The sequence below is a fragment of the Lithobates pipiens genome, unplaced genomic scaffold (genome assembly GCF_037356315.1).
Source record: "Lithobates pipiens isolate NorthernLeopardFrog02 unplaced genomic scaffold, aLitPip1_a1.2 Scaffold_16, whole genome shotgun sequence".
Lineage (NCBI taxonomy): Eukaryota > Metazoa > Chordata > Amphibia > Anura > Ranidae > Lithobates > Lithobates pipiens.
In genome coordinates, this window is record NW_027507748.1 from 362,885,389 (window position 1) to 363,029,567 (window position 144,179).

A 144,179-nucleotide genomic window follows, 5' to 3' on the forward strand; every position below is an offset into this window, starting at 1 on the left:
CCAACACCGTTTACCCATATTTTTTACATATTTAGTAAGGTTGAATAAAGACACCAGTCCATCCAGTTCAACCTATGTGAGTGTCTACAATTGTCCCTATCCCTGTACATTGTACATTCACATCGGCCCCTACCCTCAAGGAGCCCACAATCCAAGGTCCCCATTCATATACTAGGGACAATTTGGGACAGAAGCCAATTAACCTACCTGCATGTCTTTGGAGTGTGGAAGGAAACCGGAGTACCCGGAGGAAACCCACGCAGGCACAGGGAGAACATGCAAACTCCAGGCAGGTAGTGTCGTGGTTGGGATACAAACCAGCGACCCTTTTTACTGCTAGGAGAGAGTGCTACCCACTACACCACTGTGCCGTCAAATATTGCCGCCAATATTGTGCTAGGATATACCACATATTGGCCATTATGGCCAATTTATCTGGCTAGTGATCTCCTCCACCACTTAGCTGTCAGTGCTTTCTTCAGTCACAGATGCTGCTACCTCCTACTGGTCTTACTTCAGGGTTCTATTTGGCTGCTTGAATAGCTAGGCCACAATGACATCAATTCTGCAGATGCATACGGGAGTGACAGCTTTCAGTATAGAGCTGTGCTGTAAATGTACACTAAGGCAAGCAGGGAGAAGGGATTACGACAGAAGAGATTAGTATAGATTCTTCTGTTGTACAAAGCCAACCTGTCAGCATTTTTTTATTTGTTCTCAGGTTTAATTCCAGTGAAACACTTAAAGTGGTTGTAAACCCTTACAAACCACTTTGACCTACAGGTAAGCCTAGATTAAGGCTTACCTGTAGGTCCAAGCAATATCTCCTAAACCTATATGGTTTAGGAGATATTTGGCCGAAAACGGGCACCGCTGTCTACGGCGCATGCGCCATTAGATAGCGGCGCGCAGGCGCACTGAGCGCGGCATTTCCAAGAATGGAGCTGCCGCGCGTGTCGACTCCCGTGCGCATGCGCAGGAGTGACGTCATCGCGGCTTCGCCGAATGACAGCGGCGGAGATGCGAGACCCCACCAACAAGATGGATGCGGCGGACTACAGGGGACAGCGGCGACTTCGCTGGCTCCTGTGTCAGGTAAGTGACACATAATGGGCTACTATGCGATGCATAGTAGTCCATTATGCTTTGCCTTTGCAGGGAATGAAAGAAGAAGTAAACTCATCAGGGTTTACTTCCTCTTTAAGGCCTCCTTCACACGGCAGGGGGTGATAAAAACAGGCAGTTGAGTCAGTTTTACTGCCCCGACCACCCATCTAATGCTTAACATGCAGCTGTTTTATACATGCTGCAGTAAATATGATACTCCATTTCACATTTAACAAGCAGTACCACCACCAAATGCGATCCATTAAAGTGAAAGGCACCTGTCTGCAACCATAAGTCAAAAGCTTGACTCACGGTATTAATCTTAAGGATCTTAACCACTTGACACCAATAGGACACAGAAATGCAGCCTCACTGGACTGGGCTTTTTTTTCATGATGCCGCATATCTGCGCAGCTGTCTTGGTGCTGGGAGTGCACTGCACCGCGTGCTCCCAGTACAGAGACTGGGGTCTCAGTGGGAGCCCCAGGTCCTGTACTAACAATTGGAACCTGGAACTCCCGATTTCCGATTGTCTGATCACTGTGATAGCCTCTGATTGGCTGAGTGATCAGTCACTGTGAAGCCCGCCCCTGTGTTTCTCTGCAAGGAGAGAGAGATGCAATGTATCTTTCCACTCCATTCACACACAGAGAGAGAGAGAGAGATAAACAAACTGTGTGTAAAAAATAAAGAAAAAGTACCTAGATCAAGGTTTGATCTAGGTCAGTGCCAGGTTTAGTGATTGGGTCAAGTAAAGGTTAAAGTTCAGGGTTGGTATATTTTGTACAGGATTTAAAAAAAAAATGAGTGTCGGTGTGTTTTAGGTAGGATTGTACTACAGGTACAAAGAACATGCACATATACTATAGTGTCAAAAGTATTTGGACACCTGCCCTTACACGCACAAACTTAAATAGCATCCCAGTCTTAGTTTGTGGGGTTCAATATTGAGTTGGCCCACCCTTTGCAGCTATAACAGCTTCAACTCTCTTAGGAAGGCTGTGCCACAAGGTTTAGGAGCGTCTATGGGAATGTTTGACCATTCATCCAGAAGCGCATTTGTGAGGTCCGGCACTGATGTGGACGAAGGCCTGGATCGCAATCTCCGCTCTAATTCATACAAAAGGTGTTCTGTTGGGTTGAGGTCAGGCCTCTGTGCAGGCCAGTCAAGTTCCTCCACCCCAAACTCACTCATCCATGTCTTTATGGACCTTGATTTGTGCACTGATGCGCAGCCATGTTGGAACAAGAAGGGGCCATCCCCATACTGTTCCCACAAAGTTGGGAGCATGAAATTGTCCAAAATGTGTTGGTATGCTGACGCCTTAAGAGTTCCCTTCACTGGAGCTAAAGGGCCAAGCCCAAACCCAGAAAAACAATGCTACACCATAATCCCCCCCCCCCCCTCTATCAAATGATTTGAACCAGTGCACAAACAAGGTCCATAAAGACATGGATGAGCGAGTTTGGGATGGAGAAACTTGACTGGCCTGCACAGAGTCCTGACTTCAACCCAACAGAACCTTTTTAGATGAGTTAGAGCACAGACTGAGAGACAGGCCTTCTCATCCACATCCGTGCCTAATTTCACAAATGCGCTTCTGGAAGAATGGTCAAACATTCCCATAGACACATCCTGGGAGGTTTAATTCATCTAAACCAGAATACAGTGTAAAATTAGACATCTTTTGGATGAAGGAAGGAATGCAGGAATACTGGATCAAAAATGATTAATTATTTGATGGTCGAAAAACTGATTGTTCCAGTGTTCCATCACCTTCCTAAATTACACAAAAATCATATTCCTGTCCAGGGCCGTCCCATTGTTACAGGCAGGTCCCTATTAGAGAGATTTGGAAAGTGGGTGGATGAACATCTTCAACCCCTCGTCACTTGTCTACCAGGTTATCTTATGCCGCGTACACACGATCAAACAATCCGGTGGAAAAGTCCGGCGGACTCAAGTCCGTGGGACAATCCCCCCGTGTGTAGCCTCGGGCGGACTTTTTTTTACCCAAAAGTACGGTGGACTTAAAAGTAGTTTTGCACTCCAATCTTTCCGTTGGACTCGCATTTCGGCAGACAATCCGGCCGTTGGTATGCCAGTCTGCCATACTTTTGAAATGAACAGACATTTCCCGCCCGGAGAAAAGTCCGCTCATTTTGAGCGCATCTCCTGGTAGCCGGGGCCAGCGAGGGAGGCGAGTCGCTGGCCCCGTCACCTGGTATGGACTTAAAGGGGAATCCCAACGCTGAAAAAAATCGGCATGAGGGTCCCCCCCAGGTCCACATCAGACCCTTGTCTGAGCATGCTACCCGGCCGGCCAGAAAAGGGGGGGCGAGCGAGCGCCCCCCCCCCTCCTGAGCCGTACCAGGCCGCGTGCCCTCAACATGGGGGGTGCCTTGGGGAAGGGGGGCCGCGCGGCCCTCCCACCCCAAAGCACCTTGTCCCATGTTGATGAGGACAAGGGCCTCTTCCCGTTGGTTGTCAGGGTCTGCGGGCGGGGGGCTTATCGGAATCCAGGAGCCTCCTTTAATAAGGGGCTCCCCGGATACCGGCCCCCCACCCTATGTGAATGAGTATGGGGTACAATGTACCCCTACCCATTCACCTGTAAAAAAAAAAACACAACACACAAGGGTTAAAAGTTTATTGCACAGCTCCGGGGGTCTTCCGTCTCTGCGGCTGTTCTCGCCGGACTCCTCCGCTATCTTCTTCTGGCTCTTTTGCTAGCGGAGGAGCCCGGCTGTCTTCTTCACCGCCGCTCTCTTCTTCTGACTTTGGGGGTCTTGTCCCCCTCTTCGGTTCTTCTTCCCGGGCCACCGCGCCTTCTTCTAGCTCTTTTACAGGGGGTGGCCCGGTCTTAACTATTTTAACCCTTGTGTGTTGTGTTTTTTTTTTTACAGGTGAATGGGTAGGGGTACATTGTACCCCATACTCATTCACATAGGGTGGGGGGGTGGTATATGGGGGACCCCCTTATTAAAGGGGGCTCTCGGATTCTGATAAGCCCCCCGCCCACAGACCCCAACAACCAACGGGAAGAGGCCCTTGTCCTCATCAACATGGGGACAAGGTGCTTTGGGGTGGGGGGGGGGGGCGCTCGCTCGTCCCCCCCTTTCCTGGCCGGCCGGGTAGCGTGCTCGGACAAGGGTCTGATGTGGACCTGGGGGGACCCCACGCCGATTTTTTTCAGCGTTGGGGTTCCCCTTTAAGTCCATACCAGGTGACGGGGCCAGCGATGCCTTCTTCGCTGGCCCCGGCTACCTGGAGACGTGCTCAAAATGAGCGGACTTTCCTTCACGTGTGTGGGTGAGTCCGTTCAGTACGGCGGATAGTCCGGTGGACTTAGTACGCCGTATTAGTCCGCTGAAAAAGTGCCGTGTGTGGGCAAGTAGCTCGTTCGGTAACTCCGGCGGACAGTCCGGCAGGAAGTCCGCCAGACTAAGTCCGCCGGATAGTCCGCTACGTGTGTATGTGGCATTAGGGACACTGGTAAGCTTCTTGCCCATACACATGAAAATTAAATGGTCAGCAACCAATAGCAACCCCTTTCTGACCAGACCAATTTTCAGCTTTCAGCGCTCTCACAGTTTGAATGACAGTCATGCAACACTGTACCCATATGAAATTTGCGTCCTTTTTTCCACACAAATAGAGCTTTATTTTAGTGGTATTTAATCACTAGTGGGTTTTTTATTTTTTGTGCTATAAATAAAAAAAAACTTACATTTTGTGAAAAAAATGCATTTTTCTTTGTTTCTGTCATAAAATTTTGCTAATTAGTAATTTTTCTTCATAAATTTTGGCCAAAATGTATACTGCTACATATCTTTGGTAAAAAATAACCCACATTAGTGTATATTATTTGGTCTTTGTGAAAGTTATAGAGTCTACAACTATGGTGCCAATCACTGAAAATTTATCACATCTGATCAGGCCTTCAGTACATCAGGTGGACTGACTTCCGGCGCCACGGAGCCCTGGGAGGAAGTGGGAGCTGGAACCCTCTAAAAAGAGGGTTTCTGCCCCCCCCCCAAAATGACATGCCAAATCTGGCATGTCAGGGGGTCACTTTCCCTTAAAGCAGAAGTAAACCCATCGATCTAACAGTTTGAAAAAACAGTTAGATTTCCGGCATGCCGGAAATGGTAACTGTCACATTGGTTGTACTCTCAACCAAACTGTGAAACTATCCAATCGCTGGTGTCATAACTGATAACATGTGCAGCTTCATGGCAGTTAAAGATTAAACGGAGGCCAAGATGGCAGCTTCCTTGGCTGAAAACGATAGGAGGGTTTACTTCCACTTTAAAGCGGAAGTTCAATTTTTGAGTGGAACTCCGCTTTAAGGCATTATTTTCATGTATACCACATTGTTTAGCCTTGGAGGCTATTAAACACCATCTTACATCGTACAGTTTTCATAGTCATAGAATTGTGCGATTTTCTTCTTTTAGCCATTGAGTTTCTATTGAAACATAATTATTTCATGTTTGATTCATCCTTTTACATACAATGCCAAGGTGCCTCGATGGGGGCCAATTTTTCTCCCTCATTGGCAAATTTATATATGGGGTGGTGGGTCTTTCTCTTCACACATAATAATCCTTTCAGAGTGTACATTGACTGGTACTTTCGCTACATAGATGACCTGGCCTTGGTGTGGATTGGCCTATATGATAAATTATTTTATTCAGTATCTAAATAACAACCATTTGAATTTGGAGTTCAGTCATCGCTTTAACTCTGTCAGTATTGACAATTTGGATATTACAGGTCCTTCTCAAAAAATTAGCATATTGTGATAAAGTTCATTATTTTCTGTAATGTACTGATAAACATTAGACTTTCATATATTTTAGATTCATTACACACAACTGAAGTAGTTCAAGCCTTTTCTTGTTTTAATATTGATGATTTTGGCATACAGCTCATGAAAACCCAAAATTCCTATCTCAAAAAATTAGCATATCATGAAAAGGTTCTCTAAACAAGCTATTAACCTAATCATCTGAATCAACTAATTAACTCTAAACACCTGCAAAAGATTCCTGAGGCTTTTAAAAACTCCCAGCCTGGTTCATTACTCAAAACCGCAATCATGGGTAAGACTGCCGACCTGACTGCTGTCCAGAAGGCCATCATTGACACCCTCAAGCAAGAGGGTAAGACACAGAAAGAAATTTCTGAACGAATAGGCTGTTCCCAGAGTGCTGTATCAAGGCACCTCAGTGGGAAGTCTGTGGGAAGGAAAAAGTGTGGCAGAAAACGCTGCACAACGAGAAGAGGTGACCGGACCCTGAAGAAGATTGTGGAGAAGGACCGATTCCAGACCTTGGAGGACCTGCGGAAGCAGTGGACTGAGTCTGGAGTAGAAACATCCAGAGCCACCGTGAACAGGCGTGTGCAGGAAATGGGCTACAGGTGCCGCATTCCCCAGGTCAAGCCACTTTTGAACCAGAAACAGCGGCAGAAGCGCCTGGCCTGGGCTACAGAGAAGCAGCACTGGACTGTTGCTCAGTGGTCCAAAGTACTTTTTTCGGATGAAAGCAAATTTTGCATGTCATTCGGAAATCAAGGTGCCAGAGTCTGGAGGAAGACTGGGGAGAGGGAAATGCCAAAATGCCTGAGGTCCAGTGTCAAGTACCCGCAGTCAGTGATGGTCTGAGGTGCCATGTCAGCTGCTGGTGTTGGTCCTCTGTGTTTTATCAAGGGCAGGGTCAATGCAGCTAGCTATCAGGAGATTTTGGAGCACTTCATGCTTCCATCTGCTGAAAAGCTTTATGGAGATGAAGATTTCATTTTTCAGCACGACCTGGCACCTGCTCACAGTGCCAAAACCACTGGTAAATGGTTTACTGACCATGGTATTACTGTGCTCAATTGGCCTGCCAACTCTCCTGACCTGAACCCCATAGAGAATCTGTGGGATATTGGGAAGAGAAAGTTGAGAGACGCAAGACCCAACACTCTGGATGAGCTTAAGGCTGCTATCGAAGCATCCTGGGCCTCCATAACACCTCAGCAGTGCCACAGGCTGGTTGCCTCCATGCCACGCCGCATTGAAGCAGTCATTTCTGCAAAAGGATTCCCGACCAAGTATTGAGTGCATAACTGAACATAATTATTTGAAGGTTGACTTTTTTTGTATTAAAAACACTTTTCTTTTATTGGTCGGATGAAATATGCTAATTTTTTGAGATAGGATTTTGGGGTTTTCAGGAGCTGTATGCCAAAATCATCAATATTAAAACAAGAAAAGGCTTGAACTACTTCAGTTGTGTGTAATGAATCTAAAATATATGAAAGTCTAATATTTATCAGTACATTACAGAAAATAATGAACTTTATCACAATATGCTAATTTTTTGAGAAGGACCTGTACACTTACAAGACACATCGACAGTGGTAGGGTAACCACAAAAACCTTCAGAAAGCAAAGTACTGGCAATTCACTTTTGCTTGCTATGAATTGTGACCCCTTTCATACTATATATGCACTACCAGGGGCGGAGTTTGTGCGAGCAAAAAGCAACTGCTCTGATCATGAAGATTATGAGAAAGAATGTACTATAGTCTCAGAAAGACTAATGAGGTGAGGATACAAAAACATTTGATTGATAATGGCTCAAGGTGGAGAAAAAGGAAAAACGCAGAGAACCCTAGTATGAAAAGACAGTCCAATTGCAACAGAAATAAAATACATTTTGCTACTACTTACTCATTCTAAACAATATAATCAAATTGTAGCAATTGCCCAGAAGTGCCTTCCCATTCTATATGTGGATAAGACATTGTATAACATTTTAAAACAGGGTTAGTTCGTTTTTCCAGTAAAAGGGCTCCCACACTGGGATCTATCCTATCTCCTAGCCTTTTTCATCCTCATCATCCCCCACGAGCATGGCTAAGTACCACTGGATCTTTTCCTTGTGGCACCAGCACGTGTAGACAATGCAGAAGACACTTCATCACAGCCGATCACGTGGTAAACAGCCATGCCAATGGCTGCTCACCCCTCTATTTTGTGCCCCCATGCCCTGTTTAAATAAATGGACATCATATGACGCTTACCCAGAACAAGGGCCGGCAGAAGGCAAGCAGTTAAACATTTTATTAATTGCAGCTCTAAATCAGTGGTTTATGTAATAGAATGTAGTGCTTGTCAGATACAGTACGTGGGTTACTCTATTCGCCACCTACGAATCAGGGTCTCTGAACACTACAATGATACTGTCAATCCAAATGCCAAAAATATTTCTAACGTGTCTAAACAGTTCAAGACAGTGCATGGAGGTAACCTTGATACGTTTTCTTTCTTTGGTTTAGAACATGTCAAACAGTCTACAGGATACACCCGGGAGGTGTGGTGTATACAAAGGCTGAATACCAGGATGCCGCTGGGTACGAACAATAGGATGGATGTTAGCCTGTTTTTGAAATAATGATCTTAAGTATAGCAATTTATGATTTTTTTATTGTAAATCTTCCACTGCTGTATGAGTGGTACTTTAACCACTTTCAGACTGGACCATTTTGCTGGTCAATGACCAGAGGTCTTTTTACAATTTGGCACTGCGCTGCTTTAACTGGTAATTGCGCGGTCATGCAATGTTGCACCCAAACAAAATTTGCGTCCTTTTTTTCCCACAAATAGAGCTTTCTTTTAAAGGTATTTGACTGACTCTGCGATTTTTATTTTTTGCGATATAAACGTAAAAAGACCGCAAATTTTGAAAAAAAATGATATTTTCTACTTTTTGTTATTAGAAAAATCCAATAAACTCAATTTTAGTCATACATTTAGGCCAAAATGTATTCAGCCACATGTCTTTGGTAAAAAAAAGTCAATAACTGTATATTTATTGGTTTGCGCAAAAGTTGTCACATCTACAAACTAAGGTACGTTTTCTGGAATTCACGCAGCTTTTAGTTTATGACTGCCTATCTCATTTCTTGAGGTGCTAAATGACCCCATTTTGGAAAGTAGACACCCTAAGGAAATTGATAAGAGGCATGTTGAGCCCATTGAATATTTAATTTTTTTGCCTCAAGCGATTGAATAATGACAAAAGAAAATTTTTTATTTTTATTTTTACACAAAGTTGTCACTAAATGATATATTGCTCACACATGCCATGGTTATATGTGGAATTGTACCCCAAAATACATTCTGCTGCTTCTCCTGAGTACGAGGATACCACATGTGGGGGACTTTTTGGGAGCCTAGCCGCGTACGGGGCCCCGAAAACCAAGCACCGCCTTCAGGATTTCTAAGGGCATACATTTGTAATTTCACTCCTCACTACCTATCACAGTTTTGAAGGCCATAAAATGCCAAGATGGCACAAAACCCCCACAAATGACCCCATTTTAGAAAGTAGATACCCCAAGCTATTTGCTGAGAGGCATGTTGAGTCCATGGAATATTTTATATTTTGCCACAAGTTGCGGGAATATTACAAACTTTTTTTTTTTTTCACAAAGTTGTCACTAAATGATATATTGCTCACACATGGTATGGGCATATGTGAAATGACACCCCAAAATAAATTCTGCTGCTTCTCCTGAGTACGGGGATACCACATATGTGGGACTTTTTGGGAGCCTAGCCGCGTACGGGGCCCCGAAAACCAAGCACCGCCTTCAGGCTTTCTAAGGGTGTAAATTTTTGATTTCACTCCTCACTACCTATTACAGTTTTGAAGGCCATAAAATGCCAAGATGGCACAAAACCCCCACAAATGACCCCATTTTAGAAAGTAGACACCCCAAGCTATTTGCTGAGAGGCATGTTGAGTCCATGGAATATTTTATATTTTGCCACAAGTTGCGGGAATATTACAAACTTTTTTTTTTTTTCACAAAGTTGTCACTAAATGATATATTGCTCACACATGCCATGGGCATATGTGAAATGACACCCCAAAATAAATTCTGCTGCTTCTCCTGAGTACGGGGATACCACATGTTTGCGTTTTTTTGGGAGCCTAGCCGCGTACGGGGCCCCAAAAACCAAGCACTGCCTTCAGGATTTCTAAGGGTGTAAATTTTTGATTTCACTCCTCACTACCTATCGCAGTTTTGAAGGCCATAAAATGCCAAGATGGCACAAACCCCCCCCCCCCCCCCAAATGACCCCATTTTGGAAAGTAGACACCCCTAAATTTAGGGGTACACTAGTGAGACTCACAGGTAAAAAAGCACCTAGGCTGTCAGCGACTGTATCAAAACGCTACAAAAAAAACTGTTAGCGATCGCAGGGATCAGGCCTGACTCTGCGAACGCTGCAGTTATGTGTGTTGTGTTTTGTAAGTGACAGTGATCGATCGATACTGCACTTGGGTGGGCTGGGCTGGGCTTGGCGGAGGGGCTAAACGCAGGTGCTAGCAGGTATCTGGGCTGATCCCGCTAACAATGCGTTTTGGGAAACCTAAACTGCTGGCGACGCTAATATAGATCTGATCAGATACTATATTACTAAGGGAGGTGTATGCTTTGCGCGTGGGTGTTAGCGGTACTGGCACTAACCTGACGCGGCCTGGGGCGACACAGACCTTATCTGACCCTCAAACTTATATCACCCGCCGGGTGATCAGGGGGTTAAACCTTTATTAGGTAATAAATGGCGGGTGCCCTGAAACTATAAAAAATAACTAACCAACCAGCGTCACCTGTAACAGTTATATGGTGATCATTGGTGAAAGGGTTAACTAGGGGGCAATCAGGGGGCTTTATGCGGTAGTATTTGGGGGTCCCTGTCGCTATAAAAAGCTGAAGCGAACCTAAATACCTACCTGCCTAACTAGCGTCACCTGTGACACTAATACAGCGATCAGAAAAACGATCGCTTATTAGGCTGGGTTCACACTGGAGCGATGCGGGAACTCCACGAATCCGCGGCGGGTTCCCGCATCGCATGCCTCCCGGCGGCAGTTCACACTGCCCTATGCGAACTGCTGGGAGTGTCAGTGAAATGTTAATGACACCCCCAGATCAGTTCGCATATCGCAGTGCGATCTGCAAACTCGGACAGGAATCGGATCGCATGGTGTGAACACCCATGCGATCCGATTCTGCTGCGGACCAAAAAAAGGGTCCCATGCGAGTTTGCGGCAGGTGCGATGCGAATTCAGCCATACTATCTGTATGGCTGAACTCGCATCGCACAGAGATCGGATGTGATCTGCAGTGCGGTGCGAATCACATCCGTTCTCATAAACCGCTGCAATGTGAACCCAGCCTTAGTGACACTGGCGACGGGGGGTGATCACGGGGTTAAACCTTCATTGGGGGGGTTAGGGGGGTACCCCAGAACTAAAGGGGGCTAACCCTAACTGCCCTAACAGTTATTAGTCACAAATGACACCAATGCAATAATAAAAAAATAAATAAAAAAAATGCAATTGGTGTCACTGTGACTGGGGGTGCAGGGGTGATTGGGGGGGTGATCGGGGGATGAAGGGGGGGTGAGAGTGTGCCTGGCATGTTCTACTGTGTAGTGTAGTGTTGGTGCAACTTACCGATCCTCTCTCCTCGGTGCCGGAACGAAAAATACCGACACGGAGGAGAGATTACATCACTTCCTCTGCCTGTGTTTACATTACAGGAGAGGAAGTGATGTCATGCTGCACTTCCATTCGTCAGGAGCGATCGCGAGGGGGTGGCCATGAATGAATGGCCGCCCCCTCATCCCAGATCGCTCCTGCACGGTATCCGACCGCTGCTGGCATCGGGGGGGGGGGGCCCAATCGGGCCCCCCATCCGCCGGAAGGCAGGGACGTACAGGTACACCCATATGCCTGCCCGTGCCATTCTGTCGACGTACATCGTCGTGCAGCGGTCGGCAACTGGTTAGCATTTTGTGCTCTTTGTTGAATCCCCTGTTTTTGGGTGTGTTTGGTTGGCCCAAGTTTGGTCATCTCCACCTGTAACTAATTAATGGGTTGATTTTTTTTAATTAAGTGAATTTTGCCCTTCATACCTTACAAGGGCTGCTTCCTTATACATACCTGATTTTAATGTCATATTTTTATGCTTTTGATGAAGGCCTAAGGCCGAAATGCATCAACATTTTTGGATGCTATAATGCTTAAATAAATATTTTCTGTGGAGAAGCTGTCGAGTTGCTGGCCTGTACTTTCTATGGATCTTTGGTGAGCTTAATTAGCCAGAGCAACGACTACTCTACACACCAACTATACTATATAGCGGTAGAGCTCGGGTGAGTTTTTCTATTGGTCCTTTATTCCCATAGACACACTCCTAAACTTGGGGACAGCCTTCCCAGAAGAGTTGAAGCTATTATAGCTACAAAAGTTTGAACCTTAAGGACTAAGACTGAGGTGCCATTAAAGTTGAAGTGCATGTAAAGGCAGGCGTCCCAATACATTTTATAGCATATGTGGTATCACTGTGATTGTCAGGAGCAGGAAAATGTAATTTCGGGTTGTTATTTTGATAGTAAGAAGAAATATAAAGCTACATAAAAAAAAACTATTTTTCACTATTTAGGGACAGTTTTCCTTTCATAAAAAACAATTTACCAACAAATGAAAGCCCGATTTGTCCTGAAAAAACCCAAGGTATAATCTACCTGGGAACACAAAGTAGTTGTGATGATATGTATGGTTTTACTAACACATGGCAAGATACCATAATACAATAAAAAGATTGGTAATTTTTTTTTTGTAAAAACATGTGTGATATATGTATATTGGTATACAGTATCTCACAAAAGTGAGAACACCCCTCACATTTTTGTAAATTTTTTATTATATAATTTCGTGTGACAACACTGAAGAAATGACACTTTGCTACAATGTAAAGCAGTGAGTGTACAGCGTGTATAACAGTGTAAATTTGCTGTTCCCTCAAAATAACTCAACACACAGCCATTGATGTCTAAACTGCTGGCAACAAAAGTGAAAATGTCCAAATTGGACCCAAAGTGTCAATATTTGGTGTGGCCACCATTATTTTCCAGCACTGCCTTAACCCTCTTGGGCATGGAGTTCACCAGAGCTTCACAGGTTTTCCACTGGAGTCCTCTTCCACTCCATCATGGCAACACGGAGCTGGTGAATGTTAGAGACCTTGTGCTCTTCCACCTTCTATTTGAGGATGCCCCACAGATGCTCAATAGGGATTAGGTCTGGAGACATGCTTGGCCAGTCCATCACCTTTACTCTCAGCTTCTTTAGCAAGGCAGTGGTTGTCTTGGAGGTGTGTTTGGGGTTGTTATGTTGGAATACTGCCCTGTGGCCCATTCTCTGAAGAGAGGGGATCATGCTCTGCTTCAGTATGTCACAGTACATGTTGGCATTAATGGTTCCCTCATTGTACTGTACCTCCCCAGTTCTGGCAGCACTCATGCAGCCCCAGACCAAGACACTCCCACCACTATGCTGGACTGTAGGCACCTGGTTGCCGCCACACAAGCTTGACACCATCTGAACCAAATAAGTTCATCTTGGTCTCAACAGACCACAGGACATGGTTCCAGTAATCCATGTGCTTAGTCTGCTTTTCTTCAGCAAACCGTTTGCGAGCTTTCTTGCGCATAGTCTTTAGAAGAGGCTTCCTTCTGGGATGACCTCTGCAGCAATACTGGCAGCACTCAAAGGTCTATTTCCCAAAGACAACCTCTTGATATGACGCTGAGCACATGCACGCAACCTCTTTGGTCGATCATGACAAAGCCTGTTTTGAGTGGAAGCTATAGCCTAGGTCATCTTTATGTAGAGCAACAATTCTTTTTTTTTTCAGATCCTCAGAGACTTCTTTGCCATGAGGTGCCATGTTTAACTTCCAGTGACCAGTTTGTGAGAGCGATAACACCAAATTTAACACACCTGCTCCCCAGTCACACCCGAGACCTTGTAACACTAACGAGTCACGTGACACTGGGGTGGGAAAATGGCTAATTGGGCCCAATTTTGACATTTTCAGTTAGGGGTGTACTCACTTTTGTTGCCAGCGGTTTAGACATTAATGGCTGTGTGTGGAGTTATTGTGAGGGGACAATGTACACTGTCATACAAGCTGTATACTCACTACTTTACATTCTAGCAGTGTAATTTATTCAGTGTTGTCAAATGAAAAGATATTAAAATATTTACAAAAATGTGAAGGTGTACTCACTTTTGTGAGATACTGCACTATATATTTGTTTTGCTTAGATCTGTGCACTCAGTGATATGCCTTGTGTAAAGTCCAATGGACAAAATATTATGGTGTAGTGTACATGATGGGCATAAGGTTTAGATCAAGGCTAGCTTAAAGCAGTATTAAACCCAAAAGCATACATTTGTTATATTACACCTTAGCAATTCTTAGATGTAATGGCTGTATTAGTTTTCTTTTTTAAGGCTTTCTTTCTTCTATTTTCATCTGATAATCCAGCCAGCAAGTCTTGTTCACAGCACAAACTCTCCAGCAGAAGATATTAGTTTACATGGATAGGACAAACCAATTAATACTGGAAGGGGGTGATTTAAATGATCAGCTTTTATACATTCATGCAAAATGTTTATTCCAAAAGGAAAAATACTCTTTGCTGTAACTTCTCCATTCAGCAAAGAGCATGCTGTCAGGGAATAGACTATCTACGGACAATGATCTGTAAGACTGCACAACAGTAATTCCAAAAAAGTTGGGATGCTTTGTAAAATCTAAAAACAGAATGCAATCATTTGCAAATCTCAAACTCAATATTTGCAATAGAAAACCTATCAAATGTTTAAACCATTTAAAAAAACAATATAGTAATTTTAAAATTGATGGCAGCAGCACATTTCCAAAAAGTTGGGACAGGGCAACAAAAAGCTGGCAAAGTATGTGGTACTAACACGGAAGAGCTGGATTTTGCAACTAATTAATTAAGTCAATTGGAAACAGGTCAGTAACATGATAGGGTGTATGGTCCCTTTCACATGGATGGATCGGTTCCACCTGAAAAACTGACACGTGGACCCGATCAGACCCTCCATTATCCTCCTTCCTCATCTGTCTAGCAGATTGTATGGCAGTCCGACTGCCCATAAAAGGAGAGTGGGTAGTGTCTGTGTCCGCTCTTCATAAGTGGAGCAGACACAGACCTGTCCTCTTCCTGCTCAGTGGGGATCAGCAGACAAACTCCTGGAGGAGTCTGCTCCATGTAAAAGGGGCCTATGGCCAGACGTACCACATCAGACCCTCCATTATCTTGTGTCCGTTTACACCCGCCAACATCCAATCACATCCGATCTGCTAAAAAGACAAAATGGGGATCCGTTCACAATCCCTCTAGTGCAGGGGTCGCCAAACTTTCTGAACAAAGGGGCAGTGTACTGTGCTTCAGACTTTAGGGGGCGGCAGTGGCCATTGGGAGTAGAAATTGTCCTAGTGTCAGTGGAAGCAAACAATGCATCTTGTATTTTAGAGGGGAGGAATTGTTGGGCAGTGAGGGAGGAATGGTGCCCCGTTGTTGGTGTTAATGGGAGGAATGGTGCCCCATTGTTGATGGCAGTGGCAGGAATGAAAAGATTCAGAGAATCCAGAGAAATCCCTGTGCGCAAGGGACAAGGCCGAAACACAATATTGGGTGCCCGTAATCTTCAGACCCTCAGACTGCATTAAATACAGGCACTTGTCTGTGATGAACATCTCTGTATGAGCTCAGGAATACTTCCAAAAATCACGGTTAGTGAACATAGTTCGCTGTGCCTTCCAAAAATGTAAGGTAAAGCTCCATTATGAAAAGAAGCCATATCTGAACATGATGTAGAAATGCTGCGGTCTTCTTTGAGCCAAAGCTCATTTAAATGGTCTGTTGCAACGTGGAAAATTGTTCTGGTCAAAAAAATAGAAATTTGACATGCTTTTTGGCAACCGTGGACGCTGCATCCTCTGGACAAAAGTGAGGCACTTATCCGGCTTCTTATCAGCACTCCATTCAAAATCTGATGGTATATGGGTACATTAATGCGTATGGAATGGAACTGCACATCTGGAAAGACACCATTAAATGCTGAAAGACATATCCAGGTTTTAGAGCAGCATATGCTCCCATCCAGATGACAACTTTTTCAGGGAAGGCCTTGCATATTTCGTCAGGACAATACTAACTGCATCTATAACAGCATGACTTTTTAGTAGAAGAGTTTGGGTGCTTGACTGGCCTCCCTGCAATCTAGACCTTTCAACAATTGACAATATTTGGTGCAACTTGAAATTAAAAATATGACAAAGAAGGCCGAGGACTGTTGAGCAGTTAGAATCCTATATCAGGCAAGAATGGGAGATTCCTCTCCCAAAACTCCAACAACTGGTCTCAGTTCCCAGATGTATACAGAGTGTTGTTAACCACGTCAATACTGGGCCATAGTCATGACGTCCGTAGATGTGTTCTCCCATCCTGGGCGGGAGTCACATGACGTCCTCTGCTTCTCGCTGCTCCTGTGCATGTCCCCCGGACACAGCCTATCCCAGATCCGTGTAAAGAGCCAATAAAAAAAAGGGCTCTTTACCACGTGACCGGCTGTGTCCAATCACATCTGTCCACGTGCACGTCACCCTGACACAGCCCAATCCCAATAAAGAGCCAATGAAATTGGCTCTTTACAATGTGAGCGGCTGTGTCCAATCACAGCTGGGCACACAGTGTTAACAAACCGTGGTAACGAGATGTTACCAGGTTCTCCATCTCACACACCAATCGTGTATGAGGAGATTGTGGTAACAGCTCGTTACCGCTTATAGTGCGCAACAACACACACTAATTGCCGCCATCAAAGTACCCGAGTACCTGTCACCAGCCCATCAGAGTACCTGAGTACCTATCTGCAGACCATGCCTCATAGAATATACGTTGGGGTGTTTGCTTTCCAAAATGGGGTCATTTTGTGAGTAATTCCACTGTCCTGGTGCTCCAGGACCTTCAAAAGTGTGATAGGAAGGAATGAAATGAGATGGGTACTACTTCAACGTTATGTGGCCAGCCTGTGTAAAAGTCTCACACGTGGTATCGCCATACTCAGGACGAGTAGTAGAATATATTTGGGGTGTAATTTTTGCTATATACATGCTATGTGTTAGAAATATCTTATAAATTGATAATTTTTTTGAGAAAAAAAATAAAAAATGTTTTAATTTTCTTTCCATGTTTTCCAAAGACTTGTGGAAAAGAAAAATTAACCATTCAAAAGACTCGGACTCGTAGACTATACGTTGGGGTGTTTTCTTTCCAAAATTGGGTCATTTTGTTGGTAGTTCCATTGTTCTGGTGCTCCAGGGTCTTCAAAAATGTAATAGGCGATTGAGAAATGGGAAATTAGGTGTATTTTATGCTCCTAGAATCCCCGATAGTGCTCCCTGCATGTTGGGCCTCTCTGTGTGGCCAGGCCATGAAAAAGCCACACACGTGGTATTGCTATACTCGGGAGGAGTAACAGAATGTATTTTGGGGTGTAATTGGAAGTATGCATATGCGTGTGTGTGAGAAATAACAATTTTGTGAGAAAAAAAACTCGTAATTTTCCCAAGAATTGTGGGGGAAAAAAAAAATGACAACTTCAAAAACACTCACCATGACTCTTACTAAATAGCTTGGACTGTCTACTTTTCAAAGAGGGGTAATTTAGTGGGTATTTGTACTGTCCTGACAGTAGGTCAGAGCCTCCAGAAATAAGCCATCAGTATATCAGGTGTGATTAAGTTTTAATAATTTGTACCATGGCTTGTAGACTAACTTTCACATAGACCAAACACACACTAATCTGGGTTATTTTTACCAAAGAGCTGTAGCAGTATAAATTTTGTACTAAGTTTATGAACCAAAATTACATTGAAAAATGTTATCATTGTTACAAAGGGGAAGAGAAAAATAAAAATAAAAAAACATTTGACAATTTTCGCTCTCACTTACGTTGCAAAAAAAATAAATCCAGTGGTGATTAATTATCAAAAGAAAGCTCTATTTGTATGACAAAAAAATTATAAAAATGTTGTTTGGGTACAATGTTGCACGAGTGTGAGAGCACTGAAAGCTAAAAATTGGTCTGGGCAGGAAGGGTGTATAAGTGCCCTGTATTGAAGCGGTTAAAAGAAGAGGGGATGTTACACCGTGGTAAACACGGCTCTGTCGCAACTTTTTTTTAAATGTATTTTAAGATACGTTGCTGCCATCAATTTCCAAATGACCCAATTTTTTTTTACTTATTAAATGTTTTAAACTGAGAAAATGTACAATTTTTATGTTTTCTATTGTGAATAAAATATGGATTTGCAAATCATTGCGTGCTGTTGCTGTAGATTGTATCGCAAACATTTTTGGAATTGGGGCTATTTCACAGATCTAAACTAAATATTCAATTGAATATTAAAAATGAATGACATCTTTGCTTTAACTTCTAACAGGCCTCATGTATTCAAGTGACAGTACCAGAAACTAGATTGTTGCCCTATAAACATTTCAGTTCGGAACAGGTTTCAATTTAAAAATTGATGGTTCCCAGAATTCCAGTTCTTAGTAATGAGACAATGAAACGTCAGTCAATATGGCTGTAACAATGCTCTGAAATGATTACAAATACATCATTTTAAAACCTAAAATTTGCTTTTGTCATGACTTAAAATACTTCTGGTATCAGCAAGACCTTTTGGCCCTTCTTTTCTGAGACCTGATGATACCATACAAATATTCAAAAACCTCTAAAAGTATATTAAACATTTACTAGAACAACCAGAACAAGTGAGAATGAGAGGAGAATAAAAATCCAGCTAAATAGAACTTTAATTCAAGTAGATACATTTTTTTTTCTGAATTCCACACCAGCACAGGCTATTGCCACAAGTGTTAAAATAAACTAAGTGTTAGTGACATTGCTGGGAAGGCGCAAACCGGATGCAGAAATCCCAATTCACTTACTGCACAAGTGTCCCAGTGTTCACAAAGATGGCATGGGGTAAGTTTATTATATAGCTTCAAAAGAATTCCTATTGCTTACACCTTGAACAAACTTTTCAGGAATCCATTAAAATAGCATGGGCAAAGCTCTTTTGCACTTAGGTTTGCACTCCTGTGACCCAGTTTCAGGGATTCAGACAGAAACATAGGGATCCACCCAGATGCCTGGCCGGCAGCTGGCTCAGCCTCTCAGTGAGACGATGAGAACCTGAGCCAGCTTCGCCTGCCTCCTCCACAGTCTGATGCTCCAGTAAAACGCTGGAAGGACAGGGCAGTGACTAACAGTCACCACTCTGATCAGAACAGACCAGAGAACTTAACGAGAAGTGGTCTTTGATCAATCAGCTCTCGGTATAGGGCCCGCAAGGGCCAGCTATAGAGATACAGATGGAGACAGATTTTTGAGTGTATAAATCCATATGTTGTAATCCATCCAATTGTAATGCTTCCAATACATGCATTCTCCCAAAGAAAAGGACCTCCACTAAACCTCAAAAGGTGTCCGCTCACCTTAATAGTTGACTTATCACAAAAGGTCAACTGTGCATAACACTTTTAGGACTCAGAGGGCAACACAATTTTTCCAGGCAGAAAAGGTCTTCAACCCAATTAAACTGCCACCACTGCCGAGTCTCCAAAAATGCTCTCTGGCAAAAGGATTGTGGATCCCACAATCATGCCCTCAAATAAAATTTAAAACATTAAAACAATAAAATTATTATTAAAATGTACTCATAGTGTTGCAGATAGAATCACTTTGTGCAGAAAGTCAGCAGCACTGCAATGAAGTTAAAGTATAAACTTAAAGAGCTTGGATAGAGTGGGGATGGCTACACCTACACCTGTCAATTTTTTTTTGCGGTCCGTGCTCCTGATAGGGAGATTCACCCCCTCTCTGGATCCGGTTTACAGTTCTCAAAAGTGAAAGTAAAATAAATTCCAAATTTTGGGTTATCCCCAGAAAATAGGAGACATTTTCCAACAAGGGTGCTAGTTCCCCCAAGAAATTCCCATCATTTCCAGCGATTTTCTCCAACTTCCTGTTTTGGCTATGGGACAGGAAGTGAAGGTAATCTGCACAATGGGATACAGATGGCCAAAAAAATAATCTGACAGGGGTTACCCTTCCTTACCCTATCCAAAATGGGGGAAAAAAAAAAAAAAAGAGAAAAGAAGTTTTGCCTTTAGTTCTACTTTAGGCCACTCGCAGCCAAGGGAAAAAGATCACTCCACTCAGTAAACAGCCAGCTCTTCCGGGGCTCCACCTAACATGTCTCATCAATCGTATTGTGTCCCTATTTTATAATCCAGGGTAGTAAGGTCTTCAATTAACTCATATAAGTTTATGCAACCATCTTCTCCCCGTTTTGCCTCTTGCTCCCCAAGTCGCACGATTTTTTCCAGACTATTTAGGGCAACTTGCACTATTTTTAGAATCCATGACAGTAAGGTCTTCAATTACAGTCTTCAATTGGCCCACAATATGGGTTTATGCCACCATCTCCTCACAATTTTGCCTCTTGCTCCCTAAATTGCAGGATATTTTTCCAGGGCAACTTGCACTATTTTATAATCCATGAGAGTAAAGAGGTCACAGAGTGGCTTAATGCAGCCCAGCTTTACCAGGTACCTAGGGAAAAGGTAAACAGAATTCAGAATTTTTAAATTAATACATATTATTTTACCTAATCTGTTCTGCAGTGCCTCCATGATGTGGCATTTGGGATTGCCCATATGGCTTTGAGAGCGCTAAAAACTGTCCCTACTGTAAAATTTTAATGAATGCTCAAAATCTATTGGCATACATAACAGCGCAAGGAAAACAAAAAAAAACCAAACATACTGCTTAAGAGCCGTTCACTTCAATTTGCAATATGCACATATTACCTGCATTTGGTCTTGGTTTCCAGCTGTGAGAGAAATGGTTCAGTAGTTCAAGATAAAAGGAAAAGAAACACACAGTGCCTCTAAGTGCAGTATCAGCAAACCATTTAATATGTCAAAAGTGAAATTACTCGCAAAGGGAGCGCAAACACAAGCATGATGGTAATCCTGCAGCAAAAACCGGGAGTGGTTTTCTCCTAAACATCCGTGTCTCTGAAGTGCAACTGATAGCTCATGCAGGTGGATGCCAGCATTAACGGTTTATGAGAACAGCAGGGAACACAGGCAGAGATTATGTCACTTCTGGATGCAGGGTGAGAAGAGGTGGCTCCTCATTCGGAGCATGTTTGCTCCTTCCTTAGGCCATACATCTTTGTTGTGGTATATGTGTATTGGGGAGATAAACCCGCCCAGTCACATGATCCATTAAGGTGGCACTCTGACTATGAAATACATTCAACACTTAAATAAAATGGGTATGGATGGCAAGAGTATAAAAACAAGTTAAGAATTGATGAAATTGATAAGAATAGGTAACAAATGTTCCAGTAGCAGATTAGAGAACAACAATTGTCTTTATAAGAATATTTATTTTAATGTATGCATGTCTAATCTGCTACTGGAACATTTGCCATTACTATTCTCATCAACCTGTTATTAATTTTAATCATTTGTTTTTATACTTCTATCATCCATCCCCATTTTATTCAAGCGTTAAATGTATTTGTGTTTATCTCCCCAGCAAACATATACCACAACAAAGATGGCATTTTGTATGGCCTGAGGAAGGAGCAAGCATGCTCCAAACGAGTGGCCACCTCCTCTCACCCTGCACCCGGAAGTGACGTCATCTCTGATCGCCCATGTTCCCTGCTGTTCTCATGGGCTGTGAATGCTGGAATCCACCTGCACAAGCTGTCAGTTGCACTTCAGACACGCGGATGTTTAGGAGAAAACCACCACCCCCAAAATTTGCTGAATGATTACGATCATGCTTGTGTTTATGCTCCATTTGCGAGTAGTTACACATTTGACTTATTAAATGGTTTAACAATACTGCACTTAGAGGCACCAAGTTTATTTTCCTTCGTTGCATTGCCGAGACTGCTTCTAGCTCTTCATACTGGTTGCCCTTAGTGCTGGTACATGGATTCCTCTCTCTCCATCTTAGAGACTGTTGCTATGTACTTTGTCCTTCCTATTGAGATACTTTTAATCACATATGATCTGTGTACACCTCCATTGTCTCGCTTTAAACAAGCACAGTGTTTATTTTTTTGGCCAGCAGTTTAAGATAACCTTATAAAAACGAAAGAAGTTCTCTGCATTTAAAAAAAAAACTAGGGAGCTCAACATGTTTTGGCAATTGTGCCATGTCCCTGAAGACATCACGATTGGCAAAATATGTTTGGCAGAGCCTGGCAGTCTGAGGGAGAGCTGGCTGTTTACGGAGTGGCATGATCTTTCCTCTTGGCTGTAAGCGGCTTATCTTCATTGCAGGGCTGATGGTTCCGTACAAAGCGATTCTATCTGCAACATTATGTGAATGCATTTTTAGTTATAAACAGCAAACGCAGAACTCTATGGTTTGTTTTAACTTTATTTAAGAGCATAATTGTGGCATCCAATTAATCATGCTTGTATCAAAGAGCATTTGAAGACTCAGAAGTGGATGGTAGTTTCATTGGGTTGAAAACGTTTGCTACCAGAAGGAATCTTGTTGCCATCTGGGTCCCAAGACTTCATTTACATGGCCGTAAAAAAACAAAAAAAAACAAAAAAAAAAAAATAAGTGTTTAATTATGGATCTGAATGCAGCTACATTGTTTTCAGTGGATTCATTCACACAGGTGCATAAACATCAGCTGCTTTCTGCTCCATAACACAGAATCAAAAAATCTGCTAAAATGAACTTCATGTGCATACCCATAAAACACATATGTGTTTGTAGACATGTATATTAAGGTCTAAGCAAAAGGGGAAAATAAAGTATCATAAGAACAAATATGCATGCATACACATCTTTATACGTTTAAACGAATCCATGCACAAGTATTTTTTATTACGCAGGATCTTTTCTCTTAGAAAACACATGTAGTAACATCAGTAAAAAGTTTCACAGGTTTGTGAACAAGGCACAAGTGTTATTCTGCACAGTTGACCTTAAAGCAGAGTTCCACCCATTTAAAAGTCAGCAGCTACAAAAAAGTGTAGATGCTGACTTAAGTGGACACTCACCTGTCCCACAGTCCAACGATGCGGGCGAACAAAGCCTCGCTCCTCTGCGGCACCGGCATTGTAACTGTGGGCGCCTGGCTGTGGCACCATAGCTGGGCACGCACTGCACGAGCCGTGCTGCGAATGACCAGGCAATCTTCTGGGACCTGTGATGTGTCCCAGAAGACTGCAGGGAGGGGTGAACTTCCTTCCAGCACCGCAAATCCTCTAAAAAGAGGGTATCACCCCCCCCCCCCCCCAAAAAAAAAAAAAAAAAAAAAAACACCAAAAAACAACATTCTAAATGTGGAATGGCAGGGGGTCACCATCACTTAAAGTGAAAGTTCAATTTTTGGGTGGAACTCCACTTTAACCAAAAAGGTGAAGAGGACACCTTTTGGAGGTTTGGTAGAATGCACTTTTCCTTGCATATACTGGAAGCATTACAATTGGATGAATTATCACAGATGGGAATGAAAACACCCTTAAAAAAAAAAAAAAAAAAAACCCTACATTAAAACATGTGGCAGGGAAACTCCTATTTTACAATATATGAGCTGCCATCATCCCAGGTGAAAAAAAAAAAAAGATCCCTGAAAGTCAATTTTGCAGACTGAGGCAGAACTGTACAGAAAAAGATTATAGACAAGCAGAGTTTAAGTCTTAAAAAACTTTTTCGACATGGGGTATCTGGGTTAGTTGAAAAAGCTTCACTTTATCATACTAAAGCCAGTTGAGGTAAAATAGCTAAAAAAAACGAATGAAGGTCCCACAGTGAAATCTGTTACTCCGTACCATAGCCACTATGGGAGTATGGAGAAAAACCTTTGCCAAGCACTGGCCCATTCTACAAGAACCCCCATTTAAAGCTACCATTACTGAGAACAAAAGTGAACGACAATTTGATGACAGGCGCTCTTCTCCATTTCTTGCGAGTTACCAACTTTTAGCCATTAAAGCTTTCTAATACTACACTTAGTCTGGCGCCCTCCTGTGTTCCCTTGGCTTCCCAAGATTTCTTCAGTCTTTTAGATGTGCTGCAGCCAAGTGTGTCAGGATGGCAATGGAATTAACCCTTTATGGACTACGATGGACACAGTTCTACTTCTGCATCCGGTTTTACTCATTTTATTTGCGGTTTCTTCTTTGCACTGAATTTTTGCACCATGTCCCAGTTTTAAATATTGAATTACAGGTTAATAGCCTTCCAAAATGGACTGGTTCATGCCACAAATTGTCATCCTTTACAGTATGTAAATCAGAGGCACAGTTTAAAGGAGTTTCAGGTAGAACCTTGTTAAGAACACTACTAATAGCCATAAACGGTTGTGGCAAACAAAATTAAACACGAAAAATCTTTGAAAATGGGAGGAAGATAATGAGAAACAAAATATGAGAAAACTCTGCCACTTGAGGCAGGTGATAAGGCACGCAGGAGGTTGCGTTGCCAGCAAGCACCCAGCCCGATATAAAGCCAAGTACAGCATGGGGCCACTGGCAAATAAACTCCTGATGAAATGACTGCTGAAACAATACCTAAAGCCATGTTCGGTGACCATCGGTTACCACTTGTGAGGGTATCCAATTTATGGTTTCATTTTGATCACTACTGCCCACTGCGGTTTAGATATTTTACTTATTTATTCCTTTTCTTTAAATACCACTATCTTTCACAAAAAAAAAAAATTATAATTCCGTTTGCTCCATGTGCATCAGCATAAAAGTATGCTCAACGCATTTTATTCTAATGCGTCTTAAATTCTGAAAGTCCTTTTTGAAACCAACCAAATGGGAAGGAAAAAAAAAATTACAGGACCTTTCAAACCAGAGAAAGCTCAGCGCTGGAGGAAAGTATGCATTTTACATACAGACCTCGCAAAAAGCAGCATAGAGGTTGAGCTCATGGAGTTTAAACTGAGGCATTCACATAGCCATTAGAATCACAGCTTTCTCTGCACATACAAAGCGCAAGAATAGGAGGAAGGGGATAGAATCTCTTCGAATAAACCGTGTTTAACTTTACTCCGGTGTGAAGTGCTGCTTTCCAAGCTTCCCACTGAATGGAACCTGTGGTGGTAGGGTGGCACGATTGTCCTATTCCGTCTATAGCTGGAATCCCTCCATAGGGGCCTCTGTTTGCTGAAAGATGAACTGTTGCTGAGCTTCATCCACAGATGGAACTAACTGAGGATCATCATCTTCTACACCAAAGTAATGTTCTATCAATTCAAAAGCTTTCTGGTAAATTTCCTGATTTTCATGACTCTGCAGAAACTCTATTTTATCTAAACCTAAGAGAGAAAAAAAAAAAAAAATATATATATATAAAAAAAAAAAAAAAAAAACACATACACAACTATAAATCAATTTCTAGCATTTCCAATCTACATTTTATGAACCACAAAACAAAAAACACAGCTATGAGAAAAGATGGAGCTGTTGCTAACAGTTACCAACCAGTTGTCATGCAATCTGAGAAAAATGAATCACATGTTGATAACTGTAGGCTGCCTTTCTAGGTCATTGTATACAACTGGCACTTACTCCTGTCTGCATATTGAATTTACAAATCATAAAAAAATTCATTAGTTGTGAATAGCAACAGTCCACTTTTCCTTCCGTTTGTTTGCCAGAAGTTTGGAAAACGCATGTCACTACTAGAGGAACTTTTGTCAGACGTGCAGGTGTTTTATTTAGTACCATTTCAAAAAGAGAAAACCTAAAAACAAGTACTGTGAAAGTCTGTTCTAATGTAGATTTGACAGAGCCCTTGGGGCTCTAAACATTTTTTAATGACCTGCGTGACTAGTTATTTCAAAGAATGTAGTTCCCAAGGATTGCAGACACCAACACGCATACACCCCAGCCCCCGATGCCGGAAAAGTTGTTCTAGACGATTATGGACAACAAAATGCACAGCAACAATTTTTCTCCTGAAAATGCCCTCACACAATGGGCTTGTTTTTATAATCATGTGCAAGGAAAAAAAAAAAAAAAAAAAAAAACATTTTTGCTTGCACATGATTGGATGATGGCAATCAGCAAAGCTTCACCAAATTCACTAAACTCTAGAGAAACATTCCTTGCAATAGTGGAATAGATGCCCTTACTGGTACAAGCAACCCAGTGATTAAATACCCTGGACCCTTTCCAAGGTGGTACATAGACCTAGAAAAGACGTATGGGGTTGGCTCAATCGGGTTGTACATTTTTCACAAATTTCTTGTACGAGTTTGAGATTTTTTTTTTCGTGAAACTGCATTCATCCTTAGGGCAGATTTTTGAAAAAACACTGCTTTGCAAGACATTGAAATGGACATGCAATGAACTGAAAATAAATAAATGCTAATCATGCTATAGGGAAATATCTCCTGTGCAACTGCTTGAACTAGGTTTGGCCATAACCCAAGCTTCTATTTAACCACTTAACAACCGGCTTATAGCTGAATGATGGCTACAGGGCGGTTCGATAACTCTGGGAGGGCGTACTATGACGTCCTCCCAGAATTGTGCCCTGGGTCATGCACACGGGAGCATCTTTGATCGCTGGGTCCTCTGAACCCGGCGCATCAGGGATCACGGTAAATGGCCGCTGACAGCTCCCGTTTACCACGATTGCTCCGTCAAATTATGGAGCGATCACATGTAAACAAACCGGCGTGATATCCCGTTTCTCTCTCCCATCTCTGTACAGTGTGAGCGGAGAGGGGAGAGATTGGATGCAGCAGCGCTGTGGGCTGGATGTGTAGTGCCTGCAGCGCTGCTCAGTGACAAATCCATCACTCATCCATCCATCCCTCTGTACAAGCCATCCACACTCAACCATACCTCTCTCATACTTAGCCACCTAATCATGCTCATCCAGCAGTGCTCAGCCTCTATGTGGCCAGGCTGTGCAAGTCTCCCATATGTAGTATTGCTATACTCAAGAGGAGGAGAATCTAAAATATTGTATAAATGGAAAACTTTGTGTAAAAAAAAAAAAATAATTTGTAAAATGGGTAAAGAAAAACACTTTTTTTTTTTTTTAACAAAAATTTGTATAATGGGGGAAAAAAAAAAAAAAAAAAGGTTTACAAAAATGATAGGCCATCAGTACTTCAGGTGTAATCAATTTTCAAAGATTGGCACCATAGCTTGTGGACTCTATAAATTTCACAAAGACCAAATATACACCAATTTGGGCTATTTTTACCAAAGATATGTAGCAGTATACAGTTTGCCCAAAATGTATTAAGAAAGGTGACTAATTTGCAACTTTTCTTTTTTTTTACAGTATTTTCAGATTTTTTTTATAGCACAAAAAATAAAAAACCCAGAGGTGATTAAATATCACAAAAAGGAAGCTCTATTTGTGGGAGAAAATTTTTTTTTTTTTTATATGGGTACAGTGTTGCATGAATGAGTAATTTATCAAAATGTGAGAGCACTAAAAGCTGAAAAATTGGTCTGGTTAGGAATTTGGTTTAAGTGCCCAGTGGTTAACCATTAAGATATTTAGACCTTCCCTGGATGGTTCCTTGGTATTGCAAGACAGATTTTCAAAACACTGCTAATACAAAATGAGACCCATGGACTATATTTCCTTGCCAATTCCTGCTTACTCACCATATGCTTCTTCAATTAGCCCACAATATGGGTTTATGCCACTATCTCCTCCCTGTTTTGCCTCTTGCTCCCCAAGTCGCAGAATATTTTCCAAACCATTTAGGGCAACTTGCACTATTTTAGAATCCATGACAGTAAGGAGGTCACAGAGTGGCTTAATGCAGCCCAGGTTTACCAGGTACCTAAAGAAAAAGCAAAAAAGTAAATATTAGAGTTCCGAATGTTTAGGTAAATTAAATACCATCCATATTGAACTGTAGACTGGCAGCTACTACAGGTACCTGTACGTCACTTTAAACTTCAGGGAGCTGGGGGTATATGTTTTATAGCAAAAAGTAAAAAAATAAATTCTTATTTTTTCCAGTATTATTTTCATTTAGTTCGCAAATTAAAAACCCAGTGGTAATCAAAATTCCACCAAAAAAAAAGATAGATGTGTGAAAAAAAATTATATAAATGTAATTTGGGTACAGTATTGCATGACGGCACAATTACCAGTTAAAATAGCACAGTGCTAAATAGCAAAAAAATGGCCCGTCATGAAGTGGGTAAAACATGCCGGAGCTCAAATGGTTCAATACACACTAGTATCTTACTTAATCTGTTCTGCAGTGCCTCCAGATGTGGTATTTGTGATGGCCCAGGCAGCTTCTTTACGAGTTCGAAACTCTGCCTTTTGTAAAATTTCAATTAACACTGGAAATATATTGGCATCTGCAACAGCCTAAGAAGAAAAAAAATAAAAAATAAAGTTACCGCTTTAAACCTTGAATAAAAATTAGCTGCTCAAATACAAATTTTACATTTGCAATATGCACCCATTACCTGTATTTGGGCTCTGTTTCCAGCCGTGATATTAGAAATGGTCCAGCAGGCCTCTTTACGAATAGATTCCTTAGGACTACTTAGTAGATGCAGGAGACAAGGCAGGGCAGAGCAGTTTAAGATAACCTTATGAGAAATAAAGAAGTTCTCTGTATTAACTGGAAACTAGGGGGACCTATAATACTCTACAGAGCCATCCTGTGACTGTCTTTAGGTCAGTATAAAACTGCTTTTTTTCTAGACATGCAGCATGGAAAGTGCACTGCATTCTGAACTGTGCCTAGTCTAAAATAAACATGGTTCTGCACACTTCAGAGACCACATAATGCAGGGGTCAGAAACCTTTTTGGCTGAGAGAGCCATTAACGCCACATATTTTAAAATGTAATTCCGTGAGAGCCATACAATATGTTTAAAACTAAATACAAGTAAATGTGTGCATTTTAGTATGCCTGTAAAGGGGCGCATGTTTCCCGTGTTTAGAACAGTCGGACAGCAAAATTACATTTCTAAAAAGGAAAAAAAAAAAAAAAAAAAAGTAATTTAAAACTACTTGCGGCTATTCTTACTAAAGTCAAGTGTACTAATAATTGCACTAAAAAGGAACAATGCACATATGTTTATATGCTAAATGGTTGCTGCATACACGTTATGGCTTATTGACGTTTCTGCCCCAGATACCATATGTCTTACTGATGGTCGATGGTGAACGGGTAATTCTTGAATGTCATTTTACATGAGATGTGCCACGACGACCTTAAAACTGACATGGAACGTTAGGGGACTGCATGAGAAGATGATTAAACGCTCGGCAGCCCTTTCGTTCCTGAAAAAGGAGAGCGGACGTGGTGGCATTGGTAGAAACCAATATAAAGGGAAGGCTTCAGATGGCTCTCCGCCACCCATGGGTGGGGTGGGCATACCACTCCACCTACACAACCCATGCCAGAGGAGTCTCAATATTAATTGTTAAAATCGGTACAGTTTGAATTGTGCGAGGAAATTAATGATCCGCAGGGTAGATATGCGTTTCTCCATGCCAAGTTATATGGGGAGCAGTTCATTCTTATGGCTTTTTACATACCCCCGCCATTCAGTATGACTATAGTTATGGAGGACTTTGCCTTCGTGTCCCGACACTCTACTATACCTGCGATTTGGATGGGGGACTTCAACACCACCTTAAGGCCTGATTTAGACAGACTTCAGACCTCGCATGGGGCGGAAGTCGGCACTGGGGAGACAACATTTTCCAAACTGATATCCACTTTCCACTTAGACACTTGGCGACAAATTCCCCTGTGCAAAATCATACTCCTGCTTCTCCTCATCCCACAACTCCATGTCTCGCATTGATTTTATTTTAGTGTCAAAAACCCTAGCACTAAGGATATATTAGATAGAGGCTGCCTTTGGCCCTAGATTACTTTCAGATTATACCCCATATTGGGTCACCCTCAGTACTCCTATAGATAAACCCTTGAGGTCCTGGTGCCTAAACCCGTTCTGGTTGTCCCTTCTACCAGACGACGATGAGCTCCCAGATCTTTGGAAACAATACTTTTTCTAGAAAATTATCAAGCTGCCCCTATTTCAATGATTTGGGACTCATTCAAAACGTACGCTTGCGCAACCCTCACCTCATTCATAAATAAATGAACTCAAGACCAAATCTTCTGATGCCTTTGATAGGGCGATAGCGGATTTGACTGCCACGGAACAGGAATACATTTCCAATCCCAATCCAGAAATAGCAGCCAGACTCAAAATGCAGTCCAGAGTAGCCACCCAACTCCAATTTATGAAGGTCATTCAAAAACTATTCTTTGCTAAACAAAAGCGTTGAGTATGGGGAAAAACCTGGTAGGCTACTGGCCTATCTTGTACATGGTGAAGACAGACCCCCTGTAGTCATCTCCCTACATGGGCCAAGCGGCCGACAGATCACAGACCCATGTAGTGTTGCCTCCAAATTTAGAGAATTCTTTGCAGACTTATACAAAATGAAAGTAACAGACTCTACTGACCTGAGAACAGCATTCTTCCACAGTATCGTCCTCCCCCAACTCTCAAAAGACCAGACAGACCCTCTTGAGGCACCCCTTACCACTGAAGAAATAACCACTGCTGTGGCTGGCTTCGCCAGATCCAAATCCCCAGGCTCAGACGGTCTCCCGATTGAGTTTTACTCCCAGTTTAGCGAATTACTCATTCCAAAGTTGCTACAGCTATACAATTACCTGTTCGACACCTTTTCTTTTCCACTGTCTATGAGAAGCCACAACAGTGCTTATTCCAAAATGGGGGAAAGACCTGGGATTTCCAGAAAGATATTGAACCATCTCTCTCCTTCAAGTAGATGTGAAGATCTTAGCCAAGATATTATCCCCAAACAAAGTCATCCTTTCTCGAATACACGCTGATCAGGCTGGCTGTATGCCAGGCCAAAACACGTCCTTCAACTTATGTAAATTGTTTATTAACTTATACGCTGTGCATACAGACATAGGATCCCCGGTGGTAGTGACTCTGGACACGGCAAAAGCCTTTGACCCTGTGGAGTGGGAGTACCTGTGGAAGTGTTTGGAGGGATATGGCTTTGGTCCTAAATTCATTAGATGGGTCCAGCTGTTATATCAGTCTCCCACAGCCAGGGTGGTGGTGAATGGATGGCCCTCTGAGCAGCTTGACCTCAGAAGAGGCACAAAGCAGGGCTGCCCCCTCTCGCCACTATTGTACATCTTGGCAGCCAAACCGTTGGCCTTATCCATCCAAAACAACCCAGGAATCAGGGGACTGTGCTCCGGCACCCTGACAGAGAAAATAAGTATGTATGCAGATGATACTTTGTTATACTTAGAATCAGGACCCTCATTACTAACAGCACTACAAACAATTCGGAACGATCTCCATATTGAAAATCAATTGGGAAAAGTCAGATATTGCCAGTAGACAGTTTCCCTCCAACTGAGTTACAAGTCAACCTACCACTCCAACAAGTTAGCACCATTAAATACCTTGGGTTATAGGTCTCCAGAACATCGGCAGATTACATATGTCTTAATATGTGTATGGGGGCAAATAAAATCGAATCAAAATGATTCTTCTACCCAAAATTCTCTATACACTATGGCATTCCCCAATATACTTACCTCTGAAATACTTCAAAACCATAGAAGCCCTTCTTAAACCTTTCGTATGGGGTTCTAATAGACACAAATTGGCATGGCAGGCACTTAAAAATCCAACTGACCTGGGAGGCACAGCAATACCAGACTTCAAGCTTTACTATAATGCATCTCAATTATCCCAACTCTACCACATAGATAAGATTGACAGACAGGTTTATCCAACTAATCTGCCCTAAATGGGCCAAACACACCAAAGACCCAAGCTATGCGATAGCGTTGGGCTCTGGGGACACTGGCTCATAGAAAAAGGGAGAAAACCCTATGGGACACACATATGGGATATTGCCTCAACTAAATTAGGCATCCCCCAGCACAATGACTTTACCCCATTGTGGTGCAACAAGGCCCTACCCAAGTTCTCGTGACTCCCTGATGTGGATATTTGGGCTACTCATGGAATCCTTTATCTGCATCAATTACTCTCAAATGGAACCCTCAAAACCTTTAATGCACTAGCAGAAGAATTTTCACTCCCCAGTCACATGTTCTTTAGACATCTATAAATCAAGCACGCTGCTCAAACGCAATTCCCATTGTCCCCCCCTCAACCTACCCCAAATGTCATCGCAATAGTCAAAAATACAGACCCCCAAAAATATCTGCATTCTACAACATACTTATCACCCGTGGCACCTCAAAACTAGCATATGGCCTTAATCCCCGTTGGCAAAGGACAATGGGCCCACTGGAGGATGAGGAGTGGGAGGAAGCCTTGTAAACTTGCAAAGCAGTTTCACTGAAACTCTGACAGACTTACTCAAATATACATAATCCATCATGCATACTTCACCCCCCGTTAGAGTGGCTAGATATAGGAGCTCCCAGTTCACTTTGTTTCAAATGTGTGAGAGGGAGGTGGGCACATTCATCCATTTACTGTGGTCTTGCCCCAAAATACAGACTCTGGACACAAGTCGTGAAATTTCTTCATGACGTCATGTGCTCCCCAGTCGCACTCGACCCAAAAGTTTGTGTCTTCTTGGAATATTTCCCGATTCAGTTGACAAATGTACCAAGGTGTTTTTACATGAGACGCTAGTGATAGCCAGGAAATGGATGAGGACTTGTCCACCCAAACGTTATAGAATGGAAGGCGGAAATAGATAACACTCTTCCATTTAAAAAGTTCATATACATTAACAGTTGGTGTCCTGGTAAACGCAATAAGATCTGGGACAGGTGGCTAAGAGTCCGACACCTGTGTGTAACCTGTCACCCACGCCACCTGATAGGTAGTTGATGGGCCCCTGATTACTACTCCCCTAGGACATAAAATGGAACACACGACCACCCCAGGTACTATCTTTATTCTACATATGAAGCATGTTAAGAATATGTGAACTCAGGGCATAGATATAACTTTTTTCTCAAGACTGTATATGCCATGTTACAGAAATACATGTCATAATCTGTATGCACTTTGAAACAAAACTTGTGGATTCAAAAAAACTACTCGAGGCTACAATGAATTGTCGGTCCGACAATACACATAAAAGTTCATTGATAAAAACGGCATGGAATTTCCCCACAGGGGAGTCCTGAACCAAAAAAAAAAAAAAAAAAAAAAAGTGTGGGGTCCCCCCTCAAAATCCATACCAGACCCTTATCAGAGCACGCACCCTGGCAGGCCACAGGAGGGTGCTTTGGGGTAGCAGCACCCCCCCCCCCCCCCAAGCACCTTGTCCATGTTGATGGGGAGAAGGGCCTCATCCCCACAACCCTTGTCCAGTGGTTGTGGGGGTCTGCGGGCGGGGGGCTTATCAGAATCTGGACCCAGAATGGTGGACCCCTACAATTTCACACAAGTTTCAAAGGGGTTAAAAAACAAGAGACTGTTTTTGACAAGTCCTTTATTAATTTCTTCTTTCCGCTTCTTCCATCTTCTTTCTGGTCGGGGGGATGGGGGGGGCGGCGTCGCTACCCAAAGCACCCTCCCAATGTTGAGGGCATGTGGCCTGGTGCAGTTCAGGAGGGAGGAGGGGCCACTCTTCCTCCACCACCCCTCTTTTCCTGCAGCCTGCCAGGTTGCGTGCCCCATGCCATCTTTTTAAATTTAAAAACCCCTGTCTGATTTGGATTTTGAGGGGGGACGACCCCCCCCCCCCCCTTGTGCATTACTCCTTTCTAGGCTTTACCCTATTAGCTTTTGAGGGACCCTTCCCTTGTTCAGCACGCAGTCTGCTTTTATAGAGCGTATACATTTTACATTTATCAGTTCAACCCACCCAAAATAATGAAAATTTCTAAAAAATGTCTCACTTGTGCCTTCTTCATAGTCTCCTTTAATCCCCAATACTTCCTAGTTGTATGATGAGACCTATAAATATGGTTTACTCTAGGAGGAAGGAGAGCAGTCATAGGTAGGTTACATAGCAAGGTTCACAAAAGGGAATGGAATAGATTTTCCACATACTGTAGCAAAATCAAGTATGTGAACCTCTTAGAATTACAGTAAAACCTTGGTTTGAGAGCTCTTTTCAAGACAAGCAAAATTTTTAAATACATTTTAACTTGATCTACAAGTAGTGTCACGTCACAACTGAGTATAAAAGAGGCACCTCCAAGTGTAGCACTATGGTTACATTTAATGAAGGTACAACATTTAGCAACATATTGCTACAATCAGAGGGACCTCTCTTCTCTTTAAATACTCTGTAGCTCTTACTGGAGTTTGCTTCTATTCCCCTTGTGGATGTTCATATGGTTACACAACCTGGTCATATTGCTATAATCTTTCTATGGACTATAAAACTGAAGGACCTATGAATAAATGGTTGTGGAACGATTCATTTGAGCTTCCATTATTTCTTATGGGGAAATTTGCTTTGATATACGTATAAAGTGCTTTGGATTACAAACATATTTCTGGAACTAATTATGCTCACAATCCAAGGTTTAACTGCAACTTGTTTTTTGCAGTAATTTGACATAAAATGTGATCTAATCCTTATCAAAGTCACATTAGACAAAACAAAATGTGGATGGATGCGGTATTGATCCAATGCGCCATCTATCCCCTGCCTGCTTGAAGACTCTAAAGCTCCACTTGTTCTTAGCCTCCACTTGTTCTCAGCCAAAAAGCAGAGGCTTGCGATTTTCAGTCACCAGCCATTTCCTCTACCCCTCCAGTGCTCACTGGAGCGCTGGGCTGTAGAGGGGGTGGGAGAAGCTGGCTCAGGCTCTCAGTGTCTCACTGAGAGGCCAAGCCAGCTGCCAGTCCTGGCATCTGTGTAGATTCCAACTGTAAAGAGTGAGTGTAAAGAGTGACGTCAGCTGATAGTGGAGTTTAGTCCGCTGTTGGAGGGGGAATGGATCACAGGAGTGCAGAACAAACTACACTCCTATGAACACTTGGAGAAGCATAGCCAAAATAGCTTTGGCTATACTTCTCCCTTAAGCCGATAAACAATTCTAAATTTCTCATGTCTTCATGGAACACACCAATTCAATATTAACAGTGTTGGAGGAAAATGGGAGTGAACCCATAGACTACTTACTAAAAGTTAATTGGAGTCAGTTTGCACATCTGAAGTTCAATTAACGAAATGAGTTGAAGGTGTGGCTTAGAGCTCCTTTGATATGAGACACTCAAAATAAAAATGTACAATTGTGGTTCATAAGAAGCATCAGCTGATGTGAACCATGCCTCACAAAAAAATAGCCCTCTAAAGACATAAGAGCAAGAGCAGTTGATCTGGAAAACCAGTATCAACATGTAGGCATCAGTCAACAGATAAATGGTCTATAAAATGTTGACAGTTTAGTACTGTGGCTACCATTCCTAGAAATGGATGCCCAGACAAGATGGCTCCCAAGGCACAATGCAAAATTCTCAGCAAGATAAGGAAGAACCCACAAAAACAGCTAAAGGCTTGAAGAAATCACTGGAACTGGCAAGCACCCCTGTACATGAGTCTACCATACATATGTTTTTGTACAGGCAGGGTGTCCATGGCAGACCACCGTGGAGAAAGCCGCTGCTCTCCAAAAAAGAAACATTGCTATGTGCTTGAAGTTTTCCAAAGAGCACCTTGGGAAGAACACACTTGCACGCCTTGGGGTTCCTTTACTAAAGCTGTAGTGTGCAAAATCTGGTGCAAGCTGTGCATGGTAGCCAGCTTCCAACTTCAGCTTGTTTAGTTAAGCTTTGACAAAAAAGAAAAAAAAAAAAAAAAAAAAAAACCTGGAAGCAGATTGGCTTCTATTGCAGAGATGCACCAGATTTTCCAATTTTAGTAAATCAAACCAGTTGTACAAAGTCAGGGATATTGTAGGATTAATGTCAGATGTATGATTAACCAATTATACCAAGCAGGTGCTATGATCAACAATTTTATATGTAGGTTGAAACAGTCATTAACAAATAAAAACAGCTGTGTTGGAGGCTTAAAAGGAACAGCCAAACTCTGCTACTAAGGTTAGTTTATGGAATGCAGTTTCAGGTCACAGGTCATACACCTTAGCAAGACTGAGCACAGCGACAAGACACAAGGTAGTTATACTGCATCAGTAAAGTCTTTCAGGCAGAGTTCAAAGAAGACTAGGGTTTCAAGATGTGTTCAAGTTCTTTTAACCACTTGCTGACTGGCTCACGCCGATATAATTCGTCACAATGGTACAGCTGGGCAAAACGTATGGGTACATTGTTACCTTTAAGAGACATCAGAGGTGCACACGGCAGGGGACCAGATACGTGTGGCCGGCGGGCGCAATCCCCGCCGGCCACCCATGATCACAGGCACGAGACAGCATGGGGATTTGTGTGTAAACACACAAATCCCTTTTCTGTCAGGGGAGGAGACGACACAATTTGTTCCTACTAAGTAGGAACAACGATGTCTCCTCCCCCAGTCAGTCCTATCCCCATAGAGTTAGAACACATCCAGGGAACACACATTTAAGCCCTCGATCGCCCCCTAGTGTTAAACCTTAACCTGCTAGCGACATTTACACAGTAATCAGTATTTATATAGCACTGATCGCTGTATAAAATGTCCCAAAAAGGTGTCTGATCTGTCTCCCCCTGCAAATTGCAGATCACCGCCATTACTAGTAATAATATTATTATTATTGCCATAAATCTTTCCCATAGTTTTTAGACGCTATAGCTTTTGTGCAAACCAAACAATATATGCTTTTTTTTAACAAAAATATGTAGCATTTATATTGGCCTAAACTGATGAAATTTGGTTTTTTAAAAAACATTTTTGGGGACAGCAAAAAAAAAAAAAAAAAAAAAAATAAAAAAAAAAAAAAAAAGTTTTCCCCCCAAAATTTATGCTTTTTTACACTGTAAAACAAACAAAACAAAAAAAATACAGGTGGTGATCAAATAACACCAAAAGAAAACTCTTTGTGTGTGTGTTGGGGGGGGGGGGGGGGGACGGGGGGGAAGAGAGAAAGATGCAAATTTTGCTTGGGTACAGCATTGCATGACTGTGCAATTGTCTCTCTTGACAGCCTCCCTAACCAGTTTTCTTGTCTTAATCAATTTTGGAGGGACATCCAGTTTTTGGTAATGACACTGTTGTGCCATATTTTCTACACTTGATGACGGTCTGCACGATGTTCCATGGTATATCTAATGCCTTTGAAATTTGCATATATAGCGGCAGGGCAGCTTTATTGCACGAAACAAGGTACCTGTACATTGTTTCATGCAATAGTGAGGGTGCACGCACACCCACTGCACAGTCCTAATCAGTGCAACACCGCATCTGCGGCGCTGCACCAATTTCAAAAAGTAGTTTCTGTACTACATTTTGCGATTTACATCTTTGCAGAAACCTGCACAGTTGTCTCTGAAATCGCAGCAAAAATCATGACTGACTAGCGGGAGTGAAGTCCGCTGAACTCGCACGGCTTCAATCCCACAGCTCAGTGTGAAATCGGGGGGGGGGGGGGGGGGAACAAAAAATAAATAAAAAGGTCCGTAATTCTACCATGTAGTTTGTAGATGCTATAACTTTTGCACAAACCAATCAATATATGTTAATTGGGATTTTTACCAACACAAATATGTAGCAAAGTAATTACAGCACTCAGTCTTTTTGGGTATGAGTCTATCAGCATTGACTGGTATTTGGAATGGTTCATAATTCCCTCTACCTTGACTGAGGCCCTTGTTCCAGCTGAAGAATAAACAGCCCCAAAGCACAATGCTGCCAACATGCTTCACTGTGGGTATGGTGTTCTTTTGGTGATGTGCAGTGTTTTTGTGCCAAACATATCTTTTGGAATTTTGGCCAAAAAGTTCAACCTTGGTTTCATCATCAGACCATAACACATTTTCCTAAATGCTTTTGGGAGACTTCATATGTGTTTTTGCTAAATTTAACCAGGCTTGGAGGTTTATCTTCATAAAAAAAAGGCTTCCTTGCCTTGCCACTTTACCCCATAGCCCAGATATATGAAGAATATGGGAGATTGTTGTCTCATTTCCACACAGCCAGTAGTTGCCAAGTTACCAGATATGCCAGCAGCTCCTTTAATGTTGCTGTAGGCCTCTTGACAGCCTCCCTAACCAGTTTTCTTCTGGTCTTTTAATCAATTTTGGAGGGACATCCAGTTCTTGGTAAAGTCACTGTTGTGCCATATTTCTACACTTGACGGTCTGCACGATGTTCCATGGTATATCTAATGCCTTGGAAATTCTTTTGTACCCGTCTTGACACCTTTTAACCACTTGCCGGCCGCCCACCTTTAAATGACAGCTGGGCAGTGCGGCTCTCGTTCTGGGTGAACGTCATGACAGCTTCCCAGAATGACCGCTGCCACGTTGTGTTGACATGGCATGACTCTGATCTCTTTAAAGAGCCATGGCTCTTTAACCATGTGGTCAGATGTGTCCAATCACAGTTGGTCACATGAAAACACAGATGCCGGTGTTCTGATGTATAGTGTCCGGCCATCAAATAGTGTCCGCCCCGTACTGCACATGCGCAGTACGGAGCAGACGAAGCTTCGGAAAATCTCCGAAGCTGAACGGCGCCTGCGCCGTGAGTAGAGGTGGTAGCCCCGCCATCTAAGCGGACATAGGGTTGTGAATATTAGAGGGCCCCCTCGCGGGCGAGTTTCGCTCACCACGCTTCGGGCTCGGCCTCGCTGCGCTCGGCTCTTTTTTATTCCTACTCTATGTCCACTTGGATAGTGGGGATAGAACCTGGACTCACGGCGCAGGCGCCGTTCATCCTCAGCAATTTTTGGAATCTGTGTTGCTGTGTACTGCGCATGCGCAGTACGCAGCGGACACTATCGGATGGAGGACGTTATATGACAAGACACCGGTAATCGGCGCATCTCTCCTCACACCGACAGTGAGGCGAGCCGATCAGCAGCATCTCCTCACAGAGGATATCTAGGGATTTAATCAGGGCACTGATTACAATTAGGTGGCGCCCACCAGTGCCAGAAATGTGTGCCCACCACTGCTATCCACTAGTGCTGTCCATCACTGCCGCACACCGATGCCACCTATCAGTCCCCATAAGTGCATATTAGTGCCGCCTCATCAGTACCACCCCATCAGTGCAGCCTCATCAGCGCCCATCCGTGAAGGAGAAAAATTACTTATTTACAAAATGTAATGATAGAAACTAAGACAAATTTTCAAAATGGTCTTTTTTCCACATGGTTACAGTGTAGCATGACCACGCAATTGTCATTGCGGCAACGCTGAAAAACTGCCTGGGCAGGAAGGGGCGTGTAAGTGCCCTGTATTGAGGTGGATAACAATGAGATGCCTCCGATGCTTTGAAAGCTCTCTGCTGACCATGGCTTTTGCTGTAGGATGCGACTAAGTGGTGGTCAGGAAAGACCTACTAAAACAGCTGAACTTTATTTGGGGTTAATCAGAGGCACTTTAAATGATGACAGGCGTGTACTGACTCCAATGTAACATGAGTTTGGATGCGATTGCTTAATTCTAAAACACAGATACATCCAGAGGGTGTGCACACTTATGCAGCCACATTTTTTTTTGTTTTAAAGTAAAATACATTTGTTTGTTTTTTTAATTGTGTTGTACAGTTTATAGGTCACACAAAAGGTGGAAAAAGTTATGAAATGATCTTGATCTTATTTTTACATCACAGAAACCTGACATTTTAACAGGGGTGTTTAGACTTTTTTATATCCACTGTAAGACATACAGTGGCAAAAAAATAAAAATAGTATGTAAATCCTTTGTTAAAAAAATTGTTTTCTGCAGTAATTTTCCATAAAATGTGATCTGATCATCACCTAAAGCTGGCCATGGATGGGTAGAATTCCTAATGACAATTCTTGAAAAAAGAAAGTTCTAAATCATTTTCTCATTTTTCTAATCATTAGTGGGGCAAATCGATGTTTGTTTTCAACCACATTGATGAGAACATTCTGTGGAGCCAGATGGATTTTCTTCTTTCAATGAACACATTTCTAACAGTTAAAATGAAATAGGTGCTCTCTTTAAAGGGTTACTAAACCCACAACAGTAAAATCAGCATGTATATTTAGCATAGCATGCTTGTTATACTCACTGTGGTACTTAAGGGGTTAATCATCTGCATTGTGTAAAAAGGCTGTTTTATCCTGTATGCACAGATCATTCCCTCCTGCACTGCCTATCTGGGGAAGGCCAGCTAACACAGGCAGAGTAGCCAACCTGCACATGAACTAATGTACAATTTTCATATTACTGGGTTTAGTAACATTTTAAAATTATGACCAAACAAATAAGAAATATATACATATTTATTAACAGCACTCAAATATACAAAAGGACAATATTATTCATGGTTCATTTGTATGGGGCTCAGAGAGGAAGAAGATCTAATATGGACAGGCTTTATCCTGTATTTTGGCACTGAAAAACCTCAAAATTAGAAGAGGTTAAAGAGGAAGTAAACCCTGATGGGTTTACTTTCTCTTTGATTCCCTGCAAAGGTAAAGCATAATGGGCTACTATGCATTGCATAGTAGTCCATTATGCGTCACTTACCTGACAGGAGCCAGCAAAGTCACCGCTGTCCCCTGTAGTCCGGAGCATCCATCTTCTCGGTGGGTCTGGCTGCTCCACCGCTGTCATTCGACGAAGCCGCAATGACATCACTCCCGCACAAGCGCACGAGAGCTGCCACTCGCAGCATATCGCCGTTGACAGCGGCACGCTCAGTGCGCCGCTGTCTACGGCGCATGCGCCGTAGACAGCGTTGCCTGTCTTGCAGCAAATTTCTTGGACCTACAGGTAAAGCCTTAATCTAGGCTTACCTGTAGGTCAAAGTGGTTTGTAAGGGTTTACAACCACTTTAACTCCTCCCGGTAAGTAGGTGGATTTATATGTGGTGGTGGAGCCTTTGCACAGTTCTTGGCACTTGTGGTTCATCTGATGTATCGAATATCTGTAGTATTGCTGGCACTTGTGGTTCACCAGTTATATGGACTATACATAATAATTGCACTTTGCCTTTGTATATCTGAGAAAAAGAAAGTTTTTGCTGCTTAATTTAAAGGGACAGCACACCCATCTGATTTCAAGCGGTATAAGTATTAGGGTATCTTGACACTAGTGTGCAGAGTCCCTTATTTTATTTCTGCACTCATTTTTTATCCTATATTTTTTCAGTTCAACACCAAGCATTCACTTAAAGTGGAGCTCCACCCAAAAGGGGAAGTTTACCTTTAAGCACTCCTCTCCCCCTCCTTTCATGCAGTCTTCTGGGACACGTCACAGGTCCCAGAAGGTCATTCAGTAGGCGCAACGTGACTCGCACATGTGCCCACAGTTGAAATGCCAGGGAAAGGGGAGGGAAGCGACGGTTCGGGTGACCACATAGCTGGACCCTGTGACAGGCAAGTGTATTAAAGTCAGCGGCTACACTTTGAAGCTCTGCTTTTTTTTTTAACTTCAAAGAGTTTTATTAGTCAATATACACAAAGAATTTATACATGCATGCCACTTTATGGCAATACAATGTCATATGTATATTAAGAGGAAAAGAAAAAAAAAAAAAAAAAAAAAAAAAAAAAAAAAGGAGAAAAATAATAAAGGGGAACAGAAGGTCAAAACAGTATACATGACATCGCAGATTATATGGATAATTGGAGTTCTGCTTTAAAGCAATTGTAAAGGCTCGCCCCCCCCCCCCCCCCTCTCCTAGAAAAATTACAAACGTTATACTTACCTGCTCCGTTGCAGTGGATTTGCACAGAGCAGCCTTGATCCTACTCTTTTCGAGTCCCTCTTTTCTGTGCTCCTGGCCCCCTCGCTCCTGTTCAGTGCCCCCACAGCAAGTAGCTTGCTATGTGGGCACACAAGCTGAGTCACATCTTACTGTGTCCATTCAGACATGGATGGAGCCCCGAACTGGCCCCCTCTCCCCCAATTGGCTAGCTGACAGCAGCGGGGGCCAATGGCGCCACTGCTGCGTCTCAGCCAATTGGGAAGAAGAATCTGGATGGCTGAGACACTGTTGGACAGAGGGACATCGTTGGACAGAGGGACATCAAGTATGTATTAGGAGAGCTGCTGCACACAGAAGGCTTTTCATCGATAGAGAGATAGAGACATATAAAACCACCACACACAAACACAACCTTCTGCCTTTACATCCCCTTTAAGCACTTAGAAATGTATAAATACAAAAACACCTTGCACTCTGCAAAATGTTAACAGCGTATGTGGTTTTGATTGGGTAAAAAGTATATTCATCCCAAAAAACAAAACAAAAAAACAAACAAAACAAACCACACACAAAAAACAAAAGAATGTGCTGAGAAATTTTAAGAACTTTGTTTGAAATTCTATGGCCAGTTTTAGTCAACAACAAACACAATGGGATTTCCTAAAGCTAGAGGGGGCGAAATTAGTCACAATTCTGCAGAGAAACCAATCAGCTTTTAATCCCAGCTTGTTTAAGCTTTAGCAATAAAACCTGGAAGCGGATTGGTTTCTCTGCAGAACTGACCAATTTTGCCCTCTAACTTTAGTAAATAAACCCCAATATGCCTAAACTGATAGCACACAAGTGTAATTTCTCATGGCTTTATTAAACACACCATTAAACATGGTGCTGGACGAAAAAGTAAGTGAAACCTTGGAGTTAAAGAGAAGAATGAGATCCCCCCCCCCCCCCCCCTCAATTTATACTTACCTAGGTGGATGCAGCATCGGTCCCCTGGCACCTCTGCACTGAATGAGAACCAAGCGATCGAACACCACTGATGGCTCGGTTCTCACAGATCCCCAAGCAGAGAGCTGCCAACTGTCAATCAGCAGCTCTCCGCTCCTCTGCTCACTGGAGTGCTGAGCTGTGGAGGGGCAGGGAGTAGCCATCTCAGGCTCTCAGCGGCTCGCTGAGAGGCCAGGGCAGATATAAGTCCAGGCACCTGGCGGATCCAGACTGGTCGGGATGACACGGTGCCCGGACTGATTTCTGTGATGTCAGCAGAGTGGGCTTCAGCCCACTCTGCTGAAAACAGGTCACAGAAGTGCAAAACGAATTGCACTCTGGTGATCCATAGGAGAAGCCCAACCAAAAACTAGCTTTGGCTTGACTTCTCCTTTAATAGCCGGTTGAACCTCCTTTGGCAACGACTTCAAGCAAGCGCTTCCAGTAGCACTGAATCAGATTCGCACAAAATTCAGGAGAAATTTTTAACCGTTCCCCTTTACAAAATTGCTTACACATTTGTAGGATGTCTACTGTGAATGGCTCTCTTGAGGTTATTCCACAGCATCTTTAGAGGGTTTAGGTCTGGGCTTCTGACTGGCTCGCCCTAAAAAGGTCCATTTTCTCATTCTGAAGCCAGTCTGTGGTGGATTTATTTTGATGCTTGCTTACTTTTTTCTTCTGATGTCACTCTTTGCCGAGCAGGGTTTTTGGGATGATCCTTTGCGGAATTCACCTTACCATAATTCTGTAACAGTGCCTTTGCTAAAATGCATTGGTTAAAAAGGCAAAGTAAGACGATTTACAAGAAAATGCATATTAATCTGCTTGCGATTAATATAGAAGGCATAACTAGAGTCTAAGTACAAGGAAATTTGTTTATACATGCAAATTTACAGTGTTTTGGGAAGAGATATTCTGTCGAAATTGTAATGCAGTATAACTACTTAATGTAAAATGTGTGGCGGCAAAGCGGCCTCGCTGTGCTGGATAACGCACATAGAATTTGACGTGCACACCTCCCAGCCCAGCTATGCTTTGCCCCACCACAAGCTGATCTGCGGGACTCAGCCAACGATTGGCTGCTAGCATCCACTGACTGACTTATTCACAAAACAGAGCTCTGATTGTAAACAATACAGAGTTCTGTTCACCGACAAAGAATTTTGTTTGTGTACAGTGTTTCATGACAGTCAGTTAAAGCAGTGCCGAATAGCAAAAAAATGGCCTGGTCATGAAGGGGGTAAAAATCTTCCAAAAAGGTCAAGTGAATCATTTATACACCAGAATGAGTCATTGTCACCTCTCCACTGACTGATATAGAACAAGATGTATGCAACAGTATCCATGTATTAGTGGCGCCATCTGAACAGCTCCAGGTATTACTGGAATAGCCAGAATCCCTGTGGGTGAAATTTAAAGAAAACATGGGCCTTCTTAAAGTGGTTGTAAACCCTTACAAACCCTTTTACTACAGGTAAGCCTATAATGAGGCTTACATGTAGCTATCGTGGATATCTTCTAAACCTGCATGGTTTAGGAGACATCCCCTGTATCAGCACAGGCGCACAAACAACGGCTCGTTTGTGCCATCACCGGCGGCTCACGTGCATGCACGCGAGTGACACTACAGTTCTGGCCAACCACAGCGCCGGAGCCCGCGATACCCAGAAATAACTCCGGTTGAAATGTCGCAGAGCAACCAATGCGGGGGGGGTCTCGATCTAAGGTGAGTATTTCATAATGAGCTAGTATACTATGCATACTAGCTCATTATGACTGTCTTACAGGTTCTTTTTCTTCTTGTGGGTTTACAACCACTTTAAAAGTTGCCCCAGTGTGAATATGAAAGCCTGGCTACCCGCTAACAGGAGGCTTCAATACACTTTCATATCTGCAAATGGAGGGTATCAGGGGGAGATAAAAGGTGTACTGAAAGAAATTCTGATGGTAATACACTTTGTATCCAGTCAAGAAGAACCTACTGACAAAAATGCTCAAGTACCAGAATATGTATGATTCTAAGTGGTTGTAAACCCAAGATATGAAATATAAACAGTGTGTACTTCTTTCAATTAAAAGCACTGTCACTTGTAGAGAAAAGAAATATAGTTCCGCGCTATGGACTTAAAAACATATTATTCTTAGCTGCTGCCTCCACTAATACCAACCACAAAGGGTGGATGGTGAAGGTAAATTATACTAGAAGCGCCAACTCCACCTACCTCCATAATTTAAACAAAAAATTCTGGTGTGTCACAGTAAACAATAAAAGGTGTAAAGTGCAAATACAGGATAAATAGGTATATTCTGGTGTATCACGATAAAGGTCATCAAATTTTTACACTAACATGAAAAATATTTTTTAAAACCACCACCAGTAAGGTGCTATGTGCAAGAACAGGATACATAGGTATTCATACCAAATATCGAAGTGCTAAAAGTGCAATACCGTATATACTCGAGTATAAGCTGAGATTTTCAGCCTCTTTTTTGAGGCTGAAAGTGCCCCCCTCGGCTTATACTCGAGTCATCGCTGTCTGCCCGCTCGATCAGCGTGTCGAGCAGACAGACAGCGGCCATTCTATAATTCAAAAGCCGCGCCTCCGGCTCCGCCTTCGCCTGTGATAGGCGGAACACTGAATTTCCCAGCAGCCTGTGTTCCGCCTATCACGGACATCGTATCATCCTCGTACTACGGACGAGGATGATACGATGTACGTGATAGGCGGAACACAGGCTGCTGGGAAATTCAGTGTTCCGCCTATCACAGGCGAAGGCGGCGGCGCAGCTTTTGAATTTTACAATGGCCGCCGAGGCGCCGACGAAGAGGGCACGGGACGGAGGCAAGGCAAGGCACGGCACGGGACGGGACGGGACGGAGGCAAGGCACGGCGGCAAGGCACGGCGGCAAGGCACGGAGGCAAGGCACGGAGGCAAGGAGGCAAGGCACGGGACGGAGGCTCGGGACAAAGGCTCGGGACACAGGTAGGCTGGACACACACACACACACACACACGGATACACACACACACAGGGATGGATGGATGGATGGATGGAGACACACACACACAGGGATGGATGGATGGATGGATGGATGGATGGATGGAGACACACACACACAGGGATGGATGGATGGATGGACACACACACACACAGGGATGGATGGACGGACACACAGGGATGGACGGACACACAGGGATGGACGGACACACAGGGATGGACGGACACACACACAGGGATGGACAGGCATGTCTCACCCTCGGCTTATACACGAGTCAATAAGTTTGCCAGTTTTTTTGGGGGTAAATTGGGGGCCTCGGCTTATATTCGGGTCGGCCTATACTCGAGTATATACGGTAAGTCAAAGTTCGGTGCATTCCCCAGACCAAAACTGGATGTGACGCAATAGCTCCGCCTTAAGCAATTAGTCACAAAAACATCACAAGCAGACTTCCTGGTTTGAGGATACAAGAATCCAACAAGTTACAGGCATTTGTGTAAGTGTTTTACCTTTATGTGCAATAAACATTGTTATACGGAGTCACGCTATGGGCACAATTATTGTCGATCCATGACATTGCTGGGGGCAGAGGAGACCATAGGAGGCAGCCGCGAGGACTTAATTTAATGTTTCTCTTCCCTCCAATCAGCTCTTTAAACACTCTTTGAGGAGCTCTGCAGAGTGTAACGTCAGCCCTCCTGCCCCCTTTTTCTGAACTCAGCCAAGCTTATAAATTCAGCACTTTAAACAGATGTAGAGAAGAGAGGACTGCAGATGCAAAGATACAACTTGTGGAGGAGGACTGGTTTAATTTCTGTATCACCCGAGGATAGTTCCTTCTCTGGGTATAAGCAGGGGTTTATAACCACTTTAAGGGCAATAAATAAGATTGTATAGATGCATCCCACTATTGTGCAAATCCACATAAATTAATCAGACATGCGTAGCGATGCATGTTACTTTACAGTCATTGATTTGGCAAAATAATATCTCCATGTTCAAGTCATGTGTCTAACTTTTTGCATTCACATTAAGTCAAAAGCAAAACACATTGTTATGCCTTCCACAAGACCTATCCATAGCACAAAGTTGTTTTAAATCAGGCCTTAAAGCAAAAATACTGGACCAATGGCTGGCTGGCTCAGCCAGGAATTACATTGGTACCGTATGTGGATGATCTTTGTATGTCCAGACCGAAGCAAGTTGCCATCGCTGGAGTTGCTCAGATTTCTGGTAGACCAAAAAAACTACAGTGGTGTCAGGAGAAAGTCCTTTTCTAGGGCATTGCATTAATGGGAGGTAAACATCTCAGCTCAGAAAGGAAGGAATGGATACAGATATATCGACTTCCTAAAAAAAGGCAGTCTCTTTACTGGGGAGATGGGGCTCTAAAGGTTTTGAAAAAAGCTCCAATGACAACTCCGGCTCTAGCACTGCCACATTTCAATAAGAAATTATTGCTTTTGTCTAACTGGACAGGTTTCTGGCGTATTGCCACACAAAAGCCTTTGGGATATTTTTCACAACCTCTGGACCCAGTTATTTCTGCAGCAGCCCCTTGTGTAAGAGCTACTGCATCTATTCTGGTTCCACATTCTGTTGAGCAGGTATTGGAGCATATTAAAACACAAGGTGGCTCTTAGCGGCCAGATTGACAAAATATGAACTAGGTCTACTTACACCTGGTAATATCAGGATTAAAAAAAAAAAAAAAAAAAAAAAAAAAAAAAAGGTGTAATGTATTGAACCCCGTTACATTACAGACATTTCTTCCCTCCCAGAGGAGAGGGGACACAATTGATGTCAAAAGACTGAAGCTTTCTACAAGCTACCAGTAACAGTCAAAACTGTCCCTTTGGAAAACCAAGATTTGGAAATGGGGGTGGCTCGATCAAGGTATTATACTGAAACAAGGACACCTGGTCTGGCCACAATCTCTCAGATATTTTATTTCAAAATGCACATTGCTCTGCACAGGTAGCAGAACTGGAAGCACTGATTGAAGCATGTCAAATGGCAGAGGGGATGGCGGTAAATATTTGATTTGATTCTAGTTATGCCTATGGGAGTAGTCCATGATTTAATACTATGGAAGAGAAGAAATTTGACAGAAACTCAAAAATGCTCATCAGGTGGCAGTACTGCTTGAAGCCATTACTCTCACTTCTGAAGTGGCAATGGGAAAATGATCAAAGAATTTTGATCTAGATGCTAAGGGCAACCACTAAGCAGATGCAGCTGCCAAAGCAGCAGTATTGCCTCCACTTAATGAGACTGAAGAAACAGTGTATTAAAAATGAGAAACCTACCTACCCCTCCTCAAACTCTGGGAAATCCACAAGTTACATTAGGGCAGTGGGTGCCAAACTGCGGACCTTTAATAGCCTTTATCTGGCCCTTGGGGCAGTATTCCTCCCACTGACACCAACAGTGGGGCACAATTCCTGCCACTAATATCAATGATGGGGTGCTAATCTTTTTACTGATACCAATGATGGGGCACTATTCCTCTTCCTACTGAGGACAGAAAAAACTACAATTGTACCCGCGCCCAGACCTACCCCCTTTTTCTTTACAGATGCGCCGCAAACCCAATCTAACTCCCCCACCTTGTTGGTTAAAGATAAGTGCACAATATATACTTGAGGGTTGTGCCTCCCAATATTCCCCCCAAATTATAGAAAACACTTTAACCAATTATGTACCAAGCTCACTTATAAAATCACTCACTTTTTTTTTTTTGAGATAATAATCACCCAAAGTAACCCCCTAGAGTATACAAAAAAAAAAAATCCCTGTTTATATTATAAAACATGAATTTCGTGTAAATTTATATCATTAAATCATAGTCCTTATGCAATGTTTTTTTCAATCGGATCCAGCTGTTTCAATTCAATTCACGTTAATCATTGTCAGGAAGCTTCCCGACGACGCAAAACTGTGAAACGCGTAGAAGCTGTGGGAGATATACTTTCTTCAAGGAATAGCCATGAACAGGTTGGCCAAGTGGAGGGAGGAGAGTACCACCAACATCATTGGCTTGCCCGATTCCATGCTGTTTTCGTATGGCTGGATAAGCTTGGTGTCGGCTAATAGACAGACACACTGAAATGTGAGTGCAATATGTTTTAAAAGATTTGCTTAAAGGTGAAACGGTTTTACACCATGTTGGTTTTATTTACCTTTGTATGAGCATACGGATATTGAGGAATTGCTAACAGGAGAGTTGATTGAGGATTGGTTATCCGTTGAATGAACCAAAGGCTTACTGTATGGTGAAGTCTGGTGAGTGGCCATTCTTTAAGGTGGTGGTGGCACGATTTTGTATTTCCTTTGGTGACACGTGTGGAATATTCATCAGAAGATTAACGTGAATTGAATTGAAACAGCTGGATCAGATTAAAAAAAAAAAAAAAAAAAAAAAAAAAAACATTGCATAAGGAGGACTATGATTTAATGAGATATAAATTTACACGAAATTCATGTTTTATAATATAAACCGGGATTTTTTTGTATACTCTAGGGGGTTACTTTGGGTGATCACATTTTTTTTTTTTTTTTTAGAGATAATAGAGTAGTGATTATAAGTGAGCTTGGTACATAATTGGTTAAAGTATTTTCTATAATTTGGGGGGGGGGGGGGGGGGGGGGGATATTAGAAGGAGGCACAACCCCCAAGTATATATTGTCTGAGGACAGAAGCTATGTAACTGACCACCAACCCTGAGGTAAAATGTTTATTCTTACTAATGCTGGGCCCAGGGCATTTTCTCCCCTCACTGGCCACATTTCGGTCCCACTAAATTATAGTAAACTGGCCCTTTGTTTGAAACTCCCCGCATTAGGGGTTTCTTTATCAAAAGCAGCTCCAGACAAGGAAAAAAAAAAAAAAAAAAAATTATATATATATATATATATAAAGCCTGGAGCAATTAAAACTGATCAAATCACATCTAGGTCTCTGGAAGCGTACCAAAGACTCAAGCAGTTTGACTCAACAGAACAGACAACATTGCGGGACCAGGTAACTATTAGGGAGAAAGTGAAAATGTTGTACGAATTTGGTAGCAAACTCAGCAGGCCTCTAGCCAAGCGTTGTCCCTCATATTATTTCCCTTTAGGGCCAAAGGTTGATGGCTTGCTCTGCATTACTTCTCCAGAAACTATTATCCCCAACTTACTGAGTGAGTTAGGCCGCTATTCAGACAGACTACACTTGAAACTGAATTTTACGTTCAAATGGGTGAGTGACAAACTAAAATGCCTGGGAATCTACCCCACAGACCTTAAACTCCACCTTCCAGGAGAACTTTCTCAAACTTCTTTGACTATCCATTAAGGCTCAAAACATTGGCGTGCTTCCTCCTATACTTGGTTTGGAAGAAACTGAATTTTGAAGATAAATGCGCTTCCGCTTCTCTTCCAAACTCTTCCCATTGGTATTCCCCCAAACTTTTTGTACCAGTTTAGAAGGGAATTTGTACATTTTCCTAACTGTCCCCAAAGAATTAAAAACCGACACTCAGTCTACCTAAACAGCCTGTTTAGGCCACACACCTGAATATTTGATTGGTGCAAACACACCACTTCAAAAAGCTTGGAGTCACTGGAACAGGACTATCAATCCCCCCCAAAACCATTCCTTGGCTGGGGACCACCTGCCCTTCAGCAATGCAGAGTTGCCATTGAGATCTCACCGGCAGTTCTGAACACAGGCCCAGGACTACAATGTCACTGGTCTTAGGGAACCCAACAACCCCCCCCCCCCCCCCCGGCTCTCCAACACCAAATATCACCCATGTGTGTCAGTTTACACGATTAGAAGTTGAGCTCTTCTATACAATTGATGCTTTTTCCCAGCCTCCCATCCTGGCAGGCCAACTAACTACCTCCTTTCCATACCATGCCCAATGGCTGTAACCCCACCATTACTTTTGAACTAGGTTGAATCTCTGCCACCCCTATTAGGTACAGGCTTTCCATGGCCGACGCCAAGTGGGAAAATTGCTTGGGCCTACATTTGACACCAGAGCAAAGAATGTTAATTCTCTTTTCACCTAAATCCCCATTTCTTCACAGGAATCAGGCAACAACGTCCTAGCTCATTCGATGTAGAGTCCCACCCAGACTCCACTACATATTCCCGAATGTCAGCCCTGACTGCTGGAGATGTGGAAGAGAAAGGAGGGACGTTATATCACATTTTCTCAACACACCTGCAGATTCAACATTTCTGGACGGGACTTATTTTTGGTCAAATCCACAACTTGACTGACTTGTCTATAGAGCAGAACCTAGTTGCCCATCTTCTACATCTCAGTTACTGGCCCAAACGGAATTACTGTTGCTCCCTAGTGCAACACCTTATCAATGCGGCCCAGGCATGCATCTCAGAGCTGTGAAAAATCCCTGTCTTCACCCAACAGTGGATAAAGTCAGTAAATTATAGAATACATATGAGGACTTCACCTCATCCTTGATGAAAACATGAAGGTTGCTTTCGCAAGACATGATTCTATTTGACTCAGTTCACCTTCTCTGAGAAATACAATATCTTGCACCCAGCTCTGAGCATCCTTCTATGTGATAAGGTTGCGTTAGGACTGTTGGCTACTCGTGTTCCCAAAGCACCGATCGCACTTAAACACCCCCCCCCCCCCCCTTTCTCTCTTCTTGCCCACCCACATTTTTCTGCTTCTTCCCTTCCTCTCTTACATTTTCCTGCTGTTTCTTCCATCTCTAAAAACTTGTACGAATTTTGTTTGACTGGAAGCGGGTTTCCCCCTCCTGCTGGCGATAAAGAACCTTGTTGCCAGCCATAGTCAATTAGAAGTCGATCTCTTCTATACAATTGATTGTATAGGCAAATCTCTTAGACTGAAGCAATTTGGGTAGTGCTGCCTACAGTGAATTCTTTGATCACGGGTTTACACATTTTTCACTGCTTCTATCCCTTTTTGGATTATTCTAACCCTGCACGTGTAACACTTTGCTTATCAAGTTACCAGAATTCTTAGAGATCTTAAATACACGGTTACCAAGTTACTATACTTTGTCTTCCTAACTGCTCACAACTTAATGTATATTTCAAACCTCATCCAAAAATAACTGTTGTCATCATTCATCCAATGGCCTACTAATGTTCTCCTCACTCACAACCTCATGCAAAATAAAAAATGTCTCAATCTCAGCATTGCAGAGGAGGCAAAGAGCCATGGCTATGAAAATCAGTATGGCGTGTTCAGCAACATGTAGCACCAGACACCACCCTAGCAACATAATCCCTACACTTATTATCCTTCATTTATAAGCTGCAAACATGTGCTGACCATTAAATCACAATAGGGAGTTAAGAATTTGAACTTCAGATGAGGGCTGTCCAAGAGAAACTTTGAATCTTTCCATACGAAAGATTCAAAGTTTCTCTTGGACAGCCCTCATCTGAAGTTCAAATTCTTAACTCCCTATTGTGATTTAATGGTCAGCACATGTTTGCAGCTTATAAATGAAGGATAATAATAAGTGTAGGGATTATGTTGCTAGGATGGTGTCTGGTGCTACATGTTGCTGAACACGCCATACTGATTTTCATAGCCATGGCTCTTTGCCTCCTCTGCAATGCTGAGATTGAGACATTTTTTATTTTTTTTTTGCAAAACGGAGGCTTTCCACAATTAGTCTATTGCAAGAATTCACTTGCTTTTTCATGATAAATACTGGGGAACATAACAAGTTATTCGATTTCCGTATAGTAACATTTTGTATCTGCAATTTCCCTAGTATTCCAGCATTCATACAATTATGTGTGCTTAGAACAGTACTTGGCAGGAAAAATACAAATTTACAACAGCTAATTATACATGTTCTTAAGAGAAAAAAAGTAAAACCAATATTATTCAATTACATACTGGCTCTCACCTGTGTCTGGATGTCATCTCCTGTAACAATATTTCCTACGGCTCTCAGTGCAGGTGATGCTACCTTGTAATCATTGTGCCTTAGGTGAGAAGCAAGACAGATGTATGTTACAGCTCAGGCCTTTAGACAAATAAAATTATGCACTTTATTCCACACTACCTTCATAATTTAGTGAATTTGTATTTGGGGGTCGGCCGATATGAAGTATCGGTAAAAACATTGACTGATATTACTTCAAGGGGGTTTTACATGCATCATCCTGGTACCGTTCTTTAGAGCCGACAGTTTACTTTATTGTAACAGCAACTGATGAGGCTCAATAGTCACTCAGCTATTACAAGCAGCAAAAGGGGGATGTTCCCCCGCCTTCCATCACTCGCCCGGGCTCTTCCATCAACCCGGGAGACCCGAGCAACCCCCCGGCTGACCGAAGACCTGAACAAAGCCGATGCTTCATTTGGGTCTCCAATCTAGTAGTAATCTAGAAGCAACGTCCTGACATCACTTCCTGGAATACTGGCATCTTTAAAAAGGCACCAGTTTTAAAAAAAAATAATAAACGCTGATCTTGAGGTTTTGAATACTTTCAAGTGCAGAGGAGGGATCTGACCCCAGATCTCTACATAAAGAGTACCGGTCACATGCCTATTACCGTCATAAGGGATGTTTACAATAACCGTGATAAGATAGGGGGGGGGGGGTAAAAAAAAAAAAAAAAAACATCAGCAAAAAATAGCAGCTAGAGGCAAGAGAGCTGGCCAAAATATCAGTACCATATCGGCACTGAAAAAAATGATACCGGTCAACCCCTAACTTGTATCCACTTTACTGAATTGCTACAACATGTATTATGCTGTAATCCCAGAGGATGCTAGCGTTAGACTGCTAAGAAATATGGTCCTCAAATTTAATATACCGGTAGTATTGAGGACAGCACTGCAGAAGAGAGGAGAGGTGAATCCATATGGACGGACAACCCCCCCACTATCATGCAAAACATTGTTTAGGCACATAAAAAGGCTAAATGAGTGTGCAAATAGAGATACTGTTACATTTTTCTCTGTGCACCAATTAACCAATCCCCCCAATCTCCCATCACAAATGAAAGCCACTCAGCTTTACTGGTAGCAAAAGGAACATGGGCACATGGGTCAGGCATGCATCACAAAAAAAGGATCAAAATAAAAACTATTTTGCAGCACCTAAGCACTCTAGCCAGTAAAGAGGCCCTAACAACATTACTAATAAGTAATATACAAATCAAGCTATTAATCAGCTTTTACCCTCTTATAAATGGAAACATATACAAAAGGGTTTTACGAAAAGTCTAGTTATAGCACACTCACATTAAAAGCTCTACAAGCCTGCGGCAGACCCCAGAGTCAATAACTGCCTGGATCTTCTCATTGGGACCATCAGAAAGATAGGAAAGCGCCCAGCAAGCATCTGCCAACAGGTCAGAGTCACTACTGAACAGGAGACGGGAGAGCACAGGAAGACATTGAGACACCTAGGAGGATTAGACAAAACATTATTGTGAGATTTCAGGAAACATTGTAAACCACCATTTTTATGGAAAATTTAATTGAAAGAAGACCTTATCAAAATCTGGAGGGGGGTTCTTCCCTCTGCATAGGTTAGACAAGGCCCAGACAGCATTTCTTGTCATGGTAAGGCGAGTTGACTTAGTCAGCAAACTGCAAGGGAAAAAAAAAAAAAATACACACAGTACATTACCTTTTTTTTTTATGTACAGAAAAGTAAACCCTCTTTTATAGTTTATTGAAGGACATAGGAATTAATTGACTGTTGGGTTATACTGTTGGCTACAGGAGTATTTGGACACCCACAAAAATATGCTGGCCTGGTAGAACATTTTAAAGCATGTCTCAGTTTTGCAGAAAGGCAGTACCAGGAGCATGATCAAGTCACAGAGAGGTGGGACCCGTGTACCTCAATGAACTCCCAAGAAATAGATTTTACGGCAAGTATAAAAATACGAGAGGGGCTCTCTGCATCTGGAGACAAAACTGTCCAGTTAGTTGCTGAATCAGGAGGCCATATCTGGCAAATGCCACCTGTCACACAAGCCCTGGAACATCTCCCACAGGTCCAGGCATTGCTGGCTGAGGAATTATGCATGCCAACTGTCCATGCCTGGGATAAACAGAAGAAGGCTGGAACATGAAATTGCTACCCAGGATGACGGCATTCCTTCTAACTCACTGCCATTGCTAAGACCTTTGGTTCTTCCCTAATGCCGATGTATGCCACTGTTTTGGCGTGGTCTGACTGAATCCAGTTTGGAGGACTCTCCAGATGAGTTATTCAGCACTGCAGGGGAAAAAAAAAAAAAAGAAAACCCACACACACCTGAAGCTCTAGCATGTTGATTTGGAGACGAAATTCCTCCAGCATCCAAGTCCCCTGCACAGATATAATCTCTAGGACTTCCCCAGCTATATAAGGCTGGTGCCCATCTTGAGGCTCTTCCAAAGCTTTCAAAAAGCAAATACTTCCAACCCCAGAGTTGGATTCCTAAACCCCCCAATCAGGTTCCTGGTGACAGGTGAATAGGTTGATCAAAAGGACTGGACCGACTTCTTGTCAAACATTGCCAAGATGTGGAGTGGAACTGAGCAGATAGTTCTGCCTCAAAGGCCATCATTAGCAGAACTCTTAAGAAGCAGAGTGGGGCGACTTATGCCCTGTACACACAGTCGGACATTCCAACGACAAAATCAGTCAGATTTTTCCGACGGATTTTGGCCCGAACTTGTCTTGCATATACACGGTCGCACAAAGTTGTTGGAAAATCCGATCGTTCAGAACGAGGCGACAAACCACATACGACGGGACTATAAAGAGGGCAGTAGCTAATAACTTTCGTCTCGTAATTTATTCTGAGCATGCGTGGCACTTTGTCCGTCGGTATAGTCTACACACAATCGGAATTTATACGATCGGATTTTGTTGGCGGAAAATTTTAGATCCAGCTCTCAAACTTCGACAGAAAAAGTCAGATGGAGCCCACACACACACGATCGGATTTTCCGACAACACGTTATAATTGCACATTTTCCCCATCGCAAAGTCAGACCGTGTGTACAGGGCATGCAACTTAATAGTTTGAGTCTAGAAATTAAGAATTCAAAGTTTCTCCTGAAGAAGAAAAATACCGTATATACTCGAGTATAAGCCGAGATTTTCAGCCTCTTTTTTGAGGCTGAAAGTGCCCCCCTCGGCTTATACTAGAGTCATCGCTGTCTGCCTGCTCGATCAGCGTGTCGAGCAGACAGACAGCGGACATTCTAAAATTCAAAAGCCGCGCCTCCGCCTTCGCCTGTGATAGGCGGAACACTGAATTTCCCAGCAGTCAGTGTTCCGCCTATCACGGACATCCGCTCATCCTCGTACTACGGACGAGGATGAGACGATGTCCGTGATAGGCGGAACACAGGCTGCTGGGAAATTCAGTGTTCCGCCTATCACAGGCGAAGGCGGAGGCGCGGCTTTTGAATTTTAGAATGGCCGCCGAGGCGCCGACGAAGAGCGGCGATCCTGGCAAGGCACGGGACGGAGGCAAGGCAAGGCACGGCACGGGACGGAGGCAAGGCACGACACGGGATGGAGGCAAGGAGGCAAGGCACGGCACGGGACGGAGGTTCGGGACACAGGTAGGCTGGACACACACACACACGGACACACACACACACACACAGGGATGGATGGATGGATGGACACACACACACACACAGGGATGGATGGATGGATACACACACACACACACACACAGGGATGGATGGATGGATACACACACAGGGATGGATGGATGGATACACACACACACAGGGATGGATGGATGGATACACACACACACAGGGATGGATGGATGGACACACACAGGGATGGATGGATGGATGGACACACACACACACACACAGGGATGGATGGATGGATGGACACACACAGGGATGGATGGACGGATGGACACACACACACAGGGATGGATGGACGGACACACAGGGATGGACGGACACACAGGGATGGACGGACAAACAGGGATGGACGGACACACAGGGATGGACGGACACACAGGGATGGACGGACACACAGGGATGGACGGACACACAGGGATGGACGGACACACAGGGATGGACGGACACACAGGGATGGACGGACACACAGGGATGGACGGACACACAGGGATGGACGGACACACAGGGATGGACGGACACACAGGGATGGACGGACACACAGGGATGGACGGACACACAGGGATGGACGGACACACACACAGGGATGGACAGGCATGTCTCACCCTCGGCTTATACACGAGTCAATAAGTTTGCCAGTTTTTTTGGGGGTAAATTGGGGGCCTCGGCTTATATTCGGGTCGGCCTATACTCGAGTATATACGGTACTAGTTTTAAGCCGTATCTGGGATAACACCCAGATAGTCCAAGCGATGAGTTGTTTTGAGAGCAGACTTCTGTAAGTTCAGGACCCAGACAAACTTTTGCAAACTCTGTATGGCCACATCGGACAAAACATGTGCTGACCACTGCATTAATAGGGGATCATTTAAGTATACTGCAATGGGAATGCACTGTTTACTTACTGCAAATTACAACTGCTTACTCTTAGCACCACAATCCAAAATGGCAATTTAATACATTTTTAACATTCAAAAGCAAACTCACCCAATCCACGCTTTATTTTGCTGAGAAATCACTTTGAAAAACACCCCCTAGCATTTCTGGCTAAAGCCATCTTGAGTAAGGGCAGATGATTCATGTACCATTATTCCATCTGCCCTACTTAGACATGCAGGAGGGTGCGATTAGCTGAGAAAACCCCTCCTCCCCTCCTGAAGACTCCTGGGATGTATGACAATTTACCTAGCCCTGGAAACCAGGAGGTAACTGAAGAAATGAAAAAAAATGGATGGAAATATGATACCATTTCCTATTTACTAATGCTAGCAGCATAAGGATTAAATAATCAATGTTGATTGAGTGTGAAGTTCCTCTTTAAGGCTCACAGCAAACTGAAGAAACTGCTCATGCATAGGAAACTGGAGTTACTTACCGGAAACTATTCCCAGTAGTCTTCCAGTACAACCCTCGAGAGAGCTCAAGTTCCTTCCATCACCACAGGAAACACATTGCCATTCAGTTTAAAGGGCGATCCCTCAGGCCCATGGTTAGTCATCACCAAGAACCGAAGGATAGAACTGAAAACTAATCAGAACAGGCAATATCAATTCACAAATTGAATTCAAGGGTGGGATCGAGAGTACTGGAAATAGTTACCGGCTAAGTCTAACTCCGGTTTTCCCCAGACGTCTTCCAGGATAGCCCTCGAGAGGATCCCCAAAGTACTCAAATTAGAGGGGGACCACAGCTTGGAGGACCTTCCTCCCAAAAGCCTGGTCCTGGCTAGACAATAGGTCCAGTTAGTAGTGCCTTGTAAAAAGGTCATAAAGCTTGACAATGTGGTCGCTTTGTAGATCTGTTCCGGGGTGGCACCAGCCTTTTCTGCCAAGGACGCCGAGAGTGCTTGTGTAGCGTGCCTTAATACTCCCAAGAGGCTCTTCATCTAATATTCTATACCCCACTGCAAGCCAACAATCCATCTAGCTAAAGTGTTTAGAGGCCTTTTGACCCTTACTATTACTGGAGAACAGGACAAAAAGTGAATCCGCTCGCAACGCTTTGGTTGCTTCTAAATAACCTAGAATACACCTTCTCACGTCCAGCAAGTGGAATTGCCTCTTGTTGTTTAAGGTATTTTGACAGACCGTAGGTAAAACAATGTCCTGGGACTTATGAAATTTAGATGCCACTTTTGGCAGGAACTCAAGATCCGTCTTTAGGACGAGTATTGGCCAAGATCAGGAGGAAAGGCTCTCTGATGGAAAGAGCTTGCATTTCACTCACCCTACGGGCTGAAGTGATCGCAACTAGGAGCATGGTCTTAAGCGTGAGCAGTCTTAAAAGTGGCCTCCGAGAATGGTTAAAACTGCACCCCCAATAAGGCCCTGAGAACTACTAAGTCCCAGGTTGGGGTCTTGTGAACCTGGACTGGGCTCAGTTTTGCAACTGCTTTACAGAACCTTGCTATAAGCGGATTTTCCTTAAGCATTTTTCTAGGTACACACTCAAGGCAGCGACCTGTACTTTAATTGTATATAGCGACAACCCTTAATTTTTTTCCAGATTTTGCCGTAGATCGCTCTGGTGACTGGTTTTTGACTCTGAAGTAAAAGTCGTATAACCCTCGCCGATAGACCCTTGCTCCTCAGGATTTCTTCCTCAGTAGCCACGCTGATGGCTTTAGTGTGGCGGTTTGTGGATGCAGTAGCGGTCCCTGCAAAAGAAGGTCTTGTCTGAGGGGTAGCCTCAGAGGGGGCCGGTCTGCTAACTTTAGACGCATTGTAAACCACGGTCTCTTGGGCCAGAATGGTGCTGCCAAGATTAAGTCTCCTTTACTAGAAATTTTGCCAAAACCCTCGGACTGAGTTGGAAATGCAAAAGACAGGCTGAAGATCCAGGCGTTCTGCAGAGTATTTACCACCAGGAGTTGATCTCCTGGGCATAGCGAAAAGAAACTTGGAACTTTTTCATTTTTCCTGGTTGGGAACAGATCCAGTTCTCGTTTTCCCCAATAAGCCACTATGTATTCGAATACTTCTGGGTGCAGAGACCACTTGATTCAAAATTTGTCAAGTCTGCAGCATAGTTTCTGCTCTCCCTTCACATTCACTGCAGAGACGGAATTGAGGTTTTTTGCTCACTGAAAAAATTTAATTGGCTGCCAATATCAGCTGGGAACTCCTGGTACCCCCTTGTTTGTTGATATACACTACAGCTGTCGCATTGTTGGAACGGACCTGGAGGTGGTGACCCTGGATCATTTCCTGAAAGTCTAGTAAAGCTCTGAGACTAGCCATCAGCTCTTTCCAATTGGAAGAGAAATCATTTGCCTCTGGGGTCCACTTGTCTTGGTGCCAACAAGTTTTGAGATGGGCTCCCCAACTGCTGGCATCTGGTCAGTATGGATGTGATGGATAGTATCCAATGCCTCCCTTTGGGAAGGTTCTCCGCGTTCTCCTTTCCACCACCACCGAAATCACTTTAATCTGGTGAGAATCATTATGTTCTCTTCTAGGTCTTTGTCTTAGTTCTTCCAACAGGAACCTCTGTAGGCTTCTTTGGCGGAAGCAGGCCCATTGTACAGCCCGTATTGATGCTGTCATAAGGCCCAATGCCAACATAATTTCACTGGATTTAGGGTAAGACATCCTGTTTCAACCTGGATATCTTCTCTTCCAGAAGCACTATCTTCTGATCTCCGGGTTGAATGTTGTAACCCAACATTTGTGCTGGGTTTGGTTTGGATTTTTGATTTGATTTATTATCCACCACAGATGTTGTAGGCATAATTGTGTTATACCAGATCCCGACTAAGCTCCTTCTCTAGAGTGGGACATGAGTAAATCGTCCAAAATATGGCACAATCGAGATGGACTGAGTCTCAAGGGGACTAGTGCTTTGGCCAGAACTTTGGTGAAAATTCTCAAGGATGATGACAGTCCTAAAGGAAGTGCTCTGCACCGGAAGCGATAAATATGGTCTTTGATTTGAATTGCCAGACAAAGAAACGTTGGACATTTCCTCTTTATTGAAATATATAGATAGGCATCTTTTAGATCCAAAAGTTACCATGAAAACAACTTTCTGCAGAATATTTATTGAATAAATGGATGCCATGCTAAATTTTTTGTATCAGATGGATGAGTTCAGGGGTCGGAGGTTCATAATAAGCCTGAACTTTCCAGATGGCTTCTTTATCACAAAACACGTGCGCAGAGAAACCGCCCGCCCCCCCCCCCCCCCCCCCCCGTTCCTGAACTGGGACTGGCACCAATACATCTCGATCTACCATTTCCCCATTCAGTAAGGGTAAGGCACTGGCTTTCTCCTAGTCTCTTGGTAGTTTTATAACAAGAAACTTGGAGGGCGGATCTTTGTGAAATTCTAGAGCATAACCCCTCCTTATAATGCTTAACACAAAGTTGTATGAGGTCATCTCCCATTGTGGGAGAAACCCCTTTAGTCTTCCTCCCACTGCGGCTTGGGGTTCTGACTGAGGCAGTTAAAAAGTATACCTTTTCCTTTCCTTTTTGTCCCAACCAATGCTTCTTCGGTCTGAATTCCTTATTTGTTTTTGGGGGCTCTTTAGGACGACGAAGAAAAAAAAAAAAAACTTCCTTCGAAAGTTTTTTGTGGGAAAATAGGATGTTTAAAAACGGCTTACCTGTAAAATCCTTTTCTTTGATGTACATCAGGGGACACAGAGCCGTAGTACTTACTACGTGGGTTATAATCGCCGTATCAGGTGCTGGACATTGGCACGGCACTTAAGGTGTGAACTTTCCCCATATAACCCCTACCACTACTGGGAGTCCTCAGGTTTGTAGCCAAGCAAAGTGTATAAGGAGAAGGGAGGGAACTCTGTGTCCCCTGATGTACATCAAAGAAAAGGATTTTTACAGGCAAGCCATTTCTTACATCAGGGGACACAGAGCCGTAGTACTTACTGCATGGGATGTCCCATAGCAATGGCAACTGAAGGGGGGGCGTGGGCACAACAAAAAAGGAAGTCAGAGGACTTATACTGCAGCCTGCAGTACACTGCGCCCAAAGGCAGAATCCTCCTGACCCTTAACATCGATTTGGTAAAATGTAGGAACTGAAGACCATGTCCCGGCTTTACAGATCTGAGCCGCAGAGGCCTGATGATGCACCTCCCAGAAGGTACTAATCGCCCTGGTAGAGAGTGTGCCTTAATATGAAAAGGAGGAACCTTCCTCCATAAGCCTGTACAATGACCAGACGAATCCACTTGGCAATAGTGGATCTAGATGCTGCCTGTCCTCTTTGGACCATCCGGCAAGCAAAATATCTGTCTTACGAACTTGAGCGGTCGCTCTTCAATATAGTCTGACCGCCCTAACATCAAGGGAATGTAGCAACCTCTCTTCCCTAGATTGAGGCTCTGGGAAGAATGAAGGAATAACAATATCTTGGTTTAAGTGAAAACCTGTCACTACCTTTGGCAGGAATTCAGGATGAGGGTGTAAAACCACCTTATCCATAATCAGATATGGCTCCTTACAAGAGAGCCTCTAGTTCAGTTCAGAAACTCATTTGGCAGAAGTAGCAACCAGAAAGCCCATCTTTCTGGTCAACAGAACCAAGGGAATTTCCCGTAAAGGTTCAAAAGGCTGCTTTTGTAAAGCTGACAGAACCAAGTTCAAATCTCAAGGATTTAGGGGTGGCTTGATCGTAGGACTGATCAGTGTTACCCCTGCAAAAAACTACGCACTAAAGCGTGAGAAGCTAAAGGCTGCTGAAAAAAAAAAAAAAAAAAAAACAACTACTGACAAGGCCAAGATCTGGCCCTTGATGGTATTCAAGGCCAGATTCATCTCTAATCCCATCTGTAGGAATTCAAGAATTCTACCTAGAACATATTTCCTGGAGTGCCAACCCCTGGATCCGCACCAGGCAACATATGCCTTCCAGACTCTATAGTAGATGAGCCGGGAAGCTGGCTTCCTGGCATTAATCAAAGTAGATATGACTGAAGGAGATAACCCACGACCCCTTAGGATGTGGGTCTCAATAGCCAGACTGTCAAATTTAGCGTCTAAGGTAGGATGCAATACCGGACCCTGGAAGACGGTCCGGCCGTAATGGCAGAGTCCAGGGAACTCCTACTGCCATCCTTATGATCTCAGCGAACCAAGGCCTTCCGGGCCACGAGAATCACCTCTCTGTTCCTGCCTGATCCTGCAAAGCAGACGCAGAAGTAGCAGAACTGGTGGAAATGCATAGATCAGAGAAAAACTGATGCCAAGGGAAGACTAATGCGTCTGTTTCCGCAAGCTAGCGGATCCCTTGTCCTTGACACAAAGTTGTCGACTTTGTTGTTGAATCTGGACGCGAACAGGTCCACGTCCAGAGTACCCCATCTCTGACATATCGCAAGAAGGATGTCGGGGTGAAGAGATCACTCTCCTGGAAACAGTTGTTGGCAGCTCAAGTAGTCCGCCTGCCAATTCTCTATCCCGGGAATGAACACTGCCAATAGGCAAGGGACATTGTGTTCTGCCCAAGACAAAACGTGATTCACCTCTCTGGGTGATTGATGCAAGCCACAGCCGTGGCATTGTTGGACTGAATCCCGACAGGACAGCCCTTCAGTCTGACCATCCAGGCTCTTAAAGCCAGACAGATTTCCCGAATTTCCAAAATATTGATAGACAAGGTCCTTTCCAACATGGACCAATTTTCCCTGGACAGAATCCTCTTCCAGCCTAAAAGACTGGCATCCGTGGTTACTACCTTCCAGGTGGAAGGTAGAAATGTCCTTCCCTTTTGAAAGTTGCTGGATATCAGTCACCAATTCAGGCTCTGACGCACTTCAGGAGCAAGCCGAAACAGAAAATCTAAGGCTTGAACCCTTTTGTTCCAGGCTGACAGGATTGCGCTTTGTAGCAATCTTGAATGAAACTGTGCGTAAGGGATGGCCTGCGAAGGAGGCCACCATCTTCCCCAATAATCTCATGCACAACCGAATGGAAGGCTTCTTCTTTGCCTTGATGAGATGAATTAGTTCTACAATGGAACTGATTCTCTTTGGTGGTAGAAATACCTTTCCCTGCCTAGTATCTATGATTAGTCCCAGGTAACGTACTCTCCTTGATGGCCGCAAGGAGGCCTTTTCTAGGTTGAGAACCCAGCCTAGAGATTCCAGGTAGTTTATCGTTGTCACCAGACCGTGGTCTAACCCGGAAACCGAATGATCTAAGAGTAGGTCGTCCAAATAGGCTAGGACCATTAGGCCCTGAGCCCTTAATCTGAATAAAGCAGGAGCCTGAATCTTTGAGAATACTCGAGGAGCTGCTGCTAGACAGAATGGCAGGGCCACAAACTGAAAGTGATGGTTTTCTACCTCAAAGCGTAGAAACCACTGGTGAGCGGGAAATATTGGCACATGAAGACAGGCCTCCTTGATATCGATTGAAACCAAAATTTCTCCTCCTTGGAGGATGGCTACTGCTGCCCACATTGATTCCATGCGGAAGGATCGAATGAAAACCTGTGCCTTGTTCCTCTAAGGGCACCTCTGATATGACTGCCTTGGCTAGCAGAAGGTCCAGTGCGAGGAGAGCCTTCTTTTCTGGGTCCTTGGGAACCTCCGACCTTAGAAACTGGGGAGACAGCAAAACTCGGAACTAGTTTGTAACCTAGAGGCACCGCAGAAGCCACCCATTTGTCCCGACATTGCTCCTGCCAGATCTTTGAAAACTGCAGGAGCCTTCCCCCCACCCGAGCGAGCGGGGGCACCCCTTCATAAAAGGAGGCTTTAGTACTCTGCTTGGTGGGCTTTTTTCCCCAAGATCTTTTCTGATCTTGGTGCTGTCCCTGGGGTTTCCCACTTGAACATGATGGCTGAGGCCATCGAGACTGCCTAGAGGCTGATGTCCCTGATACAGGAGAAGAGGCCCACTTAAATGAGATGTCTAAATTTCTTTTTTACTGGCAACAGAGAGCTTTTGCCATGGGAAATCTTTTGTAAGTATTTATCCAAATCTTCTCCGAATAGCCGTTCACCTTTATAGAGGTAATTGCATAAACCACTAAAATCTCCAATTTTTTTATAGAAATCCTCCTCCATAGCATATAGTTTGGCAAATCTCTTAGGAGGATAAAACTGCTTATCCGGATGCTCCCACTCTGGGTACATACCGGTAAGCTTTCTTAGCCACGCATTGATAGGAAAGGCATCCCCAGCTGGAGGAGGTTTTAATGATCCCAACTTAGAGATGGGATCATCAGAAGCCTGCGCTGCAGGTAGCAAAAAAGTTGAACGAACCGATTTAGTGAGAGTGTGCACAAGCAAGCTCTCTTGCGGTGAGATACTCCTTCCATGTAAGGATCCTCAGAAGAGGATAAGCCAGTATCTTCCATATCTCTAGGAAGATCTGCCTGATCCCCGGCATCCTGAATCTCCAGAGGAAGATCTTGAGCACTTGAAGGGGATCCACTGCGTTTAACCCCGCTCTAGAGGGATAAAATTGCATCAAGCTCTCTTTCTCTAAGCCAGCAATGGTAGAGGACAACACTTCACGTGTAACATACTCAGGGGCTGAAGCGTCTTGAGCGACTGCAACAACAGCTTCTCCCGACAGCTCAATCTGACCAGCCGCAACACTCTCAGGAGGAAGACATTCTTTTGGACAAGGTCTTCGTTTGTTGTGACCCCCTAGAACCCTTAGAGGAGTTCCTGGCCCCCTTGCCACTCATAGCTTACAGTACAAAGCAGAGGCACTACCAGCAAAAGAATGTAACACTAGGTTATAGTACAGTACAATAACCGCTATTAGTCCTAGCTATACAGTACAACATTAACAAAGGGAGATGCTTGTGTCACCAAACCTGACCAGCAACCACTCTTTGTCCCTCCACCACCAGATTGCAGCTCTGCGCAGCTTAAATTACTTCCTCCACGTGTGCCCGGCGACTGACGCCGTTTAGCCACGCCCCCGCACGAAAACAGCCCCCCTTTCCTCTATCAACAGGGAAGTGTGTGAGCGCCTGAATCATGGTGGTCGTCAGGGGCAGCCAAAATGGGGGGCACCCCAAGGAAAAAAAAAAAAAGAAGGAGGCAGCTAGCTGGCATTCGAGGAGTCAAACCGCCAATCTGGGGGCCCATGAAGTGATCAGAACCCCCCTTCATACAGCCTCCAGTGGTGACACATAGGCATGACATAATACATGGAAGGAGAAATTCCTTGCAGAAAATCTCCTCTACCTTTCCTCGCAGCAGGGTTTCATCAGGAGGAAAAAATAAAATAGAAAATCTTCGCCCTTCACGGTAGGCTCCGAGACCTTTAAAGGAAACCTTCAGGAACAGGGGTACACAGGTAATCCCGCAATCCTGGACCTGCGAGAAGACCCTGCCACTAAACTTTTATTGGCCTCTCTACCAAAGAGTACTGGATCCCAGGGCCCAGCTTTAAAAACATTTAGTCCATTACGGAGACATCAGAACGGATCCGGTCAGGATGGCTGGCTCTCAAAGAATTACTGCCCGTGGAGCTCAGTGCACACATCCTTACAGGTGCCCAACACCTTAGACACTGGCGAAAAAACTGAGGACTCCCAGTAGTGGGAGGGGTTATACAGGGGAAGTTCACGCCTCAAGGGGCGTGCCAGTGTCCAGCACCTGATACTACGTGGGTTATATCGCCGCAAGTACTACGGCTGTGTCCCCTGATGTAAGAAAAGAAAGGTCTTTTTTTCAGCTGTTCTTTAGTGCCAGCCTTTGGGCTCTTTCTGCCAATTTTGTGTTAGTAGAAGTTTTACGAGTGTTGATTCGCGCTTTTATTTTTGCATTTTTCATTTAGAGTTTTTTTCATTTCTGAACAGCCGTTTGTCAAGCAGACATGTTGCGGAATCGGAGGAGATAATGTTTTATTTATTATTGGCCTTAGAGTTACTGCTTTGGACATTTTTTTGGGGTTGAATGATTTGGTATATATTTTCGGATGCATAAAATGCACTTTTTGGTTGAGTTCTATTGGCAGATAGCATGTTTTTTTTTTTTTGAAGAAGAAGAAAAAGAAGAAGAAAAAGAAGAAGAAAAAGAAGAAGAAAAAGAAGAAGAAAAAGAAGAAGAAAAAGAAGAAGAAAAAGAAGAAGAAAAAGAAGAAGAAAAAGAAGAAAAACTACTTGGCTAGGTGTTTTACATCAAATGACAGTTTGGGAGTAGAATAGGCAGTTACATTAAAAAAATACAATGTAAAATTTACACCATAGTTTTGCATCTTTGATCTTAAAAACTAGGGGATAATAGTGTTGTGGTAACTTGCCCAAATTATTATTCCATTAAAAGGAGAATTGTGCGCTACATTTGGAGATTTCATAATTTGCCACGGCACAAATGTTAATTTTCCATTATGAATGCTGGTTTTCAAGACCGACCACTTCTGGCTCGTGCTCATTTCCGAGCATGCGCGTTTGTACTTTGGACTTTTGTCCGACAGACTTGTGTACACACACACACACTTGGAAAATCCAAAACACATTTGTCCGCAGAGAATTTGAAAACCTACTAGCCAACATTTGTTGACGGAAAGTCCAACAATTGTCTTCGAACTGTCATTGAACATTTCCCGTCCGAAAGTCAAGCTGCATATACACGATCCAAGTCTCCAGTAAAGGAGACACTGCACAAGCACATATTGGAAGCTGTGTCTCCCTCTCTATTCCCCCCACCTCCCCCAAGTCTTCATCCAGACTGACCGGGCTGCTATTAAGAGTGCCACGTCAGTTAAAGAGACACAGAGTTAAAGTTTTGTTTTTATACGCCTACTAGATGTATACATGCTTCCGTTTCCTATGGAAACTGGCCTGCTTTGCCGATTTTCATAGCTACGAATTAATATACTATTCGGCTATATTATACACATGCATTGTTCAATAGGTATTTTCTTTATTAGTTTGAGATCTTTTTTTTTTTTTTACTAGGGAGTATAAAATACAGATTGACCTCCATTACCGGTCTCTACAAATATGCACGCTAACTGGGTGATTTTGCTTCTTGCCTCTGCCTTGTCTGGGCTCTGTTGGTGAGACTTCTTGCCGCTTAGCCAAAACTTCCTCTTCTCCATCCCTTCCCCTTTTCCTTCTATTTTCCTCCTTTTCTGAACTAATTTTAATTTACTGATAGGTTATTAATGTGCACTTATATTTTTAGGAGGTGTTGATTGTTTTTTTGTATATATTTTACTAGAGTCTTAAGCTCCTGAAGAAGCGTACTTTTATACGAAACAGGTCGAGCAACTAGCTAAGCGTTTTGCACCCGGATTCATAATCTGACTCACAAATCTTTATATAAACTACACTATTACCTGGAGATCGTTTGTTGGAAAATCGCTATTTACCGACTTCTGTTGTGGTTATAATATGATGATAGTATGTAATGCGATGTCAGATTTATTTGTGTACAGGGTGCTTTACAATTACTAGCTTTTTGAATATTTTATACAGTGTATACACTGATATGTACTATTTTTATATAAAAAAAAAAAAAAAAAAAAAAAAACCTTTATCTACGTAAAAAAATTGTAATAAAACAACAAATTTTTACCTTTAGTTTGTTTACCAGTGTGCCTTTAAAGTCCAAACATTTAGACTATTTTTTTTCCCCTAATGGGACGTTGGCACACAAAAAAAAAAAAATACATATGTACTCAGTGTCACCCTGTGAGCGCATGAAAAACCCTTCATAAAAATTTCCTTCAAAAGAGTTAAAGTTGTGTTAGCCAGAACGCTAGATTCCTAGCCACACATGTTGTAGCTAGTGCCTGCTTTAGTTTGGCCATCACTGCATCCCAAGCCCTTTTCAAGACTGTTCTGTTCATTGGTTCCTTTAGGTGCCCCATGTCCTCAAAGGCCAAGTCAGACTGCTTTGAGACTTTAGACACAGTGATGGACCTAGCTTCGGATTTTTATTCTTCTGTGTTCTCCTCAAAAGGAAATCCCCCTTTTTAGAGAATTCGAAAAAAGGCTTCATACATTTTATCACATCTGGACAATTGAACTGCTTCATTAAATTTCCAGAGTGTCATATACCGCACTCAAATCATCAACTTAAAAAAGGGACAGTTTGTATTTAGTAGTTTTGTTAGCTACGACCTGATCTTCAACCTGATCAGAGTTGGAGTCACAGGATACAGGCCTAACTAAAGCTGGGCTCTGCGCCCCGAGTCTTCGGGGCTACCCTGAGCTAGAAGTTGTAGGGCCTGGGGAAGAGGGAATTGCAGCTGCGCTACAGGTAGTGGCTGATATACTTACACCTAAAATCAACTCCAAGAGATTTAAATGTTGGAGGCCACCTCGTCCTAAAAGAGCTGAGAAACGTTACGGGGGGGGCGCGAGTACGCTTCGGATTTAAGCAGGTTTGCAATGCACTGCCTGCACAAGGCTCTATTAGAGTTTGAAGAAAGCTTGTTCCCACAATTTGGGCACTTCTTGCAGCCAGACTTGTCCTCCCTGGGTGTCCCTTTAGCCTGCAACACAGAAATTGGTAGGGGGGTGTTGGCTACCAAGCTATTCCTCCCCCCAACACCCGTGCTGTACATCAGTCCACTGCTGCAAACTCTTTGGGACAGCGAGGGGCCCATATCCATGGGGTTTCCCAATCCAGATCTACAAACAGGCTGTTGGGCAAGCCCCATGTTGTGCTACCTGTGCTTGACTGGTGCCTGCTTCCATCGAAGTGTCCTGGGGATTCACCTCCATAGTTCCCTCCTCTGCTCCAGATCCCGCCGTTAGTCCAGTATTGGAAGCTGGTTGGAATTTTTAGGCCCGGCCTGGTTTTCCCCCCCATTCCTTGCGCCCTGGAGATCCGGAACAGGAAGTCTTGGTGTGCTGCGATAGCCACGTTCCGCCAAAAAAGTTACGCTTACGGCGTCCCTGGCCCAGCTACATCTGAAACAGCCAGGAGATGGAAGTGGGTGTCCCTGCCATGCCAGGCAGCATGGCCCTGCGCTGCACATCCACACCATGGGGGGGGGGGGAGCCTACACCAACCTGCCACTGGTCTTCATCAGGCACTGGAAGGATGGGGCAACGGGTCTGCTCCTGTATGCTGGACGGTACCTGGGCAAAAACAATTAATGGTAAGGACGCAGAGCACGGTCGGATAGGACCCAGCCCCCTGTCTGTTCTCCTCTCCCTTCAGGCAGCCGCTGAGAGATGTAGTTCTTTCCTGGTCCCTCAGGAACATGTTCCTCCGATGCAGGGACTGACCATGGGCCAGAGAGGCCGCCTTTTAACCTGAATGACAACACGTTTCCTGTGGCAATGGGAGGAGCTCTCAAGGGGTGTCCTGGAAGACAACTGGGGAAAAACGGGGATATGTGGGTACACATCCTTGCTGTCCAGAGACCAGAAAGCCTACCCATGGAGAAGCTATAACAGATCAGGTTTATTCCAAGCAGAATTTCCAGGCCCAAAATGAAAAAACCTTCAGCGCTTTAAAATCCAAGCTGGGGCATATGCCCCTTTCAGTTTTGTGACAGTGAACAGGCTGGAGTACAACCCCAAGATCCATTCTGCCACCAGTACTGGGGCAATGACCCCTTGTTCCAGAAGTCTTGCAAAGGGCTGCATTGAAATCTGCCAAGCTCATAGGTAGGATGCTTGATATGAACAGAGGTCGATAGTGGAATTCGACCTTGTAGCCCTAGAGGCCACCTCCCGAAACTAGGTATCAGAGAGAAAGATTTTTGCTGGGCATCTGAAAATCATTTAGCACCACAATGATCAAAGGGTTTGGGATTTTAAAAAGGTGAGAAGAAAAGAAAAGAAAGAAGAAATAAAAAAGGAAGAGAAGAAAGAAATAAAAAAGGAAGAGAAGAAAGAAATAAAAAAGGAAGAGAAGAAAGAAATAAAAAAGGAAGAGAAGAAAGAAATAAAAAAGGAAGAGAAGAAAGGAAGGAAGGAAGGAAGAGAAGAAAGGAAGGAAGAGAAGAAAGGAAGGAAGGAAGGAAGGAAGGAAGGAAGAGAAGAAAGGAAGGAAGGAAGGAAGGAAGGAAGGAAGGAAGGAAGGAAGGAAGGAAGGAAGGAAGGAAGGAAGGAAGGAAGGAAGGAAGGAAGGAAGGAAGGAAGGAAGGAAGGAAGGATATACAAATTTATTAGAGCTTTAATCAGTCTGCACCTGCTCATGTATTGTATGATCATATTGGACATTTTTATGTCTTTACATTGTTTTTTTTAATGATCTCTAGATACATTTGTATATATTTTTCTATTTGTGTCATATCTTGTCACCTTTAACCACTTGAGACCCTCGCTATAGCCGAATGATGGCTACAGCGTGGATCTCCTTTGCCAGGACTACGTCTATTGACGTCGTCCCGTGCACGAGCGGCCTGCGCGCCCCCTGAGGGGCGCGCTCTGTGATCGGCGAGTCTATGAGACTCGCCTGATCACTGATCCGAGCAAGGGGTCGATCCCGACCCCTCATCACGTGATCAGCTGTCAGCCAATGACAGCTGATCATGTGATACAGTGGAGCCGGTAATCGGCTATTATTCCTCCTCACGCTGACAGCGCGAGGAGAAAAAAAAAAAAAGAGCCGATCACCGGCGGCCGTGATCGGGACATCAGTCCCGATCACGGCCAGCCCTGCCAGTGCCCACCTGCCCCCTGCCAGTATCCCCCCCCCCCCCGTCAGTGCCACCCAGCAGTGCCCACAGTGCCACCCAGCAGTGCCCACAATCTGCCTCAACAAAGGTGCTGCACCCCAGTGCCACATATCTGTGCCCATCAGTGCCACCTATCAGAGCCACCCATCAATCCCATCTATAAGTGGTACCTATCAGTGCCCCTTAGCGCCACCCATCCGTGCCATCTTAGCAGTGCCATCTTTGCCCATCAGTGCAGCCCATCAGTGCCGCCTCATCAGCGCACTTCAATGAAGGAGAAAAATGACCTGTTTGCAAAATTTTATAACAAACTATTAAACATGATTTTTTATTTTTTTTTGCATTTTTAGCAAAAAATAAAAAACTCCCAGCTGTAATTAAATACCACCAAAAGAAAGCTCTATTTGTGGGGAAAAAAAAATGATAAAAATTTCATTTGGGTACAGTGTTGTATGCCTGCGCAATTGTCATTCAAAGTGCATCAGCGCTGAAAGCTGAAAATTGGTCTGGGCATGAGGGGGGTTTAAGTGCCCAGTAAGCAAGTGGTTAAAGTGGTTGTAAACCCTTACAAACCACTTTGACCTGCAGGAAGCCTAGATTAAGGCTTACCTGTAGGTCCAAGAAATATCTCCTAAACCTACACTGTTTAGGAAATATTTACAAAAAGAAAGGCACCGCTGTCTATGGCGCATGCGCCGTAGACAGCAGGGCGCAGGCGCATTGAGCGTACCGCTGCTAACTGCGATATGCCATTAGTGGCTGCTCCCGTGCACATGCACGGGAGTGACGTCATTGCTGCTCCGGCGCTGCGAATGGTCGGAGAAGCAATACCCAGAAGATGGACACTCCATGCTACAGCGGTGACATCGCTGGCTCCTGTGTCAGGCAACCGACACATAATGGGCGACTATGCGATGCATAGTCGTCCATCACGCTTTACCTTAGCAGGGAGACAAAGAGCAAGTAAACCCATCAGGGCTTACTTACTCTTTAAAATCCCAAATCCTTTGATCTTTGACAGGTATCAGATGTTGACTGTCCAGAGGATTACAAAAGGGATAAAATACATGCCCCCCCCCCCACTTTGAAGTGGGGGTGTCCCTTCATGCAGAAGAGGAGGGTTTATCTGTGTGTTTGGGAGACTTGGAAGCACAAGGTTTGCATTGAACTTGATGCGTGGCTTGAATTTGGAAGTTAAAGCTGATCTCCAGCTTTTAATGAAGTTTAAAATAGTTTGTTTGGACCAAGCTGGTTCAAACAAACTTTTACCTTCACCAACAGATGCAGGAACTGGGGTTGTTGTACAAGTCTCTGTCTTCTGGCAATTGGATGGGAACTTCCAGTCACACTCCTGGGAGCAAAATAGAATCAGGTTGAGTACTGCTCATCCACTCACAGGGAGATTTGCATCCTATAAAATTAATACAAAACTCTGGAGGCATAGAGGTGTGCGGATAATGTCATGATCTCCAACTGATTCATGAGATTCATGGAATACAAAGCTCCTTGTGAATGGCTGAGCATCACTCAAACCGGCTTGATCTTAGTCCTGAGGGGGACAGGAAGAGGACAGTTTGTTTGGACCAGCTGTGCGGTGGATGGAACACAGATATGGCTTGCTGGGAAGAGACTTTTTTTCTGCTAGAAGTCTTAGTATGTCTGTGTACCAGGTTCCCCCGGGGCTAGTTTGGTGCATTTAGAATCCTTGCCTCTCTCCTATTCCTTTATTTTGTGCAGCAGACGAGGCCGAATTCCCACTGAAGGGAAGTCCAAAAATGATGTCTGAACTGAGACCAGTGGAATATTAGGGCATCTGAAGGCAGGGCTAGAGTATGTCCGATTCTGGCAACAGAGGTCAATTTTTGTGGACATCCTAGCCTCTGGAGTCGAAATCTGGAATCCCTCATCTTTGCCATATCAGATTAAATACATAGTGAGAAGACCATTCCCCTTGGTCCAAGTGGTAACAGCCGAGATAATCTGTCTGACAAAATGTCCACCCCTGGGATATGGATTGCTAGACAGTTTGTGCTCCCATTCAAGGCAGCCAGACTCCTTGTGCCTCTTTGAGAGTTGATATATGCATACTGGTGGCATTGTCCACCTGCACATCCCTTAAAGCGGAACTATACTCGCCTAGAATCAAGCGATACACCAGCCTCAGAACTCACCACTGGCTGCTAACATCTTTGGGCAGCCAGCTTCCAGGTCTTGATCACTGGCTGCGATGACGTCACTCCCATGCATGCGTTCAAGTTCCGTTAGGTACACCATTGCCAAAATTTGTGCAGTGAGCTGGTACAAGAAAATGGTCTGTTTTGGTGCAAGGGATGCACAGTCATTCTGAAGCCAAGAGTTGTGAGGGACTTTGGCAGAGCAAATATTTATCTGCAATTTTAAACTGGCCCCAGTTTGCCTGGTTCTCACCAAAGCTACAAGTGAGCGGTTTCCCCTGGGGGTGCTTACAGCAGAGGACAGGAAATGGGGTAGGCGTGTGGAAAAGTAGTACTTGGTAACCCATGTGTAGACATCCTGTAACAAATCCTCATGGTGAAAGGATGGGAGGGAGTGTCTTGTAAAGTAGCATTACAGTGTGCAACCAGTGGTATAAGACAGTTTGGACAATCGGAACAGCGCTCAGGGCTCTCAGTGCAAGTAGTCATTGATATTACCCAATGGTCAGGACAGGACAATATGAAATCAATGAAAGAAAATAAAAGCAAACAGTAGCCAATGCCACTGTTTCCAGGCTTTGATGAGATCTCACACTCCGATGGGGAGGCCAGTGGTGAGGTATCAACGAGGGCCGAGATCTCAAAGCCCGAAAACAGTGGCATTGGGTACTGCTTCCTTCCCCCCCCCCCCCCCTTTTTCTTTCACCAATTTTATATTGTCCTGTGGCTTTCAAGTCTTGGAATAAATTACATTACCTGATCATTCACCAGAAAGTCTCTTGTTACATCCAACATTAACTCTCTAAACGACTGGTGAATATCACAAAACTGATTACTTGCACTGAGAGCCCTGAGCGCTGTTCTGATTGGACAAACTGTTTACCACTACTCCAAGTGCATCAGTGACAGCAGCCTGGGAGAATTGTTTAATGATTTTATCCACATGTACCTATGGGACTCTGGCTTTAGCGCTTGGAATAAATATGTGGGTTTCTGACCAGTGGTATAATGTTGTAACACCTGGTCTGGCACCTAAACTGAGCTCTGAGTGGTTTGAATGCAAGCGCCAAGTTTGAACTGTTGAATACATTCCTAACATAGCCCTGCTTTTACAGTAACAGATACAGGTGATCCTGTCTTTTCTATCCACGGCACTGGCCTGTATATAAAAAGTACAGGCTTTGTCATGGTGAGCATACCCCCAAAGGAAGCCTTCAACTATGACAATGCATTGCACAAAGTGCCAAGGCGAGTGTCCATGCAGGGTCCAGCGCTCAGAGCAGTCATTACAGACTGTACCCCACAGCAAGGGGTCTAGGTACAGCCTTTCAAGGTTTTACCAATCTGAATACATGGCTTCAGTGAGGTGTTGACTGCAGAATTAAAAAGAAAAAACAGTTATTACCTGTTAACGGAGAAAAAAAAAAGAAGGGAAAAAATAAAAAATAAAAAAAATAAAAAAAGAGAAAAAGACTCCCCCCCCCCCCCACTTTGATCAGGAAACACATTATTCACAGAAATATAAAAACTAAGAGTCCAAGCCACAGAAACACCCCAGGTTCACTGTCCCCATTAAGGGAGTATTGCACCTGGGAGGCCTCTGCCCCCTAGCACGAAGGTCTTGAAAAAAAAAAAAAAAAAAAAAATCCTGTGACCCTGTCTGGCTGGAGGAAACACATACTGAAGGTCTGGGGTTTAGTACAAGCCTTTTATATTGATTTGGATCATGTGTTTCCTGTTCTAGGTGGGGGGGGGAGTCACCTCTCCCATAAGCTGTCCTGCAGAGACTTGGGAAGATGAACTAGTGAAGCAGATTTCCCTTGGGAGAAGAGCTCCATCACTTCAGACTCCAGCACAAAACGGAGGATTTAGCGTGGGGTAGGGTTACAGGGCAGATGCCCTCTGCCTACAACACATGATATATGAATATGTTGCCCACGTTCTGTATGAATAAGAAAGTATATGTTTTTGGCCAATGCAATCAAGATCATAAAACCCAGTATGACATTGATTAAATCCTCCTAGGAAAGAACAAAGAAGGAGACCATGCTCAAAAGAAACACTCCAAGAACAACGGGAATTCAGGCAGGGAACTAAATTCCAGGCTGATATAGTGTCAGGCCCTTCAGCAGGTCCATTGCAGACAGCATTGGAATAAATATTGGACCATAAGGCAGCAGGGGTCCTTTCAACCACTTTGGTGAAAAGTTAGACACGAAGTAAAAAAAAAAAAAAAAAAAAAAAAAAAAATGTAAATACCCAAAAATAAATCTTTCATAATTAGATTTATCTTGTCTATATTTATCTGGCCTACGGATGACTAAAAAGGTAACAAACTGAAGTGGTGCATTTAAATACTAGTGTTAAGCTGGCCACAAGCATTAAAGGATAATTTACTTCCATGAATGATCTGGCAGTCTCACAGGTCAATTGATCTCACTTTAACAAGCGTGTTCTAGGTGCACAGGCACTTCTAAATTACGATAACTACATTAATCTTCAAGATTGATAGTTAAGCACCCCGCCTCCACTGAGCCCTTACCAAACAACTATAAAAACCTCAGTACATAGTAGAGGCTGAAGCATAGGACTAACATCAATAGGGCTTAGCAACAGAAGGGGAAAAGCTTACTCTAGAGTAGGGATAGGCAACCTTAAAAAGGAGGTGGAGATCTACCTGCATTACATGGGAGAAGGCAAAGATCACCGGGCAGTGTTGCCACCTCACACCTGATTTAAACCTCTAAATTGCTGTACTACTGTGTCGCAATCCCGTGCATTGCACAACAATCAAGAGTTTAAATCTGGTGGCGAGGAGGCAACATATCGCCTCCTCACCATCTGTCAAAACACATTCGGAAAGCTTTTTTGAGCAGAGCAGCAGTGCCTGCTGCACTTGTGAATGAGCCACTTTCAGAAAGTGCACCAAACCCGTAGGATATAATAGAAGTCTATGGCTAAACACACTGCACTGCACCTGCGTTGTGGGTAAACTGCAGCACATCAGTCCTATACTATTATGCCCAATTTTTTCACACTCACCTGAAGATCTTTTTCCTGTTGCTGGCAGCTCTGTGGAGACCACTAGCCAGGATAAGAGGTGGAGTGCAGTTGGCATCACTCCACAGGGAACAGGAGCCAACACTACAGAAGAGGCATCAGCTTATGCGGCTCTTGCCCTCTACTACAGCTCCAACTTTACAAGTAGTCCCTCTACATTGCACTCAGTTTGATGCTTTGGAATGGTGGGTTAGCAAACCCAGACTGCGATATACCAATCACCTGTCTGCGATCTACAGGTTATGGACCCCGCTATAGAGAAGCCAAGGTTCTATGTATAGATCAGGCCTGAAATTCAAGGGGCTCAATACAAATACTTGCAGGCAAACTTCAGCATTGTTATCCAAGTTAATTTCTAGGCCAGGTTTAGTTTACTTTAACCTATAAAAACAAAAATTCTTGCACAAGCCCAATTGCATCAGGTTGTGTGTTTTTTTTTTTTTTTTAATCTTTAAATAGGGAGACCCATTTTGCTCTATGCATTAATTTGTACTCACTTAAGTAGAGGAGGAAGGATGTTGCAGCTAAGCACATAGTCTCGACACACAGAACTGTCACCTGCAATGTTCCCTAGTGCCCACACAGCCTAAAGGAATCCACAGGAAAACAGGTAAGGAGAAGAAAAAGACAAATGGCATACATTGAATGAGAAGCAACAAAAAAAAAAAAAAAAAAACGCACAAATAGGTAATAAAACATTTATAGTTTTTTATTCCAACCTGTTCCTGCACATCTTCATAGTCGGAGTTTAGCAGCTGGATAAAGATTGGCACGGCTCCTGCTTCTATCACTATTTTGGTTTGTTGTGAAGTGCCAGATGCAATGTTTGTCAGGGCCCAGGCAGCTTCAAACTATAAATATAAGAAACTCAGTGTTGTACTTACTGTATATACCAATAGTAAATCCTCTCCAGAAGCTACCTCTGAATCCAGAGCAATACACTCACCTGTAGTGTGTAGTTGTCACTTCTTTTAAGGAAATCTACAAACCGTTCAACTACTCCAGGAGCATTGATCACCTCATCGATTGGGGGGTTTGGCTCTGAAATGCAAAGTAATCAAGAACTAAGCATTTGGAACAGTGCCAACGTGACTTACTCTAGAGGCAAAAACTGCATTTTAACAACATTCAACGTACTAGAACATTAATTTGATCAGATGCCCGCTCAATGGCATATATACTCACAAGATTTCATACCTTTAGACAGCAGCTTTCGGAATTTTTGTGTTGTGGCCAACTGCAGGTCAGGATCATCAGAAAGCAGCAACCCAACCATCTCACGGGTAATAACTCCATCCTGTAAAAGCACACATACCATAAAAAAATAAATAAAATAAAAACACCACGACAACCCACACACCACATGCTGCATCTATATGTTATCATGCTGTAGGAAGACTCATATGCCGTCTCTTCTGCACTTACCCCAACATTGGTTGAGCTAACATAGGGATCCATTAACGGACCATCAAACATGGATGGGTCTTCAGAAAACATTTCCACATTGCGGCGCTTAAAGAGCTGAAAGAAAACAAAAAAAAAAACTAAATCAAGAAATGCAGATATGGCAATTGCTGAGCTCTCATCACTGACCACATCTCAGCCCCCCCCTAACATTTGAAGGATAGTAAACTGGCCCTTTGCTTAGAATGTTTGAAGACCCCTGGCATAAAGGAACAAATCAAATAGTAGGCCCAGTGGAAAGGTCTTTGCAACTGTAGGTGCTCTAAATGATCCAAGGCCTAGAGCAGAAGCCTGATCCTTCAGATGCAGGGTAATAGACTTCTACGGTGAAGACCCAACAAAAAGCTGAGTAAAGGCCCATACACACGATCAGACTTTTTGACAACAAACATGCAAATTAGCTGTTTTGGAGCAACATCCGACTGTGTGTACGCTCCATCGGACAAACTTTTTTGGTTTTCATCGGACTTTTGTTGGCTGTGCGAACGGACAAACTTTCTGGCAACAAAAGTCCTATGGAGCAAAGTCTGATCGTGTGTACAGAAAACCATAGGACTTTTGTACAAAGTACAAACGGGCATGCTCAGAACCAATGCAAAAGATCAGACAACAATACAGAAGTTGACCAAAGGTGGCGGTAAAGAGCAGAAAAACCACGTGATTTGGTGAAAGTTGGCTGAAAAAGTCCTGCTGTGTGTATGCACTACAAGTTCAGGGCCGACGCCCTTTGTACAAAAATCCAAGGGAAAGTTTGTACAAAGTCCTATCGTGTGTATGAGGCTTTAGACTTACTGGTAACTCCTTTTCTGAGCGTATTCCAGGGCAGCCCATGAGACCTAGGGCTCCTCCTACCAGGACAGGAAACACGATACCCCCACCAGATAAAAAGGGCGGTCCTCCAGGCCCCATGTTAGTCTTCTCAAGAACCGTAGGACATCCCTTTTATCTGGTAGGGGTAAATGTGTTTCCTGTCCTGGTAGGGGGAGCCCTAGGTATCATGGACTGTCCTGGAAGACACTTGGAGAAAATAGGATTTTTATTACAGCTTACCTCCCAGAAAAAGGATTTTACAGGCAAGCTGTAATAAAAAGCAGCCTTACTTACTTAAAGCGGGAGTTCCGCCGTTTTTTTTTTTTTTTTTTTTTTTTTTTTTAAAGCCAGCAGCTACAAAATACTGCAGCTGCTGACTTTTAAAATAAGGACACTTATCCGCCCAGTGCGCCCGCGATGTCGGCACCCGAAGCCGATCTCTCGATCGTCTCTCGGGTGCTGCCGCCGCCATCTTGGGTATGGGAATCAGGAAGTGGAGCCTTGCGGCTCACTTGGGCAGAAAAGAATGTCCCATGCCTATCAGCAGTTTTTATCCCTCTAGAATTGGCAGGCAGACTACTTAAGTCACCAGCAATTACCATATTTATCAGTGTATAACACGCACATCCTCCCAGAATCAGCGGATATTTATGCCACTTCCCACGGGTCCCCCGCTGTCTGCTGGGAAACACACAGATCCCAGAGACAGCGGGGGACCCGTGGGAAGTGGCATAAATATCCGCAGATTCTGGGAGGATGTGCGTGTTATACACTGATAAATATGGTAATTGCTGGTGACTTAAGTAGTCTGCCTGCCAATTCTAGAGGGATAAAAACTGCTGATAGGCATGGGACATTCTTTTCTGCCCAAGTTAGAATATGGTTCATCTCTCTCTGAGCTGAGAGACTCTTGATGCCCCCCTTGGCGATTGATATAGGCCACAGCCATGGCATTGTCAGATTGGATCCAGACAGGACAATTCCTTAACCTGGAAGTCCAGGTTTTCAAAGGCAATTGAGGGATCTCTTTTTGACCTGACCATCTATACCAGCTCTTGTACGGAGCTGATCTTTGCCAGAGGAAAAAACACCCTTTTCTGGGGTGCATCTATGGTCAGGCCCAATTACTCTAGCTTTCTTAGCAGTTTTAAAAGGAAGATTTCTCTAGGTTGAGAATCCAACCCAGACTTTCCAGGTAACTGGTAGTAATGTATACAGTTTGCTCCAAACGAGCCACTGACTGGTCTATTAACAATAGATCATCTAGGTATACCAGTACTTTTGTGAACACCCGTGGTGCTGTGGCTAGCCGAAGGGCAAAGATAAAAACTGAAAGTGCTGTTTAACTTCGAATTGCAGAAATTTCTGGTGACATGCAGCTATGCATCTCTGATGTCAATGGATGCCATAAGTTATTTTCCTTTTAGGATGGAAACGACTGACTTGATTGACTCCATACGAAAGGAACGGATCTCCAGGAACAGATTTAGATTCCTTAGATCTAGAATGGGTCCGACATCCCCATTTGGTTTCGGTACTGTAAACCAGTGTGAATAAAACCCCAAACCTTGCTCTATGGTAATCTGTATGATTACCCCCTGAGACAATAAAAACCTGGTGCAGGAGAAAAAGGTCAGTTTCTGTAAAGGATGTTTATACTTTTGACTGACTGGCAAAAGAGTACCCTTTCCACTAGAAATCGTCTGGATGCATTTCTCCAAATCATTGCTCCCCATGAAAAAGGGAAACTAGTCAGAAGTTTTTTTTTTTTTTTTTTTTTTTTAAAGAAGGTGCTTTGGCAGACCAATCCTTTGACCAAAGGGTCCTACGCATATGTACTAGCACAAGGCATGACGCCTGGTGAATAGAATCTTTCATAGGATCTATGGCAAAACATAATGCTTTTGGTAACTCTGCCAATTGACGGGCCTGTGTGCAGGGAACTCTTTAAGAGCATCTGTAAATTGGTCCTTTAAGGATATAACTTGCTGCAACTGCAGGCTGAGTAAGGACCCCCTGCTAAAAAAAAAGAGGATCTTAACAGGAATTCCAACTTTTTATCTGTTGGATCTTTAAGCATTTGTGCTTTGTCTACTGGACAAGTAAGACTTTTATTTACACTGAAAAATCGCAGCATCAACTGCTGGAACATTCCACCTCTTTGTGAATTTAGCCTACATGGGATAGAGAACTGAGAAGCTCTTTGAAGGGAGAAAATGCTTATCCTGATGGTCTCATTCAGTGTAAATAAGCTTTTCTGGTAATGCATGGACTGGAAACGCATGCGAAGGTTTCAAAGAACCCAAAGAAGAAACCAGACCATCATCTAACTGTTAGAGGTAGCATGAAGGTGGAACGAACCATTTCTGTAAGGGTTTGTACCTCAGATTGTGAAGCTGATTCATCAGCTGTTTGCTCAGCAGAGGAATAATCGGCTTGCTTTTCCTCTCGATCATCTGAAAGCAACACCTCATCTTGTCCTGACTGTTTCCTTGATAAAGGGTTTGGAGTGGGAGAGAGGGATCTAGCACACTTTCCATTACCTTGGATGGAGGATGCGATTAAAGCTGCTAATCTTCCTTTTTAGCCTTGCAGGGCAGAAGAAAATGCATCTTCAGTCACGTATACAGGGGCTGAAGTGTGAGAAGCAGTTGCACCACCCAATCAGTCCCCATCTCCGGAGAGAATGACAGTGTGGAGGCATGGCTGGAGTTCCCAGCGCCTGGGGTGGAACCTTGGGTGCCTTAGAAGCCATAGTGCTAAGCACAAAGCAGCGGTACTCTAAGAACTGTTCTATTTGCTGACAAAAGCAGGAAAAACCACTAACAGCACAGAAAAAAAAAAAAAACGAATGCTAAACGATGTATTTTCCTGTACTGAAAATGCCTGTGTAAACCCACTTATGTGCTCCAGCGTTCCCGTGTCCTCTGGCAGCCTTACTTCAGCTGCTCCAGTAGACAACTGTTCTCAGAGCATTGGCTTTTAAGCCCCTGAGGTGTGAACCTGATTGCAGTGCGCTTTCTATAAAACGCCATGTCCGCACACGGCGCCGTCGTTAAGCCACGTCCCTTGCCCGACCCTCATTCTCCTTCCTCAATGAATTATTTTAGCCTTTTGTGCACGCGCGAAACGGCTTTGTGACACAGCCAGAAGGAGGTGTCTCCCTTCTGAAGGAAGTGCTTTACAAATCTATTGCAAGTAAAGGTTTCCTTACTAAAAAATGCCACCCCCACACTCCACGAGGGGCGGACGGACGGGGGAAGGGGATACTCAACAGCTTTTAGCATTTATCACAGTATATAACAATTACCAATGTACTGGGTCACGTACCTGTACCCCCTGCACTCACTTTCCCCATTTGGGGGGGGGGGGGGGGACAGCCCCCCTCCGGCTGCTAGGGCACACACTTGAGCACAGAATCAACAGGGTATATACACACATTCTTACTCCCTCTAAGGGAGTTAAAGGCATTACAACATTATTATATTACAAGAAAGTCATAGGTGGACTTTGCGGGTTCCTATGCTTTCTCCTACCTTTTCCTCGCTGCAGGATACTGCTGTAAACAGACAGATCCAAATGTCACCCCATGATGGCGGGCAGCATAGTTAAACCTTCAAAGACAGAAAGACCGGATCCCTGTCAGGGCTGGCTTAGCCCTCCCTTCCCTTACCTGGCTGCTCAGCTGTAATCTAATTGCCAGTTCTCATCTCTCTCCACAGTTACTGAGCTGTTCCTGATCCTGCTCATCTGACCTGCCTACTTAAGGCCGGGTTCACACCGCTGCGATGCGGGAACGCCGCGAATCCGCGGCGTTTTCCCGCATCTCATGACTCCCGCCGGCAGTTCACACTGCCCTATGCGGACGGCTGGGAGTGTCAATGATATGTTAATGACACCCCCAGATCCGTCCGCATATCGCAGTGCGATCTGCCGACTCGCACAGGAATCAGATAGCATGGTGTGAACCCCCATGCGATCCGATTCTGTTGCGGACCAAAAAAAGGGTCCCGTGCAAGTTTGCTGCGGGAGCGATGCGAATTCAGCCATACTATCTGTATGGCTGAACTCGCATCGCTACGGAGATCGGATGTGATTTGCGGTGCGAATCACATCCGGATCTCCCCCCGCAGCAGTGTGAACCCAGCCTAAAGTGGAAGTAAACCCATCGATTTAAACAGTTAAGAAAAAAAAAAAAAAAAAAAAAAAAAAGGCATGCCAGGAATGCTAACTGCACATTGGCTGTGAGCTCAGCCAAACTATCAAACCATCCAAAGGCTGGTGTCATAACGAATCACATGTGCAGCACCATAGCAGTTGAAGATTTAACAGAGGCAAAGATGGCATCTTCCTTGGCTGAACACGATAGGGGAGTTTACTTCCACTGTAAAGTTTAATTGTACTTCTGTCTCGGTCTGGTTCATGGTTTCTGACAGTCCCTTTTAATAGGGGTTCCACTCATTTAGACCTGTATAGCACCCCTCAGGACAATTTTAGGTAAATGTAGCAAGACAATAAAAAATAAAAAACACAGAGTTAGGACTCTTTCACACAGCCGATCTGTTCAGGTCCGCCTGAAAAACTGACAGGTGGACCTGAACGGATGCTCCATAGACCTCTATGGCACGTCGGATGGCAGTGGTGACATGTCCCCTGACATCCGACCCTCTCCAATCTGAAAAAGTGTGACGTAGGAAAAACCTACTTTCCCATCCGTCTGAGGATCGGATGAAGGACTCTGCGGTCTGTCGTCACCCAATCTCCCATAGGGGAGAGCGGCGCTCTGACAGGTCCGTCCCTGCACAGAGTGGAGAGACTGACCTGTCATCTTCCTGCTCAGCGGGGAATCGACGGAGCGATCCCCGCTGAGCAAGCGGATATCCATGGGGTGGATGATCACGGATCCACCCCATGTGAAAGAGCTCTTCGACTTACCGGTAACTGTTTCTAGGAGTCGTCCAGGACAGCACTAGAGAGATTAGGCGCCATCTCCCGAGGCAGGAAACATCATCAGACCTGTAAAGGTCGGCACCTGTCCCTTCTCCCTCAGTCTTTAACCGAGAACTTCCCCGGAACAGCTTCTGAAACAACACAAACACTCATCCAACATCATAACAGCATATAGGGATGGAATCCCCGCTGTCCTGTACGACTCCTAGAAACAGAGTTACCGGTTTTTGAAGCTTGGGACCCCAATTTTTTACCCGCATGTAAAATAGTGCATTTGATTTCCTAATGCTTTTCGACATCTCCAGATACTGTAAGACACAGGCTCTCACATTCAGTTGGTGGAATTCTACTTCCTTTGGATTGGTAGGGGACCCACAGAACGAAAGCAAAATTTCCTGGGTTCTATGGAATTTTGTCACCACTTTGAGCAAAAATCCTGGGTCTGTGTGTAGCACCAGCCTATCCTCAAAAATTAGCAAAAAAGCCTCTTTAATGGAAAGCGCCTGAAGCTTGCTAATGCGTCTAGCTGTGGATACAGCCACTAAGAAGACTGTCTTGAGCGTGACCCATTTTAAAAGGAGGGCTCCCCTTCTAGCGAACAAACTTTATCCATCCCTGTAGTACAACTGACAGGTCCCATTTTGGTAAAATTTTAAATGGAACAGGTTTAATTCTGGCTAACCTCTTAAAGGACATGAAGAACCTGCTAACTAGCGGGTCCAATGCCAGGGGTTGCTCTAAAAAAAAAAAAACTGAGTCCTTTATCCGCGCAGTCTTGTAAAAACTCCAAGACTGCCGGGATACTTACCTTCGTGGTTAGATGCCTTCTTGACATCTAACCACGAACAAAAAAGAAAAAAAAAAAAAAAAACTTTCCAAAATTTAACAAATTGCTTGGGTTACCTTTTTTCTACTGGAAAGAGTTGTATTTACCACCCTGTTTGAGAGCCCTTTACATTTCAAGAGGCTTTTCTCGGACACCAAGCCAATAACTTTAGAGTCTGTATTTCTCATAACAGAACTGGGCCCTGGGACAGCAGATCTTCCCTCTCAGGCAGCATGAGGGGAGGCTCCTCTGGCAGGCTTAACAGCGTGGAAAACCATGGCCTCTTCGGCCAATACGGAACCACTAATATCATTGTGGTCCGTTCTTGAAGAAATTTCCTCAGGACTATAGGAATAAGTTTGAATGGGGGAAAGGCATAGCAAGTGAGAAAGACTTCTTGGCACAAAAGTGGACCTATCACTTTGGTCCCTGCGCCTTTCTAGTGAGAAGTAAACTGGAACCTGGGCCTTTGTTCTGCTGACGAACAAGTCCACCTCTGGGAGACCCCCCTTCACCATCAGCTGAAAGATTTCCCTGTTTAGGGACCATTGATTCGCACACTGTCGACTCAGAAAGTCCACCAGGTGGTTGTCCACTCCTTTCAGATGGACTGCCGAGACAGACCCTAGGTTTTTCTCGGCCCAATGCAAGATCATCTTTGTTAGTCTGATTAAGGAAGGGCATCACGTTCCTCCTTGTTCGTTTAGATACGAGACTGCTACCACTCTGTCCGAGAGGAGCTGTACATGGTGGTCCTTCAGATCTCTTAATGCTTCCCAGATCGCCTGCAACTCTCTCCAGTTGGCTGACCTTTTGGACTGAATTTTCTCCCAGCGCCCTTGGGCTATTTCTGACCCCAAATGGTCCCCCCAGCCCAAGCACTGGCATCAGTAGTGATGCGAACAGACACTGGAAGAGACCACCATAGACCCTGTACTAGGTTCTCCTCTTTTCTCCACCACTATAGAGACCTCCTGGTCCTTGAAGATAGGTGGATAGCCGTGTCTAGGGATTCTTGTGCCAAGTGCCAACTGTTTAAGGATGGTGTCCTGAAGGCACCTGAAATAGGCCCTTGCCCAAGGAACCGCAGGGTTTGTTGTCACCAGCAGACCCAGTCCCGACATAGCTGAACGGAGGGAAATTACCCGATTGTTTTGCAACCAAGTTGCAGTCACCTTCACCCTTTCTATTTTCTCCTCTGTAAAAAGATTTTTTTCGTTACCGAGTCCACCAGGAAACCCAGGTACTGCAAGGCCTGTGTCGGGATCAGGTGCGATTCTTCGTTAACCAACCCAGTCCTTTTAGAAAGGAAATGGCTGTCCACAGATCTTCCTGTAGTTGGAGTTTGGCGGGGGCAAAGAATAAAAGGTCGTCCAAATAAGGTATGACCTCGAACCCCTTCAGTTTTAAGCGAGCCAATGCTTCCACCAGGACTTTTGTAAATATCCTGGGGGGGGGGGGGGGGGGGGGGGGGAGGAGGATAGGCCGATTTGCAGGGCCCTTAACTGAAAGTGTCGGGTCTGCCTTCCCCACTGAATCGATATCCTCATATTTTTGAGAGTCTTCGTGAATGGAGACGTGTAGGTAGGCATCCCTCAGATTGAGGGAGGCCATGAATCAGTCTGGTGGCGGGGGGGATTGACCTTACTGTAAAGATTGTTTCCATCCGGAATTTTTTTGTAGGTTACACACTTGTTTAGTAACTTTAAATTCAAAATTTGCCAGAATTTGTCCAACGGTTTCTTCACTGCAAACACATGCGAGTAGAAACCGCGGTTTACCTCCTGTCGTGGCACTGGAACAAGCACCTGTTAGTCTACCAGATCGCCAATTTGTGACAGTAAGGCCATCACCTTCTGAGGATCTCTGGGAGTTTTGGTCACACACACACACACACACACACACACACACATCCTCATAGGCAGAGTGTGCTTGAACTGTATTCAGTAAACTTCCCTGATTATCCTCAGAATAAAAGGTGTTTGGGGGTAGTCTTTTCCCACTGTGGGAGGACTGCCCCAGTCTTCCCAACATGAGAACCAAGTCACTGGGACTTAGTGGTTTTCTTAGGAGAGGAAAACAGAACGCCTTTCCGTTTTCCTCATTCCCCACTTTTTTTTTTTTTTTTTTTAATAGGAACGGACCCTTTAAGAGGTCTGTCCTTGTGACTGTCCCTGCCTTTGGGGACGAAAAAAAAGTTTCCCTGGTCTCCAGACTTTCGGGGGGGGAATAAATCGTTTTTTTCTCTGGTTCCACCCACCCTCTTAATAGTTCACTAGTGCGCTATGAACCGGGAAGACCCTGGTTGGATCCTGTTTCAGGGTTTGATACATCCGTTATGTGCAAGGACAGAGAGAGACTTGCTGTTCTTTAATTTCAAGTGTCTCATAAATCCCCCCCAATAAGGCATCGACCTCCTCGAGCAAGAGCCTGTATCTGGGTGAGCTTGTCCCTTGAATCGGAATCTCTCTGGATGATGCCGTCTCACTCAGGCCATCCAGAGAATCAAATTCCTCTCCCCCGATTCATCACCCTCCTCTGGGGTGGATGCAAGCAGAACTGTGGCTGGTTATGGGGTCTCAAGGTTCACTAGCATTGTCTTGATGGACTGAATTTTTTTCTGTACCCCAGAAAGTTCCTTACAGGCCCTCCTTGTAAACCAACTTATCTATGCAGGGTTTACATAGGGGCTTAATACAGCCCTCCTTAAAATTTGTTCACACATAATGGACATCGCTTCTTCCCCCCCCCCCCCCCCAGACTTCTCCGGTTCTTTGGGCAGAGCCCAAGACAAGAGAAGGAGAGAAGGAGAGAAGAATAGGAGGGGAAACACAGACAAGCTACCATCAGCGTAACCTTAGCAAAAATAGGATGCCTTCACCAAACACCTATGTGCACCCCACCAGCCAACAGGATTCGTAAGACACATTACTCCAGATCCTGTTTAAATAGAGGGGGGACTACAACAAATTAACTACCTAATCTGTCCATCCCTCCACACCCCCCCCCCCCAGCCCCGTAGGTACAAAACACCCTTGTGTTTGCCTACCTAAGCTGGTTTGGCTCCACTGCCACGTTCCACTGCATCCATTCTTCACCCAGAAGTTGCCTGACCGCCTGAAGGCTTTTCCCCTTAAGCCTGTGGTGCATCACAGTCTGTCTTGTGGCTTGCGCTTTTCAAATAATGCGCTCTGGTTCCACCGTCCACGCTCGCCGCACAGCCCGGAACCGGTTAGCTGAAAGTCCCCACCCTCCTCCTGCGTTCCACAGCCCTGAACTCAGAGCCTGTGCCCGCCCCCCGTCTGACCCGCGCCAAATTCAATTCAGCCGTCAGGCGGGGAACACCAGCCCTCCACAGGCTATCTAGGAGGAGAGCGCCGGTCACAGCTGCGCTCAACCTGACCGGGGGGGACCCCAGATATCTGTCATCCTGTTTGCCAAGGTACACAGACATCTTTCCCCTTCTCACATGGGCTATCCCAGTTTCAGGGGGAAGGAGAGCTCCAATCCAGCTTCCTCCTCTGGTGGAGGAAACACAAAGACTGAGGGAGAAGGGACAGGTCCCGCCATTTAAAAGGTCTGATGATGCCTTTCCTGCCTCCGTAGGTGGAGCCTAATCTCTCTAGTGCTAACAGATGACTAGAGAAAAAGAAGTCTCGATTCCTAGGGTCCAGCTATCAAAGAGAAGCTTACAGGCAAAACCTGGTTCTTCTATGCGAGGCCCAGGTACCATTCTGTGGCCGCAGTGGCGTGGATGGATCCGGTTGTGGAGGCCTTTTAAATCCAGCATGGATCCCTCCTGGAGCTCCTCAGAGCACATCTCAACTCGTGACCACACCTTAGACACTGGCGAAAAAAAAAACTGATGTGTATACCAGTGTCAACACCTGAAGGTGGCCCATAACCCATTAATTACTTAAGGCTCTGTGTCCCATGATATACAATAAAGAAAACCAGAGTTAGTACTTACCGGTAACTCCTTTTCCAGTGGTCTTCCAGGACAGCCCTTGAGAGATGGAGTCCCTCCCATCGACCCAGGAAACACATTGCCATAGCTCAAAAGGCGGTCCTTCAGGTCCCTGGCCAGTCATTTACCAAGAACCGAAACTGTAAAAAAAAACAACATAACCACAACAAGTAATATCGTTATTATATCAACATTATAAAGAGAAAAAAAAAAAAAAAAAGGGTGGGATCATGCTGTCCTGGAAGACCACTGGAAAAGGAGTTACCGGTAAGTACCAACTCCGGTTTTCCCCAGATGTGTTCCAGGACAGCCCTTGAGAGGATCCCCATGTAATCACCAGATTAGTCTTGTAAAGGTGGAGAAGCTTAACCATGTGGCTGCTTTACATATTTCCTCTGGGGTGGCACCAGCCCTTTCTGCCCAGGATGCTGCTAATGCCCTTGTAGAATGGGCTCCAATACCCCCAGGAGGATCTTTGTTCATTGCTCTATAACCCTCTGTTATAGCTAGCCTAATCCACCTAGCTATGGTGGCCTTTGGAGCCTTCTGTCCCTTACGTTGACCAGAAACAGAACAAAAAGAATCTGAGATGCTAAATGGATTTGTTACCTTAAGATATGCCAAGATGCACCGCCTTAAGTCTAATAAATGAAATCTTTACTCTCTCGTTTGATGCATTCTGGCAGAATGAAGGAAGAACAATGTCCTGTGAACTATGGAAACTAGATGCCACTTTTGGCAAGAACCCAGGGTCTGTCTTTAGAAGGACTCGGTCTTCTAAAATCTGTAGGAATGGCTCTCTGATGGAAAAGGCTTGTATCTCACTAACCCTACGGGCTGAAGTGAATGCCACAAGAAGTACTGTCTTGAATGTAATCAGTCTAAGAGGCCTCCGACATAGGTTCAAAAGGTGAACCTAAGAAAGCCTTCAGTACAACAGCTAGAACCCAAGATGAAGCTTTGTTGACTGGCTGGTTTACGTCTAGAGATCGCTTTACAGAACCTAGAGATGAAAGGATCCTCCTGCAAGTTTCTCTAGGTAAACACTTATGGCAGCTATCTGAACCTTAATAGTACTAGGAGTTAGTCCTTTGTCTATCCATGTTTTTCTCCCCACAGCTATCCAGCCAACTATTACATTTTCTCCCGACTTTCCTATAAATAGCTCTGGTGGTTGGCTTCCTATACAGTAGTAAGGTCTTTATTACTCTGTCAGGCCCTTACTCCTCAAAATTTCTTCCTCAGTAACCACGCTGAGAGGTTTAGCATGGTTACTTGTGGATGGAAAAAAAAAAAAAAAAGAAGAAGAAGAGGTCCCTGTGACAGGAGGTCCTGTCTGCAGGGAAGTCTCAGGGGAGATTGGTCTGTCAACTGCAGCAACATTGTAAACCATGGTCTTCTGGGCCAAAATGGTGCCACTAGAATCAAGCATGTTTCCTCTGCCAGAAATTTCACTAGAACCCTTGGGATGAGGTGAAGTGAAGGAAACGCATACGCCAAGCTGAAAGTCCATGGAGTCTGTAAGGCATCTACTGCCAAGGGAAGATCACCTGGCCATAGAGAGCAAAAATTGGGAACTTTTGCGTTCTCCGTTTGCAAAAAGATCCACTACTGGCCTTTCCCAGTGAGCTGCTATGAGATTGAACACCTCTGGACGTAGCGGACATTCTTGATTCGAAACTCATTGTCGACTCAAGAAGTCTGCAGTGTTGTTCAGTTCCACTTTCAAGTGTATTGCAGAAATGGACCTTAGATTGGATTCTGCCCACTGAAAAACGTGCCTGGCCACCGACATTAAACGAGGACTTCTGGTACCTCTCCGTTTATATAAGCTACAGCCGTCACATTGTCTGAGCGGACTTGTAGATGGTGACCCTGTATCGTGGTCTGAAAAGCTAGTATAGCTCTGAGGATCGCTGCTAGCTCCTTCCAATTGGAGGAGAAATGTATTTTTCTGGAATCCACCTGCCCTGGGCCGGGTTAGAGTTGAGATGGGCCCCCCAGCCCCAACTGCTTGCATCCGTGATCAGTGTGGATGGGATAGGAAAGACCCAGAGAACCCCCTTGTTTAGGTTCTCTGCGTCCTTCCACCACCAGAGGAAAACGCTTTACTTTATCGGGGATCAAGACCTCTTCTTCCAGATCCCTGCCTTTTAAGTGTTCTAACAAGAACCTCGGAAGGTTCCTTTGATGGAGCCTGGCACATTGTACAGCCGGAATTGCTGCTGTCATGAGACCCAACACCAACATGACCTCTCTTACTGTACACTTGGGGTAGCTTTGGAGAAAATAAGTTTTGTGCCACAGATTCACAATCTTTTCTTCTGGTAGTACTATGGTCTGATCTACAGACATGATCTTGTAACCTAGGTACAGGATCTCCTGTGTAGGGATAGTTTTGGATTTTTCCAGACTGACATTCCACCCTAGCTGACTCAGGCTGAGCTGTGTTAGTTCTAAGTCCTGAGAGAGCTTGTTTTCCCGAGTAAGCTGTTAGTAGCAAGTCGTCTAGACATGGAATGATTGAGACCGACTGAAGTCTTAATGGAACTAGTGCCTCCCCAAGAACCTTAGTAAATATTCTCGGGGAGGATGACAGTCCTAATGGAAGTGCTCTGCACTGAAAATGATTTATCTTTGCATCTATCTGAATCACCATCTGAAGAAATTTTTGGCATTCCTTTTTTATAGGGATATGCAGATAGGCATCCCTTAAGTCCAGGGTAGCCATAAACACCTCATTTTGGAGGAGATTCTTTATTGAATAAATGGACTCCATCCAAAACTTTAACGGATGGAGAGATTCAGAGGACGGAGGTTCATGATCAGTCAGCTTCCCAGATGGCTTTTTACCACAAAAATTAGAGTAAAGTATGAGGACTGGTGTCAATACCTCTTGATCCACCATCTCCCCTATCAGTAATAGCAAGGCCCTGGCCTTTTGAGTGACTCTGGAGTTTTGTTACCAGAAATTTTGAGGGTGGGCTGCTGTGAAACTCTAGTGCATAACCTCTTTTTATAATATTTAGGACAAACTTGTTTGCGGTTTCCCACTGTGGAAGAAAGTTAGATAACCTTCCCCCCACAGGAAAGCGGACGTCACTGGGGCGGTTAAAATATATGCCCCCTTTTCCTTTCCCTTTTTGTCCCGTCCAGTGCTTTTTGGGTTTGAACTCCTCTGTTTTTGAGGGACAAAAAAAAAAAAAAAAAAGTTTCCTTTGAAAATTCTTCTATTTTGTGGGAAAGGTTTTCTTTTTAGCCGCCGTCCTAAGGCGGTATCTGATTCAGGCCCGAAGACTAGATCTCCTGTAAAAGGGACAATGCACAGGCGAGTTTTAGACACCGTGTCTCCTCCCCAAGTTTTCATCCATACTGCTCTCCTAGCTGCCACCGAGAGTGCTGCAGACTTAGCCGTGAATTTAACGGAATCAGTGGAGGCATCAGAAATGAAACTCGTGGCTTTAAAAAGCATAGGAAAGGTCTTTAATAGTTCAGCCCTAGGAGTGCCTGCAGTATTGATAACCAGAACTCCAGATTTCTTATTTCAAGTGGCTAAAGCTGGTTTCAAACCTTCCATAGAAGCATCCCAGGCCCTCTTTAGGACTAAGTCTGTCCTTCTGTCCATTGGATCCTTTAAATGACCCATGTCCTCAAAGGCTAGGTCAAACTGTTTAGAGACTTTAGATAGAGGAGCGTCCATCTTAGGATTTTTATTCCAGACCACCTCTGGGCTCGCATCAAAAGGAAATCTTTTCAGTGAATTGGGAAAGAAGACCTTCTTATCTGGCTTGGACCATTCCTTAACGATCAGGTCAGAAAGCACTTTATGTATTGGAAAAACTTTAGCCTTCTTTTTCCCCAGAGTGTCACACATTTGATCATGTCTGGTTAGTTGAGTCTCTTTTTCATCAATTTCCAGCGTATCACAAATGGCGCTCAATAGCTCTTCCACTTCCTCAAGAGATAGCCTATATCTTGCGCCTTTGTTAGCTACAGCCTGATCCTCATCCTGGTCTGAATCCACATCAGAGGATTCAGGACTAACTAATGCGGGGCTATGCTCCCTGACTATACGGGGCTCCCCGGAGCTGGGTGTTGTAAGGTATGGTGAGGAGATTGTGGTTGCTCTACTGGTGGAAGCAACTGTACCTACATCCATAATTAAATCCTGGAGATATTTAAAAGTTGATACCATCTCATCTTTAAAAGAAACCAAGGAATTTAGCCAAGGGGGAGTCTGCCTCTGTCTTAATGCCTGCAATACACTGTTTGCATAAGGCTTTGCTAGAGCCTGAGGACAGTCTATTTCCACAATTAGGGCACTTTTTGCAGCCCGATTTGGTCTTCCCTTGGGGCCTCCTTAGCCTGAAACAAAAAATAGGCATCCTTAGTATTTTAACCCTCCTAAAAAAAACACACGTGCTGCACCACCACCGCAAAATCTGGAATGTCAGATGACCATCACCACAGGTCCCAGCCTTACCACCACTAGAGGTCGACCGATTTGGGTTTTTCTCTGGCCGATGCAGATGCCGATATTTAGAAATCATGGCGGCCGATTGCCGATATATGATGCCGATTTTTTTGGGCCGATATGTTAGGCCGATTTTATTTTATTTATTTATTTTTAATCCCCCTTGATCTAACACACCTTTCCCACTGTGGCGTTTTAAGGCGCTTTTGGGCTAAAAATAGCGCCTGTAAAGTGCCTGCAAAATGGCTCCCCTGCAGTCTGTGTGAAAGACAGAGCAGCACGTTTGGAGTGGTGTATACCGCTCCTCCACCACTCCTGCCCATTGATATGAATGGGCACCACTGCCGAAGCGCATGCAATGCGATTTGGCAGCAGTGCTTCATGGGCGCATTTAACCTCTTCCTTGGCCGCTAGCTGGGTTATATGTGCCCCACTAGCAGCCAAATAGCACCGCTAAAATGATGGTAAAGAGCCGCTAAAACTTGCGTTTTACCATCAACGCCTGCCCGCTCCAGTGTGAAAGCAGTCTTCATAAGTGATACAGAAAATTTCTTACAGTTAAACATTTATTAAACAAAACAAACCTCCAATCAGTTTACTTGTATGTATGATTTAGATAAAAAAAAAAAAAAATATATATATATATATATATATATATATATATATATATATATATATATATATTAAATAAAAACAGGTAGTCAAAACTTTTGGACAAAAAAAAAAATGGGCTAAGTTTACTGTTTTTATTTTATTTTTATTTTTTAAATGGTGTATTTTTTTCCCCAAAAAATGCATTTGAAAGACCTCTGTGCAAATGCCGTGTGACATAAAATATTGCAACAACCGCTATTTTATTCCCTAGGATCTCTGCTAAAAAAATATATATCATTTTTGGGGGGTCTAAGTGATTTTCTGGCAGAAAATACAGGATTTTTACTTGTAAGCAACAAGTGTCAGAAAAGATTTAGTCTTTAAATGGTTAAACTGAGAACTTCTACACACAGAGATGACTTAATTCATTCAAGTGTAAACATTGTATCATTTAGTTCTTTTCTTGGCAGCCAGCCCAGAGTGGAGGAAAGTGTTGCTATGACGACTCAGTCAACTTAGACTGACTTCTATACAGAAATCATTTCAAAGTCCCGCTGTAGTTCTAAATCGGCTTTTTATCAGCACAAATCGGCCGATGATTTAAAAAACGGCAAATATCGGCCGATATATCGGTCGACCTCTAACCACCACCACTAGAAATACCCATTAACCACCAGAGTAATGGCTTGCCCAGCATCCTACCTGGGTTTGACTGATGCCTGCCTCCACGGAGTGTCCTGGGGATTAGCCTCCATGCCCCCCCTCGAGTTCGGGATCCCGCTGCTTGTCTGGTATAGCTGGACGCTGCTCAGGATCACACAGGCACAGCGTGGGCTTCTCTCTTCCTCCCTGTACCTCCAGAGACCCGGAACCGGAAGTCTCGGTACACAGCGATGACGCAGTTCCTCCGGAAATGACGTGGCGGCGTCTCCAACCCCCACCATCCTGACTCTGGCCAACTCGGTGCTGGAAAAAGGAAGGGAGCGGGTCTGCTCCTAACCGGACGGTACCAGAGCCCCTATTTAAACAAGGTGGACTAATTTTGAAAACTGCCGGATAGGACCCAGTCGCCCTGCGCAGCTTAATTTTCTTCAGGTGGCCTCAGAGATGTAGTTCTTCTCCTGGTTCCTGGCAAAGATGGAGGAAACAAATGACTGACCCCCACTCAACATAAGGCTTTAATGCTCGGTCCCACAGCCTTAACCCTTACCACTGTAAAACCAGTGTTGGCGGGAAATTTGAAAAAAGCACCCAGGTGTACAGAATAATGTAGCACACTGTGCTTTAGTGTGACTGTCCTTACATCAGTATTCAGAGACAGAGTCACAATTGGAGCTGAAGCACAACTCTGGACATGGAAAGTGCTCCATGGCTTACACAGTGCATTCAGGTCTGGAAAGCCCCAAAATGCACAGCCTAGTGCCCAAAAGTCATGCTAGATCTCAACATCCAGCCCAGCAGGGTCAGCACACGGCGACCTTTATAGCACATAAAACTGAGTTATTCATGAGGGTGTGGCCATTTTACATCAATAAGAATCATGCATTTCTTGTTTAGGTGGGAGGAGTCTCGCTCTCTCGAAGCTGTCCTAGAAGACTTTTAGCATGACTTAACACTGCAACAATACAAGCTTCAGTGAGGCATATCCACGACCTACAGGCTTTTTGCTCAACCCTCCTTACAAAATGGGTTGTATGAAAAAGTGGGATAGGGAGATCTCTGTAGATATGGAGCCAACCCAGTGGCACATCCATTACCAATCTTCCTTTTGTGGCATTTTAAATGTGTCTCTGATAGAAGCAAATCAAAAAGGTCTTAACTAGGTGGTATCTAGTTCCTTTCCACCTTGCAAAGATATAACCGAGAACCTCCTCACTATGCTTTCAAGGATGTGTCCTACGAGGCACTAGGTACCATGTATAGTGGGAACACCCCCATATTAGGGAGTATTAGAATTGGGGATTTTTCAATGCTCCGGCAAATTACTGGGATGCAAAACCCACAAAAATTTCAAATAGCTCTGCGTAACGAACCAAATACTATTAGTATATTAAAATTACTAACGGTGTAAGGAGAAAACCCCCTTTCCTTGGCATAGGCTAAATAGAATATTTTTGAGATAATGATGAAAAAAAAAAAAAAAAAAAAAAATTGCTGGGATAATCAAATGTCACCCCTAAATAATTTGACAAAACATGGGACCCATCGGGCCGTTTTGCTCTAATCTTTTTAATCCAGATATACTGACCTGTTGTTCCCGTTTCTGTTTGCGGAGTTGAATTCCCTCCTCTTCACGCCTTCTGCGCATTTCTTCTGGGTTTAGAGCCTTATTTTTGTAGCTCTTCATGCGACTGTTGTCCTTCCTGGGGCTCGCTATGGAATCTGGTGGGGAATTAACAGAATTTTTATTTGTGGGGATTGACTACTGTGACACTAGGAACAATTCTTAAAGAGGAACTGCAGTCTGCTCACATAATTTGTAATAAAAACATCTTTGCCATTCTGAAGCTTCCCTCCAACCACATATATACTGCGATTCTGTACTTGCCAAATATGCTGCAGAAATATCCCTCCACTGAGTCTGGCTGCAACCATTTTAACTGTGGGCAGATGAAGCTGCTGCCTCTTCACTTTGTGCATTTACACAGACACACACTTAAAGCTCTGCAGCTCTCATTGGCCCTTGTATGACTCATCCCTCCTCCTTTCCTGGCAAACTCTCACGAGAGAGAGAGAGCGCTGTGCATGATATCATAAGCCTAGGCTAATCACCAAACAGGCAAGTGAGCAGTATAAAAATGTATTTATTGGAAAAATAAAAATAAAAAATAAATAAAACGCAGGTATTATGTGCAAGAATGCTGTTTGGTAGGTATGACAATATCCATTATGTTCAGGGGAATAATGGTGGAGGGAATGTGCGAAGGCAATGTATATAGGAAAGGTGGGACAGAGGGTTTGAAATGAGAAATAAATGCAGGCGAGAAATGCAGGTATGACACCAGGCAGTATGTGTCAGAGAGTATTGCATAGGGTAAGGAGGGCAGTCAGTATGTGCCAGAGAGGTGTATAAAAGGGCATGAAGACAAACCACAAGTACAGGAGAGGAATGCAAAAATGGTACAACAGCGGGAAGTATACACAGGAGAGAAAAGTGCAGAGTGTAACTAGGGTGCCCAGTGCAACAAAGGCATGTCAGAGGTATGGATGAGCCCCCCCGGTTCGCGGCACAACATGCGACGGACCGAAAAGTCACGCGAGCATACAAACACCGTTAACCACTTAAGCCCCGGACCATTTTGCTGGTCAAAGACCAGAGAAATTTTTACGATTCGGCACTGCGTCGCTTTAACGGACAATTGCACGGTCAAAAATTTTCCCCACAAATAGAGCTTTTTGGTGGTATTTGATCACCCCTGCGGTTTTAATTTTTTTGCGCTATAAACAAAAATAGAGCGACAATTTTGAAAAAATTAATTAAATAAAATAAAACACGCATTATTTTTTACTTTTTGTTATAATAAATATCCCCAAAAATATATGAAAAAAAAAAAAAAAGTTTCCCTCAGTTTAGGCCGATATGTATTCTTTTACATTTTTGGAAAAATAAAAATATAGCAATAAGCGATTATTGGTTTGCACAAAAATTATAGCGTTTACAAAATAGGGGATAGTTTAATGGCATTTTTCTAAAAAAATTTTTACTAGTAATAGCGGCGATCAGCGATTTTTATTGTGACTGCGACATTATGGCGGACACATCTGACATTTTTGGGACCATTCTCAAGTGCAGCGATTCCGGTGTAAATGACACTGGCAGTGAAGGGGTTAAGTGTTCCTAGGGGTGTGTTAACTGTGGGGGGCTGGGCTTTCATTTAGTGAACACTGATCTCTGCTCCATGTGATTTGGAGCAGAGATCAGAGTTACTAGTCGCTAGGCATTTACAACGGCATTTCCTCGTTCAGCTGCCCCGTGAGACGATCGCGGGTATGCCCGCAGCGATCGAGTTTAGGGGACCCACGACCGGACTCACGGGGGTCCCGACCAGCGCGCCGCCGGCGGCGCACTCACGATGGCAGGGCGGCATTAAAGATTGGACGTACCTGTACGCCAATATGCCTGCCCGTGCCATTCTGCCAACATACATCGGCGCGCGCTGGTCGGGAACCGGTTAAAGACTATGGGACCCGAATGTGAAAAATCAAAAGTGAATTTTAAAGGCTAATATGCAAGTTATTGTCCTAAAAATTGTTCGGGGAACTGGGTCATGCCCCAGGGGACATGTATCAATGCAAAAAATAAGTTTTAAAAGAACTTTTTTTTTGGGAGCAGTGATTTTAACCACTTGCCGCCTGCCCTATAAGAAAAGCACGGCGGCAGAGTGGTTTCAAAATCCTGACCGGACGTCATATGAGGGGCGCGCATCGCGGCGATCGTTGCTGCGGGGTGTCAGTCTGACGGAGACTCTTACCACGTGATCAGCCATGTCCAATCACGGCTGATCACAGTGTAAATAGGAAGAGCCGGTGAGTCGCAAGTAGAGGAGAGCCGATCGGCTGCTCCTCTGACAGGGGGGTTCTGTGCTGATCGATTATCAGCACAGCCCCCCCAGGATGCCCACACTGGACCACCAGGGATACCCAGCACAAGGTATGCCACTCTAGACCACCAGGGATGCCAGTCAGTGCCACAATGGATGCTAGTGCCCACAATGGGCATCACTGATTGGCATGCATTATTATATGCCATTGTCACAAACCAACATTCCTGGTGGAAGCTGGCATGGCGTCAACCACCTGAGTCTGCCCCTTCAGAGCCGACAGAATCTTTGCCCCAGTGTGGCTCCTGTCCCATAAACAGACCAACTCAAGGACCGCATGGCATCTTTTTGCCTGAGTGTTTGCTTGGCCCCTTGAACGCCTACGGAGCACTGCTGATTCTGAGGACAAATCTGCAGAGGAAGAGGCCATAGAGGAAGAAGAAGAGGGGGTGGAGGAGAGAGGTGTGGCAGAATCACCACTACTAGCATTTGAGGTGTAGTGGTGGAACAAGCTCCAACAATACTGCACCCTGTCCTGCAACCTTCCCAGCTGCCAGCAGAGTTACCCTGTGCGCCGTGAAAGAAAGGCAACATCCCTGTCCATGCCTGCTGGATTATGAGTCAGTGGTAATATGCACCTTACCGATGAGCGCCCTGTCCAACGAGGCCAAGACATTGCTTTCAACATGTCGGTAGAGAGCTGGAATGGCCTTCCGTGATAAGAAATGGCATTTGGGAACCTGCCACCGAGGTACCACACATACCACAAATTCACAAAATGGGGCACAGTCTGCCAGCTGAAAAGTCAGCAGTCAGTGCTAGAAATTTAGCCAATTTAGCATTCGCCCGCTGAGCATGTGGATGATTGAAACCGAAGTTCTTTCTATGGTTTAGCAACTGGGATAGGGAAATTTGCCTGCTAAAAATCAGATATTGGTGTAGCAGATTGCCCTCAAGTACTTGGCACACACTACACCTTCATTCCTCTCAGTGCAGGTTTCTGAGAGGACTGAAGGTATAGTGGGGTTGGAGATCCCAGCTGATGAGGAGCAAGGAAAGGTCCATCTTGTTCTTTGGTGTGGGTTTTTTTTTATTTTTATTTTTTAAGTACTGTTGCCATCAGACTGAATGGGAGGGCAACATATGTCTGGTCAAGCATGTGGTGCCCAAGCGGCTGCCGTTTTGGCCACACTTGATACGCTGGCCCCGAGTTGTGGGCAGGAGTTTTTAGGCAAGGCCGCGGCCTCGCAGACTAGGCTGAAGCCGCGGCCTCGCTTAAAAACTCCTGCCGGCAGCACCTCAGGACCGGCACAGTGTCAGCACTAGAGGTCGACCGATATATCGGCCGATATTTGGCGTTTTTTTAATTAATCGGCATAGGCCGATTGTGCTGTTAAAAAAGGCAGATGATATATTCAGCGCGACTTGCAAATTACTTCAGTAATAGAAGTCAGTGCAAGTTGCCTGGAGACTTGAGTGAACTTGTCTCCTCTCTGGGCAGTCTGCCAAGAAAAGAGCAAAAAGATACAATGTTTACACTTGAATGAATAAACTCAACTCAGTGTGTAGAAGTTCTCAGTTTAACCATTTAAAGACTAAATCTTTTCTGACACCTGATGCTTACAAATAAAAATCCTGTATTTTCTGCTAGAAATTCACTTAGAACCCCAAAACTTATATATATATATATATATATATATATATATATATATATTTTTTTTTTTAGCAGAGATCCTACGGAATAAAATAGCGGTTGTTGCACTATTTTATGTCACACGGTATTTGCGCAGCGGTCTTTCAAACTCAATTTTTTTTTGGGGGGGGGGGGGGGGAAACACACACACCACAGTAAAAGTTAGCCCATTTTTTTCATCCAAAAGTTTTACCCGTTTTTGTGCAATATATATAAAAAAATAATAATATATTATATATAATTCTAAATTATACATACAAGTGAACTGTTTGGATGTTGGTTTTGTTTAATAAATGTAAGAAATTTTCGTTATCACTTAAGGCTGCTTTCACACTGGAGCGAGCAGGCCAGTTTTAGCGGCGCTTTACAGTCATTTTAGCGGCGCTATTCGGCTGCTAGCGGGGGAATTATAATCCAGCTAGCGGCCGAGGAAGGGGTTAAATGTGCCCGTGAAGCGCCGCTGCCAAATCACATTGCAGGTGCTTTGGCAGCGGTGCCCATTCATTTCAATACTGCTGCTTGCAGGACTTTTTTTTTACGTCCTGCCAGCGCATCTCCTCAGTGTGAAAGCACTTGGGGCTTCCACACAGACTGCAGGGGAGCCGTTTTGCAGACACTTTACAGGCTCTATTTTTAGCCCAAAAGGGCCTGAAAAACGCCCCAGTGGGAAAGGTGTCCAACTGTTAGATTTTATGAGATGAAGGGGAAAAAAAATAAAATAAAATCGGCCTAACATTTAAGATATGTTGGTATTGCGCTGCCCCTATATTAAATAACCCTCCGAGGGGGATAAGTATAATGCCTAGTTACATAAATCAATAGTGTTTGTGTATAATATTTATATACATACATACATACATACATACATACATACATACACACACTGAATAATATCAAAAAGTGCAAAGTGCTACATAAAATAAACACACCACAGGAGGTGATAGAATCCAAATAAAATGAAAATCAAGTGAACAAAAAGGTAAGTAACTAAAAACAGTCTCTTAAAAAATTACTATTTTGATAAAGTGCAGAGAAAATGCAAAAAAAATACAAAAATAAACGCACTACAGAGTCAATTGAAAACCTCCACGGAAACACAAGTGCTTCAATTGAGTGCAAAGCCAAAAAACAGTGAATTGATCATAAAGTGCCAAGTGCGTCTTATAAATGTGCAAATAAGTAAACACTCTCCAGAGGTAATATAAGTGAACCACCCTAATAACAAATGATATACAAGAAAATATGAAAGAGTATACCTAGACCAAAAAGGGGGTACCCTCTCCTGATCACATGGAAATAAACTTTAGAATTAAACAAAAAATATATATAGTAGTAAACGCGCTACAGAGCCGGCTGTAACATACGTTATATCAGAATGAATCCGGCCTCTATAGATTAAATATACATATTGAAATCCATCAAAAAAAAAAAAAAAAAAAGATATATAAATATTCAAGTCCATAAATAAACAGTCTCCTTTAAATGCAAGTGATTTGTGCAAACTTGTGCAAATTCGCTGTGATCACACTTTAGTGGGCAGTGGCCCCTTACCTATAGCAAGGAGGGAATTCACATAGAGGTATATAGATTTCTTTATATGTCTTCTCTCCTGGTAAATTCGGTCACCTTCTCCTTTAAATTTTATTCTTATTGCTCCATAGGACCCAATAGATTAATAGAGAGAGGGAATACCATAGTGTAGTATCTCACAAATAGCATTTATTAAAATTTTTCCTACACAGGGTACTCACACATTAATAGATAGAAGAAAGCCTTTTTCTAGTAATCAGCAGAAAGTGCATCCACAGTCAGCTTCCTTCCCGTCCCTACGCGTGACATCACACCACGTGACTTCATCAGGGGTTGCTGGGAAGGCATGCTATATCAGTATTTATAGTCATTTTGTCCTCATTCTGGGCGCCATTTTCTTGGTGGTTTACAATACATGTGTATATGGCCGCCATTTTTTCGGAGCCCTAGTAGCTGAGCCTACTATGCACATATACTGTGCATCATTCTACCTCGGTTGTACTCACTCTATAATCCCATGAGGCCACCATAGTGTCATAGGAAGTGGCCATGTTTACTATCATAGGGGCTAATGATATGCTAATGTGTCGCCCGAACGGGAGCCGCCATTTTGTGGGTTATAATAAAATACATAAGTTAAACGGCTGGTTAATATCCTATGCAGAAAAAGAGTAATTAAAACGTATATTTTATTATAGTTTTAATATACGTTTTAATTACTCTTTTTCTGCATAGGATATTAACCAGCCGTTTAACTTATGTATTTCATTATAACCCACAAAATGGCAGCTCCCGTTCGGGCGACACATTAGCATATTACTCGCCCCTATGATAGTAAACATGGCCACTTCCTATGACACTATAGTGGCCTCATGGGATTATAGAGCGAGTACAACCGAGGTAGAATGATGCACAGTTTATGTGCATAGTAGACTCAGCTACTAGAGCTCCGAAAAAATGGCGGCCGCATACACATGTATTGTAAACCACCAAGAAAATGGCGCCCGGAATGAGGACAAAATGACTATAAATATTGATATAGCATGCCTTCCCAACAACCCCTGATGAAGTCACGTCACGTGATGTGATGTCACGCATAGTGCATTCACAGTCGGCGTCCTTCCCGTCCCTATGCGTGACATCACATCACGTGACGTGACTTCATCAGGGGTTGTTGGGAAGGCATGCTATATCAATATTTATAGTCATTTTGTCCTCATTCCGGGCGCCATTTTCTTAGTGGTTTACAATACATGTGTATGCGGCCGCCATTTTTTCGGAGCTCTAGTAGCTGAGTCTACTATGCACATAAACTGTGCATCATTCTACCTCGGTTGTACTCGCTCTATAATCCCATGAGGCCACTATAGTGTCATAGGAAGTGGCCATGTTTACTATCATAGGGGCGAGTAATATGCTAATTTGTCTCCCGAACGGGCGCCGCCATTTTGTAGGTTATAATAGAATACATAGGGGCTAATAATATGCTAATGTGTCGCCCGAACGGGAGCTGCCATTTTGTGGGTTATAATGAAATACATAAGTTAAACGGCTGGTTAATATCCTATGCAGAAAAAGAGTAATTAAAACGTATATTAAAACTATAATAAAATATACGTTTTAATTACTCTTTTTCTGCATAGGATATTAACCAGCCGTTTAACTTATGTATTTTATTATAACCCACAAAATGGCGGCTCCCGTTCGGGCGACACATTAGCATATTATTAGCCCCTATGATAGTAAACATGGCCACTTCCTATGACACTATGGTGGCCTCATGGGATTATAGAGTGAGTACAACCGAGGTAGAATGATGCACAGTATATGTGCATAGTAGGCTCAGCTACTAGGGCTCCGAAAAAATGGCGGCCATATACACATGTATTGTAAACCACCAAGAAAATGGCGCCCGGAATGAGGACAAAATGACTATAAATACTGATATAGCATGCCTTCCCAGCAACCCCTGATGAAGTCACGTGGTGTGATGTCACACGTAGGGACGGGAAGGATGCCGACTGTGGATGCACTTTCTGCTGATTACTAGAAAAAGGCTTTCTTCTATCTATTAATGTGTGAGTACCCTGTGTAGGAAAATTTTTAATAAATGCTATTTGTGAGATACTACACTATGGTATTCCCTCTCTCTATTAATCTAATGGGTCCTATGGAGCAATAAGAATAAAATTTAAAGGAGAAGGTGACCGAATTTACCAGGAGAGAAGACATATAAAGAAATCTATATACCTCTATGTGAATTCCCTCCTTGCTATAGGTAAGGGGTCACTGCCCACTAAAGTGTGATCACAGCGAATTTGCACAAGTTTGCACAAATCACTTGCACTTAAAGGAGACTGTTTATTTATGGACTTGAATATTTATATATCTTTTTTTTTTTTTGATGGATTTCAATATGTATATTTAATCTATAGAGGCCGGATTCATTCTGATATAACGTATGTTACAGCCGGCTCTGTAGCGCGTTTACTACTATATATATTTTTTGTTTAATTCTAAAGTTTATTTCCATGTGATCAGGAGAGGGTACCCCCTTTTTGGTCTAGGTATACTCTTTCATATTTTCTTGTATATCATTTGTTATTAGGGTGGTTCACTTATATTACCTCTGGAGAGTGTTTACTTATTTGCACATTTATAAGACGCACTTGGCACTTTATGATCAATTCACTGTTTTTTGGCTTTGCACTCAATTGAAGCACTTGTGTTTCCGTGGAGGTTTTCAATTGACTCTGTAGTGCGTTTATTTATTTTTGTATTTTTTTGCATTTTCTCTGCACTTTATCAAAATAGTAATTTTTTAAGAGACTGTTTTTAGTTACTTACCTTTGTTCACTTGATTTTCATTTATTTGGATTCTATCACCTCTGTGGTGTGTTTTATTTTATTTAATGTAGCACTTTTTGATATTATTCAGTAGACATACACACATAGATATATATATATATATATATATATATAAAAAAATAACACTATTGATTTATGTAACTAGGCATTATACTTATCACCCTCGGAGGGTTATTTAATATAGGGGCAGGGCAATACCAACATATCTTAAGTTTCATATTAAGTGGATACGGTGTGATCCATTCTGGTAGTAGCAGCAGCCCTTGACATTTGATAGATCACCAGTGGTAGCGCAGGATTAAAACGCTATCATTTCAAATTGGCCTAACATATCGTCAAAAAAAAAAAAAAAATCGCCATCGTATATCGGCCCATCAGCCGTGGTGATTTCTAAATATCGGTATCGGCCAGAGAAAAACCCATATCGGTCGACCTCTAGTCAGCACCGGGCCTGGTGGATAGAGAGATAGAGATTAGAGATGTATATACCACTGCATACAGTTTAGCTATATCTCGCTGCAGGCCATACCTGGTGTACGGTTTCTAATATACTTCTGGCAGGCAGGCGATTCAGTGAGCTGCAGTGTATAAACATATGGCGCTTGAGTGTGTGAAACTGACAAGTAACAGAGGACAGAGTAGGATCTGTCAGATTTGAGTTTGATGTTGGGGTGGGCGGGACCCAGCGGGATCTGGGCAGGCCGCTACGTGTATGTGGCCCTGCCCCTTTTCTTAAGCAGCCCAATCATTGGCTGGCGTTTGATAGCTGCTGGGTGCCGCCCACCCTGGCCGGGTCTGTCCATCCCAACATCAAGCTCAAATCCGACGGCTCCTTGTTACTTGTCAGTTTCACACAGTTACTGAGTGCTCAGGTGTGAAACCTGCCAGTGCCAATTGCCATCACCAACCAGTGCCACCTGCCAGTTCCAAACCAGTGCCACTTGCCAATGCCATCCAGTACCATCTGTTACCAGCCTTAGTCTTTAGGTCAGCCCATATGCCCGATGTAACAGCGTTACATTGGAGATATTGACTGGGTGCTCCATTGCGAATTAGGGTGTGAAAATTACTGGTCTTACCCCAGGAGCTGACAATCCATACCAGGTTAAAAACAAAAAAAAAAAAACAAAAAAAAAAAAAAAAAAAAAAGAAGAAGGAGGAGAAACAAAACACCAAACAACTGGCTCCTAGATTCAAAGCAAATTTGTCGATAGATAGAGATATATCTATCTATCTATCTCAAGGCACAGCAATTGAAGTACCGGATGGTCCGGCGAGATTGATTTCTCAGTATTGTGCACAGTTGGATCATATTGTTAAGATCTAGAGGTCGACCGATATGAGTTTTTCTCTGGCCGATGCCGATATTTAGAAATCATGGCAGCCGATATGTCTGGCCGATTTTTTTATTTTTATTTTTTTTATCCCCCTTCATCTCATAAAATCTAACAGACACCTTTCCCACTGGGGCGTTTTTCAGGTGCTTTTGAGCTAAAAATAGTGCCTGTAAAGTGCCTGCAAAACGGCTCCCCTGCAGTCTGTGTGAAAGACAGAGTGCTTTCACACTGAGGCGATGCGCTGGCAAGATGTTAAAAAAAAGTTCTGCAAGCAGCACATTTGGAGTGGTGTATACCGCTCCTCCACCACTCCTGCCCATTGATATTAATGGGCACCACTGCCGAAGCGCATGCAATTCGATTTCGCAGCGGTGCTTCACGGGCAAATTTAACTAGGGCTGCAACTAACGATTATTTTCATAATAGATTAGTTGGCTGATTGTTTCGATTAATCGGTTAATAACCTTAAAAAAAAAAAAAAAAAAAAAAAAAAGTAGGTCAAATTGACGTTCATTTTCAACTACAGTGATGGGAAAATTTGGAAATAATAGAACACTTCTTGGTGAAAGGAATTTTCAGGCAGTGTTTGTGGGTTTTCATTCAGAAATTACATTAATTTTAAAAACAGAATGTTAAAAACAAGTGAAAATTTCAAACAAAATTCTTTCATTCAGAGAATGTACAAAGATTTTTCGTCTGACTATTCTCATCTGAAAATAGGATCTGTGTGGCCAGCATAAGGCTCGGTACACAGCTATGCAGTTTGCGTGTGATCTGTTTCTGCGGTGCTTTTTGCTGTGTGTTTTTGATTTCTGTGCATGTGATTTTACTGCAATTTGCGTTTTTGCATTTTTTTTTTAGCAGATTAAAAAAACACAAATTGCTTCCATTACATGCTTTTCTGCAGCTTCTCCATTGAAGTATATTGAACCAAAGTAGCACTGTTTTGCGTTTTAAAGTCCCTGACCCTTTCCAAATATGCAACGGCTGAAAAAAAGCACAGATGTGAACGTATCCCATAGGAAACCATGTAAATGAACTGTAGTGCGTTTCTGCAAAAACCACCAATAAACATATAGATGTGAACCAGGTCTAAGACATTTAGTAACATAATGGGGTTAAAAATACTAAAATTAGCCCTTTGTTTTTGTTTTTTTGCTTTTTTACTATAAACAGATAATCACTACTTAAAGGGGTTAATTTTTTACTGTAGAACTGTGAAATATTTACAGTAGCAATTATTTGCTCTTTTTGTACTATAAAGGGCTCAATTTAGTTTTTTTTTAACCCCATTATGTTACTGGCCGATTAATCGATTATGAAATTAATCGATTACCATTTTCATAATCGATTAATCGATTAGTTGTTTCAGCCCTACATTTAACCTCTTCCTCGGCCGCTAGCTGGGTTATATGTGCCCCACTAGCAGCCGAATAGCACCGCTAAAATGATGGTAAACCGTTCAGCACTGCTAAAACTAGCAGCGTTTTACCATCAACGCCTGCCCGCTCCAGTGTGAAAGCAGCCTTCATAAGGGATACAGAAAACGTCTTACATTTAAACAAAACAAACCTCCAGTTATGAGTTAGATAAACCGCCCTGTCAGCTCTCCGCTCTCCTCTATGGGGATCGGACGAGCACGGACCGTCTGTGCGTGTTCATCCGATCCGCTCTGCAGATGGACAGAAAAATAGGATTTTCCTCCGTCTGCAGAATCGGACAGTTGCGGAGGCGGACAATAGCGGGTGTCTGCGGATGCTCATAGGGATGAATGTATGGCCCGTATTTCATCCGCAAACGGATGGATGAAATACGGACATACCATCCGCATGTGTGAAAGGGGCCTAATAAAAACAGGTAGTCAACTTTTGGACGAAAAAAAATGGGCTAACTTTACCGTTTGTTTTTTTTTTCCCTTAAATCATTAGTGTATTTTTTTTCCCCCAAAAGACCTCTGCGCAAATGCCGTGTGACATAAAATATTGCAAATATTTTAACAACCGCTATTTTATTCCCTGGGATCTGTGCTAAAAAAAAAATAGATCTAATTTTTGGGGGGTCTAAGTGATTTTTTAGCAGAAATACAGGATTTTTACTTGTAAGCAACAAATGTCAGAAGAGATTTAGTCTTTAAAATGGTTAAACTGAGAAATCCTACACACAGAGTTGAGTTCATTCATTCAAGTGTAAACACTGGATCTCTTTACTCTTTTCTTGGCAGACTGCCCAGAGGAGGAAAGTCGCTTCTATGAAGACTCAGGCAACTTGCACCGACTTCTATTACAGAAGTCATTTGCAAGTTGCGCTGTAGTTCTAAATCTGCCTTTTTATCAGCACAAATTGGCCGATGCCGATTAATTAAAAAACTGCAAATATCGGCCGATATATCGGTCGACCTCTAGTAAGATCCTACAAAATCACTTGCACGTTCTGTCGGTATGGAGGCCATTGCTGGCTCTGGGCCCCACATGGGTGCTAGGAACCTTGACTTACACAGGTTTAGTCAGAGTTTGCTCGCCAAACAAAAATTGGCTTATAGACCCACCTAGGCTGAAAGGAATGTACTCCTGTGGGCACTGTGGGATGTGTAGCCATGTTGATGAATCTAGGGTCTTCACCCACTCTGAAAGACTACACGAGTGTGAGAATAGTTTAACTGTGCCACAATGCAGGTTCTCTATATTCTGAAATGCCCATGCAAAAAATATAGGCAAAAATCAAACACCAGCTATGGGTCAGATTTGGTGAACACCTACAGAGCATCAAGCAAAAAGAGGATACTCCAGTAGCACAACACTTTGTAGAGTGCCATGGTGGGCAACCCACTGGACTGTAATTTAAGGGGTTTTTTGCTCTGAATCTAACAGATCATAGAGGCAACTTTGACAAAGTCTTACTCAGGGAAGAAAAGTCCTGGATATTCAGGCTGGGCACCTTGCTACCTAGAGGCTTAAACGAGTTAAAGAGGAAGTAAACCCTGATGAGTTTACTCCCTCTTTCATTCCCTGCAAAGGCAAAGCATAATGGACTACTATGCATCGCATAGTAGCCCATTATGTGTCACTTACCTGACACAGTAGCCAGCGAAGTCGCCGCTGTCCCCTGTAGTCCGCTGCATCCATCTTGTTGGTGGGGTCTCGCAGTACCGCCACTGTCATCCGGCGAAGCCGCGATGACGTCACTCCCGCGCATGCGCACGGGAGCCGACACGCGCGGCAGCTCCGTCGCTGAGAATGCCGCGCTCAGTGCGCCTGCGCGCCGCTTTCTACGGCGCATGCGCCGTAGACAGTGGTGCCCGTTTTCGGGCAAATATCTCCTAAACCATATAGGTTTAGGAGATATTGCTTGGACCTACAGGTAAGCCTTAATCTAGGCTTACCTGTAGGTCAAAGTGGTTTGTAAGGGTTTACAACCACTTACAGCCTCAAGATTCTCCTTGAGCCTTAGAATAGTGTGATGTCATCATAAAGTAAAACTTCATAACTTGATATTTTTGTACTAATGGCCTAAACTTACATCCTTATCCTGTGTAAATGCATTGATTGAATATGGGATATTTAAAAACGTAGCCCTTGTACACAGGGTCGGAGATTCCGACAACCAAATCTGTCAGATTTTGTCTGACGGATCTTGTCTGAAACGGTTGCATACACATGGTTGGACAAAGTTGTCGGAAAATCCAATCTTTCAGAACCTGATGACGTAATTTTGTTACGATGGGACTACGTTCAGGCTAGTAGCCAATAGCTTTGATGTAGGATTTTGATCTGAGCATGCGTGGCACTTTGTCCGATTGGAATTCTTTACACATGATCGGAGTATGCCCGATCGGAGAATTTTGTCGGAAAATATTTCCGGCAAGTTGGAAAATTTGGTCCAACGGAAACAGTCCGGTGCAGACCACACACAGTCGGAATATCCGACAAAACGCTCCGATCGGACACATTCCGTCGGAATCTCCGACCGTGTGTACAAGGACTTATTGTGCACAACTTCTTTCCCTTTGTTCCCCCGGCTACAATATGATAGGTCACCACTAGATGGCCTCAAAATGTAGTTCTGATGTAATTGATGCCAATTGGGCATTTGCCCTTTAAAAAGACGAAGACATTGAGCGTCATACATCCTGATGAGGGGAGCACGATCAAATGTGTGAAACGCGTTGACATAGGCAGTGCCATCCCAGCCCTGCACTCCACCATGAGTTCCAACTAGCACACGGAGCAACATCAAGCCGCCCTTGACCGGGCTGAACTGCTAGCGGGACATTTAGAGATTTATCTTCTTTCATGTTACTTAGACACTGGCACATTTACAGCTCAGGTTAATTTTAGTCGGCTATATCTTGGCATATGCACTGCTGCATAACCGGTCCACAACGCTCCACTACTGTGTTCTCTATAACCCCCGTGGATGTAGATATACTTGCTATATCATAGCACAAGCCCTATTAATGGAAAGATTTAGAACACAGAACCACAGTTCATCAGAACATTAAACCTTATCCATACTTGACTAGCGACCTTGAGCAACACCAGTCCTTCCATAATTGGTTATGCATGCAGGGTGTGTGTCCCTGGTTCTGGTACCATATTGTGAAGACGTTTTAATTTTTTTGTATGCGTTTAGATGGCTCCACAGGGGGGCGGGGGGATTCCACTTTATTGGTGTCATTGTTACCACTAGTGGACCAATAATACCATTTTTTTCATTAAAGCTTTATTTTCATACAACGTGGCTGATCCTCTTTTTTTATTCTTTTTGGAGACGTCCCTTTGTTTTACACATATTGACACCATAGTCTTGGAGGTAACCCGTCCACATTGAAGAATCAGTGATAATCACTCAACTATTTCCAGAAATTAGAAAGTGGGTCCCTTATTTAATTTAATTTTTTATGCATTTATGGAGTATACATAGCATAATCCCAACCCACCACTGAGTAATAGGTATGGGGCAGACGCCATCCACTTTTCAAGAAAGCTAGTAATATGGCTGTCTTATGCTTCAATGTTTTCTAAGTCTAAGTTCTAAATCACTTGCGCAAAACAAACATACAACAATTAAAGTGAGAACTCCTGATATGAACAGACATTTCAAGCCAGTGATTCAAGGTATGGGGACTAAAGCCATCAGGCAGATACAATTTTCTTTTAATAGTTTTAAGAGTTTTATTAGCGAAATATTAAATTCAGCACAGGAGCCACGTTAAATTTAAACACGTCATTACCGTAGGGGTAAATGACTCAAGATTAAAAAACACAAAAATGGCACGTTACATAGTTAGTAAGGTTGAATAAAGACACCGGTCCATCCAGTTCAACCTGAGTGAGTGTCTACAATTGTCCCTATCCCTGTACATTGCACACTCACTCAAGGAGCCCACACTCCAAGGTCCCCATTCATATACTAGGGTCAATTTTAAACAGAAGCCAATTAACCTACCTGCATGTGTTTGGAGTGTGGGAGGAAACTGTAGTACCCGGAGGATACCCACGCAGGCACAGGGAGAACATGCAAACTCCAGGCAGGTAGTGTCGTGGTTGGGATTCAAACCAGCGACCTGTCCTACTGCTAGGTTAGAGTGCTACCCACTACACCACTGTGCCACCCACATTGAGGAACAAGATGTAGACATTACCACTAAGAAAACACTGATACTAGTATTGGTATCGACACCAAGCATTTGCATGAGTATCGGTACTCGTGCAAATGCTTAAAAGACTAATCCGATACCTGCTGCATCGGACCAGGCATCCTCGAGCTGGGGGGGCAGGGCAACCTCACAGGTGATCGGTGCAGTTAAAGTGGTTGTACACTCCGTACAACCACTTTTACCTACAGGTAAGCCTATATTAAGGCTTACCTTTGCAGGGAAATGAAACCCACTGGGGGGTGTAATATTTTTAATATATATATATATATATATATATATATATATATATATATATATATATATATATATATATATATATATATATATTTTTTTTTTTTTTTTTTTTTTTTTTTATTATTTCAATGATCTCAATTTTCTTCAGAGTCCCAAGCTTAGCAGCTGGCCTTATGCATTGTGCACACAGGAGGTCGGCTGCTCAGCACAGGCATTCTTCAGAGAAACCTTTATTTTTACTGTCGGCGTCTTCAAAAACTCACTGGGAAGCTTCCTTGCTTCTATCTTGCCTTGTTCTCACTAGGAGAGATGTTAAACCTCTCCAACAAGCAATAACAAAAAAAAGTGTTTGACAGAACTTTTTAATTTTCACAAAATGTATAGCATATCTCTAGGTTAGCAACAACCAACTCTCCTCATATCACCTATTATGAGTCTTTATACCATTTAAATGACTGCAAAAACGCATAAAAATGTACTGTGACATCATCAATAACAGATTTTCTGGTATAACTGATCTCAATGGGAGGACACAATGTGGTACAGTGCCTCATTTACCATAACTTTCCTCCCCAACCAGAGCTACACATCCAATTATATTTTGGGATGGTCGTAAAAAGTGTTGGGGTTCATTGGGATGCATCTGTGGAGGGATGTTGTTCTCTGTTACTGTCCCCATTTCTGCACTAACAGCAGCAGTGTATTCTTGCATTCATACATGTTAAGTTATTGCTCGTTTAGCCCAGATTTTGTAATTCAGACCCCAGATAAGCAGCCCATGAAAGTTTAAAAAAAATAATTCAAAGACAAAATTAGTAGCTCATGTATTTAAAGACTAATCTCCGCGCCGCCGCCCCCCCCCCCCCCCCCCCCCAAAAAAAAAATATATATATTTCTCAGGATCAGCAGAGCAGTGGTGCAATGTCAGGCTCCTGCAGCAGAGCTTTCTGCTGTACCTTTGTACTAGCTTTCCATTTTAAAAGCTATAGGAAGTGTGAATGAACTACAAGGGCACTCACTAGCACCTTTATTAGAGGTGACAGATGGAACTTGTAGTTCCGTCATTTACAAATTCCAGTGAACGAATGACTCGGCTGTGCTAGCCTGTTTTTAAGTTGTGACAGCAGGAACCCCTGTAATTTCACGCTCTTTTTTTTTTTTTTTTTTTTTTAATTGGTTGTTAATCTTATGCCATTACCTAGACTACCAAAAAACGCAAAATACGTTCTCCTGTTTGAGGACTGTGGCGATACCAAGTGTATATGATTTGTTCTTTGTACCCGTAGTAGGGCCAGGAAACTGCATTTTGTTTTTTGTCCTACCTAAAACAGACTGACACTAAGGCTTGGTTCACATTCTGACGACTTAGGATCCGACTTGCAAGACCCAAAGTCGCAGGTCATGTGAAATGCCATTCATCTATAAGAGCAGTTCCAATTGAAAATGATGAAGTAGCTGTGACTTCAGAAAAGGTTCCTGCATTACTTCCATGCGACTTTGAGAAGGCTTCAGTGCCAGAGACATTTCCCATGATGCTCATGCACTCTGCAGTGTAGTGGAGCATCATGGGAAATGTACTTCCAACACATCTGGGGTGCCAAGGTTCCCCATCAGTGCCCTATTTTGTAAACACTATAACTTTTGAACAAGCCAATCAATATACGCGTATTGCGATTTTTTTTCTATCTACTATCTATGTTATCTATTTAAATGTCTATCTGTGGGGGGGGGGGGAAAAAACACACACACACGTCAATTTTGTTTGGGTGCAACGTCGCACGATTGTCAGTTAAAGCGACAGTGCCGAATCGCAAAAAATGTGGCGGTCATCTGCAGCCAAATCTTCCGGGGCTGAAGTGACTAAGTACCAAAGTTAGTTGTCATTCTACAAGTGTGCGCAAACTTAAAGTGTGACATGTTAGGCATCCATTTACTCGTTATTAACATCATCTTTCACACTATACCAAAAAAAATAAAAAATCATATTGGGCTAACATTAATGGGGTTTTTTTTTTTTTTAATTCATGAACCCCCCCCCCCCAAAAAAAAAAAAAAAAAAAAAAAAAAAAAAAACACCCAAGCCCACAAGAATGTATGGGGGCTCTGAAATAAAGATGGATTTTTACATGTAAGAGGAGTGCCAGAATAGGCCAAGTATAGAAGTGATTACAGAGGCAGACATAAAAAGTCCTGACTACAACACAGTGCTCCCTAAACATTTCTAAGGACTCGGTGTGATTAGGAGTGTGACAGTGATAGACAGGTGAAAGCAGATGTGCTCGGTCTTCTCTGCCCGTCACCATGACAGTACCTGAGGCCATGTGACATGCCCAAGAATGACACAGACAGTACACACACATTGCCCTGATGGCTGACCTACTCCTCTTCTCCTAGGGATTCAAGAAGCAAACCTACCGACCAGGTTACTAACACTGGTCACCATTCAGAGCACACAGGTAATGAAACTCTGCGGAGTGCCCAACACACACACACACGGGCACAGGACACTCCTGCTGGGGCAGTACTCTCTTGGTCTGAAACACTTCCAGGGTGGGGTTGCTGTGCCCAGTGAATAAGTCCCTAGGCATGCTATACCAGGCCGGGTAACGCTGTCCCCAAACTAGTTTCCCAGCCCCATGACACCATTCTCCCACGTCACGTTCCCCCGGTTCTCACCCATGCTGCCCCCCGGTCTGTCAGGGCCTCTCCCGGCTCCTTCGGGACAATATGTCTGACTAACGGAAGCCTCTAGACGACAATCTAATGAAGGCGCGGAGCGAATGGGCGTACGTAACGTCTAGGGACTCTGTGCGTGTGCGTGCCACAGGATACTCGACGTGCGTTCCACCGGCTTAAAGGGGAAGATCCGCGCTACAGGCAACCGGCGTCCTTCTGATGAAGCGAACGATAGAGGGGTGCTGGTCGCCTGACCGTCCAACATCTTTTGTACATTAGTGTAGATGTTGTGTGCTCAGTCTACTGACAGCTCCAGGCTGTAAAGCTTAATGTGTGAAAAATGTTTATTGACATTTACCAAAACTGGAGAGAATGCAGCTCTGCTAGGAAACCAATCAGCTTCCAGAATTTATAATCAAAGCTTAACGCGGAGGTTCACACAAAAATTGAACCTCTGCTTTTTGGGACCCTCCCCCCCTCCAGTGTCACATTTGGCACCTTTCGGGGGGGGGGGGGTGCAGATACCTGTCTAAGATACTAAGATATTGTCCAGGTATTTGCACCCACTTCCGGACATAGACTCCCACGGGATGACACACACATGTCCCAGAGACAGCAGGGACCATTTGGATTGCGCAGCACCACTTGTGCATGCACAGTAGGGAACCAGGAAGTGAAGCCGCAAGGCTTCATTTCCTGATTCCCTTACCGAAGATGGCGGCGGCAGCATCCGAGGGACAGATTGACCTCGGGTGCTGACATCGCGGGCGCCCTGGACAGGTAAGTGTCCTTATTTTAAACGTCAGCAGCTGCAGTATTTGTGTTACAAGGGAAAAGTCTGCGCTATCAGGTATGCCTGGGTTTTAACCAATATCAATGGGTGTAACCATAAAACGGAAAAGTGAATCCCTACACCTTCCTCCCTTAGATGCTGCAATTAATAAAACTGAGTACAAGATTTAAATATACATGAAAGAAAACTTAAATTGCGCAACCTGAATGGGTTAATCAAATGATTGTTTAAATGAGTCTCCGGAATACAAGTTTCCATGCCCAAGCTGCTGTGCCTTTCAATCTCACCAAAAACAAAATCAATAGTTGATTGATCAGTGGTAAAAAAAAAACACACTCAGTGATAGTAACAAAGTGTCCTTGTTATACCACTCATAAAATGTGTAAAAATAAAAAACATAAAGATAATGAGTCTGTATGTGAATAAACCACCAGAAATGCAAACTTCCGTGTTCACTGTGATGTGTCAAACGCTCTCAGTAGAACTACAAGTGAAAATGAAACATTGCTAGTGAAAATGTCCACATTAACCAACTAGTGAAAAAAACTGAAGAAAAAGTCCATATAATGCACAGATCAAATGGATGTCGAACTTCAAACGAAGTTGTTTTTCCAGAGATGTAGCAAAACCTGACACATTGGCAACAGTCTATCTTTCTGCCCTCTCTCCATGTAGCGGTAGCGCACATCACTCTGTGGGTAATAGCTTTACAGGAAAGGTGAAATGTGACGATTGGCCGCTTACCAGATCCCAGGATCAAATGAACATGTCTCAGACCGGAGCCTCCACACAGAGCAATGTCCACCTCCAACTCCTCGACATTGCTCTGTGTGGAGGCTCAAAATTAAAATTTTGAAAAAAAAATATATATATTTTTTACTTTATGCTATAATACATATCCAAAATAAATGTAAAAAAATGAAATTTCTTCATCAATTTATGCCAATATGTATAGCATCCACAAAATAGGGGATAGATTTAAGGACTTTTAATGATTTTTCATTGATTTTACTGTTAATGGCAGCAATCTGCGATTTTTAGCAGGCTTGAGACATTGCAGGGGACAAATCTGACCATAGTGACACTATTTGGGGACCAGTGACACCATTACAGTGATCAGTGCTATAAAAATGCACTGATTACTGTATAAATGAGACTGATGGGGAAGGTGTTAACTAGATGGGCGATCAAAGGGTTAACTGTGTTCCCTCAGTGTGTTTCTAACTGTGTGGGGGAAGTGCTGACAGGAACAACACAGAGATTGCTGTTCCCACTCACTAGGAACAGCAGATCCCCATGTTGTCCCCTGTCAAAACGGAGATATGCTTTGTTTCCTAGGCAGATCCCCATTCTTTCTCTTTGTACCATGGTTGCGGGTGGCCGGCAGACTTTGTGTCCGAAGGGTACGCGCATTGGCTCCTCCTCCGCGCAGCAGGTAAGCGCCTCCGCCCACTCTATTGCATGAAACAACATACAGTTACATCATTTCATGCAATAGAGCCGCCCTGCCACGATATATATGGGGTGGGCGGTCTTTAACCACTTTCAGACCGGACCATTTTGCTGGCTTAAGACCAGACCACTTTTTGCGATTCGGCACTGCGTCGCTTTAACTGAAAATTGCGCGGTCCTGCGACGTGGCTCCCAAACAAAATTGACGTCCTTTTTTTCCCACAAATAGAGCTTTCTTTTGGTGGTATTTGATCACCTCTGCGTTTTGTTTTTTTTGCGCTATAAACAAAAATAGAGCAACAATTTTGAAAAAAACGCATTATTTTTTACCTTTTGTTATAATAAATATACCGCAAAAATATATTAAAAAAATGTTTTTCCTCAGTTTAGGCCGATACGTATTCTTCTACATATTTTTGGTAAAAAAAATCGCAATAAGTGATTATTGATTGGTTTGCGCAAAAGTTATAGCGTTTACAAAATAGGGGATAGTTTTATGGCATTTTTATTAATAATTTTTTTGTTTACTAGTAATGGCGGCGATCAGCGATTTTTATTGTGACTGCGACAATATGGCGGACACATCGGACATTTTTGACACATTTTTGGGACCATTGTCATTTATACAGCAATCACAAATGCAGTGATTCCTGTGTAAATGACACTGGCAGTGAAGGGATTAACCAGTGGATGGCAGTGTAGGGGTTAAGTGTTTCTAGGGCCGTGTTACTAACTGTGTGGGGCTGGGCTTTGTTTTAGTGAACACTGATCTCTGCTCCAATCACATGGAGCAGAGATCAGCGTCACTTGTTGCTAGGCAGAACGGGGAGATGCTGTTTACAATGACATCTCCTCATTCAGCCACCCTGTGAGACGATCGCAGGTATGCCTGCGGTGCTCAAGTTCACGGGACCCGTGACCGGACTCACGGGGGTCCTGACCAGCACGCGAGCGCACCACCAGCGGCGCGCTCACGATGGCAGGGCGGCATTTAAAACTGGACGTACCTGTACGCCAATATGCCTGCCCGTGACATTCTGCTGATGTAAATCGGCGTGCGCCAGTCGGGAATGGTTAAAGTGGGGTACCACCTAAAAAAATAAAAATTAAAAGTCAGCAGCTACAAATACTCATCGTACTGTGAGCACCCGGCTGTGGCTTCACAGCCGGGCACCCACTGCGCATGCACGAGCAACGCCGCGCGCCATGATACGCCGCGCAGTCACCTGGGACATGTGACAGGTCCCAGGTGACTGTGCGGAGCGAGGGGAAGTGATGTCACCAGCCCGGGCAAGGAAGAAGGCAGACTACGAGGGACCCCCCTAGCAACAGGTATTTAGAGGTGAGTAAAAAAAAATTTCTCCAATTATTTTATTTTTTTTTTTTTTAAGCATTTTTTACATTTTTTTATTTTTTTGGTGGCAACACCACTTTAAACAGCTCAATATTTCATAAAATTAATTTTTTACTTTATGCTATAATAAATATCCATTTTTTTTTAAAAAACAAATTTTTTCCTCAGTTTAGGCCGAAATATTCTTTTACATATTTTTGGAAAAAAAATCGCAGTAAGGGTATATTGATTGGTTTGCACAAAAGTTATAGCGTCTACAAAATAGGGAATAGATTTATAGCAATTTTATTATTTATTTTTCTTTTACTAGTAATGGCGGCGATCTACGATTTTTATTATGACTGCGAAATTGCGGCGGACATATCGGACACTTTTGACACATTTTTGGGACCATTCACATTTATACAGTGATCCATGCTATAAAAATGCATTGATTACTGTATAAATGTGACTGGCAGGGAAGGGGTTAACACTAGGGGGTGATCAAGGGGTTAATTATCAAAACAAAAAGGGGTAAAACCACGCTGAGACCTGAAAAATGTATATAACGATCAAAAATATCACAAGGCTGCTGCTCAACTGTGGGATATGCACACAATCAGTAGAAATAGAAAAAAGAGCTACGCCAACAAATGAAAGTAACTGTCACAATTGTCAGTAAACAGCACTACATTCGCCAAAAAGTCATTCACTTAATATGTTAATAAAAGTCCATAATAGAAAAGATTCTTTAAGTTGGAAATAAATTGTTCAACTTCAAATGGACGCACCACAGTGATTCCACACAAATATCAAAAATGTGCCCAGCCACCGACAAAAGATTGCGCTTACTAAATGGTAAAAACGTAAGGAGCGTTATGGTAAGAGCCAGTCGCAACCTTTCGCCTGTACCAGATGTCTTGCTATCCCAGGGGCGACACTTCATGTGCTGTAGGTCATTACGGTGCTCCACACTCCCATTCCCAAACAATTAATATGCTCAGAAAAGCTTCCCATAGCGTAAAACCATTGATAATCTTTAAATATAAAATGAAATGCACTTACATAAAAAAGTATTTTCAATCGTATGAATACAAGCCGGCCGGCAAAATTGGGAGCCTGTCCTTCTCTCGTACAGCGTGGTGATGTCACAGCGTGCCCTCTCACCCTTGGTGCTGCTAATGGCGATACTCCGTTAGTGACGGCTCCCGTGCGAATGATGTAATCGCTGCTCCGGTGTTGTGAGTGGCGGGGGCAGCGATACCCAGAAGAAGATGGACGCTTTGTGCTACAGGGGACAGCGCGGACATCGCTGGCTCCTGTGTCAGGTAAGTGACACGTAATGGGCTACTATGCGATGCATAGTAACCCATTATGCTTTACCTTTGCAGGGAGGCAAAGAGGAAGTAAACCCATCAGGGTTTACTTCCTCTTTAAAGCACTACTAGTATGCCCCAACTTCATAAAACTAGATGCTTGTTGAGATTTTATGCATCTTGGGCAAATAACACCAGACTATGAATTTTACTGCAATGAAAAATTTGAAAATAATATGTGATACTGTCCATTTTCATAGGCACCGATGGGCACTGATAGATGGTATTGATAAGCAGCACTGATGGACAATGATATGCCGCACTGACAGGTGGCACTAATGGGTACTCATTGGTGTCACTTGGGCACTGATAGGCAGCACTGATGGGCACAGTTTGGCATCCCTGGTGGGCTCTAGTGGACATCCCTGGTGGTCTCTAGTGGGTATCCCTGGTGGTCTCTAGTAGGCACCCCCAATGGGTCTGCACTAGTAATCAATGCACTGATTATCAGCGCAGACCCCCCTCTGTCAAGAGAGCACCCGATTGGCTCTCCTCTACTCATGCCTTGTCAGCGCATTTAGAGGTAAAGACGATCAATGGCACTTCCAAGTTACCATGTGATCAGCTGTGATTGGACACAGCTGATCACATGGTAAAGAGTCTACGACAGGCTCTTTACATGGATCGGAGATGCGGTGTGTCAGACTGACACACCACACCACCGATCGCCGCACTGCAGGCCCCTGTGGGCAGCTTATCCTGCTGGACGTCATATGATGCCCAGTCAGAATTAGGGATGAGCTGGGTGTTCGAGTTGAACGCATGTTCGACTCGAACACCGGCTGTTCTCCCATTCTGTGAAACCAGAACTTTATGGGCCGTTCGCGCCATATTCGAGTGGCGCTCACAGCCCATAATGCACTGCAGCATTCCAGTGCATTGCTGGCTGATGATTGGCCAAGCATGCACTATGACCCGCACGCTTGGCCAATCACAGCACCCTCAGCGAGGAGGTAGGATGCCTGTGGCCAATTATGGCTCAGGGGGTTTAGTACACGCCCCACACTATATAAGACCGCCTGCGTGGCAGCCTTGCTTAGTGTGGTACAGGCGGCTCATAGAGACAGACGCAGAGACAGTGCCTTCATTTGAACCTAGTGCAATTACAGTGGGTGTATTGTGCCCCCTGACAGTGTACACCTGAAGCTACCCCAATTGCTGGTGTTGTTCTGGACCTATACCACAGGCAGCTGCAGAAGTTACAGTCGGTGTATTGTGCCCCCTGCACAGTGTACACCTGAAGCTACCCCAATTGCTGGTGTTGTTCTGGTCCTATATCACAGGCAGCTGCAGCAGTTACAGTCGGTGTATTGTGTCATCTACACATTGTGCACCTAAAGCTACCCCAATTGCTGGTGTTCTGCTGATCCTATACCACAGGCAGCTGCAGTAATTACAGTCGAGTACTGTGTCATCTGCTCAGTGTGCACCTAAAGCTACCCCAATTACTGGTGATCTCATCTCCCTGCAGACCATTAGTATGTCTGGAAGGCCAACAAGGAGAGGCAGACAGTCACAAGCCAATAAAAGAGGGCAAGCAGGCTCTGTGTCTAGAGGCAACAGTGCTGGTTGTGGACGCGGTGCATCGTCATCAGCACGTGGCCATGGGAGATGCTTGTCCTTATTTTTGGCAGTTGGACGTGTTGAGCCGCAACATGCCGAAGACTTGGTAGAGTGGATGACCAAGCCCTCCTCATCCTCCTCATACTCTCTCACACAGGCACAGGGTACTGGGAAAGCAGCTGCCAACGCGGCCTCTTCCCATGTCTGAATGGCATCAGTCATTCCTTCCCTAGACACACCATGTCCTCCTGAGGAGTCCCCCGAACTGTTTGAGCACAGTGTTGGGTACATGCTCCAGGAGGATGCCCAGCGTTTTGAAGGCTCTGATGATGATACCCAGCTAAAGGAAGGCAGTAGCATGAGCCCAGAGAGAGGGGATGCCCAAGAAGGACAGCAATCTGGCAGTCATGTTCCACCAGCTGCAGCATACTGCCAGGTTTGCTCCAGTGATGAGGAGGGAGGGGATGATGAGGTCTCTGACTCCACGTGGGTGCCTGATAGGAGGGAAGAGGAGGAGGAGGCACATCTCCAACGAGGCAGGATGCCCTCCAGGGGCCAGCTTAAGGGCAGCACACCGACTGAATCACACCGCAGAGCTCTGCCTGTGCAGGGCGCTGCCTCTGCACGTTATTCCAAAAGTTCTTTGGTGTGGGCCTTTTTGCAGACCAGTGCATCAGATCGCACCGCTGCTATTTGCAACACATGTCTCAAGCGTATTTCGCGTGGCCAAAACATCAGCCGCTTGGGCACCACATGCTTGACCAGACATATGTTGACCTGCCATGCAGTTCGTTGGCAAGCGTACCTTAAAGACCCACACCAAAGAACAATGCAGACCTCTTCTTGCTCCTTATCAGCTGGGATCTCCAACCCCACTATACCTTCAGTCCTCTCTGAAACCTGCACTAAGAGGAATGAAGGTGTAGAATTAGGTCTGTCACAGCCAAGTTCTCTGCTAGCAGTACACCATCGTCCGATTGTACCAGGCAAATTTCCCTGCCCTAGCTGCTGGACTGTCAAAATAAATTAACTCCCAGCTACCCACATGCCCAGCGGTTGAATGCTAGCTTGGCTAAATTGCTAGCACTTCAACTGCTGCCTTTTCAGTTGGCAGACTCGGCCCCCTTCCCGTGAGTTTGTACAATGTGAGGTTCCTCAGTGGTAGGTCCCCAAACGCCTTTTTCTCACGAAAGGTGATTCTGGCTCTCTACCGGCATGTGGAAGGCAGTGTCCATGCCTCGCTGGACAGGAGAGGTCAGCGTAAGGTGCATATTACCGCTGACTCGTGGTCCAGCAGGCATGGACAGGGACGTTACCTATCTTTCACGGCACATTGGGTGACTCTTCTGGCAGCTGGGAAGGATGCAGTAGTGTTGGAGGGTGTTCCGACACCATGCCTCCAAAATGCTACTACTGGTTGTGACACACCTCTCTCCTCCACCCCCTCCTCTTCTTCTTCCTCCATGGCCTCTTCCTGTGCTTTGTTCTCGGAACCAGCGTTCAAGGGGCTACGCAGATACGCAGGCAAAAAGATTCCATGCCGTGCTTGCTGTGCTTGGGGGACAGGAACCACACTGGGGAAGATATTCTGTCAGCTCTGCAGGGGCAGGCTGAGAGGTGGTTGACGCCATGCCAGCTTAAGCCAGGAATGGTGGTTTGCGACAATGGCACCAACCTCCTCTCCACCCTCCGACAGGGACAACTGACCCATTTGCCCTGTGTGGCTCACGTCCTTAACTTGGTGGTGCAGCACTTCTTGGGCAGCTACCTGGGCTTACAGGATGTCCTGAGGCAGGCCAGGGAAGTCTGTGTGCATTTCCGCCGGCCATATAATGCCAGTGCTTGGATGGCTGAGCTCCAAAAGGAATTGAACCTGCCCAAGAACCGCCTAATCTGTGACATGCCCACCAGGTGGAACTCAATGTTGTACAAAAAATTCAAAAGAAAAAAAAGACACTGCGCTATCCAGATATCAAGAAGCAGCTAACATACTAAAATGGATATTTTAGTTAGAAACAGTGAATAAATTGTAAAAAAGTGTAGCGCTAAAAAGAAAATATTGTGCATAAATCTGTGAAAACTATCTCATCCACGTATATAGCCACGTAGACTCACGTGATTCCTATAACTTATGTTACATTAATTGACAAAAAAAAATGTTATACCACTTCCATATAAACGTGTGCTTATATGTATCCCAAGGTGCACATAAATGTAAATAATCAACATAAAAAAGAAAATCATGAAAATAGAGTCCCCTTTTTTTAAAAAGAGAAATTAAAGTCCCACGTGTGTGATTGAACATCAGATGAGCCATCAAATCCTAGACGTATGGCCAATACCACCACCTTAGCAGATGCAGGCTTACCGGATATTTCTGACCCAAAATAATATATATTCCAAGGGTCATACACGCTTTTATGGTAACTGTAGGAAACTCAAACTTGCAGGTGCTGGAATACCAAGATCAACACAGAAGTTTCTTCCAAACACAAATGGTTAAAACAGGTTCTCTCCAATCACATAAAGGGCCCAACTTATTCTTCAGTGGAACCAAATTGACATCCCCAGCATCCTTCCCACACATAAGACTTTCCTGAAAATCAGCATCCTCGTCACTTCCTTTGAGTTGAACACAAACAAGCCTCCTGCTCAGAAAAACCACCACTGCTGAGTTATGGATTATGGCAAACTGAGGAATGTCTTGCTGCGTGCCATACCACTGCGCCTGACTATGTGCACATGATTTTCTTTTTTATGTTAATTATTTACATTTATGTGCACATTGGGATACATATAAGCACACGTTTATATGGAAGTGGTATAACAATTTTTTTTTGTCAATTAACCACTTCAATACCGGGCCATAGTCAAATGACGGCCACAGATGGGATCTCCCATCCTGGGTGGACATCATATGACGGCCTCGGTATTGCGCCGCTCCTGCGGGCCCCCGGGGGCATTCGTGGATGAGCTGTGTCCCTCGGACACAGCTCATCCCCGATCTGTGGGATTTTCCTCCCCATCGACCCCCCCGATACATGTGACCGCCCGTGTCCAATCACAGCCGGTCACATGTACTGTGCCGTTACAGCACTCGTGCACGCGCCTAGGGCGCATGCAGAGCGGCTATCGGAGATGCGGCTTGTCACCCTGACACAGTCCAACCCCGATCGCAGTAAAGAACCAATGAAATTGGCCCTTTACCATGTGACCGGCTGTGTCCAATCACAGCCGGTCACAGAATTGAAACAAACCGCGGTAACGAGATGTTACCGGGTTCTCCTCCTCACACACTGATCGTGTGTGAGAAGGAGATTGCGGTAACATCTCGTTACCGCTCACTGTACACACCAATCACACTGATTACCCCCCCAATAAAGAGGACCTGTCACCACCCATCAAAGTACCTGTCATCACCCATCACAGCCCATCTGAGTACCCGAGTACCTGTCAGCCCATCTGAGTGCCCGAGTACATGAGTACCTGTCACAGCCCATATGAGTACCTGAGTACCTGTCCCAGTCCATCTGAGTACCCGAGTACCTGTCCCAGCCCATCTGAGTACCTGAGTACCTGTCCCAGCCCATCTGAGTACCCGAGTACCTGTCACAGCCCATCTGAGTACCCGAGTACCTGTCACAGCCCATCTGAGTACCCGAGTACCTGAGCACCTGTCAGCCCATCTGAGTACCTGAGTACCTGTCACAGCCCATCTGAGTACCCGAGTACCTGTCACAGCCCATCTGAGTACCCGAGTACCTGTCACAGCCCATCTGAGTACCCGAGTACCTGTCACAGCCCATTTGAGTACCTACCTGTCACAGTCCATCTGAGTATCCGAGTACCTGAGCACATGTCAGCCCATCTGAGTACCCAAGTACCTGTCCCAGCCCATCTAAGTACCTGAGTACCTGTCCCAGCCCACCTGAGTACCTGTCCCAGCCCATCTGGGTACCTGAGCACCTGTCCCAGCCCATCTGGGTACCTGAGCACCTGTCCCAGCCCATCTGAGTACCCGAGTACCTGTCACAGCCCATCTGAGTACTCGAGTACCTGTCACAGTCCATCTGAGTACCCGAGTACCTGAGTACCTGTCACAGTTCATCTGAGTACCCAAGTACCTGTCACAGTTCATCTGAATACCCCAATGCCTGTCACCAGCCCGTCGGAGTACCCGAGTACCTGTCACCAGCCCGTCGGAGTACCCAAGTACCTGTCACCAGCCCGTCGGAGTACCCGAGTACCTGTCACCAGCCCGTCGGAGTACCCGAGTACCTGTCACCAGCCCGTCAGAGTATCCGAGTACCTATTTGCAGCCCATGCCTCATAGAATACACATTGGGGTGTTTGCTTTCCAACATTTTGTCATTTTGTGGGTAATTCTATTGTCCTGGTGCTCCAGGACCTTCAAAAGTGTGATAGGTAGGAATGAAATGAGATGTGTCATTTATGCTCCTAGAACACCTGAAGGTACCACTTCCATGTTGGACCTCTGTATGTGGCCAGGCTGTGTAAAAGTCTCACACATGTGGTATCGTTATACTCAGGAGGAGTAGCAGAATGTGTTTTTTGGTGTACTTTTTGCTATATACATGCTATGTGTTAGAAATATCTTCTAAATGGACAATTTTGTGTAAAAAAAAAAAAAAAGATTTTAACTTTCTTTCCACGTTTTCTGAAGACTTGTGTAAAAAAATTAACCGCTGAAAAGACTCATTATGCTTCATAGAATATACTTTGGGGTGTTTGTTTTCCAAAATGGGGTCATTTCCTGGGTAATTCCATTGTCCTGGTGCTCCAGGGCCTTCAAAAATGTAATAGGTCGTTAGGAAATTAGAGGTGTCATTTATGCTCCTAGAACACCTGACGGCGCTCCCTGCATGTTGGGCCTTTGTATGTGGACGCGCTGTGTAAAAGTCACACACATGTGGTATCGTCATACTCAGGATGAGTAGCAGAATGTATTTTGGGGTGTAATTTTTGCTATGTACATGCTTTGAGTTATAAATATCTTATAAACTGACCACTTTGTGTAAAAAAAAATATGTTTTCATTTTCTTTCCATGTTTTCCGAAGACTTGTGGAAAAAAATTAACTGTTCAAAAGACTCATTATGCCTCATAGAGTATACGTTGGGGTGTTTGCTTTCCAAAATGGGGTCATTTTGTGGGTAATTCTACTGTCCTGGTGCTCCAGTACCTTCACAAATGTAATAGGTCGTTAGGAAATTAGAGGTGACATTTATGCTCCTAGAACCCCTTACGGTGCTCCCTGCATTTTGGACTTCTCTGTGTGGCCAGCCTGTGTAAAAGTCCCACACATGTGGTATCGCCATACTCAGGAAGAGTTGCAGAATGTATTTTGGTGTGTAATTGGAAGTATGCATATGCTGTGTATGAGAAATAACTTGTTTTAATGACAATTCTGTAAAAAAACAAAAAAAAAACATTCTTCTTTTTCCCAGAATTGTGGGAAAAAAATTACAACTTCAAAAAACTCACCATGCCTCTTACTAAATACCCTGGACTGTCTACTTTTCAAAAAGGGGTCAATTGGGGGGTATTTGTACTTTCCTGACATTTCAGAGCCTCAAGAAATGAGATAGGCCATCAGTGCATCAGGTGTGATCAGATGTGATCAATTTTCAATGATTTTCACCATAGTTTGTAGACTCTATAACTTTCAAAGAGACTAAATAATATCCACTAATTTAGTTTATTTTTACCAAAGAGATGTAGCCGTATAAATTTTGGCCCAAATTTATGAACAAAAATTACTTATTTGCAAAATTTTATCATAGAAACTAAAAAAAAGTGTTTTTTTTTCACAATTTTCGCTCTTTTTTCACTTATGCCGCAAAAAATAAAAAACCCTGTGGTGATTAAATACCATCAAAAGAAAGCTCTATTTGTATAAAAAAAATTATAAAAATTTTGTTTGGGTACAGTGTTGCATGACTGAGTAACTGGCATTCAAAATGTGAGAGCGCTGAAAGCTAAAAATTGGTCTGGTAAGGAAGCTGTATAAATGGCCTGTATTGAAGTGGTTAATGTAACATAAGTTATAGGAATCATGTGAGTCTACGTGGCTATATACGTGGATGAGATAGTTTTTACAAATTTATGCACAATGTTTTCTTTTTAGTGCTACACTTTTTCGTAATTTGGAACTCAATGTTGGCCATGCTGCAGCAGCTGCACACGCAGCAGAGGGCCATCAATGAGTACCTGTGCAACTACCGCACCAGGACAGGGTCATGGGAGCTTGGTTTTTTTCCCCACGCTAGTGGGCCATGATCAGGGATGCATGTACTGTCCTGTCACCATTTGTGGAGGCCACAAGGAGAGCAGTGACAGTGCATGCATCAGTGACACTGTACCTCTTGTCCACCTGTTGGAGCACACAATGCGTGAAATAATGGACAGGGCACTTGAGGCAGAACAGAGGCAGGAAAAGGAGGACTTCCTTGCCTCTCAAGGTCCCCTTTATCCAGACAGTGTTCCTGCTGGCCTGCCGATCATACAGGAAGAGGATGAGGAGGAGGAGGATTGTGTCAGCATGGAGGTGGAACCTGGCACTCAGCATCAGCAGCAGTCTTTTAGGGATGATTTACAGTCCCAAGGAACCCGTGGAACCCTTGTACCTGACTGGGAGGAGGTGGCTGCGGATCATGTCGTCCTTAGTGACCCAGAGGACTCCGGACCGAATGCCTCAGCTAACCTACGCTGCATGGCTCCCTGATCCTGCAAAGCCTGCGGAAGGATCCTCATATTCAGCGGATCAAGGAGAGGTATCATTACTGGCTGGCAACTCTCCTTGATCCATGGTTCAAGAGTAAGGTTACGGACCTTAACTTGCTGTCGCAGAGGGAGCAGAGGATGAGACATCTACAGGAGGCCTTGCAGAAAGGTCTGTGCAATGCGTTCCCAGAGACTGGGAGGTTACAAATTCCTGGTCCTGGACAACTTGTTGCTGAGGCTTCGGTCAGTCACAGAAGGAGCGGTGGAGAAGGTGGCCGTCTGACCGATGCGTTCAGACAATTTTTTAGTCCGCAGCCCCAAGGTATGATCAGTTCCAGCAGCCAGCGTCTGATTTACATGGTGCAGGAATACCTAGGGGCAAGGTCAGACTTGGACACCTTTCCCATCAAAAATCCTCTGGGTTACTGGGTCTTGAGGATGGATCACTGGCCAGAGCTTGCACAGTATGCAATTGAGCTACTGGCCTGTCCTGCATCCAGCGTTCTTTCAGAACGTTCATTCAGTGCTGCTGGAGGCTTTGTAACTGATCACAGGGTGCGCCTGTCCACCGACTTGATTGATCGACTGACCTTCATAAAGATTAATCAGTCTTGGATCCCCACCAGCTACCAAGCACCTGAAGTTGATGTAACCGAATATTTTTTTTTTAAATGTCACATCCCTTCAAGACTGTCTATGGTGATGCTGAGTGACTATCCTGTTATGCTGACTGACTATCCTCTTCCTCCTCAATGATCCTGCTGATAGCTTGGAAGAACATTTTTGGTTCTGGGCGCTGCCACCAGTGACTAAGGCCCAATTTTTCAGCCCCTGTTTAACAGGGGCATGTAATTACATTTTTTGATGCAATACTTTGAAGCAGGGCTCATTCCTGAACTCCAACTAGAGTATCTGTGAGGGGTTGCAATGTCGTGGCACCAGCACCGGTGTCTAAGGCCTAATTTTTTAGCCCCTGTTTAACAGGGGCATGTAATTACAATTTTTGATGCAATATTTTGCATATTTTGATCAGACAGTTGACCCTCCAGGCGCACCGAAGAGGTAGGGCATTTGTATATCACCTGAAGCCATTTAATGAGGAGCAAAGGGAACCCCATTCTACGCAATGTCTCCCACAAGAAGGACCACTCAACAGTGTCAAAAGCCTTTTCAATGTCTAATGAGGCAACAGTTTGAGATCCTTCATTGATGTGCTGGGTGTGGATATTCGTGAAGAGTCTACGAAGGTGGATGTCTGCGGCTCTGTGGGACATGAAATTTGTTTGATCAGGGTCTATTACTGAAGGTAACATGGGGTATAATCTAATGGCAGGTAGTTTTGTTAAAATTTTTAAGTCATTGTTTAGTAATGCAATGGGTCTGTAGGATGCACAGGAAGTAGGGTCTTTCTGAGGTTTATATATTAAGGTCAGATATGCTGGTACATAGAGTCTGGTAGTTTGCCCTCTGAAAGGCATTTCATATAGAGTGATACCAGCTGCGGTGCCAGCATCTCCCCATGTGTTTTATAAAAATAATTGGCAGCCTGTCCGGACCCGCTGCCAGATTGCGTTTAGAACCTCTAAAGCTGTAAAAGGTTGCACCAATGTCTCTTGTTCTGTGTCCAACGGCCAGCCGAGAGCCAGAGGATCTAACAGATCTCGTAGCTCCTCAGGCTGAACATGAAAGGCATATAGAGTTCCATAGAAGTTATTCAATTTTTTTTGTATGTCTGAGGGGGTTGTTACTGCATCACCCTCAGGAGTGGTTATGGTAGAGATGAGTGTGAGTGGTTGGTCATGTTGGGCTAGAATGGCTAAAAGTCGGCCATTTCTGTCACCTTGTTCAAAGAATCGTGCTTGTTTTTATATGTTTCTAGCTTAGTGATTTCTGACAGGTTGAGGTTCAGTTCTCTCTGGGCAGCCGCCAAAAAATCAAAGTGGCCTGGAGTAGGGTCTGAATTGTGTTAGTATGATCTACTACTGACTGCTCCAAGGACCGAGTATCTAGTGTCTGTTTCTTTCTGATGGCTGCGATAGAGGAAATATATTGTCCTCTAGTGTAGGCCTTGAAGGTGTCCCAAGTGGTATCTGGAGAGGAGGACCCCGTGTTTCGCTCCCAGAATTCACTCAACAATGGTCCACCCCGGAGCTGTCTAATAAAGTATTTTAAAAACCTGTGTTGTTTTTTTATGTACACTTTTTTCCCCAGCTGAATGGGTAGGAGTACAACATACCCCATACTCATTCACATAGGGTAGGGGGCCTGGAATCTGGGGCCCTCCTTATTAAAGTGGGATCCCAGATTCTGATAAGCCTCCCTCCTGCAGACCCTGACAACCATCATCAGGTTGAGGGGAGGGGGCGCTCGTTCATCTTTTCGGCGTAGGGCTTCCCCTTTAAACCCATACCAGGTGACGGGGCTCATGAGGTGTCGATGGAGGCGGCGAGATTGACTTCCTTCGCTAGTCCCATCTACCTGGAGCCACGTTCAATTTGAAAGAACTTTTCTCTGTGTGTGGGCAAGTCCGTTCATTTGAAAAGTCCGGCGGACTAGCACACAGATTTCCGGTGGACAATTTTGAGTTAAAACTTCTTTCTAAGCCCGCCGGACTTTTGGGAAGAAAAAGTCCGCCTGAGCCCACACACGGGCGGATTGTCCGGCAGACTCTGGTCCGCCGGCTAATCCAATCGTGTGTATGCGGCATAAGCCTATTTCCTGAGCCCAGGTGGTCTGTCAAGCTCGGTTGATATGGTGACATTAAAGTCCCCCATGATTAGAATTTTCCCAGGACAAAAGGGGGTGATCCTCTCCAGAACTGTGTACAGAACTGTGGGGGAGAAAGGTGGAGGGACATAAATATTCACCATAATATACCTTTGTGACCACAAGGTAAATACTATCAGAGCAAACTTACCCTAGTGGTCTGTGCATATCTCTTCAATTACTCATGGGAAGTTCTTGTGTATTAGAACTGACACTCCCCTTGCGTAAGTGGAGTATGTGGCGTGAATCGCCTTTTGAATCCATGGCTTTTTTCAACGTTAGGATTCTGCTGCCCATAAGGTGGGTCTCCTGGAGAAAGATAAGTTAGAGAGAATTGGATTTCAGGTATTGGAATAAAAGGGCTCTTTAAAATTTGGAACAGAGAACAGTAAAAGAGTTTGCCTTTTGATCAGCTGTCTAGATCTCATCTGGATGAGGAGGAGGGTAAATCTGGAGACTGATTATGAGCAGCACAATTTCGGTCATGACATACCATTGTTTGTTAGCACTTAGATATAGTAAAAATAGTAAACATAACAAGAAATAAAAAAAAAAAAATTTGAAAACCAGCCCAAGCACAGGGTGCTTATCCTACTAGTTCCCATCGCCTTACCAAAACGGAGGACAGGAATGGAAACTGCAGGTTAGGTCTCGTCCATCGACTGAGGTGAGAAGGGGGTCTGCCATAACTATCAGAGGTTCTTGCAGGGGTTCAAAGTGGGAGAATGGGACGGATCACAGTTCAGGGGTTTAAGAAAGATTTCAGTGGTAGTTGCTGGAGCTCCTCAGGCAGGAGGAGTGAGCGTTAGTCTAATCAACAGAGGATATCAAATAAAAAGTTCGGATGATAGTGAGCTACAGCAGTGAAGAAAGGCAAAAGGACAGATAGTGGGTAATGCTGAAAGTCATCGTAAGGCAGAAGGTAGGTCATTATAGGAGGACGAAGTACTTAGTTGATCCCAGCGTGTTGTATTTCAACCATAGTTCCTGTTGGCAGTATGTCGTTAGCGGGTATCCAGCCACGCTGCAGCAGCCTCCGGAATGTCAAAGAAGCGGGTGTTGTTGCCATCAGTGATCCTCAGCCTGCTGGGGTATAAAAGGCCAAAGCCTATTCCTTTTTCCCGGAGTCGGCGTCACACATCAGTAAAAGATTTGCGTCGTTGCTGCACCTCTTGACAGAAATCTGGGGAAAAAAACAGTGGTGTTCTCATACTTAATTTCAGGCATGGCTCGGGCCGCCACTAGGATGCAGTCTCGATCGCAGTAATTTAAGACCCGCAGCAGGAAGGGACGCGCATTGGCCCCAGGTCTTGGAGGGAGCGGAGCGACCCTGTGGGCTCTTTCCACTACAAACGTGGGTGGCATATTTCCTAGGTTAAACAGGGTGGACAATAACTGTTCAGTAAACTCACCTGGTCTGGGGCCCTCAGCTCTCTTGGGTAGACCAAGTATGTGAATGTTATTCCGCCTGAGGCGGATTTCAGTGTCTATGGCTCGCTTCTGGAGTGCCTTCACTTGGAGCTGCAGGGCCCTCGCCTCTCTGGAATCCGACTGGACTGTATCTTCCAACATGGAGACTCTGTCCTCCACCTCCACGATGTAGGACCGGAATTTATCCATGTCCTGACAAATGAAACCGACATCTACGGTCAGGAAGTAGATCTTTGTAGTCAGGGCTTGTTTGCATGCTGTAATGGCCGCCAGGATCTCTGCTCCCTTGGGGGCTCTTTCAGCCCCTGACTCTGCAACTGTTTGCTTGCTTGCAGCCATCACAGCAGCGGGCTGCCTCTTGGACAAGATGGCCGCCGACTGAGAGGTATGTGGAGCCTTCTGACCGGATTGCGAGCGGTCATAGGGGAGCCCACCCGAAGTGTATCCTGATATAGAGGAGGGTCTTGGGGAGCCTGTGGGCAGGCACCAGGGTTTAGGGAGCAGGATGGAAGGTGCGGTAGAGCTGAAATGCCGGCACAGGGTCGAGGCTCCAGTGGGATGCGTCCCCTCCAACCATGCTGGCACAGGGGAAGGAGTATGGGATGGCCAGATCTCGGCACACGAGCGGGGGAGGATGTGGCTGGCTTTGTAGGCCTCAAGATGGTGGCGGGCTGCGGTTGCCTGGAATCAGCCTTTATGGGTCTTCAGGTGGCCCTTCCGAACACACACACAGCCGATCCACCTCCCCCGAGAAGCCGCCACAAGTGAGTGAGGATGAGGCTGCCGGCTCATCCCGCAGATCGAGGCACCCGAGCTCGGAGGATGCCGGAGGTTCCATAGGCCTCAAGATGGCAGCAGGTCTCGGGTGTATGGGGCCGGCCGGGGTAAAAACACAATCGGCCGGCCGGGCTCCGCAATTCAGGCTGGGGTTGAGGCAGGGGAGGCCCAGGGACAGATAGAGCAGATCTGGAGGCTCACCAGGGTAGTCACTGTTCAGGATGGCAGCGGAATGTGGCAGGATTTACAGAGCTCCTCAGAAACACGTCTTCTTTGGCTCACATCTGAACACACCCCCCCTCATGATTTTTTTTATTAGCATTGGAAAACTGACCCAAAATAATAAAAATAATATTATTTGTTAAACTGTAACTCTATTTGTTTTAGCCTACGCACAACACCCCAACTTTGACCCAGATCAAACCCTGATCTACCCATTTTATCTTTATTTTTTTACACACACTTTATTGTTTATATTTTTCTCATCTAGCAAAGTGAAAGAGATACAATGGGGGTATTTATCAAAACTAGAGCTGCCAAAATCTGAAGCAGCTGTGCGTGGCAACCAGTCAGTGTCTATGTTCACCTTTATCAGTTAAATTTAGAAAATAAAAAACTGAAGCTGATTTTTTACCAATGCACAGCTTCTCCAATTCCAGTAATATTCACTCAATGTATCTTTTTCTCAATTTAAGACCCCTTTCACACTGAGGCACTTTTCAGGCGTTTTAGCACTAGTAAAACTGCTTCCCATGCCGTCTGAGTGTGAAAGCCCAAGTGCTTTCACACTGGGCCGGTGCACTTGTGGAACGTTAGAAAAAGTCCTGCAAGCAGAATCTTTGGGGCAGCGCTTCGAAGTGCTTGAAAAGGGGTTAAAAGCGTCCCGCTAACGACCAAAAAGTGCAGCTTAAACATCGGTAAAGCTCCGCTAAAACGAGCAGTACTTTATTGCTAACCCACAGGTGGCCCCAGTGTGAAAGGGGTCTAAGAGAAAGAGTACAGGGATGGGCTGTACAGATGATGATCACTATGATAGCAAATTAGAAGCTATCACAGTGATCATGTACACAAGAGCTATTCTTCCCAACATCCTATCATTAGTACAAGCTCACTCCCAGCACAAACAGGTACACAAATTTTGGGCCACCTGAAGAAAAATCAACTTCAGTGAGGCTACATACAGTATTTCACAAAAGTGAGTATACACCTTACGTTTTTGTAAATATTTGATTAAATCTTTTCATGTGACAACACTGAAGAAATGACACTTTGCTACAATGTAAATTAGTGAGTGTACAGCTTGTATGACAGTGTAAATTTGCTGTCCCCTCAAAATAACTTAACACACAGCCATTAATGTCTTAACCGCTGGCAACAAAAGTGAGTACACCCCTAAGTGTAAATGTACAAATCCGGCCCAATTAGCCATTTTTCCCTCCCCGGTGTCATGTGACTCATTAGTGTTACAAGGTCTCAGGTGTGAATGAGGAGCAGCTGTGTTAAATTTGTTGTTATTGCTCTCACTATCTAATACTGGTCACTGGAAGTTCAACATGGCACCTCATGGCAAGAACTCTGAGGATCTGAAAAAAAGAATTGTTGCTCTACATGAAGATGGCCTAGGCTATAAGAAGATTGACAAGACCCTGAAACTGAGCTGCAGCACGATGGTCTGGACCATATAGTGGTTTAACAGGACAGGATCCACTCAGAACAGGCCTCGTCATGGTCAACCAAAGAAGTTGAGTGCATATGCTCAGCGTCATATACAGAGTTGGCTTTGGGAAATAGACATATGAGTGCTACCAGCATTGCTGCAGAGATTGAAGGGGTGAGAGGTCAGCCTGTCAGTGCTCAGACCATATGCCGCACACTGTATCAAATTGGTTTGCATGGCTGTAATCCCAGAAGGGAGCCTCTTCTAAAGAAAATGCATAAGAAAGCCCACAAACAGTTTGCTGAAGACAGGAAGATGAAGGACACGAATTACTGGAACCATGTCCTGTGGTCTGATGAGACCAAGATAAACTTTGGTTCAGATGGTGTCAAAACGTGTGTGGTGGTAACCAGGTGAGGAATACAAAGACAAGTGTGTCTTGCCTACAGTCAAGCATGGTGGTGGGAGTGTCATGGTCTGGGGCTGCATGAGTGCTGCCGGGACTGGGGAGCTACAGTTCATTAAGGGAACCAAGAATGCCAACATATACTTTGACAAGCTGAAGCAGAGCATGATCCCCTCCATTCAGTGACTGGGCCCTAGGGCAGTATTCCAGCATGATAACGACCCCAAACAAACCTCCAAGACAACCACTGCCTTGCAAAGAAGCTTAGGGTAAAGGTGAAGGACTGGCCAAGCATGTCTCCAGACCCAAACCCTATTGAGCATCTGTGGGGCATCCTCAAACAGAAGGCGTAGGAGCGCAAGGTTTCTAACGTCCACCAGCTTCATGATGTCATCGTGGAGGAGTGGAAGAGAACAGTGGCAACCTGTGAAGCTCTGGTGAATTCCATACCCAAGAGGATTAAGGCAGTGCTGGAAAAAATGGTGGCCACACAAAATATTGACACTTTGGGCCCAATTTGGACACTTTCACTTAGGGGTGTACTCACTTTTGTTGCCAGTGGTTTAGACCTTAATGGCTGTGTGTTGAGTTATTTTGAGGGGACAGAAAATTCACACCATTATATAAGCTGTACACTCACTACTTCCCATTGTAGCAAAGTGACATTTCTTCAGTGTTGTCACATGAAAATATATAATAAAATATTTACAAAAAATGTGAGGCGTGTACTCCCTTTTTTGAGATACTGTATGTTCATACACTTAGCAGCAAGATGTTAAAAGCGAAATTCACTTTTTTCCAGAAAATAGCCTATGCAGTAAAGGGGCCTCAGTGAGTATTAGAAAAATGTGCAGCAACGAGATAGGATGCAGGGGATGCTAGCTCAGTTTTTCAGCCAGGCTTGCAGGAGGGGTCCAAATGCCTTACAGTTATGACAATATAATTAATGAACATTTTACAAAGCTGTACAGTTTTTTTAAAACTTCTTGCTGACCACCCTATAGCCACATGATGGCTACAGTGCAGTTGCACATTTCTGGGAGGGGGTCTATTGACATCCTCCCAGAACTCTGCCTCTCCACATGCACATCTGGAGCACTCTGTGATCAGGGTAAAGGGCCAATCACAGTGGCCCTTTACCATGTCATCAGCTGTGTCCAATCACAGCTGATCACAGTGTAAACAAGATTTGCCAGTTATCGGCAGTCCTCTCCTCACACTGACAGCACTTGAGGAGAGGAGAGCCATTACATAGCAATCCATACAGGGGACATCTACAATGATAATCAGGATATTAATCATCAGTGTCGTCATTATCAATGCAGTCCCATCAGTGCTGCCTTTTAGTGCCCATCAGTGATGCCTTTCAGTGCAGCCTCATCAGCGCATATCAGTGAAGGAGAAAAATTTGTTATTTACATTTTATAACAGAAACTAAGAAAAACTTTTTTTTTTCAAAATTTTCAATGTTGTTTCGTTTTTTTTAGTAAAAAATAAAAAACCCAGATGATTAAATACCATCAAAAGAAAGCTCTATTTGTGTGGGGAAAAAAGGACAAAAAATTAATATGGGTACATGTAGGCTTTGGTGTGAAGGCTGTGGAGTTTCTCTAATATCCAAATTTGTTTTATTTTCATGCCTTGGATTCAATAGTGCTTTCCTTGTTTTGGCATCCCAAGTGGAACATAAAGCATGTTTGTAAAGCACTGTGAATGTTATGTAGTGCCCACCACCTTTAGGTGGGTGCTAGTAGGTAAAGATAGGTTAAATTACCAGTGCCTTACTTTTCTTTCTGTACAGGCCTGGAGGTTTGGTTTGGGTTAGGGTGGAGTTGTAGTTTAGAGGGGGGTGTGACCACCTGTTCACCACCCTGGAAAACCCTCCCTTGCTTCTCCAGAGGAATGTTCTGGAGAGAAGGCGGGTGCAAGGATTGAAGGACAGGCAGTGTGTATGGCTCTAGTCCAATCATTAATTTGTTTGGGCAGGAGCGGGTTCATACATATACACTGGGGTCACATGTTCCCTGGGGGAGATGGGACTAGAGAAGATCCAGAACGGCTGCAAGGTGTGACCCACAGGAGCAGGGCCGGAAGGCCTGGGGGTGCACAGACCCCAGTGCTGGAAAGCCAGGGAACTTCGCCGGAAAACCTGGAGGTTCAGAGACTCCAGAGCCGGAAGGTTTCATCATTCAAGAAGTATCTACTAACAGGACTGACCAGGGTCGTCTGGACTTTCCTGAGCTGGCATGGAAAGAAATGTCAGGAGGTGAGAAGGCAGGTGAGGCCTGGGACTCCAGTATTTCAGAAGTATCACATGTCATTCAGAGGGACATAAGCCAGTTCGTTAAGGTAAAGGGTTCTTTCTACTCATGCAGCTCAACAAGAGAGGCAACTTATACTGTGCTGCATCACTTGCTAATAGGGATGAGCTTGGTGTTCGAGTCGAACGCATGTTCATTGCAGTCCATTGCTGGCTCATGATTGGCCAAGCCTGCACTGTGACCCCACATGCTTGGCCAATCACAGAGCCTGCAGCGAGGAGAGCCATAATTGGCCACAGGCAGGATGCCAATTATAGCTCAGGGGGGTTAAGTACACGCCCCACACTATATAAGGCCGCCAGCGCATTGGCCTTGTGTAGTGTATTACGGTGGTCAGGGAAAGAGCAGGATAGGCAGAGACGGTGTCTTTGTGGCTTGAAAACCTAGCACTGTTAAAGTGGGTGTTGTGTGCCTCCAGCACAGTATACACCTGAAGCTACCCTTTATTACTGGTGTTCTGTAATACAGGTATCTGCAGCAGTTAAAGTGGGTGTTGTGTGCCTCCAGCACAGTATACACCTGAAGATACCTTGTATTGCTGGTGTTCTGTAATACAGGCATCTGCAGCAGTTAAAGTGGGTGTTGTGTGCCTCCAGCACAGTATACACCTGAAAATACCCTTTATTGCTGGTGTTCTGTAATACAGGCATCTGCCACAGTTAAATTGGGTGTTGTGTGCCTCCAGCACAGTATACACCTGAAGATACCTTGTATTGCTGGTGTTCTGTAATACAGGCATCTGCAGCAGTTAAAGTGGGTGTTGTGTGCCTCCAGCACAGTATACACCTGAAGCTACCCTTTATTACTGGTGTTCTGTAATACAGGTATCTGCAGCAGTTAAAGTGGGTGTTGTGTGCCTCCAGCACAGTATACACCTGAAGATACCCCTTATTGCTGGTGCTCTGTAATACAGTCATCTGCAGCAGTTAAAGTGGGTGTTGTGTGCCTCCAGCACAGTATACACCTGAAGATACCCCTTATTGCTCATGTTCTGTAATACAGGCATCTGCAGCAGTTAAATTGGGTGTTGTGTGCCTCCAGCACAGTATACACCTGAAGATACCCCTTATTGCTGGTGTTGTTCTGTTTCTGTAACACAGGCAGGCAGCTGCAGTAATTACAGTCGGTGTACTGTGTCATCTGCTCAGTGTGCACCTAAAGCTATCCAGTTGCTGGTTTTCACATCTCCCTGCAGGGCATTACTATGTCTGGAAGGCCAACAGGGAGAGGCAGACAGTCACGAGCCAATAAAAGAGGGCAAGCAGGCTCTGTGTCTAGAAACAACAGTGCTGGTCGTGGATGCGGTGCATCGTCATCAGCACATGGCCATGGGAAACGCTTGTCCTTATTTTCGGCAGCTGGACGTGTTGAGCCGCATCATGGTGAAGACTTGGTAGAGTGGATGACCAAGCCCTCCTCATCCTCCTCATCCTCTCTCACCCAGGCTCAGGGTACTAGCAAAGCAGCTGCCAACACATCCTCTTCCCTCGTCTCAATGTCATCAGTCACTCCTTCCCTAGACCCACCATGTCCTCCTGAGGAGTCCCCCAAACTGTTTGACAACAGTGTTGGGTACATGCTCCAGGAGGATGCCCAGCGTTTTGAAGGCTCTGATGATGATACCCAGCTTCCTCTAGGCAGTAGCGTGAGTGCAGAGAGAGGGGATGCTCAAGAAGGACAGCAATCTGGCAGTCATGTTCCATCAGCTGCAGCATACTGCCAGGTTTTCTCCAGTGATGAAGAAGGAGGGGATGATGAGGTTACTGACTCCACGTGGGTGCCTGATAGGAGAGAGAAGAAGGAGGAGGCACATCTCCAAAGAGGCAGGATGCCCTGCGGGGGCCAGCTTAGGGGCAGCACACCGACTGAATCACACCGCAGAGCTCCACCTGTGCAGGGTGCTGCCTCTACGCGTTATTCCAAAAGTTCTTTGGTGTGGGCCTTTTTTGAGACCAGTGCATCAGATCGCACCGCTGCTATCTGCAACATATGTCTCAAGTGTATCTCGTGTGGCCAAAACATCAGCTGCTTGGGCACCACATGCTTGACCAGACATATGTTAACCTGCCATGCAGCTCGTTGGCAAGCGTACCTTAAAGACCCACACCAAAGAACAATGCAGACCTCTCTTTGCTCCTCATCAGCTGGGATCTCCAACCCCACTAGACCCTAGACCTTCAGTCCTCTCTGAAAACTGCACTGAGAGGTATTAAGGTGTAGAATTAGGTGTGTCACAGCCAAGTACTTGCGGGAACTCTGCTAGCAGTACACTGATGTCCGATTGTACCAAGCAAATTTCCCTGCCCCAAAGAAGGTCACTCCCAGCCATCCACATGCCCAGCAGTTGAATGCTAGCTTGGCTAAATTGCTAGCACTTCAACTGCTGCCTTATCAGTTGGTAGACTCGGCCCCCTTCCGTGAGTTTGTGCAATGTGCGGTTCCTCAGTGGCAGGTCCCCAAATGCCACTTTTTCTCATGGAAGGCGATTCCAGCTCTCTACCGGCATGTGGAAGGCAATGTCCATGCCTCGCTGGACATGGAAGTCAGCGGTAAGGTGCATATTACCGCTGACTCATGGTCTAGCAGGCATGGTCAGGGACGTTACCTATCTTACACGGCCCATTGGGTCACTCTTCTGGCAGCTGGGAAGGATGCAGGACAAGGTGCAGTAGTGTTGGAGGTTGTTCCGCCACCACGCCTCCAAAATGCTACTACTGGTTGTGACACACCTCTCTCCTCCACTCCCTCCTCTTCTTCTTCCTCCATGGCCTCTTCCAGTGCTTTGTCCTCGGAACCAGTGGTGCTCCGTAGGCATTCAAGGGGCTACGCAAGTACACAGGCAAAAAGTTGCCATGCCGTGCTTGCGCTGGTTTGTTTGGGGGACAGGAGCCACACTCTCTCCAATTGCCCATATCACCAATGTCACTAGGAAGGAATATGAGGGTAAATGCACATTTTTGAGTCACCACCAGAATAAGTGTAAGAGTTGACAGGACAAAAAGTGAAGGGAAATTTCCCTGAAGCACAAATATGAAAAAGAGACAAACAGAGAACATTTTCTCAATGAATGCAAAGCATTCTGTTACTGAAGGTGGAGTGAGGAAATCATGATCTCCACCTCATCCAACCAGAAAGCAATTTGCATTCATTGCAAGGCAAAAATAAATGTCTGAAAGAGACAGAAAATTTGGTGAAAGAAAAAACAAAACAGGCACTTCCAGCCAGTGGTGTATTTTGGTTTTGTGCTGCCCTAGGCAAGACTTAAATCATGTGTCCCCCATCTAAATTTGTCCCACTCCAGCCACAGTATACCATTCTTGTCTCAGGGTCTGATGCGGAAGCTGCAGCTGCTCACAGTGAACAGCTGCGGCTTTCTTATCAGACCCTGAGACATGATTCATCCAAGTGTCACATATGTGGTCAGTGCGGCAGAGGATATGGTAAGCGGGACATAGAATGGGGTTAGCAGGGCAGAGGATAGGGTCAGCAGGGTATAGGACAGGGGTCAGTATCGCAGATCATGGGGTTAGCAGGGCACAGGATGGGGTCAGTGGGGCAGAGGATGGGGTCAGCAGGACAGAGGACTAGGTTGGAAGATTATAGGACAGGGGTCAGTAGGGCAAAGGATGGGATCACTGCAGGCAGGGCTCTCAGCAGAGCTGTGCCTTCCCATAATGTACACAGCTGAGGTTAGATTCTTTTACAGACACAGCCTCAATCTGCACAATGTGTAGCTGGCTTTTGCAGCTCTGCTGCCTTTCCAGTATAAGGATTTCACAAGTCAGAACTGCAATAGCCATCTACACAGTGCAGATTTAGGTTTTATCTGTACAAGAATCACATTTTGGCTGTGTGCAGTGCGGGTAGGAGAAGTTCTGCTTTATGTTCTGTGTGACATTGATACAGTAGGAGAATGGGTGGGGAGGAACTTACCGATCCCAGTACAGCATCCATGGGGGGATGCAGCTGACCTCAACGCCACTTCAGTGTGGTCCCCGCGGGACTCTCCATAGGGGAAGGGTTCCTGGTGGAAGATAGCAGCGGATAAGCCAATCAGCAGGCAGTACCAGCGCAGGATGCGGAGCACCCGACCCACTATGGCTGAGGATCGGCGCTCGGGGTAGGCACACTGGCAGAGGGCTGAGTTGTGCTGACTGTTTAGGAGCAGAGGCAACTCTTATATTAAGGAAATTAGGTGGTCCAAAAGGCCTAATTAAGAAGCTGCCACTGCCCTTCTGCCTAGGGACAGTGTCTCCCCCCTGAAAAATGCCACCCAATTCATACACCTTGTTTGCCTCACGGTAGATACGCCCCTGCTTCCAGCCTCATAGTTGCTGTCTCTGCCTGCCAGCCTCAAGGTGAACTGGTGATGTCACTACTAATCTGCTCACTGTTCTTGCTAGAGGCTCAAACACCGGCAAGATAAAACTGCAGTAGATACAATCTAGAAGAATATTGCATAGTACGCAGTCAGCTTCTAGTCTCAGCTTGTTCAGATAGGCCTTATTCACACAGATACACCTGCGCTTAACTTTTCTGAATGCAGGAGAAGTTATCTGGGAAGTACAAAACAACTTTACCCCCCAGATCACTTTTCCTCTGTTTATATATTCCTGCATTAAACAGGTTTAGCCACATTTACTTGCATTTAGCCACATTTAAAGTGTCCAATTAGATCCAGGATATTTAGGAAGGAAGTCAAGGATCAGGATGAAGGAAGTCAGGGGCCTGGGCAGGTAGCAGACTAAGATAGCAAGGCCTAAAGTCAAAGGTCAGGGCAGGTAGCTGACTGGGATAACCGGGAAACAAACTCGGAGTTTGGTACACAGGAATCAAGGATGGAAAGCAAGGCAGGCAGCAGTCTTGGCAGCATCTTGCAAAATGATTGCTTGGAAAGTGGGCTGCACCATGTTTAAACAGACAAGGCAAGAGGAAAAAAATAGGGCTGTTACTGATTTAAAAAAATGGATTAATCGAACACGAAAATTTTAAACGATTAATCGACTAATTTTGATTAATTATAACGCACATACAGATCCAACTACTTTTAACTGATTTCCTTGCATTGCAACTCTGCATTAGTCAGTGGTAAATGTGTTATACACTATATACAATCACCCGACACTAGTTAGTTTCCAAAATCCATGACATAACTTCACAGTTCATACAAACATGTTTTGAATTCAAACTGTAGCACTGACATAAGTAATTTTTTTTTCACAGTAGCGTGACAATCCCTCCACCTCCGGACTAACTAATCACTCTCACCTTATGACATGGACCCCTGTGCAAACAGGTGGTCATGCAAGCGGGTATCAAAAGGGTTAGAAAGAAAAGATCTAAGTGCTCGCCGCTAAAGTATAAGATTACATTTTTGTGTTCAAACACAAACTACTCACATAAAGATGATAAAAACACAGCATGTAAAGCCGACAATCGTGTTAGTTCCGTAGGGCAGCAGCGGGTGACGTCATGCTCCTCCCCTGTACACGGTACTTTCAATCAGAACTTTGATGTTACCAGACTCCTCCCCTCCTTCCCTTTGTTAGCAGATGGAGGCACTTGGGGAAGGGGGGAGGAGTCCAGTGAGGTCGATGTCTGTGATATCACTGGATCTCTGACGGAACTCCCTGAAGCCGGCGAAGAGGTGCATACTGATCAAAAGAATTTTGATTGATCGAAAAAATTAATCGATTAATCAAGGAATTAATCTTTAATTTCCACAGCCCTAGAAAAAACCTTTCCAAATGGCTAAAGTATGATTGAGATAGATAGCCAGGCTAAGCAGAGACTAGCCATGTAGCTGATATTAATCAGCAGATCAGACTTGCAGATGCCTATAGCACTCAAACCTGTGCAGAAATTAAGTAATAACAGATCACATTTGTGGAACTACAAGAACCAGAATAGTTTTGCATGGTAGTGCTATGGAACTACAAGTAACATATTAGCTTGAGTTCTGGTCTGTGGGACAACAAATAACAGTTTGCCTGCTGTGTTTTTTTTTTGTATGTGGCACTGACCCCCGAAGGAGAGGTTGATTTGATTGGGCTTACCGTTACCTTCTCTCACCAGGCCTAGCAACCAACAGGGTGCTCAGATCAAGAAAAAGTCTCTGCCACAGACTTTATGTAGGTCACTTTGGTAAACTGAAAATTTGTAGAGCCCTCGTATGGTACCAGTATCTTGCAGCCGGTCCAGCGATACCACACGAGATTCATTTGGGTCTTTCAACTTTGTCCAGGCTCTTGTTGAGAATCCAACCTTTGCGTGGCCTTCTCCCGAAGAGTCCTCCCCTGGATACCTTCACGGTTGCTGGGCCTCTCCAATAACTAAGATGGCACCAGACCACCTCTGAATCCTTTCTTCAGTTTCCTCGCCTCGGGCTAGCCACCCCCGAGACATAAAATCAGGTGGCTCTGCACCCCAGGCAATGGGAGTCCTGGGGGCTGGTCAGGAGGACCAGGACCATCAGCCAGAAACCACTTCTGGACCAGAACCCCCGAAACAAGTGACATCCGCACCTTAAGTACCCTCTCACAGGAAGCACAGCAAGAGTGACACTCCCACTGAGCTGTTTCCGAGAGAGAATAATCTTAATGCACCCAACTAGACTGTGTTTCAATACCTGCCAAAAGTGACAGCGCCACCTATGGCCAGGCAGAACACCCTGCAGTCCAGTCAGACTGGTGCTGAGGACAAAATTTAGGACAATTAAACCCAAACCCTAACTGCGGTTTAAGGGTAAAGTTAAATGACAAAAACACATAGCGCATGCTCTTCAGGAGCCGGCGCTACATGTATTTACCATAAAATCTCTTTTTTTAAGTATTTTGAGTGACAAAGAAATTCAGAAATAGTCTGGTTATATTGCTGCCTACAAGAGGTTCAGACACTGCAAGCAGAAAAAAATGTTAGCCAGCCCCTGTATAACCACCTCCATAAAGGGATGGTACCTGTGTCCCTCAATGGACTCCAAGAATGTGATGAATTTGTGACCATCTAACTTAAAAGTACCAGGAGGACCAATCGCTGCCAAGAGGAATGACATTATCTAAAGCAGCCTTTTTCAACCAGGATGCCCAGGCACCCTTAAATGCTTTGAGGTTTCTGGAGGGCTGTCTTGGCAAAATGCTTAAAAATTGCCCAAAAATTGTATACAAATCAGCATGTGAAGGAAGCTTGACTTTTAGTTACACAAAACCACAGGTTTTCATTGTGCACCATTTCAACCTCTTAGCTGCCAGTGTCCTAACGACCATTGGCATAATCGGTTGATAAGGATGTCAGTCGCCTGCATAGCATCCTTGTTTGACCCTCCCCTGCCCCTCTCCATCAGTGTTGGGGTCACATTAGCTGAGTGATGGTGAAAAACAGAAAAATAGAAACATTGGAATACTAGTCAGTACCAGTTTGAAAAAGTTTATTTGCTTTGTAAGAATAAATCACCTCTAACGTTGGGTGTCCTACATGTGTGAATGTTGCTGCATTATGTAAAACTATTAGAATAGTTTTTACATTTTAGAATGGGGTGCCATGAGACTGTCCATAATTTTTTAA

At 44.2% G+C, this 144,179-nt stretch overlaps 1 protein-coding gene across 3 annotated transcripts; it reads right to left on the minus strand.

The window, feature by feature from the left end:
* Window positions 1-18,866: 18,866 nt before the first annotated feature.
* KPNA6 (karyopherin subunit alpha 6) lies at window positions 18,867-114,121 on the minus strand. 3 transcript variants are annotated; one of them, XM_077481985.1, is made up of 14 exons: window positions 114,002-114,121; window positions 95,715-95,848; window positions 77,807-77,902; window positions 77,579-77,678; window positions 77,328-77,422; window positions 77,101-77,232; window positions 76,879-76,967; window positions 54,453-54,552; window positions 54,202-54,365; window positions 52,856-52,934; window positions 28,593-28,718; window positions 28,364-28,491; window positions 27,768-27,949; window positions 18,867-20,688 (listed from the first exon to the last, which is right to left on the minus strand). In XM_077481985.1, exons 1-14 carry the CDS (start codon window positions 114,003-114,005, stop codon window positions 20,678-20,680), a joined length of 1,440 nt encoding a protein of 479 aa, XP_077338111.1. In that variant the 5' UTR covers window positions 114,006-114,121; the 3' UTR covers window positions 18,867-20,677. The 3 variants fall into 3 exon arrangements, with proteins under 3 accessions (XP_077338111.1, XP_077338108.1, XP_077338110.1); XM_077481982.1 differs by having other exon boundaries at window positions 18,867-25,450; XM_077481984.1 differs by lacking the exons at window positions 95,715-95,848; window positions 114,002-114,121 and adding an exon at window positions 83,591-83,728 and having other exon boundaries at window positions 18,867-25,450.
* Between the last annotated feature and the right edge of the window lie 30,058 nt (window positions 114,122-144,179).

What these genes read in the sequence shown, in the direction of transcription:
- KPNA6 (XM_077481982.1), bottom strand. An exon ending in CCCCTCCAGATTTTGATAAG is followed by an intron (nt 54,366 to 54,452) that starts GTCTTCTTTCAA and finishes TAATCCTCCTAG; the next exon opens with GTGTCTCAATGTCTTCCTGT. An exon ending in GCTAATTGAAGAAGCATATG is followed by an intron (nt 25,451 to 27,767) that starts GTGAGTAAGCAG and finishes TTTCTCTCTTAG; the next exon opens with GTTTAGATAAAATAGAGTTT.